General features: G+C 57.6%; 9 protein-coding genes and 1 pseudogene across 9 annotated transcripts; all 10 read left to right on the forward strand.

Moving 5' to 3' along the window:
* Positions 1 to 3,661: 3,661 nt before the first annotated feature.
* LOC133746784 (keratin, type I cytoskeletal 19) lies at positions 3,662 to 7,492 on the forward strand. The gene is made up of 6 exons (XM_062175037.1): positions 3,662 to 4,174; positions 5,839 to 5,921; positions 6,134 to 6,290; positions 6,595 to 6,756; positions 6,877 to 7,002; positions 7,128 to 7,492. Exons 1-6 carry the CDS (start codon positions 3,755 to 3,757, stop codon positions 7,380 to 7,382), a joined length of 1,203 nt encoding a protein of 400 aa, XP_062031021.1. The 5' UTR covers positions 3,662 to 3,754; the 3' UTR covers positions 7,383 to 7,492.
* Positions 7,493 to 11,881: 4,389 nt separating this feature from the next.
* On the forward strand, positions 11,882 to 15,918 carry KRT15 (keratin 15). The gene is made up of 8 exons (XM_062175055.1): positions 11,882 to 12,556; positions 13,396 to 13,478; positions 13,580 to 13,736; positions 14,031 to 14,192; positions 14,291 to 14,416; positions 14,513 to 14,733; positions 15,153 to 15,178; positions 15,608 to 15,918. Exons 1-8 carry the CDS (start codon positions 11,882 to 11,884, stop codon positions 15,706 to 15,708), a joined length of 1,551 nt encoding a protein of 516 aa, XP_062031039.1. The 3' UTR covers positions 15,709 to 15,918.
* An 8,330-nt stretch (positions 15,919 to 24,248) lies between these two features.
* On the forward strand, positions 24,249 to 26,931 carry KRT13 (keratin 13). Its single transcript, XM_062175038.1, has 6 exons — positions 24,249 to 24,731; positions 25,668 to 25,750; positions 25,892 to 26,048; positions 26,228 to 26,389; positions 26,484 to 26,609; positions 26,707 to 26,931. The coding sequence occupies exons 1-6, from the start codon at positions 24,249 to 24,251 to the stop codon at positions 26,929 to 26,931; spliced, it is 1,236 nt and encodes a 411-aa protein (XP_062031022.1).
* An 11,615-nt stretch (positions 26,932 to 38,546) lies between these two features.
* On the forward strand, positions 38,547 to 41,759 carry LOC133746803 (keratin, type I cuticular Ha6-like; annotated as a pseudogene).
* A 3,835-nt stretch (positions 41,760 to 45,594) lies between these two features.
* Positions 45,595 to 48,854, forward strand: KRT35 (keratin 35). Its single transcript, XM_062215956.1, has 7 exons — positions 45,595 to 46,065; positions 46,776 to 46,858; positions 47,038 to 47,194; positions 47,270 to 47,431; positions 47,679 to 47,804; positions 48,220 to 48,440; positions 48,707 to 48,854. The coding sequence occupies exons 1-7, from the start codon at positions 45,595 to 45,597 to the stop codon at positions 48,852 to 48,854; spliced, it is 1,368 nt and encodes a 455-aa protein (XP_062071940.1).
* Positions 48,855 to 55,410: 6,556 nt separating this feature from the next.
* On the forward strand, positions 55,411 to 63,668 carry KRT32 (keratin 32). The gene is made up of 7 exons (XM_062215955.1): positions 55,411 to 55,887; positions 56,921 to 57,003; positions 57,183 to 57,339; positions 59,288 to 59,449; positions 59,529 to 59,654; positions 61,007 to 61,227; positions 63,542 to 63,668. Exons 1-7 carry the CDS (start codon positions 55,411 to 55,413, stop codon positions 63,651 to 63,653), a joined length of 1,338 nt encoding a protein of 445 aa, XP_062071939.1. The 3' UTR covers positions 63,654 to 63,668.
* A 14,269-nt stretch (positions 63,669 to 77,937) lies between these two features.
* Positions 77,938 to 81,670, forward strand: LOC133776619 (keratin, type I cuticular Ha8-like). Its single transcript, XM_062215703.1, has 7 exons — positions 77,938 to 78,426; positions 78,606 to 78,688; positions 79,453 to 79,609; positions 79,926 to 80,087; positions 80,235 to 80,360; positions 80,832 to 81,052; positions 81,538 to 81,670. Exons 1-7 carry the CDS (start codon positions 77,938 to 77,940, stop codon positions 81,668 to 81,670), a joined length of 1,371 nt encoding a protein of 456 aa, XP_062071687.1.
* A 10,295-nt stretch (positions 81,671 to 91,965) lies between these two features.
* On the forward strand, positions 91,966 to 95,598 carry LOC133776604 (keratin, type I cuticular Ha8-like). Its single transcript, XM_062215683.1, has 7 exons — positions 91,966 to 92,454; positions 92,634 to 92,716; positions 93,527 to 93,683; positions 94,001 to 94,162; positions 94,343 to 94,468; positions 94,940 to 95,160; positions 95,484 to 95,598. Exons 1-7 carry the CDS (start codon positions 91,966 to 91,968, stop codon positions 95,596 to 95,598), a joined length of 1,353 nt encoding a protein of 450 aa, XP_062071667.1.
* Positions 95,599 to 104,985: 9,387 nt separating this feature from the next.
* On the forward strand, positions 104,986 to 110,179 carry LOC133746804 (keratin, type I cuticular Ha8-like). The gene is made up of 7 exons (XM_062175056.1): positions 104,986 to 105,414; positions 106,712 to 106,794; positions 107,745 to 107,901; positions 108,262 to 108,423; positions 108,642 to 108,767; positions 109,116 to 109,336; positions 110,053 to 110,179. The coding sequence occupies exons 1-7, from the start codon at positions 104,986 to 104,988 to the stop codon at positions 110,177 to 110,179; spliced, it is 1,305 nt and encodes a 434-aa protein (XP_062031040.1).
* Positions 110,180 to 118,357: 8,178 nt separating this feature from the next.
* Positions 118,358 to 121,837, forward strand: LOC133776591 (keratin, type I cuticular Ha1). The gene is made up of 7 exons (XM_062215662.1): positions 118,358 to 118,708; positions 118,875 to 118,957; positions 119,331 to 119,487; positions 120,247 to 120,408; positions 120,494 to 120,619; positions 120,785 to 121,005; positions 121,684 to 121,837. The coding sequence occupies exons 1-7, from the start codon at positions 118,361 to 118,363 to the stop codon at positions 121,835 to 121,837; spliced, it is 1,251 nt and encodes a 416-aa protein (XP_062071646.1). The 5' UTR covers positions 118,358 to 118,360.
* The last annotated feature ends 7,649 nt before the right edge of the window (positions 121,838 to 129,486 follow it).

Genomic DNA, 129,486 nt, shown 5'->3' on the forward strand with positions numbered 1-129,486 from the left:
TAAAAATAAAAAACAAATTATTGAGGCCGGCGTTGTGGAATAGGGAGTAAAACTGCCACGTGCGATGCTGGCATCTCACATGGGCGCTGGTTCAAGTCCAGGCTGCTCCATTTCTGATCCAGCTCCCTGTTAATGTGCCTGGGAAGGCAGTGGAAGATGACCCAACTCCTTGGGCCCCTTCTCACATGTGGGAGACCCAGAAGAAACTCCTGGCTTTGGCCTGGCCCAGCCCCAGCTGTTGTGGCCATTGGGGGAGTGGATCAGTGGATGGAAAATCTCTCTCTCTGTAACTCTACCTTTCAAACAAATAAGTCTTATAAAAGAGAAGAATTTATACTTTTAAGAACAAGAAGCACATACACACGTTCTCCTTACTGTCCCAAGCAGAAGGTTCAAGCTCGGGTCCTGGGACTGCTCCCCTTGACCAGCCTCCCTCCAAACGAGCTCCTTGTTGGCCGCGCATGTCCTGCCCTGTCTGTGAGCTTCCGTTAGGGTCCACACGTCCCTGGAGGAGCAGGCATCTTCTGAGCTACGTCAGCTGAGTTTGTCATGCGCCCCCAGGGCCGGTCCTCCTGGGGTCCTCCACGGTGAGCTGCTCAACCATCGCCTGCCAGGGATGCTTCTGTCTTTCCAAATGACAAACCACGCTGCAAAGCGTGTTCTCTGTAAGCTCATGGGAAAATGGAATGAAAAGGTGTTTATTTCAGTGAGAAACGATGTTAAAACGCACGTGTGTTTTTCCCTTCATGCATTTTTCCAGGAGCTTTTGGAAGAACCCTGGTTGGTCTTCCTGGATAAACACAGAACATGCAGCTGTGGCTTGTGGGGCAGGTGGATTTGCTTAAACGGAAGGTCCTGCCAAGCAGCCTGCAAGGTGACTGCAGCCATTTGCCTCCCACCAGCATGTGCAGGAGACTCACCTGCCTAGAGCCACCCCCGCACCTACTATGACGAGACTTCGTGATTTTCCCAATCTGCTGGGACAAAGGAAGTCTCCCGTCTCCTCCTGGGCCGGGGAGAGGGACTCACTCGGCTACGCTGGGTCTCACAGATCTTGGATCTGCTCAGAGAAACCCCCAGCGGGCTTTGCTCCCCATCCTGCCTTGGCTTCTCCCAGAGTCACCGGGGCCCCTGATCTCTGAGCCTTCCTGGGGTTTCCTGCCCTGCCCTCTCTGCCCCTCCTAACACCCCCGATCCCTAGGTCTGAGCCCCTTGACTGCTGTGCTATAGATTTGTGTCAACGTGTCTGATCTTCCGTTGTCTCTAATTCTCTTTAAATGTTTGTTAATTAGTAGGAGAGAGCAAAAATTTCTACAGGTATTTAATCTATCCCATTTTGTCAAAACTGACATGTATCCATAAGCCCCCACCAGGCTGCCAGTGCCTTGCCTGCATTTCTGTCTCCCTGCGCTGGCATCCACGAGGCCTGGTGCACGTCACTGACAGCAGTGGCTCCAGTTGTGGTCCTTGGGGAAGGCGATGGCATCCACAAGGTCATGAGGTCTTCTATATGTACCTTTCTCTCCCCCAGCTCTTTTTATTTTTAAAGATGTATTTATTTGAAATGAGACCCAGCTGCTCCACTTCCGATCCAGCTCCCTGCTAAAGTGCCTGGGAAAGCAGTAGAAGATGGCCTAAGTGCTTGGACCCTTGCACCCACATGGGAGACCTGGAAGAAGCTCCTGGCTCTTGGCTTCAGATCGGCTCAGCTCTGGCCATTGCAGCCAACTGGGGAGTGAACCAGAGGAGAGAAGACCTCTCTCTCTCTCTCTCTCTCTGAAACTCTTGTCTTAAATAAAAAAAGAAAGAAAAGAATATTCTTTCTATGGGGCTGTGGTGAGGATCCAGGGAGAGCTGCAAAGCACACTGTTGCCCAGCTAGAGGTGACTGTTCTCAGGGTTAGGGCCCTGGGGAAGGAGGGGCTGGGACGCTAGGCCCCTTAGACCCCCTTCAACTTTGGAGTAGAACTGTTCTTTATTTCCTGAGACAGACTCCCCTCCCAGACCCTCCCATCAGGTCGCACAACAGTTGTGGCTGGGGCTTGGTGTGCTGGCAACTATCTGGCCCATATCCCTCTGCCCCTCATAGGGAGCAGGCCTCCTCCCCAGGGCCAGATAAGGAGAGTGACTCACCAGGCCAGCCCTGGCGACAGCAACCTTTGTAAAGGCCCAGCCACACCCTGCCTTCATGGCCAGGGCCACCTCTTCCCCTCGGGGCTCCCAGCCCCAGCCCCTGTCTTCCTGTCCCTGAGTCACTGCTTTGAACAGCCTTCCGCTGGCCAGCTGGCGGCTGAGGGCTGCTTCTGGTGCTGGGTGGGCATGTGTGCTTGCCCTGCCCCTCGTCCCTGTCCCTGTCTGGGGAGCTGCTGGCTACAAGACAGTTTGCTGGGGACTTGGGTTTCAGAGGCTGGGGACAAGCCTTCAGTTAGTCACATGATCCAGGGGATCCTATGCAGAGAGCAGAGCTGAGCCGAACCCCTCATTTCGAGGGGGGAAGCTGAGGCTTAGAGCTGGAGATGGTTACTTCTCCTTAACTCCCACCTAGAGGCGGAGGGAGGCTCTGTGAGGACAGGTGAAGGCGGTGCAGGGGCTGGGATGAGGCTGCTGCAGGGCCCCTGGCCAGGGGTGGAGGGGATTGCTGCCCAGGCTGAGCAGCAGGGCTGGGGCAGTGAGTGGCGGGGACAGCTCGCCTTGTGCGTGGCACTGTGTAGTGCTCTCCCCAGCTCATTCATTCACTCACGTCCTAACCATGAGACCAACTGTCCGGCACCCAGATCATCTTGTCTCAAAGGGGACAGGAATTCTGTCCTCGACTTGTCTTTGGGTGGCAGGTGCTAAATGCTGCCCTCTCCCCCGCCCTATTCTTTAAAGCAGCCCAATAAATGGATTGTTGAACAGCTTTTGTGTGGGGAACTGTCCAGGTGCAGGTGGGCATTGAGGGTTCCAGGTATAGCCTCGGGGTCAGGGTCAGACTTGCACTTGGGCTTGTGGAGGCCCCAGTCCTGCAGCCAGGACCGCTCCCTGCAGCTGTGCCTAGGCCCCTATTGTCACCCAGGCTTTGCATGGCCACAGCAGGGTGGGGCCGCTGGGTCTCAGCTGCTCCGAGCACCTTCCTCCTTTGTCAGAGGGGACTAAGGGGAACCCAGGGCGTGGGGGCCCCAGGGGCCTGGCTGACTGGCCGTAACTTTCAGTGGGCCTGGGAATCTGGTGAAGGCGCTCTTTGGGGGCACCTTTAGGATCCCAAGGCTCTAATGGAGGGGCCCGAGCCACTGCTGACCAGTGAGAGGTTTAACAGGAGTGTAACCTGAGCAGGGCTGCAATTCCTTGTATGTGTGTGTGTGGGGGTTTGTCACACTCTGGGAGTCTGGTGAGAGGCAGAGGGTGAGTTCGTTCCCTGGGGCCAGGTGTATCCACCTGTGTGTGTGTGTGTGTGTGCTGGGGTGAATGTGTGCTCCCAGGGGAGAGCCGGGGGTGGGCTGGGGTGGGGCAGCTCCAGGCAAGGCAGGGACCTCGGGTTCCTGGTAGGGGAGGGCCGGGGGCAGAGCTACCAGGAACTGACCAATGGGGCGAGTGTCCATGTTTGCTCTGGAGCCTGCAAATTCCTTGGGGCTCAGATATCCGCCCCTGACACTGTCCCCTCCCCCTCCCCCTCCCGCCGTGGGCATAAAAGGCGCCAGGTGAGGGCCTCGCCACTCCTCCTGCTGTCTGCCCGACTCAGGCCAGTGTCCTCGCTCGTCGCAGCCTTCCTCCTCGCCATGACTTCCTACAGCTATCGCCAGTCGTCCGCCGCCTCCTCCTTCGGGGGCCTGGGCGGCGGCTCCGTGCGCTTTGGGGCCGGGGGCAGCTTCCGCGCGCCCAGCATCCACGGGGGCTCGGGTGGCCGCGGCGTGTCTGTGTCCTCTGCCCGCTTCGTGTCCTCATCCTCCTCTGGGGGCTACGGCGGCGGCTATGGGGGCGCCTTGGCAGGGTCCGACGGGCTCCTGGCGGGCAACGAGAAGATCACCATGCAGAACCTCAACGACCGCCTGGCCTCCTACCTGGACAAGGTGCGCGCCCTGGAGCAGGCCAACGGCGAGCTGGAGGTGAAGATCCGGGACTGGTACCAGAAGCAGGGGCCCGGGCCCGCTCGCGACTACAGCCACTACTGGAAGACCATCGAGGACCTGCGGGACAAGGTGGGCGGCGGCCCGGCCGCCAGAGTGCACCTGCTGCGGCAAGGCGGGCGGCGGCCGCAGAATCCCCGCCCGGCGGGCTGGGCGCGGCGGGAGCCGGGGTGGCGGGCGCCGGGGCCACCTCCCGTGGGGAGCGGAAGCGAGCCCGTCCGGGGAGGGCCCCGCGGGTTGAGGCCGAAGGAGCAGGGCATGCGCCCGGGGCGGGACTTCGGGGCAGGACCCTGGAGCAGGAAGCGGAGGCGGTGGGGAGGGGGAGGGGAGCTGGGCAGGGCAGGGCAGGGCAGGTAAGTGGGTGGGGCCCGGGAGGCGGCGGGGCGGGAGGAAGAAGGGGCGCGGGTCAGGGGTTCCGGTGGCACGCGGCGTCGGGGTGCGCAGACATCGGGGTAGCGGGTCCCGGCCGCAGCGGGCAGGTGCGGGAGTTTGTCATGGGAGGATGTGGTCCCTTTTGGGCCAGACCTATCCCTGCCCTGTGACCCCTGCATTCCTTTCCTCTGGTTGGGCAGGTCTGGCTTCCTTCTAAGGCTTTGGCCCCTCCCACTGCCTTAGGCCTGGGGGCCCCAGCTTTCACGGAGCTTTGGGAGTAAAGGGAGCAGCGGGCGCAGTGGCTGCTGCTCCGGGTACAGGGAACGCAGGCAGGGGTCCTTGGTCTTTGCTTGCCCGGGAGCACCGGCTACAGCGGCGGGGTCGCTGTGGGGCAGCCCGCCCTGCGGGAGCTCGGGCCTGCCAACCAGAACGGTGACCACAATAAGAAAGACGTCGTTGTGGCCCTCACACATCACCCCCACCCATGGAGCACACGTTTCTAAAGCAATTCCTACCCTGCTCTGGTGATCCCTTCTGTTGTTTTGCTATGCTTTAAAATTTTATTTATTTGAAAGGGAGAGCGGAGCGAGCGAGGGCAAGAGATCCCCCATCCACTGGTTCACTCCCCAAATGTCTGCAACAGCCAGGGCAGGGCCAGGCTGAAGCCAGGAGCTCCAGGCAGAACACCGTCCTGCTCGCCCACATGGGTGGTGGGGACCCAAGTCGTTGAGCCATCTTCTGCTGTGTGCGTGATCAGCAAACTGGAATGGCTAGCAGGGCCTGGGCAGGAACCCAGGCCCTCAGATATGGGGTGGGGGCACCTTGAGTGGCAGCTCAGCCTGTGCACCAAAGGCTACCCCCCAAACATTGAAAGTGAATGAAGTTCTATTCTGTTTCAATACAAAACCATGCAAATCACCCCCTGGTGTGTTGGACTAATGAGTTGGGACCTGCTCTCTCCAGAGGCTGTAGAGATGAGGTACAGAGTGCTTAGTAGGTGCTCAGCCACTGGGATTCTCTCCCTGAAGGCAGGATGAGCCTTGAGTGGGGGTGCAAAGGGGGAAGTCCTTCTTGGTACTTCTCTTGATCCCCGCCTCCCCTTCGGTTCCCCTGTGTCTGGCTTATACGCCCCCTTCAGGCCACTGAGAATGTGTCTGGGCACAGGTCTCAGAGTGTCCTCCCCAGGCCTGGACCCCTGCAGCGTTTCCTCCTGCTCTGACTCCCAAGGCCTCCCAGGGAGCAGGCCATGCAGCAGCAGCGGGGTAGCTGGGGCTTTGGTGTGCGGAGAGCGTGCGGGGAGGCACACGGTGGGTGGGCAGTGCCGGTCGCTGCACCGGTGCCAGCCTCCTGCCTCTGCCTTCCAGATTCTTGGTGCCACCATTGAGAACTCCAAGATTGTCCTGCAGATCGACAATGCCCGTCTGGCTGCCGATGACTTCCGAACCAAGTGAGTGACTGCACAGGGGTGGGGGCTGCGCGAGTCAGGGCAGAGAGGGGTTGGCACTCCTGGGCTCTTAGGGCGGCTCAGTGCAGTGGGGGGACTGCCTCTTGTCCTTCCCTCCCCCCTCCCTCCCAGCTGGCCTGAAGCAAACTCCCCAGGCTGGGTCTTCGGCACTGCAGAGGAAACTCTGGTCTGATGGCAACTGTTTCCCCCGAAAGGTATGAGACAGAGCTGAACCTGCGCATGAGCGTGGAGGCCGACATCAATGGGCTGCGCAGGGTGCTGGACGAGCTGACCCTGGCCAGGACCGACCTGGAGATGCAGATCGAGGGCCTGAAGGAGGAGCTGGCCTACCTGAAGAAGAACCATGAGGAGGTGTGTTTTGCGCTGGGCCTCTGTCCATCCTGCCCCTGCTTCCCAGGGCGGAGGGCACTTCCGTCCTGTGTCCTCTGGCTGCGGCCACGCTCTGCAGTTTCAGCACAGCCCTGTGTGCGGATCACAGCTCCCTGGGTTTCAGCAGGGGATGGCGGCCTCCTGGTCACCCTCCCAGTGCTGCCTCCTAGGTCTGCACCTGAACTTGCATCCCCCCCAACTTCGGGTTGAGGAGGTAGGGGAGTGACTGGCCCAAGCCCAGCAGGCTCTGGGCCCTGACACGCCCACCTCCCCGCTGTCTCTCCAGGAAATCAGTGCCCTAAGGGGCCAGGTGGGTGGCCAGGTCAGCGTGGAGGTGGATTCTGCTCCAGGCATTGACCTAGGCAAGATCCTGAGTGAAATGAGAAGCCAGTATGAAGTCATGGCTGAGAAGAACCGGAAGGATGCCGAGGCCTGGTTCAACAGCCGGGTATGCAGTGGGGAGCCGGCGCCCTTGGCGGGGTGGCAGGGAGAGAGAGGGCTCGAGGCGCCACCACGCCCCAGAGACCTGCCTCCGTGCTGATCCCCTCTGCCTCCTGCCTTGTTACAGACGGAGGAGCTGAACCGCGAGGTGGCCGTAAACACGGAGCAGCTCAAGAGTAGCAGGTCTGAGGTCACCGACCTGCGCCGGACCATGCAAGGCCTGGAGATCGAGCTGCAGTCACAGCTCAGTATGGTATGTGGCTCCTGGCTCGGGGCAGGGGGAGTGCGGTGGTGCAGCCTGGCTCGTGGTGGCCGTGCCCACGCCGGCTCTGGGAACCAGGCCTCACTGAGGCACCTCCTCTGCCTGCCCCCCTCCAGAAAGCGGCCCTGGAAGGCACGCTGGCAGAGACGGAGGCCCGCTATGGGGCGCAGCTGGCGCAGATCCAGGCGGTGATCAGCAGCATCGAGGCCCAGCTGAGCGACGTGCGTGCCGACACCGAGCGCCAGAACCAGGAGTACCAGCAGCTCATGGACATCAAGTCGCGGCTCGAGCAGGAGATCGCCACCTACCGCAGCCTGCTTGAGGGCCAGGACGCCCACTACAACAACCTGCCCACCTCCAAGGTCATCTGAGCTGCCCGGCTGGCTGCTGGGCTCTGCTCCCTGCAGGGGTGCGGGAGGGGAGGGCTCCTTCCTCTGGGCTCCTCCCCTGAGCTGCCAATAAAACTTGATGGCCTGAGGGAGGCAGGAGTTTGCTTTGTTAATTCAACCTGCTCCAGTTTAGATTTTCTTTTGAACCAAAGTTCACCCTGTCCCAGTAAAGGGAAGGGACAAACATACTTTGGTTGTCATGGTAATTCCTGCGCGCACAAGTCTTCATTTCTCTCACCGGTCGACAAGAACCTTGTGAAATAAGCACCATTTCCACAGCGCGTGCAGTAGACCAAGGTCCCCAGAGCTGAGGGGCTTTCTTGTCTGTTTCAACTGCTCCAGCCCGTGGCAAAGGGGGTTTGGCTTCCAGATACAGTTTTCTCTCCGCTGCACCCCATCTGGGGCTGGGGTACGTGCGTGTGAAACGGATTGAGCGATTGCTGTGTGCATTTAACCAAAGCAACCTTAGAAGGGGTTCTGAGGCCGCCGCCGCGGCTCAATAGGCTAATCCTCCGCCTTGCAGCGCCAGCACACCGGGTTCTAGTCCCGTTCGGGGTGCCGGATTCTGTCCTGGTTGCCCCTCTTCCAGGCCAGCTCTCTGCTGTGGCCAGGGAGTGCAGTAGAGGATGGCCCAAGTGCTTGGGCCCTGCACCCCATGGGAGATCAGGATAAGCACCTGGCTCTTGCCTTCGGATCAGCGTGGTGCGCCAGCTGCAGCGCCGGCCGTGGCGGCCATTGGAGGGTGAACCAACGGCAAAAAGGAAGACCATTCTCTCTGTCTCTCTCCTCACTGTCCACTCTGCCTGTCAAAAAAAAAAAAAAAAAAGGGGTTACAAGCTGATGAGGAAGCGGGCGCAGAGAGGTTGGGTGTTGTCCAGGGTCCCACGCCAGCTACGTGGTGGAGCCAGAACCAGGCTCTGCGTCTCCTGATTCTGGGCGCATGGCGCCACCTCTGCCCAGGTGGTCTCCTGGAGTTGGCAGCACCACGCCAGTGTTGCTGGCACGCCTGTCTGGATCAGAGGGAGCTCAGCACTGCGGTCCCCTGGGGTGGGAGTGCATTTCCCCACTGAGCCAAAATGGGGGCTGTGTGGTTAGGCACCTGCCTGGGGCCATCTGGGAGAGGGTGAACCTGTTGAGGTGCTTGCATGCACCAACACACTCATCCGCTCCGGGGCAGCCCTGCATAAGCCCCTTTCGCCCACCAGCCCATTCTTGGGCCCGGCGCCTGGAACGGGGCCCAGCTGTGACCCAGACCTCCCACACAGAACCCCCCCCCCCCAACCTGGCATTTCCGGGGCCTGCTCTGAGCCTGCAAGGGGCAAAGTCCCAACTTTCCCATATGACTATGCCCTGGGGCAGGTGTGGTCCTGCCCCTGCCAAAAACTGAGGCCAATGAGGGCCCCATAAAGAAGGCCCACTTCCTGGGGCCTGGAGGGTCAGGTCCCATTAAGGAGTGGCAAGGGAGGGACCCTGGTGCCACTCCTGTCCCCACCCTGTCACAGCTCAGGCTAACCTGAAGGAGGCGCTCTGTCCCCAGTTTCCCTGTGGATCTCAGGGAGCCCCTTCTGTCACCTCCCTCACTGTCCTGTCTCCAGCACACACAGGTCCTGCTGTCCCTTGTAACTTCCCAGGAAGCCTTGGTGCTGGAGGCAGAGGCCTGGCCACACCCCCAGGCTGGGACTGCCTGGAGGTACCTGTCCCTGCCCGTGAAAGCCTGCATTGTTGTCACAAACCTGCCTGGGTTCCAGGGCCCCAGGAATGTGGCTGAGGGGCGGGGTCTGGGCCCACACAGGTGGGGCAGGTGCCTGGGTCGCAGGCTTGGGTGTCTGGCGTGAAGCCTTCTTTGTGTGTGCATGGGGTGGGGGGTGGCGGGGAACACTTTTCTGTCTCCATCTGGGAGCTGAAATTAGAAGAAGCCAGGAGGCTGAGAGGGGAGAGCGTGGGCTTGGTGGGAGGAGAGGGGGCAACACCTTTGTATCACTGTAGATCTTCAAGGTGGAGCGCTTCCTGTCCATCAACTTGCCTCTCTGTGAGTCGGGCTGAGCTGGGCTTATTCCCATTTTCCTGACTGATAGGCTAAGGCCCAAAGCAGCATGCCGTGCACATGGGAAAGGAGGGATTCAGAGGTTAGGTTACCAGGCCCCAGGTGGTGCCCACTGTCTCTGACACCTCCCTGGGCAGCTGAGGAGGGTGGGAGGGTCCAGGGTTTCTGGAGAGCCCCCTCCCCCCTCCTCTCTCCATGTACCATTGAATGCTCGCTGTGGTCCTGTGATGGGGTAGCAGCTAAGGGCCCTGCTGAAGTTGCACCCAGAGCAGAATCCAGCCCCAGTTCTTTCCACTGGGTTGCACTGCCCTAGCCCAAGGCGGAAAGGCCCAGCTCTAGGGCCCACCTGGCTGTGGTGGGCAAAGGACAGAAACCGGCCCAGCCTCCTGGGCGGGCCGCCTGCGGCAGGGCCTGGGGTGCAGTCTGGGCAGGGGGCCAAACACAGCTCCGTCCTCTCAATGCCTTCCTGCCTGGTGCCAGCTAATGAGGAGGCCCCAGGGCCCTGCCCCAGCTTGGACTAAAACCAGGGATTTGTGACAGAAGCCACGAGGGGGCAGCTGCAGCTCCAGGCCCAGGAAAGCCACCGGGAAGGGCTGTGGGGGTGCAGGGGGAGCTGGCTGGGGTCCAGCCCTGCTACACCTCGGGGCGATGGGCGAGCGGCTGTTCCCAATGGTAACTGCTGGGGCCGCGATGTCTGCAGAGGTTTAATGAGCTGCTGCTGATCTGGGTTTGATTATTTTTCTTTGGGAGGAGAAGACAATATCCTCCCACCCCGAGACAATACCGCACTGTCTGGGGCCAGGCTCACAGGTTCCCCACTCCCACACCCCGGCGCAGAGGCAGGAATGTGGGGACAGAGGCCCCGACTCCCCTTACTTGCGGTGCCGCCTTGCACAGACTGTGTCCTAATTTTGTTCCTCTGAAACCTGTGATGAGCACGGCTCGTGGGTGCAGCATGCGTGGAAGGAAAGACCCACCTTAGGGCAGCTGGGATAACAGCCCGTGCTGCCTGGCAGGAGCTGGCGGTGGAGCAGCGGTGACACTGTCGAGCCACAAAGCACGCCAAGGCCCTCATGCAGCAGGTTCTGATGCCGAAGGTCAAGTTCCCTCCCAGTGAGGGTATTGGGACATCTCAGGGCTGGACATGCAGCCCAGCACTGGGGCCCTTAGAAGACGGGGAGCCCCAGAGCTTCCCTGGAAGTAAGCGCTGAGAGTCTGGTACTTAGCATAAGGAAACTGAGACCTAAAACTCATACGGCCAAGCTGGCCCAAGCGGCATCCGTAGAGGCAGGATTTGAACCCAGGCCTGAGGGATTCCAGAGCCCGGTCCACCCCACCACACTGTAGCCTTGGCCCAGGAAACCCCCCTCCTCCTGAGTCTCCCTCTCTTGTCTTGCTCGCTCTCGGCTCCCAGACTTTCTGTTCGTTCTGGAGTCGGGGGCCAGAGGCCGAGCCACACCTGCACGTTGCATTGACCACAGTGTCAGGTGGTCCTGACTTGGAGGGCAGAGGGGACGACTGTCCTCTCTGAGTGTTTGACTTGACCTTCAACATCTCTGGCCACCCAGCCTCCCCACGTCTTTGCTCCTGGCAATGCTCAGGCTGTTGGAGACTTCTGGTTCTGGCCCTCCCCAGCTCCGCAGTGCCCGACAGGACAAACGGGGGTTAATCTGTCCCTGCTAGGCAGCGACATGCCTCTCCTGGAGAAGGCAGGGGCTTTCTGGAATGTGCCCCGGCCTTATCTGCAGAGGTTTGCCCCAACGCGTCCCGGGAGCAAGCAGAGGTTCAGTGACATGTGCAGTTGGCAGGTGGCGGCACCATCAATCAGCCCCCTGTCAGGGCTCAGCCTGCTGGGCTTTTGCAGGTGTGCCAAGGCCATGGGTTGGAGGCTGGGGTGAACTGGAGGAGAAGGAGGGATCCTAGGGTTGGAGGGAGGGAGGCAGAGGAACCCCAGGGAAAGGACAGATGCTGGTCGCCTCCATTGGCTCAAGTCTTCCTCTCCTGTCCTCAGCCTGTCCCCCGGGGCCCCACAGCTCATGTACAGGGTCTGTGAGCACGGAGCAGGGTTTGGGAAGTAGAGTCCCCACTGAGAGTGGGGAGCCGTCTGTGTCGGAGCAAGGCTCCCAGGGCAGGAGATGGTGGTGGCCAGGGTCTGCCCATGCCGTGGGTCCTTGGGGTGGGAGAAACCCACCGAGGGCACAGCTGGCTGGGGCTGCTCCAAGACTTTGCTCCCTGCTGCTCTCTGTCCTTTCTCCGGAGTAGAGAGATGGACCTGTAATCCAAGTGTTAAAATCATGGCCTGGGGCAAAACACCATTCATTCTGAATCATCTTTTGTTGCATTAAAAAAAAAACCTGCAAGGAGCCACGTGGAGGTATGCAGGCAGCTGTGTTTGTCGGGAGGGCAGAGGAGCTGGCTCGGCTCTGGGGGAGGAGACATGGCCCTGTACCCCCCACCCCCACCCCCAGGGATATATAAGGAGCCCCAGGCTGGGGAGACAGGCGCTGTGCTCTGGTCCCAGCCCAGGCGGCACCTCCTGCCCGCATCCCCAGTGTTGGCTGAGACCTCACCGGCTAGCCGCCTGACCATGGCTACCACATTTCTGCAAACTTCTTCCTCCACCTTTGGGGGAGGCTCTACCCGAGGGGGCTCCCTCTGGGCTGGGGGAGGTGGCTTTGGTGGGGGGAGTCTTTATGGGGGAGGTGGCTTTGGTGGGGGGAGTCTTTATGGGGGAGGTGGGAGTCGCAGCATCTCGGCTTCTTCTGCTAGGTTTGTCTCTTCGGGGTCAGGAGGGGGATATGGGGGCGGCATGAGCTGTGGCTTTGGTGGAGCGGCCGGTGCTGGTTTTGGTGGAGGCTTCGGAGGGGGGTTTGGCGGTGGCTTTGGTGACTTTGGTGGTGGCGACGGCGGTCTCCTCTCTGGCAACGAGAAGGTCACCATGCAGAACCTCAACGACCGGCTGGCCTCCTACCTGGACAAGGTGCGCGCCCTGGAGGAGGCCAACAGTGAGCTGGAGGTGAAGATCCGGGACTGGTACCAGAAGCAGAGCCCGAGCAGCCCGGAGCGCGACTACAGCCAATACTACAAGACCATTGAGGAGCTCCGGGACAAGGTGAGCCCCAGGTGACAGCAGGAGGGGAGCAGGTGCCCGGTGCCCTGCACATGTCTGCTTCTGCCCGGGTGATGACTGCGCTATGTGTAACCTCGGCAGAGTGGCTGTGCACCTGCTTTCTAGGAGCACGCGCTGGCGCACATCTGCTCACCTTGGCAGTGTGGGCAAGAGGGCTCTTGGGAATCCCGTTAGGTCCAACAGGGGCACAGGTAGGGGCAATTATCGAGAGCGACTCACCCTCCCTGTCCCACACGCCCTGCAGGAGTCTGCTCAAAGTGTTCCTTTACCTCCTTGGCAAGAGTGGTGCTGGGGTGTAACCGCAGGAGCCCCGAGTGCCAGGACCTCCCGCTGCACCCTTTCAGGGGGCTTTGGTGCCAAGAGCACTGCCAGGACTTGGGGGACCTGGGACCTCTTTCCAGGCTCTGCCACCGTCTCCCTCACTGGCACTGGTTTCCTCCTCTCTAAAACGCCTTCTTGGCCCCCTCCAAGTTCCGTAGACCCACAGCTGTGTCAAGCAGTGTAGGGGGCAGTGGCCGTGAGCTGTGCCCAGAGGGGCCGGTGCAGGAGGATCCCTGGGAGGGCTGTGGCTGGAGCCCACCGCACCTCACTCTAGCACATTCTTGGCCAGCCACATCCCACGGGGTGGGAAGGGGGTAGGGTCCCAGGCCATGCCCTGGAGCCGAGGAGGGCAGCACCTCAGGTGAGGCTGTGCCAAGGGCCCCAGGGGCTTCCCTTGGTGGTGCCAACCTGGAGGTGGTGAGTGAGGGGTTGGTGGGTGGCAGGAGAGCAGCAGGGGAGGGAGGAATCCTTTAGGCATCCGAGCTCCTGGTCTCCTGCAGATCCTGGCCGCCACCATCGACAACTCCCGGGTCATCCTGGAGATTGACAACGCCAGGCTGGCTGCCGACGACTTCAGGCTCAAGTGCACACCTGCCTCCCCCGTCCCGCCCACCCCGCGTTGTCCTCTTTGCTGGGCTTTGCTCTCCCTCTGACTCAGCCGCCCGGATCCCTCTCTCTCCTCAGGTATGAGAACGAGCTGGCCCTGCGCCAGAGCGTGGAGGCCGACATCAACGGGCTGCGCAGGGTGCTGGACGAGCTGACCCTGGCCAGGACCGACCTGGAGATGCAGATCGAGGGCCTGAACGAGGAGCTGGCCTACCTGAAGAAAAACCACGAGGAGGTGCGAGCTGGACAGGGGCTGGGGGTGGCGGGCGCGGGGCCGGGGGGGGGGACTGCTGCTTCCTTTGTCATAGCTGGTGGAGTGCTTAGTGGCACAGAGGCCCCCTCGTCCTCTAGTGTGAACTGCTGACCTCCTGTGTCCTCCCTGGGTGGCACCTGGGGCAGGCAGGAGATCCTCACGAGCAGTGGTGGGCATGGTGAAGGCCAAGGTCACCGTATGAGTGAGGGGCACAGCCACAGTGGGCATGCAGGACCCCAGACTCTCAGCTCTCTCTTCGGCTCCTCCACCCTGCAGGAGATGAAGGAGTTCAGTAACCAGCTGGCCGGCCAGGTCAACGTGGAGATGGACGCGGCGCCGGGTGTGGACCTGAGCCGCATGCTGGCCGAGATGAGGGAGCAGTACGAGGCCATGGCGGAGAAGAACCGGCGGGACGCCGAGGCCTGGTTCTTCAGCAAGGTGGGCCTGCCCTGCCCCACCCCGCCCAGCCAGGCCCGGCTCCCCAGGTCTTGTAGGAGGCCCCCGGGGCTCACTTCTCTGCTGCTTGTGACTCACAGACCGAGGAGCTGAATAAGGAGGTGGCCTCCAACACAGAGATGCTTCAGAGCAGCAAGACGGAGATCACAGACCTGAGACGCACCATGCAGGGGCTGGAGATCGAGCTGCAGTCCCAGCTCAGCATGGTAGGGCTGCCCACCGCCTGCTGCCCGCTGCCCTCCCGCCTCCACCGGCCAGGGCCCTGGGCGAGTTCTTCCCCGCCTGATGTGTCGCCCCTGCAGAAAGCCGGGCTGGAGAACTCACTGGCGGAGGTGGAGTGCCGATACGCCACACAGCTGCAGCAGATCCAGGGGGTCATCAGCAGCATCGAGGCCCAGCTGGGCGAGCTGCGGTGCGAGATGGAGGCTCAGAACCAGGAGTACAACAGGCTGCTGGACATCAAGTCGAGGCTGGAGCAGGAGATCGCCACCTACCGCAGCCTGCTCGAGGGCCAGGACGCCAAGTAGGGCGCGGCCGCAGGGGCAGGGGTGCGGAGCAGCGGGCTGGGGCTCCGGGGCAGGGCTGTTTTTAAGGGGGTGGCAGGGTGTCCCCAAGTCCTCCTGGCATGGCCCCAGGAGGAATGAGGGGTCTGGACTCAGCGCCCTGATCCGTGGCCATGCGTCCTGTCTGTAGGGTAGATGTAGCAGTTGGGCTGGGACACCTGATTCAGTGCTTGTACCATTCTGCTGAGGGGGCGTTGCTCTAGAGCTGAGGCCTCTTCTCGGGGCCATCAGGGTGTCCCAGCCCCTGGGGGTGTCAGGTGTGGGAGTGGGGATTGGGGAGGTGAGAGGCTGGAGAGGAGGTTCAGTCATCTGTGGGGGCTTCTCTCAGGGGTCCCTGAGCTCTCGCATTTGCTTACCTGTGGTTCCTGCTCTCTTTCAGGATGGCTAACCTTGGCATCCGGGAAGGTAGGAAGGCTGAACTACTCCGTGGCAGGGACGGGAGGAAGCAGAAGCAGAGCCCACAGCCCAGCAGGGAGGGGACACTCACCAGCTCAGGCCACACTCCTTTCCCAGGGTGCTGGGGCCCTCTGTTGGCTCCCGCGGGGGCTGGAGTTGGAGAGATGTCGCGAGACCTCCGTGGCAAGCAGGCTTTGTCCAGGGCATGCTCCTTGGGCCCCTTGTCACACACTTAGAGTTGAGAGGCCCACACTCGTGCCCGGTCCACGTGCAGACCACATCCCTGACCTCGTGGCTCAGCGCTGGGCACACGCCTGCTGTGGCTGCAGCCTGGCTCTCTGACGAGTCACTCGACACCTGGCTAAGGGCCGCTCTTGGGGTTGCTGTCCAGCTCTGCTTGGAGAGAGGGACGCTGACACTTGCTCCTTCTTTCCTCAGTTTCCCTGGGCAGTGGCGGCGGCGGCGGCAGCGGCGGTTTCCGAGTCCACGTAGAGGAATCCGTGGATGGGAAGGTGGTCTCCCGCAAGAGAGAAGCCTGAGTGCCAGGCACAGGGAAGACGTCCCACACCACTGCGCCCTCCCTGGGCTGCGAGGGGTCCAGTCCTACCCCCGAGAGTGATGACCGGCCAAAGGGTCTCCCCGCTTGCAGCTTTGCATGCCTGGCCCGCCCAGTCCTCCCCACCCCCTTGAGAGCAAGCACAAGCCAGAAGCAGCTGTCTTGCGCAACAAGCTGGCTTGTACCGTGTCTGTTCCCACAATAAAGAATTGCTTTTCCTTTCCCAGACGTCTCTTGGTACAATGTGCAGTTTTTCTTGCTGGGTCCAGATTGGCCTCTGAGGAGGTCCAGGGCCCACCTGCGGCCATCTCTCCCCCATTATGGCCTCTTCCCTCCATGGTTACAATACCCGCTTTGGGAGTGTCCAGGACGCTGGTGCCTGGGACAAACCCTGTGCTGCTCAGGGGACTTGCTCTTCTGGTTCACCCCAAGGGATAACCTGGGACGTGGAGCACACGGTGTACCTGGCGCAGGCTTCCACCCATGTGGCTGACCGAGTGACCAATGACGCTGATTGGGTAGATTCGCCGCTGCATGGCTGGTGTTAGGCCACTCAACCTGGTGCCTTGTTTAATTCAACTGCAGGTGGCCGGGGTGGATTGTCCCTTGCTCAGAGGTGAATGGCTCGCCTGTGGATGGTCAGCGTCAGGGCTGGCCAAGGCGCCACTCCTGCACGACTCCATGACCTGGGCCTGCTCTGGGCCCCTGGGCCCTGGCCCTTCACAGCCCATGGAAGGACCCTCCTCTTCGCTTCTGGCGCTCATCCACGTGCTGCCCGAGGAGCCCTTCCTTTCCTGCTGGCCAAGCCTCATCTTTGGAGCGGCTGACCAGTTCCCTTTCCCAGGCCCCCACAAAGCTGACCCATCTCTCTTTCCAAGAAGTTCTTTAAAACGCCTGGAGGGGAAGACACCAGCTCCAGGAAGCCTTCCTCGATTTTCCTAACCTCATGTCCAAAGCAACATCAATCTCTGTTGCCCCTTTTGTCTGCCTCCTGTGCCTGCTGCCCCCTGTCCAGAGTCTCCCCCAGGGCCTGGTACAGCAGTGGCCTCTCTGCACACCTGATTTGTTGCCTCTGACCTGGGGCAACTTCCTCAAAGTTCTGGGATTCACAGCCCTGAACGGAGGCTGAGAACTCTGGGTGCCGCAGCTGGGCTGGCTCAGGCCCTGGGGTGAGGACTGGGCACGAGGAGGCAGAACCGGTTTCTCGGTCCCACGGAGAAGAGCAGGCTGCATGGCTCAGAGATCCTGGTCTGTGGGAAGAGCTGAGCCCTCCGGGGAGGGTCTCCATGCATCTCGCTGGGCAGAGCCCCTTTCCCACGGACCCCGGCTGGAGAGAAGGGGGTGCCTGCTCTCTCTGGGGATTTGACGGAGGACGTACTGAGGGCTGGGGCAGGAAACATGACTGATGTGTTGTCTGCAATGTGCCAGGCCCCGGGCAGGCATCCCTGACAGCCTGTCCCTCCCAACAGGTCTGTGAAGTCCGGGTCAGGTGCAGTGTCAGATCCGGGGGCGCACACGGAGGCCCAGCACGTTCAGTAACCTCGGTGAGGTCACAAGCCAGGAAGCGGTGAAACAGGGTCTGGAACTCGTTTCTCTGGTCCCCGACCCTTGCTTTTCTCGGACATCAGGAGGTGACAGAAGCTGCAGCACCTGTCTTAGGAGGGTGTGCGAGTCTGAAACCCAGCTCTTTTAAACCATTTTTAGAGTCACTTTAGTTTTATTTATTTAGAAGGCGGCGGCAGTGGGTGGCGGGGAGAGAACGTCCATCCACTGATTTACTCTCCAAATTCCCACAACAGCCAGCCAGGGCTGGGCCAGGCTGAAGCCAGGAAATAGGAATTCAATTCTGGTTTCCCACCTGGAAGACGGGGACCCGAGTACTTGAGTCATCACCAGCTCCCTCCTCACGTGCACATGAGCAGGAGGCTGGGATTGAGAGGAGACCCAGAGCTGGAACCCAGGCACTGCAGCATGGGAGGTGGCCCCAGCGGTGTCAGAGCTGCTGGGTCCAATGCCCGCTGGGGAAGTACACGTCTTCACCTCCGTGGGCAGCCCTGTGCCAACACGGTGCAGCCAGGACCACCGGCAGCATCGGCTCCACAGCCGGCCTTTGTCTCTCCTGCTCTGGTTTCTTCTCACACGATAGCCCTACTATCAGCTGCTGGGTCCCCCCGGGTTGGCAACAGCCAGGCTCTAGCTCCAGCCTCTCTGTCCCTTGGTGGCAGAGGCTGTTGGTCGACCTGCAGCTTGTGCCTCCCTGACCTTGGGTCTCCTTTGCGAGGTCTCAGACCTTCTGAGCAGCCCGCAAAGGGTTTCTCAGCCTCTAAGTGGGCAGCAGCGGCAGCAACAGCCTCTGCTCACGAGGCAGACTGGCGAGGTGGGCTCAGCTGCAGGTGCACCCAGGCTGCCTTCCCTGAGGGCCGGAGGCTGAGCGGGGGCAGGAGGGGAAGCTGCCTGTCTCCCTGGAGTGCCTGCTTCTGCTCTTCTGTGCTCCTTGGAGAGACCGGCAGGGGGATGGTTGGAACTTGCGGAGTCCTGTCCCGGGACGGACCCTGAAGAGAGTCACCCGCGCCCAGGGGCGGCTCATGCCCTGCTGAGCCCTTAAGTAGTCTCCGGGTAGCGGCACGCCTCGCTCCTGCTCGGGCTGGGCTCAGGCTTGGTTTCCAGCCAAGCCAGGCAGCAGCTGACACCCCCCCCCCCCCCCCCCCCCGTCCCCACAGAGAGAGGGCGGCTTTGGGACCGGAGATCAGGGCCCTGGGTGTGTCCTCTGCGCCTGCCCTGTGTCCCTGAGGACCGTGGCTGTTCCTCCTCTGGGTCTGAGTTTCCCCATCTGTAAATGCAGGAGTCTGGCTGGGGAGCTGACTGCCGCGTCTCCGTGTGATGATCTCCGAGCTGGGACTGTCACTCCGTGACAGTAGGGGCCGTGTTCAACCTGTGCCCTGTGGAACCTCAGCCTGGGCGATAGATGAACACCTGCTGAATTAGTACATGAACCTGCTTCTCTTTTGCTTTTCTTGCCTTTCACACGGCTCTGGACAGGCACGGGTATCTTGGGTGTGTGCCCATCTGGCCGTCAACTGGTCCTCCCTGGGCAGCTGGCAGTGCCCAGGACAATAAACAGCTGGCAGGGTTGCTGCTGAGGTTTGGAGCTGGGGTGGCCCCAGTGGACATCGCTCCTGTCTGCTATTCCCTCTCGCCCAACGCCAGCAGACAGAGTATACCCCGGACCCCTTCTCAGGCAGCTGCTGGGGGCATCCCCATGCCGGAAGTAGTGTTGGGAGATGCACTGGACAACGATCCTGTCCTTGGGAAAACTGAAAGGGAGTGGGAGGGAAAACAAAGCAATGCTGCCTGCTGGTGTTTGACTGGTTGCTGTGGGTACCGTACTGGCTACAGGGAGCAGAGGGAAGGGAGGAGAGCAATGGGTTAGTGCAGTGTGGTGGGGGTGTGGGGGGAGCTCAGAGGATTCCTGGGCAGGTGATCTAAAAGGGAGGTGATGGCAACCTTCCCCCTGCCAAGTGCCTCTCGTGGCTCAGGTATCTGAGAAGCCCCAAATACAAACTGTGTGGCTGCCTGTTTCCCAGGGGAAACAGCCACCGAAGGCTGCGCAGTTTCCCTGTGGTCACACGGCTGGCAGGTGGACGGCAGCTCAGGCCAAGCCTTTGCAGGGCAGCCCGGTGGGTGGGCAAGGGAGTGTTCTCAGGGAGCTGTGAACTCTGCAAATGGGAGTGCCTGTGGCCTGCAGGCTGGTCCTGAAGGATTTCTGGGCAGTGCGTTGCCAGGCAGGCTTCTCCGAGGAGAGGGAGTTTCCTGGGGGCCTGGGTCGATTGCCCCAGGGATGAACGGTGGGGGGGTCCTGCTCTTCTGGAGGGGCCCATCCCCTGTGGGAAGTCTTGAGACCCTTTGGGGTATGGATCAGCTGTCCTGGGTTCTGGGTCTCTTGGAGTCCAGTGACAGAAAGAGAGAGAGAGAGAGAAGGAGAGAGAGACACCTGATTCAAGTGATGAACTTGGACTTGGAAGCTGGGGGATGGGCTTTTGTCTTGGCATTGGACTTGAGCCATCTGGTTCTCGTCTTTGACACTCAAGAGGCACAGAGAGGCGAGTTAGGGAAAGAAACTCAATGCTCATTTCAGCCTCAAGTCCCCAGTGAGCTGGCGGTGGAGCTGGGAACCTGGCATCATAACCTTGTTCTTGTTACCTGGGCCTCAGTTTCCCCACGTGTGACACGGGGGGCAGCATATGAGAGCTCCACCACAGTTCTGCTCCCACAGGGGCCTCAGCTCTGGCACTCAGGCCGGGGACACCACCAGGCCGTTGTCAGTGGCACAGGCCTCGCTGACAGAGAAGCAGGGCCACCCACCAGCCTGGTGCGGGGCATCAGGGAGGCCCAGGAAAGTGAAAGGCAATGGACCATGGCCTTGCCTGGGCGGGGTTGGGGCCGACAGTGGCCGGAAGGGGCTGCTTCTGGGTCTGGGCCGCGTGTTTGACTTCACCGGGTCTCAGTTTGTTCATCTGAGCAAAAGGTGTGACGGGAAGTGTAGGGTTGTTTTGAAGACCGAATACATGGTGGGTGCAGAGCATCGGTCATGGTGTTCAATAAAGGTCGGTTGTCCTTATTATCTTTCAACACGGATAGGCTGCGAGTACGGGAAAACCAGACGCTGCTCTTCCTCCACCCTCACGCTCAGCACAGAGCACCTCTGGGAGCGGATGTGGGAGACTCCCCTCGCTGCGAGCACCTCTCCCTCCCCAGCTGCGTGTCTGACCCTGAGTTGAGTCGGTGGGGTCCGCGGGGTAAGGGCCCAGCCCCACACACTCCGCTCCCTTCAGGGCTGATGGCAGTGGGTCCCCAGATCACCCACAGCCTCTGTCCACTGTGGCCACAAACCGCAGCTTCCCCTGCCCCTCCTTGGGTTGGAGACTTTGACAGAGCGGTTTGTAGCATCTCGGAAAATGGTATCGTTGTTATTAGCCATGGATTGGAAAGTGTGTTTTCAAGGAAGCGGTGAGCAGCCAGAAGATGAGAGACGCAGGACAAGGTCAAGGAGCTGCCGTCCCCTCGGAGGTGGGGCCCTGAGTGGGTCTCTAACTCCACAGCTCTGGGATTGTATGGAAACTTTACCGTGTGGAGCTGAAAGTCTTTCTGGCTCATGCCCAGAGACCACCAAGAACACAGGGTGCTCCTGTCACCCGCAAAGTCCCGGGGCTTAGGAGATCTGGGTCAGAGGTCTGGGGTCAAAGGCCAACCATCAGAACATAGGGTGTGCCCAGCTCCCGTACTGCTCTGGAAGTCACCAGAGTTTTAGTGGGCCCGAGACCCAGGAAGACTCCCAGGTATAGCTCACGTGGAACCTTGGGAGAGTGGCAGTCTGGGCTCACGGCCCGGGCTGCCAGACACCTTTAGGAGGGGCAGAGGAGCGGGGCCAGGTGTCCACCTCGACTTCGCTGAGTCCTTGGCCATGACTTGACCTTGCCCAACCTCAGCGGCCTTGTCCGAGAAATGAGGCTCCTGAAGCCCCTCTCCCAGGGTCCTGGGGTGGACGCCCACGTGGCAGGGGTGTGCAGGGGCCCACCTTGCCTTGAAACAGGACAGCGAGGGGACTGCTGCAGGAAGCTTGGGACCAGGAGCGGGGGGAGTGGGCATGGGTCCCCCGTGGGTGCCGGGGTTCGCTGAGTGTCTGGAGAAGCCTCCCAGTGTGAAGGCACCAGGAGGGCTGCTGGGGGGAGGAGGCGGCGCTGTGCCCTGATTCTGGGGTGGGGGAGGGGCGCGTCACCGCCATCCCTGTGGCTTTGGGGAATCTGCAGCATTGTTCCTCTGAGAGGCGTTGGCCTGAACCCGCCCGGGGAGGACTGGGGCATGGTCACCCCAGGCTGGGCAGGTTCCATTAATCACCCACTTGTCAGTTTGATCCTCCACCGAGGGTGCGGGAGCTCCTGCTTTGGGCTGAATCATGTCTTTTCTGAGCGAGCTGAGCCATCAGGGCTTAGGGCAGGAGGGCTGGGCAGGGTCAGGGGTCAGCCGGAATCCCGGCCTCACCACGGGGTTTGGGCACCTGCAGCACGCCCTGGCTCTCGCCGGGTGCTGCTGCCCTCTGGGTGAAACACGGGTTGCTTCCCTACCCCAGGAAACAAAGAGCCCGAAAGCCCTGACTCAGGTCTCTCTCCTGGCCTTGCTGAATCAGCAAAGGGGGCTCCAGGATCACCTTGCACCTGTGCCTCCCCGTCCCCTGCCCCCGGCCTGGTCTAGCCAGAGCTTCCTGAAGGCCATGGTCAGAACACTGCTCCCGAGGGGTCACCCACAGACCTTGACCCTGGGCCTCCATTGCAGCCCAGGCACTCCTCCCCTGGGCTCTGATGGGTGCCTCCGGGACTTTTGCCCCAGTCCGAGGGATGAGGTCTCCTCTGGGCAGATCAACAGTCCCGGAGTCTCTGCAGCACATCCCAGGGTCCTCTGAAGAGACCACATCCTCCTCCATGGCCTCTTTCTCCATCACCCACAAGCGGAGACCCATGCCTTGTGGAAGGGCTCTGCTCAGGCATGTGTGTCCCACGCTCTGCTCTCAGCTGTGTCCCTGGGGCAGTCGGTGCAATGGAGTAGTTTCTTAAAAAAGATTTATTCATTTTATTTGAAAGGTAGAATGATAGAGAGAGAGAGAGAGAGAGAGTGAGAGAGAGAGAGAGAGAGAATCTTCTACACGCTGCTTTACTCCCCAAATGACATAACAGCCAGTGCTGGGTCAGGCTGAAGCCAGGAGCCAGAAATTCCATTCTGGCCTCCCACATAAGTGGCAGGGGCCCAAGTCCTTGGGGCATCTTTTGCTGCTTTCTTGGGTACGTTAGCAGAGAGCTGGATTGGAAGTAGAGCAGCCGGGACTGCTGGTGTCACAAGCAGCAGCTTAACTCACTGCACCGCCACGCTGGCCCCTACCATGAAACATTAAACCCACAGGCCTGGTGGGTTCAGGGCCTCTCCACCGGGCTCTGCTGGCCTCTTGGGCCTGACGAGTCTTCGTCGTGGGGTGGTCCTGTGTGTTGTGGGGTGTTCAGCCACATCCCTGCTCACTGCTCTGCATCCCAGCAGCTTCCCCGGCTGTGGCCACCAACCCACCTCAGGGTGACATCAGGGGCATGGGGGTAGCTGGGGGAAGGTGCCAGGAGATGGATGGGTGCTGGGAAGTGCTGCGTGGTGGTCACACAGGTTGTGCACTGGTAAAAATGCATTGAACTGGACACCTAGGATCTGCACATTTCACTGCATGGAAACACACCTCGAGAACAGGCCTCTGGGTCAGACGGGACCAGGTTTGGGTTGCAGTCCTGGCTCCGTCCCGAAGGCTCTGTTGGCTTGTGTTTGAAAAGGCGGCCACAGGAGGAGTCCGTGAGGCCCTGAACGTCAAGAGCTGGGCCCACTGCTGCCCGTGGCAGGGGCTCCCAGAACATCAGCTATGAGGATGCACAGAGTCCCTTCTTCCTCGCCTCTTCCTTCTCCCTAGCTGCTTCGGCTGGCTCCCTAAGCTCCCCCGAGGTCCCTTGTCACTTCTTTCTGATGGCATTGGAGCCATTTTTAAAAAAAGATTTATTTATTTATTTATTTGAGAGGTAGAGTTACAGACAATGAGAGGGAGAGACAGAGAGAAAGGTCTTTTTTCTGTTGGTTCACTCCCCAAATGGCCACAATGGTTGGAGCTGGTTGGAGCTGTGCCGATCCGAAGCCAGGAGCCAGGTGCTTCCTCCTGGTAACCCATGCAGGTGCAGGGGCCCAAGCACTTGGACCATCCTCCACTGCTTTTCCCAGGCCAGCTTGATTAGAAGAGGAGCAACTGGGACTAGAACCGGTGCCCATATGGGATGCTGGCACTGCAGGCAGAGGATTAACCTACTGTGCCACAGTGCCGGCTCCATTGGGGCCATTTCTTTCTCAGCCTAAACACTCCCAAGGCAGCCGATTCTGCAGGACTAGCGGAGTTTGTCCTCAGAGTCGTAGCCAGTGCTGCAGTAGACAGAGGGCTAGAAGGGAGACAGAACACCCTCGGCAGAAGCTTCGGGCTGGAAGAAAGGGAGGCGGGGGGCTGTGGGGCCTCACAAGGCACAGGGCACCGGCAGCCGCCCTTTCCTTCGAGGCTCGCCGGCAGCTGTTTGCAGCTCAGTCCCTGTTCTAAAACCGGGTGGGGCGGAGAGCCTGTGGAGTGAGCTCCTTAGAGGAGAGGTGAACTAGGATTCCCTCTCAAAGGAGAGTCTTAAGCAGAACACCGTTCCCTCTGAATCATCTCTTTTGTTAAGGATTAAAAAAAAAGCCACCCCCAAAAGGCACAACCCACCCTGGGGAGCAGAGGTAACTGGGTTTGTGAGAAAAGAAGGGAAGTTGGCACCAAGTCAGAGGGTGGGGAGGGGAGGAGAGAGGATGGCCAGCCCCTCCGCAGGTGTATAAAAGGTGTCCGGACCGGGACAGAGCCATCATCCTCGGCCCAGGCCAAGCCCAGCTCCTGCTTGCACCTGCTCCAGTGCCACTCTCGCCTGCACCATGAGCTGTCGCCTGCAGAGCTCCTCCACCAGCTACGGCGGTGGCTTCGGGGGTGGCTCCTGCCAGCTGGGAGGAGGCCGCAGCGTCTCCACTTGTTCTACCCGGTTTGTCTCCGGAGGCTCAGCCGGGGGCTACGGGAGCGGCGTGGGCTGCAGCTTTAGTGCTGGAGCTGGTAGTGGCTTCGGAGGTGGCTTCGGAGGTGGCTTCGGAGGTGGTCTTGGCGGTGGCTTTGGTGGAAGTTTTGGCGGTGGCTTCGGTGACTTTGGCGGTGCCGACGGCGGCCTCCTCTCCGGCAATGAGAAGATCACCATGCAGAACCTCAACGACCGCCTGGCCTCCTACCTGGACAAGGTGCGCGCCCTGGAGGAGGCCAACGCCGACCTGGAGGTGAAGATCCGGGACTGGCACCTGAAGCAGAGCCCCACCAGCCCGGAGCGTGACTACAGCCAATACTACAAGACCATTGAGGAGCTCCGGGAGAAGGTGAGCCCCTAGGTGCCGGGCAGGGCTCCCCAGGGCAGGGCAGAGCCCTGAAGGCGAGGCCACTGTGGCCCTGGCCTCCCTTCCTTCCGAGGGGCAGGTGCTGGGGGGAGTCGCAGCCTCCCTGCAGGGGAAACTTCTAATCCGTCACTCCCCACCACAGCTCCTCGCTTTCATTTTCTTGTTGCTACTACTGCTGTCCTTTAAAAAAAAAAAAAAAAACCAAACATTGCTTGCCAGTTATGCTATTAGAAAGCTGATCTCTGCAACCCTAACTCACAGAGCTATTTGGAAATGTGACAGCTGTAAAAACCACACGGGTACTAAAATCCACAGAGACAGACATGTTCGTGCATCGCTCTGAGACTAGTTGTTTATTTTGCAGGAGCCCTGCTTAAACGGGGTTTCTCAATGGGGGTCGGTCAGGTTGGGGAGAGGGAGGCAGAGGCATAGGTGGCCCTGAGCCCAGATGTCCTCTGTGGGCCTGTCCATCACGTTGTGACACCTGCTTCTCAGGACACCCACCGGCTCGGCCAAGTCCCGGCTCTGCGGGGCTGGGTTTCCAGTGCTTGGAGCACACATGTTTGGATGAGAAATTCTGACGGGTGGGATTGATGTCGGAGATCCCCTACGCTCAGCTGGGAGGCCAGGCTCAGTGGAGTCAGCAGGGAAAACCGGAGTCCCACGAGGCCCCTTTTTACCAGAGAAGGTTCTCGAGACAGGCAGGGGCTGACGGTGAGGTTGCTGGGCTGATGCTGTTGAGAAAGTCCCAGGGGGCTCATTCCTGTGAAATGCTTAGGCTGGGGCTTCCCGGTCCTGCCCAGACGCAGGGTGTATCAGAGAAGGGGAGCCGAGGAGGCAGGGTCCCAGGCACGGCAGCCCGGCAGGCTGTTCCCAGGCCCCTGCCCCACGGAGGTCACCTGCTCCCCTCTCCCGCAGATCCTGGCCGCCACCATCGACAACAACCGGGTCATCCTGGAGATTGACAACGCCAGGCTGGCTGCCGACGACTTCAGGCTCAAGTGAGTTCACGTTGCGAACGTCGGATTCCCAGCATTGGAGCAAGCCTGGGATGAAAGCTGTGGCGGCGCTTCCAAGCCTCCTGCAGGGATGGCAGAGTGTCTCTCATCATTTTTTTAAAAAGTTCTTTTAAAATATTGCAGGTACGAGAATGAGCTGGCCCTGCGCCAGAGCGTGGAGGCCGACATCAACGGGCTGCGCAGGGTGCTGGACGAGCTGACCCTGACCAAGACCGACCTGGAGATGCAGATTGAGAGCCTGAATGAGGAGCTGGCCTACATGAAGAAGAACCACGAGGAGGTGCGAGGGGGTGGTCGGCCCGCTGTGGCTGAAGGCTTCTGGGAGGAAGGCGGGCCCTCTGCCGCAGCTGGACGCGGCTGCCCACTGGGGGACCTGGAAGCACTTTCCAGAACATTCTGCAGGCCTTGAGAGCCAAGGAGAGGGAGGAGCTTCATGCAGCTTCCTTCCCCACCCCACAGGAGATGAAGGAGTTCAGCAACCAGGTGGTGGGCCAGGTCAACGTGGAGATGGACGCCACCCCGGGCATCGACCTGACCCGTGTGCTGACAGAGATGAGGGCACAGTACGAGGCCTTGGCAGAGAAGAACCGGCGGGACGCCGAGGAATGGTTCAACAGCAAGGTAGCGGCTGGTGGTGCAGGGAAGCCGCGGCCTCCCCAGCTCTGGGGGCTTCTAGGTGGGCTCCTCCATCACCATCTTCCTGCCTCCATTTCAGAGTGCCGAGCTGAACAAGGAGGTGTCTTCCAGCACCGCCATGATCCAGACCAGCAAGACAGAAATCACAGAGCTCAGGCGCACGCTCCAAGGCCTGGAGATTGAGCTGCAGTCTCAGCTGAGCATGGTACCCAGCTGCTGCCCCCTGCCCACAGCCGCCACCTCCAGCGCTGCCTTGGGCTCGGCTGCCCCTGTCTCACTTCTTCCCCGTTGCCCCCCTACAGAAAGCTGGGCTGGAGAGCACGGTGGCGGAGACGGAGTGCCGCTACGCCCTGCAGCTGCAGCAGATCCAGGGGGTCATCAGCAGCATCGAGGCCCAGCTGAGCGAGCTGCGCAGTGAGATGGAGTGCCAGAACCAGGAGTACAAGATGCTGCTGGACATCAAGACACGGCTGGAGCAGGAGATCGCCACCTACCGCAGCCTGCTCGAGGGCCAGGACGCCAAGTAGGTCCTTGCCGCCGGTCTCCCCTCGCGGCCTGGGGGTGCTGGACAGGGGCCCCTCCCCTGCCGGAGCTTACCTAGCTCGGAAGAAGAGCCAGGGCCAGAGCTCACCTCCTGTCTGGAATCGGACAGCAGTGGGTTGCAGGGCCAGTGCCTTTAACCTTTCCGACCCAGGTCTCTGAGTGGGGCCCATGGAGAGGACATCTAATATGGGAGAAAAGATGGCCCGGGGTTCAGCTCGGCCGTGCACGGCTCGGAGTAGGGTGACGTAATGCTCTCACTTGGTCTGCAGAGACCTCACCTTCCTTATGGACTCGGGCAGCTGGGCGGTCAGGGGCTGAGCCAGCTGGAGGGGGGACGGTGCCTCTGGCAAATGTCCTGAATCTTGGGGCCAATAGTGTCCCTCCCCGAGGCCTCACAGACAGATAGACTGGCCGACAGAGCGGTGGGCACCTGCTGCTGCTGCCCCTAGAGCTGGGCACAGCGAGGTGGGAGTCCCATGCTGCTCCGAGTGGCTCCATCAGGACAGGAAAGCACCTGACCTTGGTTACCCTCTGCTCATGGTCACCTCTCTCCTCTCCCAGGATGACTGGCTTCACCTCCACAGGAGGTAAGGAAACAGCTCTGAGAGGGATGGGGCTGGGAGGGAGGCTCCCGGTGTGGTGTACGGTGTGTGGAGGGAGGCGAAGGGCGGGGGGAAGGAGCTGCTCGTTTGCTTTCCTTTCGAAATTTGGACGACTCTGCCCTCGGAGCCCTGGACCCTCCTGGAGTGAGCCACCTTTGGGGATGATGATAAAGCATCCCATCTACACTGATGAGGAGCTTGTGGGCCCCCGGGGACCGCGGAGGGTCTCCTGCAGCCTCAGCATCCCTGGTCCTTTCTGTTTCCCAGGAAGCGGCGCCACCTCTGGCTCCGGTCGCCGTATTTCAGACACCACCCGCCGCCCCTAGGCCTTCAGTCCTCCTGGCATCCCCACCCCGTCTTCAGTAGCTGGAGGAGGAGCGAGCTGGGCGCGGCCTGCAGGAGAGCAGGGGCCTGAAGAGTGCGAGACCCACTCCTGCCCGCCCCGGGGACCTGCTCCTGCCCCTGCCCTCCCCCAAGGCCGGCCCCCCCGCGCGTCCCTCCCCACTGATTCCTCTCCCCGTGACCTGGCCACTCTTTGATTTATCAACCTCTCCTCTAAAAAGATAATTCAATAAAATTTCCTGCTTGTTGGCAAATGTATTTTGGTTGCTGGCCTGGTTTCTGAGAGTCCTGCTTTGGGGCTGGGGGTAAGGTGGGTGCAGCTAGGCTGAGGTCGGCCCAGACCAGGAGAGGCCCAGGGGGCTCCTCAGCCAAGGACACAAGGCACATGGCCCAACCCAGCACGCAGAACACACATGAAGCCCTTGGCAAACATGGACACGCGGAACATTCTAGACAGTGCAGGGGCAAGTGAGCCAGATCAATGGCCCTGAGGGGTGTCCAGTAACAGAGACGGCAATGGGGTAGGGTGCGAGTGGGTGATGTGGGGTTGGGCAAAAGGCAAGGAGGGCTCTGGGAGGCTGCAGGGGGCCACCTGAGGGGGGTTCTGGGGAGGAGGAGGCCCTGGAAGGGCACCCCAGGCCTACCTCCTGTAGGAGGTGCCTTCTCCCAGGCTTGGTGACTTCATTTTGGCCTGAGGTGTCCAGGCCAGCTGTGCTCCCCAGCCCACCATGGGGACCTGCTCCCAAACACGCAGGCAACTGGCTCATAACCCCATAGGACTCCATCCTGCACTGACCCCTCCCCCTGTTCTCTCTGCACCCCTGCTCTCTGCTACCCCCGGAGCGCCCGTCTCAGCCTTGTGGCCTCCTCTTACTCTGCTCTCTGCTCGCACACGGACTTGGCCTCTTTCCTCTTTGCCCTCCCCTTGGGCCATCCGGGCATGCCCATGGCTCCGGTTGCCCACACGTTCCGACGACCCCTGAGCCTGGGGCTCCAGCGAGGCCTCTCTCAACGTGTGTGGCAACTACCTCGACTGTACACGTCCACACCTCCGCGCCTTCCTGTCCCCAGGCCAGAGCACCTGGAAACCCAGGCCAGAAGCCCAGGAGTCATCTTGGCCTCTGCTCTCCACCCCTCTCCCCCTTTTCAGGTTCTTCCAGCAGGTGTTGCTTCAGCCATCACGTCCCGCCTGGTCCCCGCTCACACTTTGCTGGCTTCTGTCTCCAGTATGACCTCCCTGTCATCCACGCCCCACAGCCCAGCCCTGTGCGTGCCAGAAATGTCTTCCAGCTTGGAGATGTCCCGGGGGTGCCCCACTGGCCACTGACGAAAGTGCAGACTCCTCCCTGCCGCCCCCAGTCCTCCCCAGCACACCCCGAGTTCCTGCCGCCCCAGGCTGCCGTGGGGCTGGGTGCTGGAGCTGCCATCCAGAGAGACTCAGCTGGACCTGACCTTCTTCCCCGACTTTCTTTCCGCACCCCCATCTTCGTCTTACTGGAGCCTCCCAGGATTTTATTCAAAATCTGGGCTGAGACAAACACTGCTCTGTCCGTGGCACTCAGCTGGTGTGGGGTGCGCTGGGGTGTGCCCACCTGCCCCGGTATTGGGCTACGCCCTCCTCCTCTTGGGTCAAGTGTTCTGCTCTTGACAGGGAGCTCACTGGGGCTCAGAGAAGGACGAGATGGTGTGCCAACTAGGGAAATGCCACTCGGGTCTGTTTGACGTCTGTCACAGGGTTCTGGGCTTGGGGGGGGGGGCAGGGGGCTCTGACAGCCTTGCCATCTTCCCCTGGCCCCTGGCCCTACCCCCACAGCAGCTTCTCTGTCTCACCTGTGGGCTTATTCCCATGGAGGTGGCTCAGACACACCTGGCCCAGCTCGCCACGCCAGAAGAGAGGAGTCTGCAGGCACTTCAAACACAGCCCACTCTAGGCCCTGCCCACCCCAGTAGCCCCACCCCTCACTGTAGCCAGAGGCGGGGCCTGATCTAAGTTTAGGAGCCGAGAGCTGAGCTAGGAGCTGCGACATTAGAGAGAAGCAGGACTTGTCCCTGACCCATTCCCAAACCTTTTGACCTTTTGGGTGAACCTGTGCAGCCAGCGGCTTCTTTGCCCAGTGTCCCCTGGGGACCTGGAGGGAAAGGGACCAATTTAAAGGCAGCCTCTGTCTGTCTTCACGGAATTCAGGGGCTTCTCCCAGGGTGCTGGGGGAGACAACCACGCAACAAATCCCTGTGATCGTCACAGCTCAGCTCAGCCATCACCATTTGCTGCGGGTTTTCTCTGCTGCTCCCCCAGGGTGCCCGGTGCTGACGGTCAGCGCAGCCATGATCAGGGCGCAGACTGGAAAGCCCACGGGCTGTGCAGCGTGGGAACCTGGTGTGCACCCCGGCTGTTCCGTTACCCTCTCTGTGACCCAGGGCCGCACCGCCAGGTCTGCCACGTGCTGCCGCCCTGGAAGGTCATTAAAGTCAAGTGTTTAGAACCATCCCTGGCACCTAGCAAGTGCTCGACGAACCACACCTCTGGTCATGACCTTTCTGGGTCTTTGCTTGGCCACGAGTTCAGCCAGGGCGGGCATCTGCTTTGTAGTCATCTCCATCCTCATACCTAGACTCTTACAGGAGCTCCCTAAGTGTCCAGCTCAGAGGACCGGGGCGGGGGGTAGGGTGAGTGCACACGGCTACGGGAAATGAGAGAGGCCCGTCAGCATGGAGGCGCCACCCCAGCCTGAGACAGGGGCCTGGGTTCTCTAAGCCGAGCTGCCATGGCCGGTCCTGAAGCGCCGCCGTGGGGTCCAGGGCACAGGCCTCTCCCCAAGGACCCAGGCCAAGGCTATTTCGGGGTAGCCTCCTCTTTCTTTGAGCTGGCCTTGGGGAGTTCAATGGGGGCTGGGGGTGGTCGTCCATGTGGAGCTGGAGCCTTGCCCGGCAGGTGCAGACTCCAGGGAGGACAGGGGCAAAGCTGGGCCGTGTCTCAGGCCCTGTGTGGCTCCTTCAGGAATCCTGGGGGAGGAGGGGGCGGGGGAGGCAAGGGCAGGTATGTCTGCCAAAGGCAACCCAGGAGCTCCCTGAGCTGGGGAGTGGCCGTTCCCATGTCTGTCTGGTCTGGGGGGCGGGAGAGGCAAGGAGTAGGCAGTCCTCCCTTCCCATCCAGGACTCTGGTTTAGCCCCTTTGTCATCTGCATGGGTGGCCATGCAACGGAGTGGACATTGATGGGGGCTGCCCGGTCAATACTGCCTGGTTCTGGGGCCCGAACCGGGTAGCCACGCCCACCCCAGCCCACCTGGCTGCTCCCTGGCTCTGCGTCTGTCCGTGGTGGCTGGTGAATGAATGCATGGTAACACAGGCCGCACCTGAGTGAGGGGATGGAGTCAGGCAGAGGTGGCCATGCACCGCGCACATGGTGCTCTCCAGAGCCCCTCCCCACTCTTCGTTTACCATGAGAGGGTGCTGCTGTGCCCATTTCTCACTCAGAAAGACTGAGGTGTGGACTCACCCAGCCCGAGAGCTGGATCCCTGGTTTCAACAGGTTTTCCAGGACTGGTCCTTTGTCAAGGTGAGTAACCAGGCTCTCTCTCCCAGACCCTGATGCCAGGGCACAGAACACAGCCTCAGCGCCAGGTCAGGATCCCAGGTGCTAAACACCCCAAGGGGAGAGTGTGTGACTCCTGGCTCCTCCCTCTCCGCAAGGCTCCGCCCCTGTGAATGATCTCTCCCAAGGGGTTGTCTGTCCTGCTCGGGCCCTGCAGGGGGCAGTCTCACTCCAGAAAGCAGGTCAGTGCCTCTGGCCACCTGCTAGGACCCAGAGGGGAGCAGCTGGACCTTCGACCGGGTCCCACAGAGGACAGGCTCCAGCATGAGGCTCTGTGCCGTCCCCAGCGCTGTGTTGGGCAGCTGGGTGCTTGGGGATCGGAGCATGGCTGAGAGCAGACTCCGGGCCTGGGGCCTTGTGGCTGCCTGTGGCCCCTCTGTTTTGCGTGACGACGCTGGAGACCCGCGGGAGACCTGGAGTATGAGATAAGGGTGCCTGGGTCTTCCTGTCAAGGGGGATGTCTCTGTCCCACCCGAGGAATCCTGGGCAGATCAGGGAGCGATGTCACAGCAGGACTGGGGCCGGGGATCGTCCTGCCCCCACTTTGTCCACATCAGCCCGGGTCTCGGGCTGCCTGGGGACCTGCGCCCTTGTGGGCCGTGCTCCTTGGGCTGCTGGTGGCTGGAGGGGAGCAGACTGTGTGGGCTTCCTCCCTCGGAGGGGCTGGGCACGCTCCACCCTCTCCATCCCCCTGCAGAGTGGGGGCGCTGAGGCTGACAGGCACCTGCTGGGGTGGGTGTTTGCACTTTGGACCATTTTTATGGAGAGTCAGAAGGACTCTGTGGCTTCTTTCATCCCCGATCTCAGAGCAGCTTGAAAGTAAAAGCCCTGGTGTAAAACACCGCTAATGACAGCCTGAGCCCACGGTCTGCAGCCAGACAGGCTGCAGCCAGCCGGAAGGGAGCCGGGCACGCGGCCCGGCCGCTCCTGTAATGCTGACTCCGGACTCCCATCAAACAGGCTGTCGGGGAGATTCGCTTTATGGCTCAGTTAAGCGACACTTGATGTGAGGGGACGCGGGACACTGCGGGACCAGCTCTTTCCTCCCAGTGGGGCTGGCCGTGCGTCTCCCACAAACCACAGGTCCCTCAAGCACATGGTGGAGGGGGGAACTGATGCTCTGGCGTTCTCCAGACCATAAAAGCTGGGTGGGGGGAGGCAGGGACTCGGTGGATCTGAGCAGGAGGCCCTGGCCTTGTCCAGAGGGACGCCGCGGGCCAGGGCGGCAGTGCAGGAAGAGCCGGGCCCTGCACGGGAGGACGATGGGCCGCGGGCTGTGGACGCAGAGCTGGGCTGCAACACTGGAGAGGTACGGCTTCCGGGCGGGGGGCCGGGGCTCCCTGGGTGCCCCAGCAGACTCTTGATGTCCTGGGCAGCTGCCAACCCACACCCCAGGGGGAGAGGAAAGACTTTTGTGTTTTGGAGAGGTGAGATTTCTGGGCAGTTCCGGGCCTGGTCAGGTGGGAGTTTTCTGGCCTAATCAGGGTTAGCTCGGGGTCTGATGGGGATTCAGGTGCCGGGTGCCACGGGCAGTGTTTCAGGCAGCTGGCCGTCCCGAGGCCGGTAGGTCCTGGAGTCCCGGGAGGAGCCGCTGCTCAGGGTCACGGTCTGACTCATCAGCTCTCCTGAAGACCCCCGAAAGCCCTCCTTTGTCACTTGTCTGTGCTCGGGCTGTCCCCAGCCTGGTGAGGCCTGGTGGCAGGCGGACAGGAGGAGGTTAGGGGCCCAGGCTGGGGGACTGGGAAATGGAGCAAGGAGAGACTTGCCAGGTCTCGTCTGGGAAGATCTGAGTCACCCTGCTGAAGCCTGCTGTGATGGGGGGAGCGCTGGGGGGGAAGGGGACAGTCACCAAGGGCAGGGACGGGAGGGAGGATACCTCAGCTCCCGGGCCTCTGAGGGCAAAGATGGCACAGCTGCCGCGACCAGGGTCTAAAGGGACAGAGGCTCACGGCCTTCAAAGGGAGGGTGAGATTCCTGTCCCCTGTAGCAGCCAGTCACAGCGACAAGTCACAAGGGGGACGAGAGCTGCAAGAGCAGCGTCTGGTTTGGCTGAGGCTCGCCACCAGTGAGACTTGCCCGTCGAGCGTTGCCGGACGCAACACAGGGCAGCCAGTAAATCGGCGTTGCGATAAGCAAAGTTCTGCCGGGAATCGTGCGGGTGGTTTTACTTGCTAATTCTGGCCACCCTGCCCTCCCTTGCCAGGTCTGTGACCTTGAGTCTTCCACCCGCAGAACTGACTCCATGAGGCCTTTCTGGGATTCTCCGGAAAAATTAAACTGATGGCTGGCAATGTCTTAAGCGTAACGCGTTCTCCCACTGGCCGTGCCTGCTACTGCGCGTTTGTACTGGAATTGATAGAAGTTGGCAGTGGATTTGGCCCAAGTGATGGCTGTACTCGTCCAACACAGAATATATGGTGACTGGGCTTTGCAGGGGAGCGGCCAGCAATCCTACAGACACCTCCTTTGTTCCGAGGGAAAAGGAGGTTGATTGGAGGTGGAGGAGTGGGTGTGGGGGTGCTGAGTGGGGCCTGAAGAGGTGAAGCTTTTCTTAGGTGAGGCTCAGAGGGAGCGAATTCTCTGGAACCTGTCGTGTGTGCAGCGCAAGGGTGGAAGAGGAGCTGGGATCAGAAAGAGGACGGCCAGGCCGGGAGGCTGCTGGCAGGGAGAAGCCCCCGGCCTCGGATGATCTTGTCGCTGTTGCTGTTCACTCTCAGTGGTCTGCATGCCCCGGGCCTCCTGTCACCTCTGCTTTCTCCGTTGCCTTCGGACCCCACTGCGTTCTGACCAGAGCCCGGAGAAGCGTGGGAAGGAGACCCTCCCTGGAGAACTCATTTCCTGCTTGCACACATGGCCACAGCTCTGCCTGGTGCTCTCTTCATGGCAGGGGCTGCTCAGAGTCGGGTGGAGGGAGACACAGGCTTGATAGCCTGGGTCTGTGCACGTGGAGAATCCAGGCTTCAAGATGGAGGTGACTTTGAGGGTGCAGACTTCTGCCCAAAGAAGGAACCACAGACTCCACACTTGGCCTTGATGTTGATGGCTTTCTAGGGTGGGCTTGGGAGAAGCCCAAAGGGGTTTCCTATTCCTACAGCAGCTACTCCCATCCACCTGCTGTCCCCCAAGGCTGTGGTCATGGTGGACGGAGCATCCCGTCAGCACTGTAGCCCTATAATCAGCACCTGTGCCTGCAGGTGGGGTGGGGGCTTCCGGGAGCTTCTAGAATGTGGGTCAGACAGAGAATCCTGGTGGAGGGGACCACTGCAGCCCTGGACATCCTTCCCCAGCCACTGCCTCTCTGAGCAACTTTCTAGAAGGTGAGGCTTCTGAATCAGTAACTCCTGAAAGTGGGGCTAGGGCTCGTGCCCTGGAAACAGCATTCGCCTGGGGGCTGAATCTATGGGCAGTAAGAGCAATTTTGATCCCTTGAATCTGGGACAACGGCCTCTTTAGCAAGCACCTTTTGACTGAGTTCTCCCCACCCTGTGGCTGTGGCATTTTGACCTCCATGCACCTACGGGGAGTGCTGAGGCTCAGTGGACTGAGTGGCTGGAACCCAGGTCTGGCTGAGCCCAGGCACAGGGCCCATGCCCCTGTGCCAGCCCTGCGTTTTCTGAGTCCCCATTTCTGCAAGGCCGAGTCTCTGCTCGGTGTCCCCGTGACCCTGTCCCCCGCGTTGTGCCCTTCTAGGTCAGTGCAGCCGCTCGGCTGACAGACAGTGTGGCCCAGAGGACCGTGCGGTGTGTGGGCGCTGGGGCACGGGAGGTGCTGAGGCCCGAGGGTATCTGCAGAGGAATGAAAACCCCGTCAGCCATGCACTCGAGATTGCTTAGCTCCTCTTTGCTCTGCGGATCAGTGACAGTGAAGGGACAGGGGCTGTGGGAGGGGGGGGATGAGTCACTGGCGCATCCAGGCACCTCCGGGGCTCCACAGGACGTGTCTGGGCACCAAATTCCATCACGTCTGAGCTGGATGGGACGGCAGGTCCTTGTCCAGGCCCTTCCTGGTTCAGACTGGGGTGCTGAGGCCCAGAGTGGATAGGGCTTGCGCTGGGAGCTGGGGCAGAGCTGGGCCTGGAGCCTGGGTCTCCGGATGGTAGCCCCGTGCACTTGGGGTTGATGTTAGACAGAGTGAGGTCAGAGCAGGAACCTATTCTGAAACAGACCCTGATGAATGGACACCTTGGTCTACTCAATCCTGAACGCTTGGGTGCTTTCCAGGGCTGGGCTGGCCCAGGAGAGGAGCTGCTCCGGGAGTCCAGGTTCTTGTCTCAGACCGGCTGGGCATTGGTTCCCATGGGCCGCACTCTACCCTGCGACGATCCTGGGTGCTGGCAGGGAGAGAGCAGTGGGATTCCTCCTCCTGGTCTCCTCCACACTTCCCTGCAGGAGTGGCCATGCCATCTACGGCGTGGACCAAGGCGAGGGACTGAGGGCTGCTGAGAACACTTGTCCTTTGGCCAGCTGTGCACCTGCTCCAGGGAAGCCATACTTCTCTCCCTCTCCAGCCCACGCCTGCCCTCCTGATGCCTGGTGAGGGTGAGGGGAGATGTTATGGGCACAGCGGACACCTGCTGTTCTGCTTGTGTTGAGAGAAACTGGGCCTCGGCCTCAGACGTGGATCTCACAGTGCAAGGATTAAAAAGGAAAAGCACAGACTATGGGAGCGTTAGCTTCAGGTGCCCACCAGAGCCCGGATGGAGATAGGCCGTGCGAAGCGCTTGGTAAAGGCTGCCCTTGGGGTCCGTTTTGCAGGACCAGCACTCAGCATCACAAGTGAGGTGAACTGAGGCCAGTGGTCCCGGGCTGCATGAGGGAGGAGGCCAGAGCCCCGGTCATCCAGCTAGTGCGGTGGTTCTCAGTGGGGGGTGGTTTTGCCATTGACCCTCGCCCTGCCCAGTCTGCAGGCACATTTGGCACTGTCTGCAGACATTTCCGGCTCTCACGACTGGGGCACTGCTGCGGCATCTGGTGGCAGATGCGAGGGCCATCGTCCAGGAGTTTATAATGCACAGGATAGCTCCCCTCCCCACCACCCTAACAAAGGATGCCCGGCCCCCATGTCCACGGTGCCCAGGCTGGGAGACCCTGCCCCTATCTAATCCCAGGTCCTGCCAGGGCAGCTGGAGCTGTGGAGGGCAGCTGCCCCCACAGCCACTCCCAGGAGGGCCTTGTGGAGTGGGCTCCCAGGGAGAGACGCCCACTGCATGGAGCCAGGTGTGCTCCTCACAGCCAATCCTCTGTGAGTAATCCCAGAGAGAAGCTTATAAAGCCTTTTAAGAGGTTGGGAAATTGCGACACTAGAAGCACATAAATGCTCCCGTAAATGCCAGTCTTGCCAACCACGAGCCCCCTGCCCTGGTGGGAGAAGAGGATCAGGGTCCCCAGCCCTGGAGAGGGTCCGAGTTTCAAGGCACAAGGACCTGGTTTGCCTTTGGCCTTCCTCTCTGTGTGGCGGTGTTTGGTTTGCTTTAGTCCTGTTTATTCCTTCTTTGCCCAAAGAGCCTGCCATTGTCCACCTCTGTGAGCTATTCTGGGGGAAGGAGGGCTGGAGTGGGCTGCTCTGGGGTCCTGAGTCCACCTCCGAGGTTCAGAGATGGAAGGCCACAGAGGAAGCACCAGGCCTCCCTCAAGGGTGCAGGCAGGTGGATTCCACGTGGCCGGAGACTCTGGCTGCTGGGGTGGTCAGGGATGGCCTGGGGACTGGTGACGGGGTGCCCTCTTCTCCTGCATGGGATGTGAGGGCCACACCTCCAGCAGCCGCCCCCCCCCCAAATGCTCTCCCCGTGGATCTCGGCCAGCCACAGCCGTAGGCCATCATCAAAGCGCGCCCTCCCACAGACCAACCTCTGCAGCACCAGTGGTTTTCAGAACACGTTTACTTCTCTTCATTCCCAAATCACGGAGCTGGCAGAACAGAGCGACGATCCAACCTGTTCCAGCAGGGGACTTGGGGGATTCCAGGGAGAAAGTGGCAGCAAAGCCAGGATCGGAGCCTTAGGTCTTTGGTCCCGGAGCTCGGGGAGCTTAGACCTGGCCTCGGTTGTGCCGGGCAGCAGTGTGACCAGGGCAGGGGGCTTGGTGTGTGCCCGGCTTCACACACAAGCTCTGCTCCTCACTTCCTGTTCACTCTGGGCATGGGCAAAGCTTTTTTTTTTGAGCCCATTCTGAGCCTCGGTTTCCACACTGCTGAAACAGCCAATCTCAGCCATCTCCCAGGATTGCTGTGAGGTGAAGTAGCACCAAGCCTGGCACCTAGCAGGTGCTCCACATATGTCAGCTGCTCTTGCTGCCTTCCCCCACTCCACGGCCCAGGCCGAGAGCAGCAGCTGTGAGGGGTGTGGGCAGCATCTGGAGGTGACCGTGCACAGATCAGGCTCCTCGGGGGAAGGCAGCCAGGGCGGGACCCACATGTCACATGTGTTAGACCTCCTCTAACTTACGGGTCTGGAGCACAGCCTTTTGAAGTGGCACAAAAATTCACATTCTTCGAGAAATGACAGCAGCTCAGAGTCCTGACTTAGCAAACCAAATTCATTTTTTTTTTCTTAAGGCAAAGCTTTCTGGATGAGTAGCGAAAATCCCATTCTAAGGAGATGAGCTTTTTGGGATAGGAGTAGGCTTTCTCAAGAGCAAAAGACACCAGATGAAGTGCCGGCCCTGTGGTGTAGTGGGTAAAGCTGCTGCCTGCCGCGCTGGCATCCCATATGGGCGCCGGCTCAAGCCCTGGCTGCTTCGATCCAGCTTCCTGCTAATGTGCCTGGGAAAGTAGTGGAGGACGGCCCCTGCACCCACGTGGGAGACCCGGAGGAAGCTCCTAACTCCTGGCTTCGGATCAGCCCAGCTCCAGCCTTTGCAGCCATATGGGGATTTGGAAGATCTCTGTTTGTTTCTGTGTCTCTATAACTCTGCCTTTCAAGTAAATAAATAAATAAATCTTAAAAAAGAAAAAAAGATGTGAGACGTGCCAACATCCCATGGAGAGTGCATATAAACACCCCAGGAGGCCGCGAGAGGCCAGGACCCCAGCCCCTGGCTAAGCTGTGGTCTTCCTCTGCTAGCAATGGCCACCCAGCTCTGCCCCCTGGCCTTTTCCACCCGGTCCATCACGGGCCTCTCTTGGGGGTCCTCCCTCCAGTCTGTGGGCTCCTGCAGGGTCTCGGGTCCTGCGGATGCTGCGGGGTCCATCTCTCCCTTTCAGGCGGGATCTCTGTGGCCCTGGGAGCTGCTTGCCTGGCTCCTGCCTGCTTGCTGGGTGACCCCTGCCTCCCACCACCGCTGAGGCTTGGCTGGAAGTGGGGGCTGGCTCTGTGAGGGTCCTTCACTGGCAGCGAGAAGGAGACCATGCGGTTCCTGAACGACCGCCTGACCAGCTGCCTGGAGATGGTGCGGCAGCTGGAGCGTGAGAACGCGGAGCTGGAGGCCACGGTGGGGGCGGTGTGCGTCTCAGATCGCGTGCACCTGCAGGGACTGCCCGTCCTGCTTCCAGACCATGGAGGAGCTCCAGCGGAAGGTAACGGGGACCCAGGCTCTCCCCGATGAGCAGCCCAGCTTCTGGGAGGGATCCACCTGTCTCACCCCAAGCACTTCCCAGGAGGAACTGTGGCTTTTAGGGCATCCCCCTGGCTGCACAAGCCTCTTTCCCCAGGGCCTGGGTTTCCTGGGTCCCAGGCTTCTCTGCTCGTCTCTTGCTGTTGCCAGCCATTCCTTTCTTTCTCTCACAGTCTCAGCTCTAGGAAGGGAAGGAATGTGGACCAAGACCTTCCTGGATGCAGCCCTGTGCCCAATGTTCTCCCACCGACTGGCTTATTTTTTGGAGACATGGGTATTACTGGCCCATTTAACAGATGTGTAAGTTGAATTCTGAGAGGTCCAGCCACTTTCCTGTGATCACACAGGCTGAGTGTTGGATGCAGAACCTGAGCCCAGATGGCCGTGGGTGCTCCTTGGGGTGCTCCTCCACACTGGGGGTTCCAGGCTGGAGATGTAGAAGGTGCTGCCCTCCCTTGGAAGCATGATCTCTGTGAGCTGGGTGCCCGCCCCCACTGCTGAGCCTACCCTGGCTCATGTGAGACCTCTTGTCCCTCAGCTCCTGCTGGCCAAGTCTGAGGATGCCAGGCTGGTCCTGCAAAGTGACAGCACCTAGCTGGCAGTGGATGACTTCCGGACCAAGTGAGCGGGCCTGACTGGGGACGGGTCGCTGTGCTGCTCCCTCACCTCCGTGCCTGCCTTGGGGGCTGCTGAGGTGGGCAGAAGGCCAGGCAGAGCTGTCCGTGGAAATATGGGGCATAGATCCGGGGTCCCTCCAGGTCCTGGGAAGGCCCACCTTGCCCTGGGCCACGGGTCAGCCGCAGTCGCTTTCTGTGCACGGCTTCCTTAGCTGCAAGCCTTCGTGTTCTCCGCGCGCAGGTACGAGACGGCGCTGTCCCTGCGGCAGCTGACGGAGGCCGACATCAACGGCCTGCGCAGGATTCTGGACAAGCTGACCCTGTGCAAGGCCGACCTGGAGGCGCCGGGGAGTCCCTGAAAGAGGAGCTGCTGTGCCCCAAGAAGAACCACAAGGAAGTGAGGCTGGTGCCCCCGGGCCGCCTGACCTCTGTCCAGCTCAGGGAGCCACGGCCGGCCCTGAGCTCACCGTGTGCCAGCATCTCTGGAGCGTTTTTCATTTCATGTTCACTTTGTTCCATCCTCACAAGAACGCCAGGACGTCTAGACTACTGCTAGCTCCATTCTACAGATGAGAAAACTGAGGCACAAAGAGGTCCGCAGAGCGTCCACCTTCCTGCCGCTGACGCTGCATCTCCCTGTGGGCTGCACTGTGTGGATGGGTAACCACGGTCCTGTTTGCCTGGTGTTCGTGTGACCTCAAGTCTCCCAAATCCCCGAGAGGCCGTTGGTAAATGCCCACGGGGACATCCTCTCCGATGTCGCCAGCTGACAGCTGACGGAGGAAGCTTGCAGCCAGGTCGTGTGGACCCCAGGCCAGCATCCTTCGCACAACCTATGCCATCTCAGGCTATTGCTGCAGGAAGTCAGCCTGCTCCGTGGCCGACTTGGGGACCCACTGACCGTGGGGGTGGACGCTGCACCCCCGCTGGATCTCAAAGACGTCCTAGACGAGATACAGTGCCAGTAGAGGGCCCTGATGAACAGCTGCAGAGACACGGAGGCCTGGTCAACACCCAGGTGGGGCTGGGGCAGCCCAGGGCCCCACGCTCCCCAGGGGAGGGTCACCTTTACAGGAGCTTCCCTCGGTCTGACCACACTCTGCTTATGCTCCATGTTGCAGACTGAGAGGCTGAACCAGCAGGTGATGTCCAGCTTGGAGCAGCTGCAGTCATGCCAGGTCAAGTTCACGGTCAAGCCCTGGAGAGTGGGCTGCAGACCCAGCAGAACGCGGTGCAAGGCCCTGAGCCACCAGCCTCGGTACGCGGCTCTTACAGGCCACGATCACCAGCGATTCTTGGGGCTGTGGGGTGTCGGGTGGGATTGCTTCCCGTGTGGGCAGCTCTCCTTTCCCGTTGCAGCAGAGTTCCCTGGAGTCCACCCTGGCGGGGACCGAGGACCGGTACAGCGGCCAGCTGGCCTAGATGCAGGGCATGCTCAGCAGCACGGAGACCCAGCCGGCCTGGAGCACTGCGACCTGGAGCGGCAGAACAGGGTACCAGGTGCTGGACGGGAAGGCCAGGCTGGAGTGGGAGCCGCCACCTACCGCCGCCTGCTGGAGGGCGAGCACTGCAGGTGGGCGGGGCCCTGGGATGGGGCGGGGCCAAGAGCAGACTCCACTGGCCGTGGGGGCCGCTGGTCCCTGCAGTGACTGTTGCACAGGGGAAGAGGTGGAGTCACAGCCACTGGGGATCCCCCTGGTTGCGGGCTTCGGTTACAGCCCAGCTCACAGCTTGTCCGGCACCTGGCTGGGCGGAGGTTCCTGGTCTCCGTCCTGCATCCCGCAGCCCCATCCTCGCACCCTTGGCGGGGTTTGGAGGCACTGACTGCCTGGGGGCCGCTCGTTGTCACTCTCCACCCACCTCGCTTCAACACCAATCTCAGCCTTGCCCTGGAGCCCACCGCAGCCTGCGTGGTGTCGTGTCCTCAGGCTTCCTGCCTACCCTCGTGCCATGGAACATGGCCGACAAGCCTGTGTCAGAGTCCCTTACGTCCCCTCTGTGCCCTCGTCCCTGGTGCCCGGGTCAGCACCCAGGTCCGCAGCATCACCGAGGAGATGAGAGATGGGAAGGCCATCTCCAGGGAGCACCTGCTGCCCCACCTGCTGTGACCTTCGACCCCTGCGGCCCCTGGCTGCTGAGTGACACCTCCCTTCCCCAGAGAGACGCTGCACCCCCCACTCCATTTCTTCTTCCACCTCTGACCCCCACGCTCTGCTGGCTTTTCTACCAAAAAATCCTCATGCTGTGTTTCTGGACCTAGCAGGGCTTCTATGCCGGGCAAAACCAGACTTCTCTGGACCCTTACCCAATAAAGTGCATTCTCTTGGTGTAGCAACCACTGCCCTGGCCGACTGTGGATTCCCACGTGGTTCATTGGTCCCGGTGTCTGAGCAGGGGTTGCCATACGTTGTGGGGTTTGGCTTCAGGTCTGTCTGCTCCAGCTCTGAGCTGCAGGAAGTGGCTGAGCGATGATGGTATTTAACAAAGGGGGTGCCTCAGGTCCCAGGCCATGGGAACAGACACAGTCCCGTGTGGCTGCGCGCTGGCTGTACCTCCCAGCTCGGCCTTGCCCAGGGGCACCCACCCCAGGGTGGCCGAGATGAGGCTCAGGCTCCCACGCTAGCTTCCTTCATAGTCCTGCCTGGGCCGGCTGCTTCCGTTCTTTCCCTTTCAACTGCCCCCCATCCTTGCCCAGCTCCAACACTAGGGGCACCTCAAGGCCGGGGCAGTCCCAGGACCAACCAGGGAGGGCCAGGCAGCCTGCCTGAGCCATCAGCACCAGGGTGGCGAGCTGGGGTGAGCTGGGAAGGGAAGAGAGAGGGCAGGTGGATCCATGCGCCCGACACGTGGAGTGGAGATCTCAGACACGGAGTGTGGTGAGGGGACAGCTGATGTGAGCAGGGTTCAGGGTGCCCTACATTCTGCTGGCTGAGCTGGGCAGGTCTGGGCACGGGGCTCGCTGTGCCAGGCCCTGGACGCCGCTCTGATCATGGATGCCGCCTGGGGGAGGTCTGAGGGCCCACAGCTGGCCCCTGTGTCCCTCTGCCTCATGCCTCAGTTTCGAGCACAGCCCAGAGAGGGCAGTCACTTGCCCTCAGCTCACACAGAAGGAAGAGGCAGAGACCTGGCCGGTACTCGTGCTTCTTTTTTCTAAAGGTTTATTTTTATTTATTTGAAATTTGAAAGGCAGAGTTAGAGAGAGAGAAGGAGAGAGGGAGAGGGAGAAGGAGAGGGAGAGGGAGAGGGAGAGGGAGAGGGAGAGGGAGAGGGAGAGGGAGAGGGAGAGAATGAGAATCTTCCATCTGCTGCTTTATTCCCCAAATGGTTGCAGTGACGGGGGCTGGGCGAGGCTGAAGCTTGGAGCTTCTTCCAGGTCTCCCATGGGGCTGCAGGGGCCCAAGCACTTGGGCCATCCATCCTCTGCTGCTTTCCCAGGTGCATTAGCAGGGAGCTGGAAGGGAAGAGGAGCAGCTGGGTGCTCATGTGGATGCCGACTCACAGGCGCTGCACCACACGCCGCCCCCCTGGGTCTGGTCTTTGGTCTCCTTGTGAAGCCCAGATGGACCCTGGGTCAGGCGTTTGCCAGCCTGGCCACGGGATCCTCCTGTGGGAGTTGATAGCTTCCCACCGGCATCTGTGTTGCGGGGCAGATGTGGGGCTCACGGGCCGTACAAATGCTCGCTCTGTACAGTAGCGGTGTGACCTCCGGCAGGTTTCTGAACCATCCCAAGCCTCAGCTTACTGAGCCATCCAGTGGGGCTGTAAGGGATGCCCAGCTCATGCGATTGCTGGGCGAACCAATGAGAGATGGAGAGAGGGCCACACGGGGCCTGGCAGGGACCAAGTGCCCAGTGAAAGATTGCTGGTGCCTCACTGTTCACAGGGTGGGGATGAACAGCACTGGAATCCCCTCTGGCTGGCCCAGGTTAGAGCCCTGCCCGGGAACCCACGCCATCCCCGGGGCTCTGCAAATAGCGCAGGACTTCTCACACCATCTTGCTGTGGCTTCTCGGGGCCCCGTGGCTCCTGGATGACCCTTACTGAGCCCAGAGCGTGCCCTGCAGCCTACGCCCACACGGGTGGGCAAAGCAAACACCACGGAGACTCATCCAGGCACTCAGCTCAGCTGCACCCTTTGCACTGGGGCTCAGTTCCCCAGGGAAGGGGAGGCAGAGGCAGCCAAGGGGCCCCAGGGTTTGTGCTGGGTGGGTGGGTGCCAGTACACCAGCTGTGCTGCCAAGGGGTTCCAGCCACGCCCCTGTGGAGCCCCGCCCCCCTCATGATTTCCTGTTTGTTCTCCCTGCTCCCTGGGGACAAAGAGCAGCCCAGGACCAGGTTCCAGAGCAGAGACAGGGCAGTGTGGCAGAAAGAGTCTGACTCGAGCTGATGCTCTGACTGTGCCCGCCGCCACGGGGAGCCCTCCGGAAGCTTGCGTCGTGTCCGAGCCTTGCCAGCTTCAGCCTCAAAAAGGCGCGAAGACACTCAGGCTCACAGAGCAGTGCTGTGGGTTAAGTGAGACCACGAGTGGGAAGGCTCTGAGCCCCGTGCCTGGCTCCCTGCTGCTGCTCAGCCCCAGGTCATTCTCCTTAGGAAAGGATAATCGACCCCAAACCACGGGAGAGACAGGAAGGCGAGTCCCTCAGAGTTCCACCTGCGGGGTCCTGGTGCCCAGCCCAACACTGCCCTGGCACTCAGCCGCACTCTCCTCCAGGCCTCCCTGGCTTGGCGGGTGCGACTTCTCTGGTGCCTTGACAGCTCTGCCGTCGCCTGCAGCAGAGGTCAAACCGCGAGGTCAGGCTCTGTGCTTCCGAAGACATCTGTGAATCAAGAACTCACTCCACCCCTCTTTAAAAAAAAAAAAAATATCTATTTCATGTATTTGAAAGGCGAGAGAAAGAGAGAGAGAGAGAGAGAGAGAGAGAGAGAGAGAACACGCTTCCATCTTCTGGCTTACTCCCCAAATGGCTGCAATGGCCAGGGTTGGACCAGGCTGAAGCCAGGAGCTTGAAACTCCATCTTGATCTCCCATGTGGGTGCAGGGGCCCAAGCGCTTGGACCATCCTCTGCTGCTTTCCCAGGTGCATTAGCAGGGAGCTGGATCGGAAGTGGAGCAGCTGGGACTTGAACCAGCGCTCTGACATGGAATGGCTTAACCCACTGTGCCCCAACACTGGCCCCCACTTCATTTGTGCAACCAGAAGGGAAGCCTTCTCCAAGTTTCACCCAGAAGCCAACCTGGCTAGACACGGCAGGCACTTGATGAACCGTCCTCTCATCATTTTGACTGGACACAACCAGATCTCCTGGCAGGGAGGGAGTAGGGATGTGTCCAGAAAGCCTCTGCCGTGCCTAGGGGGACCAGCTGTCCCATTTTGCCCAGGCCCGAGGTTCCCCAGCCAATGGGGGTTGTCTCCACCAGAACCAGAACAGGCCTGGGGAAACTGGCAGGGCCAGTCTCCTGGCCACAGCCAGGGCTTTCTGTGTCTCCTTGGCCACAAACAAGAGCCTCAGCACCAGGGCTTGCTCTTCCATCTCCCAGCCGCCGGCTGCACGGCCTGGGGCTGGTGAATGAGCCGGCTCTGGGGAAAGTCAGGGCGGTGGCGGCGTGCCCACACCTGCTTCGCGAGGAGGCTGAGGCCAGGGCCCGGGCGACAGGCCTCTTTGAAGAGCTGGCGGAGGCTTGGGCTCTTCCCAGCCACAGGCGGCCCCCTGACCCGCGGGGCTCCTGCTTTAACGAGGCCGGGAAATGTTCATGGGTAGCTAAACCACAGGTTAATGAGGGGTTCGGATAGAAAGTGGCATTAACTTTAACGAGGAGAAAGTACCCTGCGAAGGCGGCCCACGCCCACGGGTGCACAGTATAAATCCAGGCCGGCAGCCGCGTCCCCGCTCCAGGGAGCGTGGCCTCGGGGATCTGTCACTCCCATCTGGGCGGCGGTGGCCATGGCTTCCAAGTGCCTGAAGGCCAGCTTCTCGGCGGGGTCTCTCAAGAGCCCGGGCGGGGCCCGGGGGGGCTCCCCTCGCGTGTCCGCCGTGTACTCCAGCAGCTCCTGCAAGCTCCCGAGCCTCTCCCGCGGGGCACGGAGCTTCTCCGCGTCTTCCGCGGGGCTGGGCAGAAGCAGCTACAGGGTGGCCAGCTGCCTCCCCGCCCTCTGCCTCCCCGCCGGAGGCTTCGCCATGGGCTATGGCGCAGGTGGGGGCTGGTATGGGGAGGGCGTTCTCACGGGCAGCGAGAAGGAGACCATGCAGTGCCTGAACGACCGCCTGGCCAGCTACCTGGAGAAGGTGCGGCAGCTGGAGCAGGAGAACGCCAGCCTGGAGAGCCGCATCCGGGAGTGGTGTGAGCAGCAGGTGCCCTACATGTGCCCTGACTACCAATCCTACTTCCAGACCATCGAGGAGCTCCAGAAGAAGGTGAGGGGTCCAGAGTGTGGCCTTGGCTACCCGGGAGCCTGGTGGCATCAGCTCTGAGCTGGGAGCCCAGAACACGGGACACTTGGGAGGTCACAAAGCATATTCCATGTCTGTGGCCTCAGAGATGTTGTGAGCCCATTTTACAGATGGGAACACTGAGGCTCAGCTGGTGAAGACAGCTAACGGCAATCAGTGGTGCCTGAGCTTGAGTAGAGGTTTATGAACTGACTGCCTGGGTGACCTGGGATGCTAACATCCGCCTCTCTGAGTTTTAATTTTCTCGTTATTTGATGAAGAGATTGGATTTGTTAGGTTGGTGCAGGTCAGGTTTCCCGTACATGACTGGCAGAAGGAGACGCCTGTCAGAGAAGTTTCCTTCTTGCCTGGCCCCACTCAGGAGCGGAGAGAGACTCCCCATGCACACTGTTAGCAATGAGCTGCCCTGGGCGCCCGCTGGCTGGCAAGACAGGAAGACAGGAAAAGCCTCATTCCCCGAGGCCAGGCCTTGCCTGCAGAATGCCCCTGCCCTTCTCTTTAACCCCCGCACACGGGTCCTGGGGGCTCTGCTTTGGAAGAGATTCCGTGGCCTGTTCCTGTGGCATGTCCATGAGACCCGTGGAATCCAGAAGGGGTGACTTCCCCCCTCCAGAGGCAGCCCCTGTCAGCACAGTGTCCTGTCCTGCCCTGAAGTCACTTCTTTTCACCCCCAGGCCCTGTGCAGCAAGGCCGAGAACGCCAGGCTGGTGGTGCAGATCGACAACGCCAAGCTGGCGGCCGACGACTTCCGGACCAAGTGCGTCGCCCTGCTCGCCCCTTGGGCGGGAGCTGGGGGAGCCTGGACTCAGGGCTTTGGGTGCTGTCAATCACCGAGGGGTTGAAGGCGGGCTCAGAGCTCCTGGCCAGTGTGGGGTGGGACCTGACTTAGATGCAAGAAGGAAACGCGGCTGCAGGTGCCCCGTTCTGCCCCTGCAGGTACGAGACGGAGGTGTCCCTGCGGCAGCTGGTGGAGGCCGACATCAACGGCCTGCGCAGGATCCTGGACGATCTGACCCTGTGCAAGGCCGACCTGGAGGCGCAGGTGGAGTCCCTGAAGGAGGAGCTGCTCTGCCTCAAGAAGAACCACGAGGAGGTGAGCACGGGGAGCAGGTGGCGCCGGGGGGCGCAGCTGGGAAAGCTCGCGCTGACCCTGTCTGTCTGGGCACAGGAGGTGAACTCGCTGCGCTGCCAGCTTGGTGACCGGCTCAACGTGGAGGTGGACGCTGCCCCTCCTGTTGACCTGAACCGCGTTCTGGACGAGATGAGGTGCCAGTACGAGACCCTGGTGGAGAACAACCGCCGCGACGCTGAAGACTGGTTTGACACCCAGGTAGACGCGGCTGTGGCCCGCGCAGCAGAGGGACCCTGCAGGTGGCACAGCCACGGCCCCGGGCTCTGACTCGGGAAGCCCGACTGAGTCCCTGCTGGGTTTGCTGTCCTCAGGGGTGCAGTGGACGGGTTGGACTGGGTCATCTGGAAGGTTCTTGGCTGGTGTCTGAGTGGCCCCTGTAGACCTCTGACAGAGTCCTCAGTGTCCTGACTAGGGGTGTGTGTGTGTGTGTGTGTGTGTATTGCAGACCGAGGAGCTGAACCAGCAGGTGGTGTCCAGCTCGGAGCAGCTGCAGTCCTGCCAGGCCGAGCTCATCGAGCTGCGACGCACGGTCAATGCCTTGGAGATCGAGCTGCAGGCCCAGCAGAGCATGGTGAGCCCTGAGGCTGGGAGGAGGTGTGGCCAGACCAAGGCTGGGTGTTGCAGGCCCCGGCGTCCATGCTCTGGGGTCAGGGGCACGTTCTTGAGCATCAGGGCTTGTCTGTGCAGTGGAGAGGGAAGCGGGGGCCAAGCCCCAGCCACGGATGCCCCCGTGGTAAAAGATAAAAGGCCTGGAGCAGCCAACGTGTCTGGGCATCAGCTCCTGCCTGCGAGTAGGCAGACAGCTACCAGGGAGATATGCACAAGTCACGGAGGGCTGCGGGGGTAACCAGCGCCTCCGGACTGATATGTCTGATTGCCAGGCGAGTCCCCGAGCTTCCATTCTGGATTCTGGGGCCTCACTGAGACCCCAGTGGCTCTTCCTTACTCCCCCTCTGACCTCTAACCCTCCTCCTCCCTATGGACAGAGGGACGCCCTGGAGTCCACCCTGGCGGAGACGGAGACCCGCTACGGCTCCCAGCTGGCCCAGATGCAGTGCATGATCAGCAACGTGGAGTCGCAGCTGGGTGAGATCCGGGCAGACCTGGAGCGGCAGAACCAGGAGTACCAGGTGCTGCTGGACGTGCGGGCCCGGCTGGAGGGCGAGATCAGCACGTACCGGGGCCTGCTGGAGAGCGAGGACTGCAAGTGAGTTCGCTGCCCGGGCTCTCGCTTGCTGTGTGCCATCCACAAGGCTCCGGGAGAGACAGCCCTGGGCTCCAGTCCCCCTCTTATCACAAACTCCTCCCTGAGCTCCAGCCGGCCTCTGGGGCAGGGGATTGGTCTCTGCTTCCTCTTGGGTAATGTGAGGGCAGGATCAGCTTCTCCCTCCACGTTGCAGATCCTGGCATTGGCTCTGAGCTGAAAACAGTACCTGGAGAATCACTTTTTTTTTTCTCTTTTCTTTCTTCTAGGCTCCCCTGCAATCCGTGTGCCCCCGACTACTCGCCCTCCAAGTCCTGCCTCCCCTGTCTTCCCGCGGCCTCCTGCAGCCCTGGGGCGGTCCGCGCAGCCAGCAGCCCCCGCCCTGTCTGCGTGCCCTGCCCGGGGGGCCGCTTCTGAGAGCTGCTGCCCTGGCCTCTGTGCCCTGGCCCTTGCGCCCGCCCCTGCAGAGCCCGCGGCCCCGGTCGGGCTGAGAGGGCTCGCTGCGAATGCTCGCCCACGGTTCCTCGGAGCCTGTCGCTAAGAAGGCCTCAGCGCCTTAGCACACTCAGGCCTGCCTTCTGGGTGTGTTCCAGTAGTTTCTGAAATGCAGCAGAGAGCTTTGCTGGCAGGACAATAAAGCAACTTGCTCTGGCTCCCTGTCTGATGTGCGTGGTTCTGCTGTGGCTGTTTCTTGTCTCCGTGGGGGTGGGGGGTGCGGAGGGCTCTTGGGCTGATAAATGGGGTTTGCCTGACCTTGTGTGACCCCGGGGATGACAGGGTCTCGGTGCCCCTGTGTGGCATGCTAGAGACCTGTAGTGGGAGTTTTGCTTGGTCCCCCGATGAAGACCTTTTTCCATGATCCCAATGTGGTGACAGGTGCACAGCCCTCATCTGCTGTCCCTCTTGGTACGCTTGGCTGCTTAGGGCTGAGATCGGTACAACGTGAAGCATTTCAGTCACTTTATTAGCCCCACGTCAACATAAGAGCCGCGACGCGGTGCCCCACACCCAGGGTACCCTCCCGGGTGTGCTGACATCAGCGACTCCCCTCTCCCACTGAAGCTGTTTCCTGCAGCCCTTCCGGTCTTAACAATGCACATCCCAGCCTTGCCTGGCAGGGGATGGAGGTGAGCTTACTATTGTAACTTCCGCCCACAATTCGGGGCTTCTAGTCCCTGTCCCCCGGAGGCTCATGCATGCTCCTGTGTGTTCCTGACACCCGGGGCTATGGCAGCTCCCAGCATCCCGGCCCGAAGCTCTCATTTGTGATCAGGATGTCTTCCCCCAGCAGACTCAGCCAATGTCAAGGTCCTCAGACCCAGTGGGAAAGGGGGAAGCGGGGAGGCAAAACCGTGCAAGCCAGGGAGGAGGGCTGGTTGGCCCCAGATGGCCCTGCCCGCCTGCAAGGAGGCCAAGGCACCTGCCACGGAGGTCGGGGATGTTAAGAGAGCTGCTGAGTGCTGGAGGCGGCCCGGGCAGGCCCAAGACGGCCCCTGTGAGGGTGCCTGTTTGAGGTGCCCCTGAATCAGCCTGGAGTCCTCCCCGCTGAGCCCCTGTAAGCGAGGGCCTGGGCCTTCGGTTCTCCCTGGGCCCTGGCCTCCCGCACCGCCTCAGCTCCGTCTTCCCCGAGCACCTCGGCTGGTCTCACTAGGGCAGCTGGGAGGAGGCGGTGGTCTCAGGATTCCTCGCTGCATTCACAAACCCTGACCGAGCTCCCACGGGCACCAGGCAGCATGTTCCGCTCCAGGGCAGGACTGGGCCATGTGGGAGCGAGGCCCTGGGATGGGGCCGTGCCGGGGCTGCTCACCACTTCCCTGCCTTCCACCTCAGTGGCAGGAGCATAAGGGAGGTGGGCTCAGCGTGGACTCACTGAGCAGGGGTTGATTCTTAGCCTCCTAGCTGTGTGGGGGTGCACGAGCAGGTCCCAGTCCCTCCTGGATGAGACAGGGCATGTGACACTTGGGCTGCTCGGTCCGCAGCGCTCTGCCGGGCCTGTGCTGGGTGTTTGGACACTGGTCAATGTGATGACTCTTCTGGCTGGATGCCTGGATTGTTACGAGGGTGAGCGTCCGCGTCTCCCTGCCCAGGGTTCCATTTCCGAGGTTTCCTTCCAGGCAGCGACTTCCAGGATAAACCAGGCCAGTGTGAGATGTTGCTGCGAGGTTCGTCATCCAACTCCAACTCTGACCGTGGTCGGTGGGAAAGTCATGGTCAGCAGTGGACGCTGCCTTCCCCGGCACTTGAGCTCCAGTGAGCTCTGGGTGCAAGCCACCTCCCTTCTCCTTTACAGCATTCTCAAGGCCCCTCCAAACCCACCCTGATGCCCCCAAGTGCAACCCTGCCTCTACCGACCGGAATTCGCTTTGTTTGCCTGTGCCCTTTAACCAGAATGCTGTTTCCGTTCAGCCAGGTGGTCTCAGCCTTGCCCGCACGTTGGAATGATCTGGGGAGCTTTGCAAAAACACTCACACCTTTGAGGCAACATTGTGATGCAATGGGCTAAACTGCTTGCTGGTTTGAGACCCAGCTGCTCCACTTGTGATCCAGCTTCCTGCGAATGTGCCTGGGAAAAGCAACGGAAGATGGCCCAAGTGCTTGGGCGCCTGCCACCCATGTAGGAGACCTGGAAGAAGCCTCTGGCTCCTGGCTTAGACCCATCCTGGCCATTTGAGGTGTGAACCAGTGGATGGAAGCTGGTTCTTTCTCCCTCTCTCTGTTGCTCTGCCTTTCAAATAAATACATCAATATAAAAAGAAAAGAAAAAACACTCATCCCTGCTCTGACCTCAGAAAGTCTGGGCATTGGTCTGGGCTGCGCCCTGGTATTGGGGGCTTTCAAAGCTCCCCAGGTGATTCTGAAGCCCAGCGGGAGGAGAGGGCAGCCCCCAGGGGTTGCCTGTGGGCAGCACACCTGCAGATGGGGGCTCAGGACAGCGACGGTACAGACACCAGCGCCGGCAGGCTGGTCCCTGTCAGCCAGCTCTGCCCTTTCTCTCTCCTTCTGTATCAAGCATTTGAGCTGAATTTCAGTTATTCTATTTCTAAAGAGTCTTTTTTTGTTCTCTGTTTATTTCTCTTTTATAACATCCAGTTCTTGTTTCATGGATGTAACTGCTATATTTGTCTTAGAGGTCATTATTAGCATTATTATTCCATGGTTTTGGATTCTACGTTGTCTCTGTTTTCACTAATTTCCCTTTTTATTGTTTTGTTTCTTTCTTGCTTTGTCTCTGTTTTTAACATTGGGAGATCCTTTCAAATGTTTGCTGGTCCTTTTGTTTCTATTTAATGCTGAGACATCAAGAGGCCTGTAGCAGGTGCTCTGAGTACAGGTAGGTTGGATGGAAGTGCAACTTTAAATCAATTAAAAATCATTTGAGGGGCCAGTGTTTTGGCTCAGTGGGTTGAGCTACCACTTGCAATGCCAGCATCCTGATGTTGGAGTCTTGGTTCGAGTCCTGGCTGCTCCTCTTCTGATCCAGCTCTCTGCCAATGTGCCTGGAAAAGCAGTGGAGGATGGCCCAAGTGGTTGGGTTCCTGGTGTCTATTTGGGAGACCTGGATGGAGGTCCTGGCTCCTGGCTTCATCATAGCCCAGATCTGACTATTGCAGGCATTTGAGAAATGAACCAGCAGATGGTTTTACCCGCTACACCACAGCGCTAGCCCCTTGTTTATTCTTTTACTCCCCAAATGCCCGAGACCACCAGGGCTGAGCCAGCCTGAGACCAGGAGCCGGAACCTTCTTCCATGACTCCCACAAGGGCCATCTCCTACTTTCCCAGGCAGATTGGCAGGGAGCTGGGCTGTGGGTGCCAGAGCCGCAACCACTTGGACCATCACCTGCTTCCTCCCAGGGTCGCATGAGCAGGGAGTTGAAATTAGACCTGGAGCTAGGACTCAACCCCAGGCGCTCTGATAAGGGTGTGGGCATTTCACCACGAGGCCGAATACCCACCACCGAACTCCTGGCCCTGAGCTCAGGTTTCCTATGTCTTTTCTCCGGGCTCAACGAGCTTCGTTCTCAAAGAAGGAACTCCTGCTTTTCTACAGGGGAGAGAGGGAGGAAGGGAGGGCTAGAGGGCAGGTCCAGGCCACCAGGGCGTGAGCCGTCCATATGGCTAGATCATGCCAGCCCCACCCCCCGCCTCTTCCTCATTCCCCCACTGCCTTGGCTGCCTTGGCATCACTCTCCCGTCTCTCCCCAGACGTACCTGCCCAGCCGTCTGCTCTGGCGTCAGCCAGCCTGGGCTACCGCGGCGGTTACTCACGCAGCGCCCTCCGGGGCTGACATACAGGCCGGAAGCATGGCCTTCCGTGGCCTTGAACGTACTCCAGTGCTTCCTTCAGGGCGGAAGACACAGTGTCTGCCAAGCGCTCGCCCGTAGTATACTTTGCGAGGATTTCTGGGGGAAGCTGGGGTCACCCCCTTCCGGGTCCTCTGCTCCTCACTTCTGCCTCCCTCCCACCTCCCCCTGCTTCCATGATTGTCTCGAGAACTCCAGCTTCTCCCCCCGCCCTGTGGTGTCTTGCCAGTTAAATCAAGGCACATGGGGGCCTAACTTTTATCCCAGGAGAGTCTTTCCAGTATGGTTTCTTCACCTCCAAGATTCTCACAGCCACCAGAGGGCTTTGCTAAGCACAGGTGGCCGCCCCGCCCTGGGAGTTCTGGGTTCAGAATATCTGGGGTGAGCCTGATGAATGGTGTTGCTGAGAGATCTTGAGGCTGCTAGTCCAGGGACTCCTCCTGGAGAGCCACTGCCGTGCCTGGCCACAAGCAAGGTGATCCTACAGCACCAAGCGGGTAAACCCACAGCCAGGGCCCTGCGTGCATTCACTAGGGGGGCTAGGTATGGTTTGGGGGAGGTCCAAGGAGTGTCACCCCACACTGTGTGTAACATCATCATATCTCCTCACCTCTGATGCCACTGCCGGCTCCAAACACTCCCCCCAACCCAGGCAAGGGCACCAAGGCCCAGACAGGCACAGGGACTCCTGCGGTCACAAGGCGGTCACAATGTCTTAAGATGTTTTCCCTTTCCTGTTCCTTTACCGACATGTTTGGGGCTGCTGTCCATCAGGGGCCGCATGGTGATGCTTCGGTCAGTGACTGCCTGCCCCTGTGACGGGGTCCCCTGAGTGAGAGGGCAATATTCAACGATGTCACAGCTCTATGATGTTTGCAAGATGGCAAAATTGTACAACGTGGTGTTTCTCAGAACTCCTCCCTGTCGGCAGCGATGCTAAACTGTTAAAAAATGACACGGATGTGTCCCCGGTATAGTTTTGGGAAGATGAGTGAATAAATACATGGCCACCCCACGTGTGCACATGACGCATGAAGAGTGGCGAGCCTGCAGCTTTGCAGCCAGGACTGAGCGCCTCTGCCCCAGCATGTGCTGTTTTTTATTTTATTATTATTATTTTTTAAGATTGGGGATGGGGCTGGTGCCGTGGCTCACTTGGTTAATCCTCCTGCAGCACTGGCATCCCATATGGGTGCCGGGTTCTAGTCCTGGTTGCTCCTCTTCCACTCCAGCTCTCTGCTGTGGCCTGGGAGGGCAGTGGAGGGTGGCCCAAGTGATTGGGCCCCTGCACCAGTATGAGAGACCAGGGAGACGCATCTGGCTCCTGGCTTCAGATAGGTGTAGTTCCGGCTGTAGCGACCATTTGGGGAATGAACCAACGGAAGGAAGACCTTTCTCTCTGTCTCTCTCTCTGTCTATAACTCTACCTTTCAAATAAAAAAATATTAAAAAAAAAGATTGGGCTATTTATTTGAAAGTCAGAGTTACAGAGAGAGGGAGAGTGAGCAAGATAGGTGTCTTCCCTCCACTGGTTCAGTCCTCAGATGGCTGCAATGGCTCAGGCTGGGCCAGGCCACAGCCAGGAGCTTCATCTGGGATAGCAGGGCCCCAGCACCTGGGCCATCTTCCGCTGCTTTCCCAGGTGCACGAGCAGGGAGCTGGATAGGAAGTGGAGCAGCTGGGGCTGGAACCAGCGCCCATATGGGATATCAGTGTTGCAGGCGGCAGCTTTACCTGCTACACCACAAAGCCTGCCCCCAGCATGTGGCTTTACAGGAATGCCCAAGTTCTAGAACTGGGGACAGCTGCTCCTGGGCTCCTGGCTTAGCTCAGCCTAGGGCTGAAGGGGGTCCGTTCTCAAAGGACCTCACTCTGAGGTCCCGAAGCCAGGCCGCCTGCCCACCACCACCACGGGCAGTAAGAGCCTCTTCCAGCCCCTTCGGCCGGCGGTCAGCCGGCACAGGACTTCTCTGCGCATGCGCAGGGAGAGTTGCGGCAGGGATCCGGAGACGGCGAGGACCGAGCCTGTGCCTGCTGGAGAAGGCCGTGGCGGCGGTCTGCTTCCCCCAGAGCAGGCTCTGCACTCGTCTCTCCGCGGGGGCTTTCTGCAGTTCTCTCTCCCCCCTTAGCAGGAAGACGATGGCCATGAGAAACCCCCTGAGGTTCTTTTCCCCGCCTCGTGCCTCAGACCACCGCCAGTATCCGGGTAGCTCCTGTCGCCCACGCATTTCCTCTTCCTCTAGGGGATGTTTCATTGCCAGGAGCGACGGCTGCCCTGCGTGCTCGCAGAGCAGTGAGCAAGGCCCGCGGTGGCACAGGGCCAGGCCACTGGGGTCCCCCATTGGCCCCACCCTGCTAATGAGGGCCCCGGCCCGGAGCTGTCCTTTGAAGCTCTGTCCCAAAGCTCGTCCCTGGTGATCAATGACAGGGTCCCCGAGTGCTGCTCTCGCTAAATGACCAGTCTGGCGTCTTTATGGGGGCGGGCACTCCTTGCAGGAAACCCCATTACTGATTAATTGGTGGCTTGCTCTGGGACGGGGCGTAAACATCCACAGCCTCCCGGGGGTGGCTGTCCGGCGCGAGCCCCTCACTCTCAGGGTATAAGAAGGGCAGGTTGAGATCAGCAGACATCCAGAGAGCTGCAGAGGAAAGCAAGCACCTTCTCGACATGACGACCTCCTGCTGCATCGCCAACAGCTCCTCGGCCTCTGCCAAGAGCTGCCCCCGGCCTTCCTCCGTCTGCTTCAGCAACGTGAGCCGCCGGCCTGAGCTGTGCCTGGGCTACGTGTACCAGCCCACGACATCCATGTCTTCCATCTGCTTGCCCACCACCTACCAGCCAGCCAGCTGCTTCCCCAAGAGCCGCCTGCCCAGCTCCTGCCGGCTCAGCAGCCACCGAGCGGCCAGCTGCGTCTCCAGCCCCGTCTATGGCTGCTACTTCGAAGGCTCCTTCAATGGCAGCGAGCGGGAGACCATGCAGCTCCTGAACGACCGCCTGGCCAGCTACCTGGAGAAGGTGCGGCAGCTGGAGCGCGAGAACGCAGCCCTGGAGGGCAAGATCCAGGAGGCCTTGCAGACCCAGGTGGTCACCGCGGGGCCCAACTACCAGTCTTATTTCAGGACCATCGAGGAGCTCCAGCAGAAGGTGAGAGCAAGTGGTGACCAGCGGGCGACCGGCAGGGCAGGGAGGGTGCTGGTGCACGGCCTCCCTGATTCGAGTCTGGTTCATTGGCTAAGTCAAGTGCAGGGCAAAGAGGCCTCCCGAGGGCACAGAAGTCTCTCCCGGCGTGAGCCCCCTTGGCCCCAGCCCTCCATGTGGGAAGAGACTGGGGAGCTGGTTTCGGGGCTGCTCTGGAGCCACTGCGGGGTCCCAGAGGTCCCCTTCCCCTCCTGCAGGCCTCGGTGTCTTGCTCTGTAGAGCAAGGGTAACCTTGGCCCTTATCCCGTGGTTGTCCCGAGGGTGTGGGGAGACCCTGCCGGAGATGTGCGTGCAGCAGCCCTGGTGGGCACCTGCTGAGTTTTCAGGAAATGTCAAGGACTCTGCTGAGTGTCTCACCAGTGGCTTCTCGTGTGAGGAGACCCCTCCCCATCCATGCTGCTCACTGCATCCAAGATGAAGCGTTTGTGTTTATGTAGTTACTTTATTAAAAGATAGAGGCAGAGAGAGAGAGAGAGAGAGAGAGAGAGAGAGAGAATCTTCCATCTGCTGGCTCACTCCCCAGATGGTCTCAACAACCAGGGCTGGACTAGGATGAAGCCAGGAGCCTGGAACTCCATCTGGGTCTCCCACATGGGTGCAGGGGCCCAAGGACTTGGGCCATCCTCCACTGCTTTTCCCAGGTGCATTATCAGGGAGCTGGATAGGAAGTGGAGCAGCCAGGACTCAAACTGGTGTCCGTATGGGATGCTGACTCTGCAGACAGTGGCTTAACTCATTGTGCCAGAATGCTGGCCCCAAGACATTTGTATCCGTGAAGAGTGAGGTGCTGAGAAAACGAATCTGCAGCTCTCCAAGGACTGGCAGCTCCCTCGCTGTCCCCCAGAGCTCCAGGCAGAGGGGCTCGGCAGGTGCGGCTGCAGGGCTGCTGGCTCTGCCTTTGCAACTGTCGCCTGCTCATTCAAAGTCTTTTCTCTCCTCTCTTCCTGGGCTCGTCCCCTCTGCCTGCCTGGGCCCCTAGGCTCTGTTCACCAAGGCGGAGAACGCCAGGATGGTGGTGCACATTGACAACGCCAAGCTGGCTGCCGACGACTTCCGGACCAAGTGAGCTTAGCCAGGGGAGGGGCTGGGGGAGCACCCGCGTAGGGGGTGGGGCTCTCCCAGCACAGCCTTGGGCAGTTTCTGTCGTTGTCACAGATGATTGGAAAGTTCTGGCAGTTCAAGGCCTGCCCTGAGTCCTGGGCTCGGTTCCAGTTTTCATGTGCTGTGTTCTGCCCCTGCAGGTATGAGTCGGAGGTGTCCCTGCGGCAGCTGGTGGAGGGAGACATCAACGGCCTGCGCAGGGTCCTGGACGATCTGACCCTGTGCAAGTCAGACCTGGAGGCGCAGGTGGAGTCCCTGAAGGAGGAGCTGCTCTGCCTCAAGAAGAACCACGAGGAGGTGAGGACAGGAGTCCCACTGAGGGCGCCCTGGGGAGCAGATAGGGTGGACCGTGGCTGAAGTCCCCAGGCCTGTTGCTGTGACTGTCACATCTCTGCAGACTGTCTGAGCTTCCTCCTCTTCACTGTTATTATTACTAGTTTTTTGAAGATTTATTTATTTATTTATTTGAAAGGCAGAGTTACAGAGAGGCAGAGGCAGAGAGAGAGAGAGAGAGAGAGAGAGAGAGAGAGAGAAAGATCTTCCATCTGCTGGTTCACTCCCCAAATGGCCTCAATGGCTGGAGCTGAACTGATCTGAAGCCAGGAGCCAGGAGCTTCTTCCGGGTCTCCCATGCAGGTGCAGGGGCCCAAGGACTTGGGCCATCTTCTTCTGCTTTCCCAGGCCACAGCAGGGAGCTGGATTGGAAGTGGAGCAGCCGGGACTTGATCCGGTGCCCATATGGGATTGCTGGCACAGCAGGTGGCGGCTTTTACCGGCTGCACAATAGTGCAGGCCTCTCATTATTATTTTTTAAAGTATTTATTTATTTGAAAGGCAGAGAGAGAGAGAGAGAGAGAGTGAGCTCTTCTATCTGCTGGTTCACTCCCTAAATGCTTGCAATAGCCAGGGCTGGGTTATACCAAAGCCAGGAGCTAGGAACTCCATCCAGATCTCCCATGTGGGTGGCAGGGGCCCAAGCACTCGAACCATTATCTGTGTGCAGCCTTCCCAGGGCATTAGCAGGAAGCAGGATCAGATGTGGAGCAGCCAGGTCTTGAGCCAGCCCTCCTGTATGCGCCGTCTCAGGAGGCAGCTTGACCTGCTACACCAGCGCACAGGCCCCAGAGAGAAGGTTTTCGGACAGGGTTCCTGGGAGACTTGAACGGGTCTCATGGATCATGGCTGTGGCCCAGGTAGTGGAGATGACACACCTGCCTGCTCGTGGGTGCTCAGAAATGTAGCCCCTTCTCTTCGGCATTTGCTGGGCTAGCTAGCGGTGAGCGCCAAGTGCTCACCGGTGGTGACTGTGTTCGTTTTAGCCACAGCCAGGAGCAGAGGGGTCCAGCAGGGCCAGGGGTGGGTTAGATTCTGGAGCACACATCAGATGGCCTTTTCCATGTCTGCAAGCTAGACTGCCGGCCCCAGCTCCTGCAAGGGGCAGGTGGATGGTGGAGGTTCTCTTCCCTTTGACGACCCCGCCCCTGCTCCCCTGCCTCTCTCCCATCTGTGCTGAGGCCACCTGCAGCCGCCTTGCTTGCTGGTGTCGCCCCCCTCTCCGTCAGGTCCCCAGAGGCCCACCTGGGCCTGGTGGTTTTCCCGCTAATCTGGATTTTTGGCCCTCGGCCCCTTAAGTTGGGATCTGGATGAACAAACGCCTCTGATTCCCGGCTGGGTGTCTGTAGGCTTCGGTGAAAGGCATGCTCCGGCTCCACCGAGCGCCCTGGGGCGCCTGACTCATCCCACTTAAGTCAGAGAACTGGGAACGGCCCCAAGGAGCCGCTAATGAGGCATCATCGCGCACCCCGCCAGCCCTAGTGATAACTTTCTCTCTTTGGCAGCCGGGCTGGGGAAGTGCCTGCTTCGGCTCGGGCCTTGTACCAAGTCAAGTCAGGCTCCAGGCCCCTCCTTCCCAGATAAACGCAGGCTGGGAGGGTGATTGGGAAACTGGGGGTACGGATTTCTCCCTGGGGCCCCAATGGCTCAGACAAACCCTGGCCCTGCAGTTGGCTTCTGCCAGAAGTGGCGGCGGGTGCTGTGTAGGAGGGCGCCTCCCAGTGCGGGGATGTCCGACTGGAGCCGGGAGACCCTAGGGATTCTGCAGGGTGCACTGTGGCCGTCAGAGGGCCCCTCGCACCTTTAGATCGTCAGCACCTTTTGTTGCAGCTGTTCACGTCTCCCTCGGGAGGTGAGCTAGGATTGGGTGATTTTCACATTTGCTGGTGGGGGGGCTTTTGTGCCTTTTCAGGAAGTCAACACCCTCCGATGCCAACTCGGGGACCGCCTTAACATCGAGGTGGACGCCGCGCCCCCTGTGGACCTGACCAAGATACTGGAGGAGATGCGGTGTCAGTACGAGACGGTGGTGCAGAGCAACCTCAGGGACGTGGAGGAATGGTTCAACACGCAGGTGCGCCTCTCTCAGGGCATCTCCTCTGCTCTGTGTCCCTGGAAAGATGCCCCCAACCTTCCCCGTCTCCCCCTTGCAGATGGAGGAGCTTAACCAGCAGGTGACCACAAGCTCCGGGCAGCTTCAGAGCTACCAGTCGGACATCATTGACCTACGCCGCACGGTCAACGCGCTAGAGATTGAGCTGCAGGCCCAGCACAGCCTGGTGAGTGCCGCGGGTGGGCAGTGCGGCTCCTGCTCTATGTCTGAGGCAGCACGGAGCAAAGGGGCAGGCATCCAGGGAGGAGGAAGCGGAGGCCCAGGTGTCAGCTGGCCGGGATGCTCACCCCGCCGCCCTGTCCTGGAGGGAAGGTTTTTGCGGGGTGAGCTCAGGGACCACAGGTGCTTCGCATCAGAGGAGGGTGAGGTGGACGCTGTCCAGCAGGACACCCCAGGAAGGCTCGTCCTCTGCTGAGCCTGCCCTTCAACCCGTAGTGTTCAAGGGCACGCACAGGGATGAGAGTCAAAACTCCTGCCACCCACGGACTTCTCTGGGCCAACTGGGCCAGAGTCTCTGGAGGTGGGGACAGGGCGTGGCTATTTTTAGGGCTCCCATGTGGCTAATGCGCAGCCAGGGTTGGAAGCCATTCTTATTTATTTATTTACTTGAGAAGCAGATAGAGAGAGAGCGATAGCCCCCATTTGCTGGGTCACTCCTCAAACGCCCCCAACTGCCGAAGCTGGGTTAAACTGGAGCCAGGAGCTTGCAACTCCATCCAGGTCTCCCATGGGAGTGGCAGGGACCTGAGTCCTTGAGCCATCACCTGCTACCTCCCAGGGTGTGCATGAGCAGGAGGCTGGAGTCAGAAGCCGAGCTGGGACGTGGGCACTCTGAGGTGGCACTTGGGGCTCCCAAGTGGCACCTTAACTGCTTGTGCCAAATGCTCACCCCAAGGACCACTGTTCTCAGTGGTGCCACAGGAGGCACTTGGTGAACCTCAGATCTCAGTCACCAGAGGTCATAGAAGGAACAAGGGATGCACAACCAGATGTAAGACTTGGGTTCAAATTGTGTGTGCGTGTTTTATTTTATTTTATTTTATTTATTTATTTGAGAGGCAGAGTTACAGACCGAGTGAGAGAGAGACACACACACAGAGAGAGAGAGAGAGAGAGAGAGAGAGAGGCCTTCCACCCACTGGCCCCAAATGGCTGCAAAGGCCAGAGCTGGGCCGATCCAAAGCCAGAAGCTTCTTCTGGGTCTCCCACGCAGGTGCAAGGACCCAAGGACTTGGGCCATCTTCCACTGCTTTCCCAGGCCATAGCAGAGAGCTGGATCAGAAGTGGAGCAGCTGGGACTTGAACTGGCACCCATATGGGATGTTGGCACTGCAGGCAGTGCCCACTATGCCACAGCACCCACTATGCCACAGCACCACTCCCCAAATCGTGGACTTATCACGAACCTTGAACAAGTCGCCCAGTGACTTAGCGAGGGAGGGGTCATTTCCAGCTCCACAGAGAGACTTGGTTCTTCTTGGCTTCGCTTCTCACAGTTCTGATTTTCCTGTGTGTTAGAGAGACTCCCTGGAAAACACGCTGACAGAGACGGAGGCCCGCTACGGCTCCCAGCTGACCCAGATGCAGGGACTCATCAACAACGTGGAGTCGCAGCTGGGTGAGATCCGGGCGGACCTGGAGCGGCAGAACCAGGAGTACCATGTGCTGCTGGATGTCAAGGCCCGGCTGGAGTCGGAGATCAGCACGTACCGGAGCCTGCTGGAGAGCGAGGACTGCAAGTGAGTAAGCCTGCTGAGGCTCTGCCCTCCAGGGGCCATCAGCTTAGAGCTCCGTCAAGATTAAGAAGCCATTGGGGGCGGGGTATTGTGGCGCAGCAGGTTAAGCCGCCACCTGTCCATTGGGAGGAAGTCGGGCAGGTGAGACAAGGCCTCTGCTGTCGCGTTGGTTCCGTCTGTTTAGGGAGAGAGGCGGCCGGGCCCCTGGGGAGCCCTCTTTGGCTGGCAGAGATGACGGCAGGTAGCTTCATGTGACTGAGCAGTGGTGAGCAGCCGGGCAGGCAGGGCCATCCGGGGCCGGTTCTTGGAGAACCACAAAGGCCACACAGGGGAGGGAGAGCTCTACCTGACAGGCAGGGGGAGGGGCGATGGGACGAGCTGAGCCCTGCTCCCCCGATGGATGGTAGGCGTCTGGAATGCGGTGCCGCCAGCATACGTGTTTGGTCCGTGCACTCAGCACATAGTCGAGGTGCAGGGAGCATTTCTTGGCCGAGTCAATGAAACCTCACAGCTACTCTGTCAGGAAGGTCACCCCGGGGGCAGCGGGGAGAACTGAGGAGAGGCAGGACCAGGTGGGGACACTGTCGAGGGGGCCCTGGCCACAGCCTGGGTGAGCCAAGGTGAGGGCCTGAAGGAGGGCGGTGGAGGCATCGGCCCCCCGTGCTGTGCGGGCAGAGTCCGCAGGACTGGGGGGCTGCCTGGAGGCGGGGTACCTCTGGGCGATGCACACCTGGTGGGAGGATGCCTGTTGTAGCAGTTTCTATTCCACAGCTAAGCTTGCCTCTCTTCTCCGGGGCAAGTGTGGCAAAGCCAAAGGCTTGCAAGGCCCAGATTGTTAGCTCACATCGTGACATGGTCGTGGGGGCCAAACTGAGAGCTCCAGCGTCATGCACGGAGGGTAGTGCCGACCGCTCGGGGCCACGTGGACCCTGGGAGCAGGAGGACCAGTGGTGCTGGGTCTTCTGATTGTTTAAGGGAGGCTGGGAATCTGGAGTTCTTAAACGTTACATTCTCCTGATTTTTTAAATATTAAAAAAGCCTAATTAATGGAAATTAAAGAAACATATAGTACTAGTTAAATGAACACACCTCAGGCTGCCAGTGGGTCTGAGGCTGCCAGCTGGGTGTCTGAGCCATTTGGTCTCTGGCCAGCGTCCAGTGCGTTGGCTGCCGGTCTCGAGCCCACACCTGCCGGCCTCTGAGCTCATCCCTCTTCCTTTCACCGTGTGCTGATTGTTGCTCCTAATGAGCACATTCTTCGTTAAGCACCTGCTCTGTGCCAGCTCTGCAGGGTGGGCATCCGTCCTCGGCTGCCCAGCAGCAGAGACCGACCGCGGCAGAATCAGCGCCAGTCTCTGTGGAAGGGAGCTCAGGGTGGTGCACGGGCATCTGACTCAGCAGCGGGGGCTTCCAGGAGGAGGTGGCAGCTGGGCTGGGCTCCGAAAGGCCTCTCAGTCCTCTTTCTCTTCTAGAATAAAACACCCGAGGCTGCTATTTTATATATATAAAAAAAAAAGGTGGGGGGCGGTTTGCTTTGGCTCGCGGTTGTGGAGGCTGGGAGGTGTTGGCCTCTGCCTGGCTTCCGGTGAGGGCTGTGTGCTGCTCCCTGCGTGGTGAGAACGCGGGCGATAGAGGAAGCAGGAGAGAGCTGAGGAGGGGACTTGCGTTGTAGCCGTCTGCTCTGGCAATAAACAGGCCGCTCTCCTGGGAACTACAGGCAGCCTATCTTGAGGGCGGGGCCCCCTTGAGGTCATCTCTGAAAGACCCCGGCATCTCCCATCACTGGGAGTCAAGGTTCAAACAGTAGGCTTGGCCGACACAGACCACATCCAAGCCACAGCAGAAAAGAAATTGACTAGGGGTGGGGAGAGGGAAGAGTGTTTTAGAAATAGGAGCTGGGGCTGAAGCCCTGGGGCCCGAGCAGCGTGGTCCATGGAGGAACTGGGAGGAGTTCTGAGCACCCGGGGCTCAGAGCGTAAGGGGCCTGGAGGGGAGGCTGGGCTGAGAGGTGGGGGCAGGGTCATCACGCAGGTCCTACCAGGGAGGCTACTCCTCATCCTGGGCAGTGGCAGGAGTCTCTGCAGGTTTTAGGCATGGGAAGGATGGACGAGATGGAGCAGGGCAGGAGAGGGGCTGGGCGGGTAGCACAGGTAGCAGGAGAGGGGCTGGGCGGGTAGCACAGGTACAGATGACAGGGAAGCTGGGTGGAGAAGACACCCAGTGGGTGTGTCTGAGGACCTCTGGGGGCAGCTGGAGCAGCATCTGCTGCCGAGCTGGGCCCCGCACCAATCTCCACCGCTTTGGCTTTCTCCCGCAGGACGCCCTGTAATCCATGCGCAGCTTCCTCCGTGCCCCCTTGTGTGCCTTCTCCCTCGGTGCCCCGCACCATCTACGTGCCTTGCACGCCCTGTCCCCAGGGCTGCCACTGAAGTCCCTCTGCGCTGCGGATCCTGCCTGCTGCTGCTGCCTCCTTAGGCCGCGCCCGGCCCCATCTTGGTGCTCCCTCGAAGAGCAGGGCTGGCCTGGCCAGCAAGGAAGACCTTGAGCTGGACCAGCAAGCGGACCATCTGCAGCATCTTCTCCTCCTACAGGGGGCGCCCTCGCCTCCCTTGCTTCAAAACCTCCTCTTCCCGTCCCATGGGTGCTTTTTTCTTGCTGTCTGTGTTCTTTCAAAGAACATGCATTCTTAGATAACTGGCAAATAAAGCTTCTTTCTTGCAAACACATCATTCTCTAGTCGTCATGTGTGCTGCTGTATCCACAGCCAGTTCTGCGCCGCTGGGCTCGACAGCAGGTCCCTCCTGCTCCCGTGGGAGCTTGACAGGGGTTCACTGAAAGGGCCCCTGCCTTGAGCCACTTGGAGCCAAGCAGTCGGTCCAGAGCCAGGCAGTCGGTCCAGAGCCAGGCAGTCGGTCCAGAGCCAGGCAGTAAATGAATACAGAGGAAAGGGAGACACCGATGCCAGAAACCTAGGCCAAACTACTGTAGCTGAGGATCCTACTGGAATGAATCCCTCCCTGTGTCTCAGTACAGCCGGTGCAGTGGGATCATTCATTCCTTCCTGCAAAAAGTCTCTGAGTGCCTACTGAGTGCAGGTCCTGGGTTAGGGGCTGGCTGGGCCGGATGTTGGTCCTGGATGCCTTGTTAATAATGCCTTATTTAATTCTTGCAACAACGTATGAAAAGGCACCGTGAGCTTCTCAACATGAGGAGGAAACTGAAGCCAAACGAGGCTAAGAAAGTCACCCGAGTGGTAGACCCAGGGCTCAAATCGAAGCCCCCAGACCCACAGATGCTCAGCCAGCCCACAGGGAGCGTCCTCAGGCAGCTGGGTGCAGGGCTTGCAAAAGGTCCAAGTGACCCTCATCATCTAAACACTTGGGATGGGAGGGGCGCTCAGGCCAGAGCGTGTGTGGCCCCACTCCTTCCTCACCCAGACCCAGGGAGCAGTGGCGCTGTCATAGTGACACCGCCACCAAGAACTGCTCCCGCTCTGAGCACTTCCAGTGCCCCAAGTCCTGGGGTGAGGGTATTATAGAAATGAACTCAGCCAGTTTCCACGATCGCCTTGTGTGGCATCATGTCCATTGTGTGCAGGGGAAACAGCCACAGACAGTGGCTGAGTCCATGCAAGGATTTGAACCCCAGTCCAGCTGCCCAGCAGCGTTAACCATTCTGCTACACTGTCCTACCCAGGAAGCCTGCACACTCGCAGACTGGGAGAAGGTAAGCATGGGGGGATCTGAAAAGGTGTCTTTTAACAGGAAGCATTGACAGGGACCACGAGGCTGGAATAGATGGGTGTAGCACCCGACAGGTGCACGTGGGGGTCTGTGGGGCAGCCGAGGTCAGGCTTGGCTGAAGCTGTGGGTTCCTGCAGGAGACTGATGGGAGTAAAGCTCTAAGGAGAGGAGCGCACTGGCTGGTGGGAGGCCTCAGGGGTCCCCTGCAGGGCCTGGACTCTCTCTCAAGGGCAGTGGGAGGGCTGCTGCAGGCCTGGGGCCCAGGGATGACATGACTGGAGTGATATTTCAGGAAGCTTCTCCCAGGGAGGCTCAGGGGCAGGGAGAAAGCTGCCGGAGAGTCCGTGCGAGAGGCTATCGGGTCTTAGTGAGGGCGATGGCAGTGGCCACAGAAAAATAAGGCTCCACTCTGAAAGACGTGGTGCGCGGTGGCTGTTTACCGGCCCGCAGCAGGTAAAGGGGAGACAGCCAGGAGCATCTCCCTCCACCTTGCTCTCCAAATGCATGGTTCCACCTTAATGTGCTGAGAGGAAGTCCCTACTAAGTGTCTGCCCTCTGGTTTTGCCAAGAGGTGGTGAGAAATGCATTGGTTCCAGAGGCTGTCCGTGGGCTCCCTGGACCGATGTGGTCCTGCACGACCCCCACCTCCACCGGCAGACAGGGTCCTTAGCCTGATGGGGCCCTAGCTCGGCACAGTACTCCTGGTTGGTGGCCGGGTAAGACTTTAATGTGCTGAAATGCCAGGGGGGAGGCCTTCTGTCCTCAGAACTGCAGGCAAGTGTATTTCTAGAATATACTCAACTCGAGCGACGCGACAGACCAGGCCGACCAAATCTTTGGCTGGAGCAATTGTTCTGTCCAATATGGTAGCCACTGTCCACATGGTTGTCCCATTTGTAAGGAAAGACAATTCAGTACAACTGCAGAGTTCAGTTCCCCGGTTGCACAAGGCCCCCATGGCTAAGGGTCTCCGCACAGGACAAAGCATACGGGGAGGATGCCTAACATCGCGGGGAGCTCCCCTGGACAGGGCCAGGCTACCCTGGCAGAACCGGCAGGCGCCTTGCAGCCGCCGTGGCCCAGCCCCTGCCGCCATACAGACGAGGAGTCTAAGACCCCGAGGGGTGGAAAGATGCGCTCACAGACCCACGGCCGACAGGTGGGAATGGGAGCCAAGTGTCTGACGCCAAGCCCTGCAGCTCTCCCGAGCGCCTCACGCTCTCCCCCCGCACCTGGGGTTTATTATTGTTTCAGGCTAATAAATATTTCCCCATGAATGAAGGTGTTTGCTTTGAGAGGCTGAAACTCCTCCCTGGGAACCCAGGGAACCAGCAACCTCCGATTCAGAATCTGCTTAGCCTCGAGGGTGCGGCTCTGTAGCAGCAAAGACCAGGGCTGCGGCCAAGAGCAGCTGAAGCAGGCGCAACTGCCCAGGGGATGCCAGCCCAGAGCCCAGGGCCCGGGCCCCTTTGGGACTTCCACAGGCTCCCCATTGCCCTCAGCCGTACCTATGGGTCACTCCGACTTGCCAAGACCTGTCTGACCACCCAAAGCCTGCTAACACTTTTTTTTTGTGAAACCAAGCCTCAGAGCCCAGGGCCAGGAGTTTCGCCCCCTGCTGGAGACGGATGGCCCAGACTGTCTGTGTCTGGAGGCCCCAGGAGCTGTCCCCTCCCTGTCCAGCCCCCCAGTCTTACTGCTGAGCGGTGAAACCACGAGTGCAGGCTTGGGGGAGCACTTATGCCTGTGCTCCACACACGGCGGTTCTTACATCACGGCATTGGGATTTAACTCACTCTGGTTTACAGGGAAGCGTGGGCAGGGCTGGGCTCAGGCAGTGAACACTCTGGCTTATTTGATGTCTGGGAGGAACTCCCACAGGTACCAGGCGTCCCCAGTGGGAGTGGGAAAGGAAGCACTTGTTTCTCCAAGTCCCGGCTTTCCCTGGGGCCATAAGCAGCCTGGGCCTGCGCCTGCCACTCACCGACCCAAGGCAAGGCCTCTCTTTGAGGGCTGGGGGTGAGGGTCTGTGGGGCAGAACTGCCCCTTGGGGAGACCTGGCTTCCCAGAGAAAGACCCAGGAGTCAGGTGTAGGGCTGAGAGATGGGTCAGTGTACGGACTTAGACGGCCCGGAACAAACCTCTCCCTATTCCCTGTACTAGGAAAGCTTGGTACAATACTTGCTTTGTTATGTTTTAAAGCTTTATTTATTTATTCATAAGGCAGAGTTACAGAGAGGCAGAGAGAGAGAGAGAGAGAGAGAGAGAGGTCTTTCATTCGCTGGTTTACTCCCTATAATGGCTAGAGCAGCGCTGATCTGAAGGCAGGAACCAGGAGCTTCCTCTGGGTCTCCCACGCGGGTGCAGGGGCCCAAGGACTTGGGCCATCTTCTACTGCTTTCCCAGGCCACAGCAGTGAGCTGGCTTTGGAAGTGGAGCAGCCGGATCTTGAATCGGCGCCCATATGGGATACCGGCACTGCAGGTAGCGGCTTTACCCGCTATGCTACAATGCCAGCCCCAGCTTGGTACAATACGTGTAATGAGCGAAACAGGAACATGCCTCTTCCATGCTGTAACCAGGAACCTCACTAATAACAAAACAATTCTTTCTATGTTTTGTAAATGTTAAATATTTATTTATTTTTAACATGTTTATTTATTTTTATTTACCTGAAAGGCAGAGCAATGGGGGGGGGTAAGGGGGGGAAGAGAGAGAGAAAGATCAATCTTCCATCTGTTGGTTCACTTCCCAATTGCTGCAACAGCAGGGGCTAGGCCAGGCCAAAGCCAGGAGCTGGGACCTCCATCAGGATCTCCCATGTGGGTGCAGGGATCCAAGGACTTGGGCCATCTTCCACTGCTTTCCCAGGTGTTACCAGGAAGCTGGATCGGCAGCAGAGATGGGACCGGACCCCAGGCACTCCCGTAGGGATGCAGGCTTCACGAGTAGCAGCTCACCTGCTGCCCCACAGTGCCCACCCCTATTTATTTATGTGAGTCAGAGACACAGAAATGGGGGGGGGGGGAGAGAAAGAGAGAGAGAGAGAGAGAGAGAGAGAGAGAGAGGGCTCCCATTTGCTTGTTCGCTTGATAAGTGCCCACAATGGCCAGAACGGGGCAGGGCAGAGACCTGGAGCTGGGAACTCCATCCAGGTCTCCCGTGCGGGTGGCAGAGACCCAATTACCGGAGCCATCACTGGGCCTCCTGGGGTGCACTTTAACAGGGAGCTGGGGCCAGGAGTGGGAGCAGGGGTTGCAGCCCTGACCCTCAGATAAGCGACGCAGGCGTCTTTCCCCGTATTTCAACCGCCAGGCCAGAGGCCCACCCCGTGCTTTGCAGAATTTAACACTTGAATCTAATGCTCTCAATCTGGCTAAAAAGCAAGTCCCCAAAGATCATCTGTTGTCTGTCTTTCTGAACAACAGGTCGAGGTAACTGCTGCTCCACCCAACAGCCTCTCTCAGCCGCAGCAGGTGAGCGACATGCAAAGGAGCAGCTGGCAATAAGGGAGAGCTCAGTGGCTTTGGCTTTGGCTTTGGGAGCGCTGGGCTGGAGGGAGTCTGCCTGAGCTGTCTCCGTGGGTCTCTGCCTCTGTTTCACAGGCTGTTGGGCTCCGGCCCCTGTCACCAGGCCTGGGCGGGGTGTGTGTGTGTGTGTGTGTGTGTCTCAGGGCTTGTAAGTGTCCGTGGAAGGAAATCGCCTTGGCAACAAATCCCCCCTCTCTGACATTGCCCGAGGACAAGGGCAGCTGGGTCACTTTTCGGAGCTCTGCTGAGGCCCAAGTAGAAACAGCAGCAGCAGCGGCGGCGGCACAGCAGAGCGAGCCCAAGGGTGCCTTTGCTTCAGAGGTTCCGGTGCACGTCCAGCCCTGGTCCCCGGGTGCTGGCGGCATGGATTCCGGGGGTCCTGCCTCCGCCCCAGCCTTCTGACTGTGCAGCAGACTGGAGTCTTCCATGTGCTCCAATTTGGAGGCCACACTCCCTGGGCTGTGGAAAGCAGGGGGCGGCAAACCACAGCTCCCGGGTCCGGTGCAGCTGCCGCCTGCCCCGGTGAATGAGGTTCTTACCTGCACTCAGTCATGGCTGTTTGTTTCTGCGCTGTTTGTGCTACAATGGCAGAGGGCGGCCCTGGCCCCAGGCCTGGCTCTGTCACCGCCTTGCGCAGAGGGCGGCCCTGGCCCCAGGCCTGGCTCTGTCACCGCCTTGCTCCGTGCTCCTGGAGAAGTCAGAGCCCCCTCTGGTCCTGCGGCGTGCGGGCTGGGATTAGTTTGCTGGGGAAGCTTGGGTGCTCTCCACCTAGCTCCTTCCTTCTGTCGTGCCATCTTCCCAGGAAGTCCTTCCCCGACGCCAGGGGCCACCTGTATCTGTGTACAGAGGGCAGTGGAGAGGCCTGGGTTACCTTACAGCCAATGCCACCCTGCAGACGTCACACAGAGCAGAGCTTGACTCCTTGGTTTTCGAGGGAGACATTGGCTTAGCCTCAGAGGGCAGTGGTGAGCAGTGAAAAGGCTGTGACCTTGCTTTGAAGAGGTAGGGAGGGGCTGGCGCTGTCCCGTAGTGGGTATAGCCGCTGCCTGCAGTGCCAGCATCCCATATGGGTGCCGGCTGTTCCACTTCCAATCCAGCTCTCTGCTATGGCCTGGGGAAGCAGAAGATGGCCCAAGTCCTTGGGCCCCTGCACCCATCTAGGGTGCTCCTGGCTTCTGGCTTTGGATTGGCGCAGCTCTGGCTGTTGTGATCATCTGGGGAGTGAACCAGCGGATGGAAGACCTCGGCTCTTGTAACCAGGCTGTTGCCTTGCTCTGAGCTGTTTGGAGGCAGCCTGTGGCAGGCAGCCATCTGGGGCTCTGTGCCCCAGCACCAGCCTGGCGGCCCTGCCCAGTACTGAGAATTCTCACAAACAAAGCTGCCACACAGGAGCCCCTGGCCAGAGAAGAGACAGAGAGGAAGGCTGCATGAAGGCCGCTGGCGTGGATGCTCAGCTGCTCCATCTTTGACAGGTCCCAGGTCCAGCTGTGGGGGGTGCGGCTCCAGGAGGATGCCCGGAGGCCTGGCAGGAGGACCAGGAGGTAGAAGAGCAACTAGGAAACGGCAGAGGGCCGCTCACAGCCTCGCTAAGGGGCTGGGACCAGTGAGAGCTGCAGGTCTTCGCCTGGAGTTTGCACATGGGAGCTGCCCTGTCCCCAGGCAGTCTTCTCTCCTGCAGCTGACCTGGACCCCTGCACTGAATGAAAGAACCATGCACCTAGAATCTTGAAAAGCAGCTGGCACAGGCCCCTCAGGGGGCCTAGCCCACCTCCCATATAGGGATGGGGAAACTGGGCCCAGAGAGAGATTGTGATGGACACAGAAGGAAGGTGCAGGGAAAGTATTTTAGAGGCTGTGTCCTGAGGGTCCCTGGGAGTCACTGAGGGGCATTTTACAGTTGAGGTCCTGGAGGCAGGGGTGGGAAGTGACCACCAGGTGGCGCTGTTCCTCGGAGCGCGTGCAGTCAGGTGGGAGCTCAAGTTCCAGGTGCTGTATCTCAGGACAACGTTTTTTTTTTTTTTTTTTTTTTTTTAAAGATTTACTTATTTATTTGAGAGGCAGAATGAGTGAGTGAGAGAAAGAGAGAGAATCTTCCATCTGCTGATTCATTCCCCAAATGGCTGCAACAGCCTAGGCTGGGCCAGGCCAAAGCCAGGAGCCAGGAACGCCCTAGGGGTCTCACCTGCGTGGCAGGGGCCCAAGCACTTGGGCCATCATCCACTGTCTTTCCAGGTGCATCAGCAGGGAGCTGGGTGGGAGGCACGGAAGCCAGGACTCCACCAGTGCTCTGGTCTGGGACGCTGGTATCACAAGAGGTGGTTTAACGCACTGTGCCACAACGTTGGCTCCCAAAAGAAGCATTGCTTTTTTTCAATTGAAAAAAAAAAAAAAAAAAAAAAAGCAACCCATAAGGATCAAATCTGGCTTGGCCGTCCTGTCCTTCTGCCAGCCCCAGCTCGGTTTTGGGTTGTCCCATAGCTGAAGGGTTGTGAGTGGTCCCCGGGAAATGCTACCCTAGGAGTCCTTTGGCTGAGGCTCAGGGGCCGTGGCGCCCACAGACTTCCGCTGCAGGAAGTGGCTCCAGGCCAGCGTGGCCTGACTGTGCCGCACATCACCGGATGCTGGCGCTGTTTTCCCCCGCGGTTCTCAGGCGCCCGTGGGGGCTGTGTAGGGAGGCAGTGCCGCCGTTCCTGGCCCCTGCAGGCTGGAGAGCTACGTTTGCAGCTCAGGGCTCCCTGCCCCACGCGCACTGCTTGTCCTCAGCTTTCTGACAGTCTGTGAGGCTCCGAGAAACGAACTGGAGCAGAAACCAAGGCCAGCCGCTGGGCTCCGAGTAAACACGTGCTGGGGCGGGGTCGGGGAGGGAAGCAGCTTCTGTCCTGCCGGGGCTGGACTGTCCAACGCCACGCAGCGCCCCCTCCCCGGCAAGGGTACCTGCACCCCTGGAGCCCCCAAAGCAGCTCCTCCCTGGTGCCCCCAAACTGCTTGTGGGGCTGGGGGGCCATCCTGTGATGGTGGATGAGAGGGAGGTGGATCCGAGACTCACCCTGGCTGAATTGCGCCTTGCCGGTCGTTAGCACCCAGACCTGGCACGGCGGACTCCCCGGCTTCTCACGGCTCCCACTTGCTGGGGTTGTCAAGGACTTCGCTCTCCCGCTTGGGAAACGCCATCTTCTTCTGTCCCTGGCCAATCCACCGACGATACCTGTGAGTCTGCTGTTGGCAGTGATGGGGAAGCCGCCTGTGCGTGGTGAGCCACGGCTGTGACTGTTTTGATGAGCAGGAAGGGGGAGAGACAAAGAGAATAGAAAAGAGAGGCGTTTGTATGTGGAACTTGGGTCTCGGCACCCACGCGCGTGTGTGGGTTGCAGCACATTAGGTCATTCTAACTCAGATTGTGCTCACAAGAGTTGGGGCACGTGGTCGGTGCCTGAGCTTGGGTTCCCAGCTGAGGACCTGGGGCGCAGCGAGCCGGCTGCCTTGTCTTGGCCACCGGCAGCTGAGTGGCAGTGCCAGGGGCACAGTGATGGAGCTCGCCTGCCTCTTGTAAAGAGAACACAGCCTTAGGTGGCTCGCCTGGTGGGGAGAAAGGGCCAGTACCTCCGTCCTGCCTGCCCAGGTCACCTGCCCTTGGGGGCTGTCCCCAAGTCCTTGACCAAGATGGGAGAGTTTTCTATCACGGTTGACAGCGGATAAAGGACCCCAGTTGTTGGGTGTTGGGTGGAGGGTTTCCAGGGAAACCCCGCTCCAGGTGAAGAGCTCACAGAGGGGACTCCCGGACCATGAATCTTAGGAGACCCATGGCCCTGAACTAACCTCTAGTTCTAGGAGGACAAGACCTTGTCTGAGAGGCTCTCCATCCCTCCCGCTTCCCCTCTGCACACTGGGCTCCACAGCAGCCCCGCCCACATGCTAGACTCCTGGCACTTGGACCAGAGAGAAGCTGAGCCTTCCACGTGCTTCCTTTCCCTCTGAGAACGCCCCTCCTCTGCGGTGATTGACATGTTAGATGGGCCCACCTACCACAGGGGTGTGGCTCCCTCCTCACACATAGGAATTCAGCAGTCCAATCCTGGCATCCCACGAAACGTACTCGGACAGCAGCAGGAGAGGTGACCCCTGGCAGAGCCCCCGTGCATGGACTCCCATCCAGACCCCTGATGGCTTTGGAGACCTTGGAAGCAAACCAGTGACTTACTCTGCCATTGCTCATTCTATCCTGGAGCTGGTGCTGTGGTGGCGCAGCAGGTAAAGCCACTGCCTGCAGTGCTGCTGTCCTGCATGAGCGCCCTTTCAAGTCCTGGCAGCTCCACATCCGATCCAGCTCCCTGCTACTGCGCCTGGGAAAGCAGTGGAAGGTGGCCCCAGTGCTTGGGCCCCTGCACCTACGTTGGAGACCTGGAAGAAGCTCCTGGCTCCTGGCTTCAGCCTGGCCCAGCTCTGGTTGTCGCAGCCATTTGGGAAGTGAACGAACCGATAGAAGACCTCCGTCTCTGTCTCTGTATTTTTCTCTGACTCTGCCTTTCAAATAAATAAAATAAATCTTTTTTTAAAAAATAAACATTAAAGACAAATGAATTATGAGAAAATTGGTTTTCAGATGTTTTTGGATTGAAGAATTGAGGTGGCCTTCCACTATTTTATCAGAAGTTTTCTTTTTTTTAAGATTCATTCTATTTATTTGAAAGACAGAGTTACAGAGAGAAGTGGAGAAAGAGAGAGAGAGAGAGAGAGAGGTCTTCTATCCGCTGGTTCACTTCCCAAATGGCCACAGTGGCTGGAGCTGGGTGGGCACAAATCAGGAGCCAGGAGCTTCTTCCAGGTCTCCCACATGGGTTCAGGGTCCCAAGGACTTGGGTCATCTTCTGCTGCTTTCCCAGGCCATAGCAGAGAGCTGGATCGGAAGAGGAGCAGCCAGGACTCAAAGGGGCTATGGGGATACTCCATATGGGATACCGGCACTGCAGGCTGTGGCTTTAACCCGCTGCGCCACAGCGCTGGCCCCTCAAAGTTGTTTTATTAGCAAGTGATGACTTTGCTTTGTGAGATGTGAATCATAGCAGGTAACATAAATTAACATGTAAGAAATGCGCTCACAAATTCAGACTTGGGAAGTGGAGGGCTCACGCGGGCCGCTTTTGCATGTCCATTCTCAACTCCATGTACGGTGACATCATCTTGGTAGCTTGGTGGTTGTTTGCGTATTTATACCATGGAAGCCGGCACATGCTACAAACTGGCATATTTTTGAGATGTGATTGACCAGCTCATCCCTGCTTGTTTATTCTCACATTGCTTAGGAATCTGTGATGTTATTTCAGGGCTCAGTAACACGGATCTCGGCTTGGTCTTACTATGCTTCTCAACACCTACTTAACGAAGCCCATTCCCAGGGAGCCCTTACTCTGCAACCAGGCCCTGTGCTGGGCTCCCGGGATAGAAGACCAGAGCAGGGGTGGGGAGGGGAGGTGCCAACCCGCAGGGGTGGGAAGAGAGGGCCAGAAGAGCAAGGGCTCCTTGCCTGGGAAGCGAGAGAGCCCTTGGAGGGCGCGTGCCTGAGCCCACGCAGCTCATGTGTCCGTGACAGATCCTGGTCACTGAGACTCAGGATATGTGATGGAAGTGTGTTGATGATGAGCCAAAGAAAGCAGAATTTCACTGTTGCCCTGTTTCCCACCATGGAGACCTGTGAGCCATGCCAAAGATCTATTTTCATTCTGGCTTAAGTAGAATTCTGTGTTTCCTCTCGTCCCACGCTTACAGTCCATTTTCTGGGGTCTTTCCTCGCTAAATGTCTCCCTGCAGGGCAGGAGGAGCCTCTGGAGTGAGTGCCCCGGTGCAGGAGGTGGAGGGACTAGAGAGGCGCGTGGAGCAGCAAATGCTACCCAGAGGCAGGTCTGAGGCTCACGGGCGCCGCGGCGTGCTGTGCAGATGGGAGCCCATCACTCTGCTCCCTTCCATGGGGCTGTTCCCCCACGCCCGAGCCAATACTGTGTGCTCTTAGTCTACTTTTTAAAAATCGGATAAGGGGAAAATGGCATCTTGTTATTGTTATAGTTTTGTATTTCTTCGTCATAAATGAACCTACACTGATAGGCAGGCAAAATCCTACTTACTTGGAACAAGCCTCAAGAATTGGATGCCCCAAATAATAAATTGATATGCGCAGCCTCTTCTCTCCAGTCTCCATGGTTTCCCCGACCTATGCGTTTCTGGAGCACCATTTCCTGGCGCCTGGGAGACACAGCAGTACCAGGTGCTACACGAAGTTGCCGTCTTAAAGCCTTGTACCCCCTGCCAAGTGTGGGATGGGCACAACTCCTGGGTGTGCCCGGGCAGCTGCCTGCGGTAGGAGCCACATGGCAGAAAAGGTGAGGCAGGCATAATTTCCAGGTGCCAGCCTGCAATGGCACAACTCCCTCTCCCTCGGGCTGCCGCACACTCCTGTGTACCCACACTGCCTCTGGAGAGCGGCGCGTGGGAAGTCAGAATGGGTGCAGAGAGCCTGGTGCACACAGGTGCACACGGAGGGCTGCAGACTCCCTCCACTCACGCTCTGTCTTCACTTCTGGTCATTGCATCCGCTCGCCTGTGGTCCCCAGGCACTCTTTTTAAAGTGCTGGGAGGGTAGGCAAAGTTCTCCACCCCACATGCACTTCCTTTGAGAAAAATACAAATGAGTGGAACCCAGTGACTTACAAAGGGGTGTGAAGCGAAGCTTTGGGGTCATTATGCAAAACAGCTTTAGCTTAGAGGAGTGTCCCCCCCCCCCCCCCCCCCCCGCCATGGATGAAGCTTCAGACATGATGTTGTAAAATCACAAGCATCGTGTTTGATGAGAGGAGAGGAATCGTGGCTTTTAGTACACAGGATGAGTCCCCGGAGGGTCAGGTGGGAAGATGAATCCTACTTAGCAAATCAAAGGAAACATGCAAAGTCCGGCTCTCTGGTTTATAGAGATGCTGTGTTTATAACCTTGCTGTGTGAGGAGGTGGGAGAGAATGACTAAGGGGTGTTTGAAGATGTAACACATGCAGATTGCACCCAGAGGCCTCTGTAGGGGGGCCAGGCTGGCTGGAGACGGCTCCATACTCCTTCCGATGCTGTCTGTGAAAGGTTATTCATTGGTCAGCTCTGAGTAACCCTGAGGTCGGTGCCGACTCCCAGTGCACGTCCTGGGAAACCCGCTCTGTACTGAATTCTCCGATTCTATCTTTTTCTTGCTAGAACTTCAGCAGCCGGTGGTCCATGTGTACATATTTGCTCTTTAGAGAAATACGTGTTCAGCTTCCACGCAATGCTCGGAGCACTGGCAAATATTCATTTGCTCAACCATCTCTGCTACCACCTTGGCGATCCCCTTCCATGCCAGCTTTGCCTTGCTCTTAAGGGGCCTATCTTCTTACGGCCCCGAATTCTGAGAGGGAGCTTTCGGGATGTGGGCAGTGAGCTGCCTTGGAGAGGCCAGGTGCTATCAGAAGGTGGGATGGCTGAGCTGAGACCCCCCCCCCCCCCCAGCCTTTGGAGAAACCTGGCCCCAGGCTTTGGGACCTCACACAGAGATGATAATAATACGGGATGTCAGGATTTGGTTTTGTGTCTTAATGTCAACTTCTTGCCTGGTCTTCAGGCCTTTTAATTCTTCTTGGTTCTCGCCATGACACAGCTATTGTCCTTTTGAGATGGGGGTGTGGTGGTGGCCAAACTAAGAAGAGGAAAAGAAGAGGCCCTGGCGCTGAGAGACTGTGGCACTGTAGGCTGGGCGTGGTCTTAGAAAAATGGCTTCACAGCCCTGGCTCCCACTGATTTTCTTTTTTGTTTATAAAATCAAGATAAGGATGTACTCACCACATAGGCTGGTATAAGGATCAAGCAATATCATCAAAACCCATGATGAGCACTTGACAGCTGAGTTTAGAACAAGGAGGCAAGGCACGAAAAAGGGCTACAGAAACTCAGATAATTCAGGGCCATTTGGGTTTCATGTCCCAGGTCTGCTCTGGGAGTCTAAAAACGATTGCTCGTTTTTGTTTGTTTCCGGCTTCTTGGGCTCACCCTTATCTGTCTGGGTCAGCCCTGGTTTTCTTTCTTTCTTTCTTTCTTTTTTTTTTTTTGAAGACTTAACTTATTCATTTGAAAGTCAGAATGTCAGAATTACAGAGATGGGAAAGAGAGAGAGACAGAGAGAGAGAAAGAGAGAGACAGATAGACTTCCATCTGCTGGTTCACTCCCCAGATGGCTGCAATAGCCAGCGCTGGGCCAGGCCAAAGCCAGGAGCTTCATCTGGGTCTCCCATGCCAGGGCCTCTTCTTTTCCTCTTTTGGCCACCACCACACCCCCATCCCAAAAAGACAACAGTTGTGTCATGGCGAGAACCAAGAAGAATTAAAAGGCCTGAAGACCAGGCAAGAAGTTGACATTAAGACACAAAACCAAACCCTGACATCTGGTATTATTATCATCTCTGTGTGAGGTCCCAAAGCCTGGGGTCAGGTTTCTCCAAAGGCTACGTGGACTGTCTTCCACTGCTTTTCCCAGGCTATTAGCAGGGAGCTGGGTTGGAAGTAGAGTAGCTGGGACAGGAACCTGGACCTATAGGGATGCTGGCATTGCAGGCAGCAGCTTTAACCTATTGCACTACAATGTCTGTCCCCCGCCCAGTCCCCCCAGCTATGGTTTTCAAAGCCCCCCTCACAAGCCTGAGCTGCTCCGACACTCTGTGGTCAACCTCCAAGTCTACCCAAGTGTGGTTGCTTCCTGTTGGCAGGAACTGTACCATGCTTTACCCTCTGCAGGTTAAGCTGCAGCTCCATGCCTGCAATACAGGACGTAGGTGTGGACTGGATACATTTGTTGCTGCTTCAAGTCAGTCTGAAAGGCCAGCAACCAAAGAAAGAATACATGTAGCACATCCTGGTCACCTAACACCATCAACCCACCCATACTGATAATCAGTTTTTTTCTCTGGGTAAGGGAGGCTGGTGGAGTCTTAACACAGGGAGTGTTTGTCTCTTCTGCTCCATCGTGGGCAACAAGGAATAGTCATGCATCCATATGGGTTTGCCAACCACCAGGTCAACACCCACTCAAGGCACAAGAAGCCAATGGCTGCAAGGACTTTGCTTCTTCGAAAATAATAATAATAAAAAAAAACTTTTGAACTCCCCCCAACAGCCAGCTCAATATCAAAGAGCCAGGAGGCACCTGCGCTTCCTCGACACGCCTTTAATGAGGCGAGGGATTTTAGTGGTCAGCTCCCCAGCTGAGTAACCAGGTGATGCACACAGCAGGCAGATAATCAGGGCAGTGAGCGCCAAGCACTGGAGCCAACACCCACCTGGGGTGGGTATAAAAGGGCCCAGAGGGGAGGACACTCTCACACTCCTGGCCTGGCCTCCCCAGCTGATCGGAAACTCCCGCACAGCCTCAGCCCAGCAACATGACCTCCTGCACCAGCTCATCCTACCCTGTGGGCAGCATCCGGAGCCTTGGAGCAAGATGTGTCCCCATCACCTGCTCTGAGGTCGGCGTCCAGTACGGGCCAGAGGGCGACAGCGCCCCCATGTGCCTCTCGGCCACCGTGGCGCACGCCAACCGGGTCCGCGTGGGCAACACCCCTCTGGGCAGACCCAGCCTCTGTCTGCCCCAAAGCTGCAGGACGGCCTGTCCCTTGCCGGGGACCTGCCACATTCCCGGGAACGTGGGCATCTGCGGGGCCTACGGGGAGGTGACCCTGAACGGGCACGAGAAGGAGACCATGCAGTTCCTGAACGACCGGCTGGCCAACTACCTGGAGAAGGTGCGGCAGCTGGAGCGCGAGAACGCGGAGCTGGAGACCACCATCCGGGAGACGAGCAAGTGCCACGAGACCAGCGTGTGCCCGGACTACCAGTCCTACTTCCGCACCATCGAGGAGCTCCAGCAGAAGGTGAGGCTTGCGAGAGCCCGGGGCGTCTGGTGTGAGAACGCGGGGAGACGTGCAAGAGCCACGGAGCTCCGAGTTTGGGATTCTCTTGATGCGAGTGCCGTTGAGTGTGGAGGCCAGGGGTGGACTGGGGTCCCGAGTGAGATGACCCACACGTGAGCTGTCTTTTTGGTTTTGCTCAGATCCTGTGCACCAAGGCTGAGAATGCCAGGATTGTCATACAGATCGACAACGCCAAGCTGGCTGCTGATGACTTCAGAATCAAGTAAGTGGGGAGGGACGAGGGCCCTGGTGACACCTTCCTTCATCCTCCATCCCAATGCGGAGATATTTGTCGAATGAAAGGATTTGCGTCCTTTTTCTTACTTCCTAAGTTCCAAAAATTAGCATTTCCATTACAGTCAACACTAATGGCAGGTAGAAAAGAAAAGTCATGCCTGTGTATTAGTTGCCCTTCATTTATTTCTCCCAAGTGGAAGATAAGGCAGCCTAAGTTCATCAACCAGCAGCAAAGTAAGGAGACTCTCGGGGTAAAGTGGGCAAAGTCAGCCACTGCACTTCACCTGCACATCAGGGAATCCACTCATGGACCAGTCCTGTCCAGGTTCACCTATGGAATCCTAAGGCCCCAGAGGTTCCCTCTAAGCAAAAGGGAAGGATGGGAAAACAGCCCAAGACAAAAGACTAAAGGAGCGGGCAGTCAACTCCCAGGCAGCTGGCCGTGGCTCCCTGCTCATCCTAGCCAGCAGCTGCCTATGCCACAGGCTGAGCACTTAGCTGGGCCGTAAGACACAACCTTAGGCAAGGCAGCTAATGTTTCTGATCTCTGTAGCCTCAGATGCAAGGGCAAAGAAGTGTGTTGTGCGATGCTCTGTTGTGGAAACCTCAGCAGAACACGAGCTCTTTGAGCAGAGGGGCTGTGTCTAATTCACCTCCGAGGACAAAGGCCTCAGAGGCAGCGGCTCCTCCGGGGTGGCTGGGAAGGGCTGGCCTTGGCCCCCTTGTGACCCGCGTCTCCCACGGTGGAAGGCACGAGAGCGAGCGCTCCCTGCGCCAGCTGGTGGAGGCGGACATGTGTGGCATGCACAAGCTCATGGACGACCTGAGCTTGGCCAAGGCTGACCTGGAAGCCCAGCAGGAGTCCCTGAAGGAGGAGCAGCTCAGCCTCAAGAGCAACCACGAGCAGGTGCGGCCCTGGAGCTGCCTCGCGGGGCAGGGAGGCGCTGGGCAGACCCCGGGGCAGCTGTCCTGCGGCTCTCAGAGCAGAGCCCGGCTCAGTGGGCTCCAGGAGCAAGGGGTGGTGCGGGTCTGGGAGTCCAGCCTGTGTGGAGTGTGGTGGTGTTGCCTTGGGAACTGGGAGGGGGGGTCTCCAGAGGACTCTTCCCACTGGACCCTGGGTAAGACTTTGCCGTGGGCATGTGCGTGGGGCTCCCCTCCTGTTGCTCTGCGTGCCATCAGAAGCCCTTTCTTGCTCATGGTGTCTGTCCGTTCTGTCCCTGCAGGAAGTGAACACCCTGAGGTGTCAGCTTGGGGACAAGCTGCGCATCGAGCTGGACACTGAGCCCACGATCGACCTGAGCAGGGTGCTGGAGGAGATGCGGTGCCAGTACGAGGCCATGGTGGAGACCAACCGCAAGGACGTGGAGCAGTGGTTCCAGGCGCAGGTGGGGGCGCGGCTGCAGGGCGGGGAGGCCGGGGCTCTGCTGGGGCACTGGGCTGGGAGGCCAGGGTTCTGCTGGGGCACTGGGCTGTTAGGGCCCGGGCTCTGCTGGGGACACCGGGCTGACCTCGGCTCTCCTGCTGTGTTTCAGTCTGAAGGCATCAGCCTGCAGGCCATGTCCTGCTCCGAGGAGCTGCAGTGCTGCCAGTCGGAGATCCTGGAGCTGCGATGCAAGGTGAACGCCCTGGAGGTGGAGCGCGAAGCCCAGCACAACCTGGTAGGTGTCGTCCTCCCCTCCCCATCCTGTAACGCCTCCATGGCTGGGTGGAGCTTTATTTTGGAGACCTGCATATCCATGGATGGTCAATTTATTATTATTATTATTATTTTGTATTTATTGTCTCTGTCAGGCCAAACCAAGAAACAAATCTTTAAAAAGTCAGTCTTTCTTTTTATTTGTTTGTAAATGGAAGGATAGGCATTCATGGCACAGACCTCTACTGAGTTCTGACATTTTTGAGGTATTGGAGAGGCGGGGACGGAGGATCTGCAGCCTCCTGCGCCTTGGCAGTGGGGTAGTTTGGGGCAGGTCTGGAGAGCTTGAGGAGGGTGCGTGGGGTCTGTCCTGTTCTGAGTCGGAGAGTGTGTTGCCGGAGCTCCAGCCACTGCCAGCTCCCCTGAGGTGCGGCAGGTGCGACAGTGTCCCCGGAGGCCGGGAGTCTCTGAGCCCCTTGATTTCCCACTGCAGAAGGACTGCCTGCAGAACTCCCTGTGCGAGGCCGAGGCCCGCTTCGGCACCGAGCTGGCCCAGATGCAGATCCTCATCAGCAACGTGGAGGAGCAGCTCTCCGAGATCCGGGCGGACCTGGAGCGGCAGAACCAGGAGTACCAGGTGCTGCTGGACGTCAAGGCCCGGCTGGAGTCAGAGATCAACACGTACCGGAGCCTGCTGGAGAGCGAGGACTGCAAGTACGTGGGGCCAGGCCAGTGCCGGCCAAATCACTTACCTGTTTGGACGAGGTTCTCATGGTGGCAGCAGGGCCGTCTCTAGGCCAGGCCCTCTGTAGCTCCTCTCCGTGGGTCCTGGCCCACCCTGCACTGCGCATTCTGCTTGGTCTGCAGAATGTGGAGGGAATGACGGTGCGTACAGGAAGCTGTCACTCACCAGGGCTGCCGGGGGCTCCTGGAACAGGAGATGTGCCCACAGACCCAGCAGGTTTGGGGCTTGCTTTTCCGGTCATTTCTATCCTAAGGACTGGAACTTGGCTCTCATCTGGAAAACTTGAATTCTGGAAGGCATTTAAGAGCCCACCTGCTGCAATCCCAGGGGTGCACCGGAGGGGTGGGTGGCCAGGGGCCTCTGCTGCTGGGTCTGTGTCCTGTCGTGTTGGGCATCACTGAGACTTCCTTTCATTTCCTGCCCTAACTGTGCTCCCCTTATTTTCTCTCTACAGACTCCCCTGCAATCCGTGCTCCACCCCTCCCACCTACGTGGCTCCGGCGTCCACCCCTCGTCCGAGCTGTGTCCCCCGCAGTGCCTGTGGGCCCGGTTCAGTCTGTGGAGTGAGCACTGGGAGCAGATTCTGAAGACATACAGAGCAGCAGGGCTTGGCTCAGGCTAGGGGTTGCCCAAAGGAAAAAACGCTTGTGATACATTTAGAAAACCTGGCTTCTACCTATCGCTGAGTTTCTATGCGCATCGTCTTGTCCCGCCGGACACCAGGACATGTGGCGTCTTCCTGTAGATCCTTGCTTCTCAGCTCCTGCTTTGAGCTCTGTGCCCTGGGCGGCTGGGCTGCCGTCACCTGCATGGCTCAGGCTGCCCATCCCAGGAGACTGAGCCTGGCAATCAGCTTGCAGAGATGTGCCGTGCTGAAGACAGGCATGACTTGAAGGCGTATTTGCATTTCAAGGACATCTGTTTTAACTTGAGATTTGTATAGCTCGTGACACAGGAAGTGAGGAGTGGACATCACTGCCTGGATTTGTCCACACTCATTGGCTTGTTCTCGACGTCTCCAGGCTCTGATTAGAGCCCCTGGGAGGGGGAAATAGAACCTGACTCTGACCTCTCCTCTCCTCCCTCCTTTATCCTTTCTTCATGCCTCGAAGTTGGCCCAGGGGGAACTTCTGTCCTAGCACATCCTGAGCGCTCTCCACGCGCGGGGCTGCTCTCTTCGGAAAGAACACACCAGGCTGGTCTCTAGGGCGGCCGGACTCTGGCTGTGCAGAGGGAATCTACGGAGCAAGGTGACCTCTTTTCTTTCTCTGTAACTGCTGCCTCTCAGACTGTTGTCTGGCTGTGACCCCTCCCTGCATCCAATTTTGTAGCCAAATTTGAACAAGGACCACATCCCACCCTGCCCTCCCCACCACCCCCAGCAGCAGTTCCTGAACTACTGAGCCCTGCTGAGCCCAGGGGTTGAGAGACTGGCTGGGCATGACAGTTTGAGGGAAGAGGAAAACAAACCACTAGGGTATGTTCACCATCTTTACACCTGCTCGTACCTGCTCCACACTGCACGCTGCTCACCACCCTCCAGCCACAGTGGACTTCCTGCTTCTTGGATCCCCGGAGGCCTGTTCTTTCCTCTCCCTGGAATGCTCTCCCCACTCCTTCCTGTTGTCCAGGTCTCAGCTGCAGCACCGCCGCCTTCAAGAGCTCCTGCTTGACCCTGACACTCCCTGTCCTGCTTCTTAGCTGAAGGCCACGCACTTACCCACTGTTTCCCCCATGAAAATGTTTGCTGCTGCATCCCCAGAGTCTAGCCCACTGCTTGGTAACACAGTAGAAGCTCAATAGCTCAATAAATGCTTGTTGAAAGAATGAATGCTCCTGGTCCTTTCTCTCCGGCGTGCCGCGGGGCTCTTGCTCCGTCTGCTCACACGTGTAGGCCTCAGCAGTTGTGCCCAGTATAAGCTGGAGATGGTGTTGTCTTTCCTGCTGTGTCCGGATCCCACACAGATCCCGAGGGAGGCAATGGCAATGGAAATGCCCCACCCCCCTCACCCAGAGGCAACGTGGAATAGTGCTTAGGAGGGTGGTGCTGAGCCTCACTGGCCGGGTTCAAAGTCCTCCAGTGACCTCCAGCTATCTTCCTCTGGGCACTTACATTAATCCCCTCTAGCAAACTCAACCCAGTGAGAAATAAAATTCACTCAGCACTCAGTGACTTGCTTCCCACAGCAGGTTGTATCCTAGTCCTGGCATCAATCCTAAGAGTGAGAAAACTACTGCCTTCTCAGCACCCCCCCTTATGTTGAGTCCAGCCAAGGAGAGGGGTCTTAGTGCCATGTGGGGACTCCTTTTCTTTTATCCCCTTTGGGAGAACCAGCGCAGTCCTGCAGGCCTTTGGGCTGGGGGATCAGGGAGGATGCAGGTCATCCCACTCGCGGCCCTCACCTCTGATAGGGCTCCCTGTAAAGGAGCCCATCTCAGCTTCACTGCCAGTCCCAACTGTGACTGCATCAAAGAAAAAGCAAGAGGAGAAAGGGAGAAGTGACACTGGCCCCTGGGGTCAGACATAGCAAGGGCAGCAGGGCTCAAACCATCCTTGTCTTCCTGGGAAAGGAACCACTTGGCTGCATTTGGGGTCCCGGTGCTGGGCACGCGCTGGTGATGAAGGGAATCCTTCCACAAGAGCCTCTATGACTTCAAGTCAGCATTTGAGATCGACTGGCTGGGGTGGTTGGGGGTGAAGAATGTGGGTCTTTCTGGAAGCTGTCCCATTGCCCCATCCCTGCTGTGATCTGAGCTGAGCTGACTTTGTCTGAGAAGAGGAGCAAATGAACAAGAGGCCTGCTGTGCTGGGGCCCACTTGGGGACGCTGCCCCCACAACACTCAGCCTCTGTTTCCTGCCTCTGTGCTGCTGAACGCTTTTCCTTGCGGTGAACCACAGCACCGGGTCTGCTTTCGCCTTCTCTGCCTTTGATCGTCAAAACACACATGAAATGCAGTTTCACGTAGCAGTGGCTTCCTCCTGCCTGGTGGTAGACGTGGTCTCTTGTCTCCGAGAACAGGACGCTCCTTCCTAGTGCTCTTACTGGGCAGTCATCGTGACCACTTTATAAAGGCGAGAGAGTGAAACCCACGGAGGTTAAATAACGTGACCGAGGATATATGCACATTTAGCAAGTGTGTGAGCCGGGACTGCACATCAGCTCTCGTATCGTGTTACCCAGGTAATTTTATCTCTGGTTCCTTTCAGTGAATCTGGGCTGTCTCTTCAAAAAATTATCTGGGTGGGGGGAGTGTGGAGAGAGAGAAATTCCCATTTCCCATCTGCTGGTTCACTCCCGAAATGCCTGCAGCCCCTCCCGGTTGAAGCTGGGAGCTGGGAACCCAAGCCAGGTCTCCCATGGAGCCAACCGCTTGAGTCCCCACCTGCTGCTGCCTCCCAGGGTGTGCATTAGCAGGAAGCTGGCATTGGGAGTGAACTTGAACCCAGGCGCTTTGGCACAGGATGGACGTATCCCAATCCGCAACTGAACCGCTAGGCCAAACGCCCACCCCCAAGCTGTCCTTTAAGGGGAGCCCCTGCAACGTGAGCCCCAGAGTCACGGTGTGGCTTAGTCACTGATACACTCGGTCACATCTTGCAGGACAGTTCAAGAAGCTCCAGCTCCTTAACCCCGGCTCATGGCTCTCTAACTCTTGCTGGTGGCAGGGGCAGGTGGCAGCCTCACTCATACACCACAACACTGGCCCGCCTGCTGCTCCACTTCCCTTCCAGCTCCCTGCTGATCGCCTGGGAAAAGCAGCAGAGGACAGCCCAAGTGTTTGGCCCCCCCACACCCACAAGGGAGACTTGGGGGAAGCGCCTCTCTCCTGGCCCAGCACTGGCTGTTGCGGCCAACTAGAGAGTGAACTAGTGGATGGAAGATCTCTTTCTCTCTGCGTCTCCCTCTCTCTCTAACTCTAACTTTCAAAATAAATAAATAAGAAAAGAAAAAGAAGGATGCAGCCTGTAGCAGCTGACCATCACGTCACTGTGGGAAGAAAAATTCACGCTCGTGTGTGCTCTGACCAAGGAATGCTGATGGTTTACAACGGAAACAGCGGCTGACACCATAGGCACCTCTTACTGGTCCTGACCAGGAGCGAACTGTGTGCTTCTTGGATGGCCAGACTGTTGCAGCCACATCAGCTGCAGGACGAGGAGACTTTCAACAAGTAGGGTCAAGATCCTGGGCATTTTCTCTGAGAATTACAAAAGAAAGTGAGACGTGGCTCTGCCAGTACCATCCTGCAGCCACGGCACAGCCAAGGTGGTGGCTGCTGGGGTGGGGCACGGTGGCCCAGCGACTGTGGAGGTGGCCACAGAGGCAGACCTGCCATGTGCAAAGGTCAACAGAGCCAGGGGCAGCGGATTCTCAAGACGCTTGAGGTGTTTGCTTGGCGACTCCCTGACGCGCCAACAAGTGGTGGTGTCTGCGTGTTTTGAGGGTGTCTGGAGCAGGTTAAGCCCGAGTGCGAGCAGGGGAGCTTCACCAGAGTCCTTCTCCACCACGACCACCGATCGCGATCGCGGCTCACTGCTCTCCTCCAGCAAAGGCAACCCGGTGAGGATTTCCATGGGGAGTCATCAGCCCCCAACCCCCACCCAAGAGTCCTGCTTTGGCTCCTTCTGAATGCCTTTTACTTCCTAACCTTAAAACAGCTTTTCGATTTGTCTGCAGCCAGCAATGAGAACGGACTGCACTGACCTGAGGGACCGCTGGGCCCCTCAGTTCTCCCGGGCTGGGCCTCGCGGGTGCTGTCGGTGCCTACAGATTGTCTTGAGCTGATGGGGCTTACGCTGAAGTCCGTGTTTTCAATTTCCCCCTATCTTCCAACTTTCTTGTTTGCTTAGCACTCTTCTGGCACGGTTACTTTCGGAGGGTCATCTTCTTCCAAGTTATGAACTCTTCGTTGGGAGAAGACAGGTATTCTATATGCCCCTCCCCCAGCCACTTTTATGGTGACAATGATGGTGACACCTGGGTCTGTTCTGAGCAATGCATTGTTAGGTGATTTTGTCATTGTGTGGGTATCATAGAGTGGCTTGCACACACGCAGGTGGTCCAGGCTGATTTTTGTTTTTAAGTGCCGTATTTCCACGCTCTTAAATCCTCTCCTGTTGGCTCCACATGCACAGGAAACGATCCTCGGACAGTGCCAGAGGAGTAGACCAATAGCGTCGAGGGGAAAGCCCTGGGCCAGTGAGGGCACGGGGCAGAGGAGTGGTTCCCGGTCTGGTGCCCAGGAGGCTCCTCTGCCAGATTCACTGCTCACAGAATAGGGTGTAGAAGAGCAAGGGGCTCCCGGCCACTGGGGCAGGGAGCATGATGTCTGCAACCCAGCCTGCTCGGTGCACAAGTCAGGGACCCCCGCAAGTACAGATGGAGCCCGCAGGAGTCCAAACTCACAGCACACTGAGCCTGTCTGCTTGCCTGTGTGCTTGTCCAACGGCCTCTTTAAACACAGCTCGGATACGATGGAGCCAGAATGGGGACCCACGTTCTCGGTCATTGCCGCTCTATGCTACTGTAAGAGCCTTTGGGGCCGGTGCCGTGGCACAGTGGGTTAAAGCCCTGGCCTGAAGCACTGGCATCCCATATGGGCGCTGGTTCTAGTCCTGGCTGCTCCTCTTCTGATCCAGCTCTCTGCTATGGCCTGGGAAAGCAGTAGAGGGTGGCCCAAGTCCTTGGGCCCCTGTACCCGCGTGGGAGACCTGGAAGAAGCTCCTGGCTCCTGGCTTCGGATCGGCGCAGCTCCGACCATTGCGGTCATCTGGGGAGTGAACCAGCGGATGGAAGACCTCTCTCTCTGTCTCTACCTCTCTCTGTAACTCTGTCTTTCAAATAAATAAAATTAAATAATAAAAAAAAGAGCCTTGTCATGGGCCCTGGTACGAGGTCAGAAGGGAGAATGTTCTGTTCCAGAACGAAGAAGCAGAAACCCTAGGAGCAGGGGACAGGGAGGAGGGGAAGGGAAGAGAAGTCTTTCATCGTTCAGTCTCTGATCACCCGGGGACCCAGGATGAGACTAAAGCGCAATAGTTCTTTAGAAATGACTGAAAATCAAACCGAGTTTCCCCAAGTAAATGGATGTTCTAATCCTACTGCTAGAAAAGAAAATGGCGACTGTTCCTTCTTTGAAAGTCAGTTGGAGCTGACCATGGAAACCACCAAGTGGCTTCAGGGCGCTCTTCCTTGCCCGGCAGTCCCCTGGCCCAGTGGGTCCTAGAGGCCGGCCGGCGCAGTGGTGCCGGGGAGAAGCACTTGCGGGGGTCTCACGCTTTCCCCGGGTGTGATCCCCACTGTGGAAGCTGCGGCGGGCAGCACCTGCTTCCTTGGCTGTCTTCAGAACGTCCCCCTGCAGGTACGGACGGCGGCTGTGGGTGCGACGTGGACTCTTTGGTCTGCTCCAGCACCTCTGCTCTCTCTCACCGTCAGTAGATTCTAATACCCAGGGACTGAGCCTCTGTCTGTCCGTCTGTCTCTGTCTCTCTCTCTTACACATGTAGGAGCTGGAGTCCCTAGCTGGCTAAATGCCGGTTCTGCTTCTGTACTCTGGCTGCTTGCTTGCCTGCTAGGCTCCCCTGGAATTTATGACCTTCTGCTCCCCTCCAGCTCCCCTGGGATTTATGGTCCAATGCTTCCCGCCAGTGCTTCCCCATGCCATCCCCTTTGTGTGGCCTTCCCTATACACTTAAAAGAACCAATGGACATGTTAGGTCCCAATACCTTGCCATATAGAGAGTAAGAAGGTAACCTATGTAGGAGATGACCTGCACCCTTGTAAGTGTGAGGCTATAAAAACCTGTGCGCAGCTAAATGGCTGTGTGCGGGTAGGGGGTCCCAGCCAGCTGGTAACAAATAAACCTCTGCTTTTGCATCCGCGATTGTGCCTTGTGCATTGATTGGGAAATTCGGACACTATACACATACACACACACACATACGAAATCTCCCCTCTACTGGTTCTTTCCCCAAATGTTCACAACAGCTAAGTTGGGGTTCTGGCTGAAGCCCGAAGCTGGGAGCTCAGTCTGGGTCTCCCACATGGGTGGCAGGGACCAAGCTGCTTGATCCACTGCCCGCTGCCTTCCCAGGAAGCTGGAGTTGGGGGTGGGGGGTGGGGGGCGGAGCTGCGCTGTGAATGCAGGCCGTCATGGGTGCGATATGGGCATTTCGCGTGGTGTCTTAACCCTGTGCCAAACTCCTGCTCTAGGAATTGGTTCTAAAGAGGGAGCACGAGGTGGCAGCCTGGGGTGACAAGGATGGGCTCCTCCGTGGACACGGCCAAGTGCGTTGTGAAGCCACATCTCACGCCTTGCACTTAGTGCCAGTTCCTTTGAGATAAAGGGCAGTCAGCAGAAGCCCTTGCTTTATAAAGGAGGAGGCAGCATCCACCGCGTCTTGGAGGAAGCTGCATCCACGCGTCTTTATGCAAAATGGACCCAGAACAGCCCTGGCCCAGCCCTCACCCCAGGGCCACTGATCAAGCTTTGGGGCGGGGAGGAGCGTCAGCCCGGGATGCAAAGCTTCAGCTGGGATGCTTAAAAAGGAATTAGCGTCCTGTGTGCAGAGAGGGAATAGCTGTGATTTCAGCCTAGGGGACCCGTCCTACCAGGAGCCAGGGTCAAGAGATGGATCCTAATTAGCAAATCAAAGGAAACCATTTGAATGGTTCAGTTCTCTGGGTTGACGTCATGCTGGGTGGTGAGGTGGAGGGAGAAGCAAAGGAAGCTTTGAAGATGGAGCGCAGGCAGACTGTCCCCGGACAGCAGAGGACTGGCCCGGTGGAGGGTGGAGGAGTGTTCACCCCTGACCCCGGGCCACCGGCAAAGCTGCAGCTGACTCCGAGTGGGGCTCCTTCGGGAAGAATTCCAGACCCGGTATCTCTTCTTTAGATAATTCTAAGAGCCTGGGTTGCACCAGCATTCACATCCACTGCCACGTGTGTCCCACCGGGTCTGGCTCAGTCTCCAAGTCCCTCCCCCACCCCCCACTACTTTGTAAGCACAACTCCCGGGCTTACAGACACAGGGACCTCGTTTCCCCAACTCTACAGGAATCGCTGGGGAATGAGCTATGTTGCACATTCTCATCTTCGAGTGCACTTTTCTCTGTGCATTTTATGGTCCTCTCGGTCTCAGTACCCAAACTTCTTTCTACGCCAGAACTCAAGGACCCTCGGCCATTTTCTTTCTTTTCACTGCTGTTTCTTGTCCAGCCACCAAGTCTTTGACTCTCCCTTCAGGGCCAGCAGTGATGGGCGAGGGCACAGTTGTGTTCATGGAGGGCCACGGACGTGACACTGAATCAAGCCTTTGCCACTGGATAGATTTTTTTTTTTTATTTGACAGGCAGAGTTAGACAGTGAGAGAGAAAGGTCTTCCTTTTTTTCCATTGGTTCACCCCCTAAATGGCCGCTATGGACGGCGTGCTGCGCCGATCCGAAGCCGGGAGCCAGGTGCTTCCTCCTGGTCTCCCATGGGGTGCAGAGCCTTGGGCCATCCTCCACTGCCTTCCTGGGCCACAGCAGAGAGCTGGACTGGAAGAGGAGCAACTGGGACAGAATCCGGTGCCCCAACCGGGACTAGAACCCGGAGTGCCAGCACCAGAGGCAGAGGATTAGCCAAGTGAGCCGCGGCGCAGGCCCACTTGATAGCTTTGACACTCAGGAAGTGGACTTCGGGGCAGGCACTGGGGCATGGCAGGTTAGGCTGCTTCCTGGGAAGTACACGTCCCACATTGGAGCAACGGTTGGAGTGTTGACTGCTCCAACTTCCGATCTAGCTTCTTGCTGACATGCCCGGAAGACAGAGGTGACAGCTGAAACCATGGAGCTCAGACTCCTGGGGACAGTGCTCCCAGGTGGGAGACCTGGCTTGAGTTCTGGGCTCCTGGCTTCACCCTGGCCCAGCCATGGCTAGTATGGGCCTTTAGGGAGTGAATAAGTGGATGAAAGATCGCTCTCTCTCTCACTCTGCCTCTCAAGTGGATGAAAACAAATAAAAATAATTATTGAAAAAGTACTTTTCTAGGGTATGGCACTGTGGCGTAGTAGGTAAAGCCGCCACCTCTGGTGCTGGCATCCCCTATAGAGTCCCAGATGCTCCACTTCCGATCCAGCTCTCCGCTATGGCTTGGAAAAGCAGTAGAAGATGGCCCAAGTGCTTGGGCCCCTGCACCTGCATGGAGCTCTCCCTCTCTCTCTACCTCTCCTTCTCTCTCTTTGTAACTCTGACTTTCAAATAAATAAAATAAAATCTTTTTTTAAAAGATTTTATTTTATTTATTTGAAAGACAGAGTTACAGAGAGAGGTAGAGGCAGAGAGAGGTCTTCCATCCTCTGGTTCACTCCCCAGATGACCACAATGGCTGGAGCTGCGCTGATCCGAAGCCAAGAGCCAGGAGCTTCTTCTGGGTCTCCCACATGGGCGCAGGGGCCCAAGTACTTGGTCCATCTTCTACTGCTTTCCCAGGCCATAGCAGAGAGCTAGATCAGAAGAGGAGCAGCAGGCCAGAGCGTTAACTTGCTGCGCCACAGTGCCGGCCCCAATAAATAAATCTTTAAAAAAATGTACTTTGCCAAAAGTACTGGCACCATGGTACAGTAGGTTAATCCTCTGCCTACAGTGCCAGCATCCCATATGGGCGCTGGTTCTAGCCCTGGCTACTCCTCTTCTGATCCAGCTCTCTGCTATGGCCTGGGAAAGCAGTAGAAGATGGACCAAGTGCTTGGGCTCCTGCACCCATGTGGGAGACCTGGAAGAAGCTCCTGGCTTCAGATCAGCATAGCTCTGGCTGTTGCGGCCATCTGGGGAGTGAACCAGCGGAAGGAAGACCTCTCTCTCTGTCTCTACCTCTCACTGTCTATAACTCTACATCTCAAATAAATAAATAGAATCTTTTAAAAATGTACTTTGCTCATCTGTATATTGAGGTTACAAGTAGCCGCCTCACAGGGCTAAGGGTTAAACAGTGAAGAACCCAGACGAACATCAGCTTTCCACAGACTCAATAAATGTGAACCCCTGAACTGTCATTTAAGTATGGGTTGAGTTCCAGGCCAATGTCCCTGTCCTGGATCAAGCAATGCTCGTGGGTTTGCTTGCTTATTTGTTAGTAGCTTCTCTCTGGATGCTTCCTTGGTCAAGGCCATAGGCCCCGGGTCCCTCCCCCTCCAGCTCTCATTGGTTTTTGATCTCATTCGAGTCTGTGTAAGACCCCCTAAGGTTTTGGTGGCAATGTTTCCTCTTAAAGAAGAGGAAACAACCAACAAATGAATAACTGATTCTGATTCATTCGCACCAGTGCTGTCGCTTCCTTGCTCTTAAGGAGAGCATACGAGGTAAAAGAAGAGAGGAGACGGAGCTGGGTAGCATTCGAACATCAGCAGAGTTCTCACTTGCAGAAACTGGCACTTTCTTTTCCAAAGAAAGGCTGGTGAGTCCGGGGGACAGTCACTGGGTCTCACAGCCTTTCGGTCTCTCTGGCTACCAAACCATTGAAGATTCGCCACATCCAAGAGACACCAACCCAATCCAGGGGGAGCGATCTGGGGCCTGAGTTGGCTGCTGGTGTAGGCTCAGCAGAAATAGGCTTCTCCGTCGTCCCCTAAAGACCACCTGATATCAAAGAGTCAGGAGGCACCTGCGCTTCCTCGACACGCCTTTAATGAGGCGAGGGATTTTAGTGGTCAGCTCCCCAGCTGAGTAACCAGGTGATGCACACAGCAGGCAGATAATCAAGGCAGTGAGCGCCAAGTACTGGAGCCAACACCCACCTGGGGTGGGTATAAAAGGGCCCAGAGGGGAGGACACTCTCACACTCCTGGCCTGGCCTCCCCAGCTGATCGGAAACTCCCGCACAGCCTCAGCCCAGCAACATGACCTCCTGCACCGGCTCATCCTACCCTGTGGGCAGCATCCGGAGCCTTGGAGCAAGATGTGTCCCCATGGCCTGCTCTGAGGTCGGCGTCCAGTACGGGCCAGAGGGCGACAGCGCCCCCATGTGCCTCTCGGCCACCGTGGCGCACGCCAACCGGGTCCGCGTGGGCAACACCCCGCTGGGCAGACCCAGCCTCTGTCTGCCCCAAAGCTGCAGGACGGCCTGTCCCTTGCCGGGGACCTGCCACATTCCCGGGAACGTGGGCATCTGCGGGGCCTATGGGGAGGTGACCCTGAACGGGCACGAGAAGGAGACCATGCAGTTCCTGAACGACCGGCTGGCCAACTACCTGGAGAAGGTGCGGCAGCTGGAGCGCGAGAACGCGGAGCTGGAGACCACCATCCGGGAGACGAGCAAGTGCCACGAGACCAGCGTGTGCCCGGACTACCAGTCCTACTTCCGCACCATCGAGGAGCTCCAGCAGAAGGTGAGGCTTGCGAGAGCCCGGGGCGTCTGGTGTGAGAACGCGGGGAGACGTGCAAGAGCCACGGAGCTCCGAGTTTGGGATTCTCTTGATGCGAGTGCCGTTGAGTGTGGAGGCCAGGGGTGGACTGGGGTCCCGAGTGAGATGACCCACACGTGAGCTGTCTTTTTGGTTTTGCTCAGATCCTGTGCACCAAGGCTGAGAATGCCAGGATTGTCATACAGATCGACAACGCCAAGCTGGCCGCGGATGACTTCAGAATCAAGTACGTGGGGAGGGACGAGGCCCTGGTGACGCCTCTCTTCTGCTCTGTTTCTAACCACCTGTCACGGCACTTGGCCCCAGCAGGTGTTGTTTAAAAGCAGGTTTTGTTGACCAGAAGAAGAATGAGTCAGTGCGGGAACATGCGCTTCTTTCTTCTATAAACCTTAATGTAGCCTCTTCCTAGGCAGGGTCCTTAAAGAGGGCGGAAGAGAACGAACGCTTAAGTCAGAAAGAGGCAGAGCAGTCGGGACTGGTTAGGTCCCAGGTCCCGTCCATCCTATCTAGAGGATAGCAGGGCTTTGTTGGGTCCATGCTCGGCTCACTGAGAGATTCATTCACCCTTGGCCAAATCCATGGGCGGGAACGGTTGTCTGCAGCTCCTTGATATCAAGACTTGTGGTTTATGAATGAGCAAGGCAGGAAGTCAGTGGGAAACCTAATTCAGTGGGTAAAGCAGCAAACATGAGGTCCAGAGGTTCATCTAGGCTTCTTTTCCTGGCACACTGGCTCCTGTTTCAGTAGAATTAATGCTGCGTTTTATCAGAACACTTCGGTGGAATCTACGCAGTCACTCTCAGCCAGGCATAGAATCCAGGACAACCCACTGATTCTTTCTGAGCCTCAGTTTCCATTTAGTCAATAGGCATAACGATTGATCATGATCATGAGCTCTGGAGCTATAGAGTAGAACAGAGGGAATGTCCATCAAGTAGCAAAGGCAAGTTCAAGGTGGTGATGGAAGTGGGAACTGGGGGCGGCTGAGAAGGGCTGGCCTTGGCCCCCTTGTGACCCGCGTCTCCCACGGTGGAAGGCACGAGAGCGAGCGCTCCCTGCGCCAGCTGGTGGAGGCGGACATGTGTGGGATGCACAAGCTCATGGACGACCTGAGCTTGGCCAAGGCCGACCTGGAAGCCCAGCAGGAGTCCCTGAAGGAGGAGCAGCTCAGCCTCAAGAGCAACCACGAGCAGGTGCGGCCCTGGAGCTGCCTCGCGGGGCAGGGAGGCGCTGGGCAGACCCCGGGGCAGCTGTCCTGCGGCTCTCAGAGCAGAGCCCGGCTCAGTGGGCTCCAGGAGCAAGGGGTGGTGTGGGTCTGGGAGTCCAGCCTGTGTGGAGTGTGGTGGTGTTGCCTTGGGAACTGGGAGGGGTGGGTCTCCAGAGGACTCTTCCCACTGGACCCTGGGTAAGACTTTGCCGTGGGCACGTGCGTGGGGCTCCCCTCCTGTTGCTCTGCGTGCCGTCAGAAGCCCTTTCTCGCTCATGGTGTCTGTCCGTTCTGTCCCTGCAGGAAGTGAACACCCTGAGGTGTCAGCTTGGGGACAAGCTGCGCATCGAGCTGGACACTGAGCCCACCATCGACCTGAGCAGGGTGCTGGAGGAGATGCGGTGCCAGTACGAGGCCATGGTGGAGACCAACCGCAAGGACGTGGAGCAGTGGTTCCAGGCGCAGGTGGGGGCGCGGCTGCAGGGCGGGGAGGCCGGGGCTCTGCTGGGGCACTGGGCTGGGAGGCCAGGGTTCTGCTGGGGCACTGGGCTGGAAGGGCCCGGGCTCTGCTGGGGCACTGGGCTGGAAGGGCCCGGGCTCTGCTGGGGACACCGGGCTGACCTCGGCTCTCCTGCTGTGTTTCAGTCTGAAGGCATCAGCCTGCAGGCCATGTCCTGCTCCAAGGAGCTGCAGTGCTGCCAGTCTGAGATCCTGGAGCTGCGATGCAAGGTGAACGCCCTGGAGGTGGAGCGCGAAGCCCAGCACAACCTGGTAGGTGTCGTCCTCCCCCTCCCCACCCTGTGAATGCCACCAGCTGCGGCTGAGTGATGAATCTCACCAGCTCCTTCGACTCCAAGCCAGAGTTCAGGGTCCGGGTACCTCTCTTCTTGCTGGAGTTTCCTTCCTGACCAGTTGTACTGGACCCTGAAGAATGGTATCTATGGAAACTCAGCTGCACTTCCTTTGGAAGGAAACATGGCTGTTCAGGCTCTCATCCAACAAACCGATACCGAGTGCCTACTTTTTGGCAGGTGTTGGGGATGTAGGGATGAGCGGGCCGCTTTGCATAAGTCAGATGTTTCTGGTGAGAAGTGACGATCACCCTGACGGTGATTGGCCCAGATCTCTGGGGATGTCCTATGACATCTTAGGGTTTGCCCCATGCCTGGTGAGTTTGGCGATGATTTTCCTTGTTGAATTTTGGGGCCTTGAGTCTCTGAGCCCCTTGATTTCCCACTGCAGAAGGACTGCCTGCAGAACTCCCTGTGCGAGGCCGAGGCCCGCTTCGGCACCGAGCTGGCCCAGATGCAGATCCTCATCAGCAACGTGGAGGAGCAGCTCTCCGAGATCCGGGCGGACCTGGAGCGGCAGAACCAGGAGTACCAGGTGCTGCTGGACGTCAAGGCCCGGCTGGAGTCGGAGATCAACACGTACCGGAGCCTGCTGGAGAGCGAGGACTGCAAGTATGTGGGGCCTGGGCAGTGCCGGCCCAGCCATGTCCCTGACTGTCGGGTGATTCCTTAAAGCGATCACTCACGTGTGTCAGGTCTCACTGTAAGGCACTCGCCTGGCCACGCCCTGCTCATTCCCCTCTCCTGTGTTGGTGGATGTCCGGTCCATCCCAGGGCACCTGGTTGTGGAAGGCACAGAGGGCGTCGAAGCCAAAGGGCTGATGTGGATCTCTGTGGTCCTGCAGGCTTGTCCTTTCTTCCAGCCTTACCCTCCTCTGTGAATCACCGAGACATGTTTCCCGGTTCTCACTCTTTCTCTGTTTCTCTTTCTGCAGACTCCCTTGTAATCCATGCTCTACGCCTGCCCACTGCAGCCTCCGTCCAAGCTGTGCCCCCAGCACCTGCTGGGCTCCGTCAGCCACTGCGGCCAGCACCGGGAGCCGATTCTGAAGGTCCGCGTTCCGGCGCAGGAGGTTGTGGCTGCGTGCGCTGGGGCCAGGCTGCACCATTTTGCTGTATTCCTTCCAGACAGAGCAGACCCACTAGAGGCGTTTTAAATAAGCCAGAGAGCAGCAGATACTTCCAAGTCGTGCCTTCTGTCTGTGCCTGAAGTTGTACTCTTTGGAATGGGATTATCTTCTACTTCAATTATTATTTTTTTTTCAGCATCTTTTCTGGGATTTTGGTCTTAATCTGATGTTTCAAAATCCCCTAAAATGTAACTGGCTCCTGTATTAAATGGCCAATAAACCTCCTTGCTCTACAAGCGCTGTCTTCCTGTTGCTGGCTGCTGCCTGGTGGGAGGGTCCTGTCCCCAGTCCTCGGGTCCTCCCCAGGCCCTGGCGTGTTGCTCCGTGAGCTCTCTGGAGTGCGAGGGTCTCAGCCTCTGGATAAAGGCCCCTCCCCGACATTGCACGTGTGCTCTCCCTGCCCATGGATCCTTACAGACTGGCGAAAGGACATGATGCTGGCTGCCAAGCCTGGATTCTTCCAGAACAGCTCAGAACTAACATGTCCCTGCCATGCATTTGGCATCTCTGGCCTCTCGGCGTTTTGTCCAAGAACAAAATCACACCACTCCGCCTTCCAGTCTGGTCCAAGGGAGCTCATGTTGAGACCTGCCTTGGCCAAGTTGCCCAGATGCTTCTAGCTCAAGCTGGCATTGTCACGCATGGACAGGACCCTTGCCCATTCTCCCACACAGGTGGAGGCCAAGGCTGGGCCCCGGGGACAGTTGCTGTGGTCCCGGCTTATCGGTGGGATGTAGTTTTTACAGAGAGAGGCTCTCCCTGGGGGGTGTGCTGTGTGCTTGGAAGCCTGGACTGTGAGGGCTGCAGCCAACTGCCTCCGGCACGGGCCATGGTGGTGGAGCAGGGGAGGAGCGGCCCCTGGGAGGCTGTGTTGCCTTCTGCACGGTGTGCCCAGGCAAATGACACACTCAGGTCTTGGCTCACCTACGTACTCCATTGCAAAGACCCATGCACGTGGGGGCTTCCGCATGGCAGCATGGAAGCGCCTCTTGCATCAGGCTGACCCGGGCAGGTGGCAGTAGCTGTGTGAGGCTGGTCAGGCCATGATGCTGTCTTCGGGTCTAGTCCTACTCGTGAAGGGAGGCTATGTTTGTCCCCCTCTCACTGTGCTTGAGGGATCACCCCCACAAGGCTCCTGGCACGCAGAGGCGCTCAGCGGATCACGATTTGCTGGGACTCCCTGGGGGCCCGCAAGGACAGCCTTGGCCTTCTCGGAGGGGAAGAGGAGTTCAGGGGGCAGCAGCAGGACCAAGCAGCAGCACCAGGGGCCCTGGGTTCCCAGGCTGGGCGCTTGGGAGTTTGACTACGCCCTGTGTCTACCTGTCTGGTGTTGCTAGGAGGGCGTGGGGTCTCACTCCAGGGCCTCACAGAGAGAAGCACGCTTTGGGTTCTCAGAGGGCATGAGTGTCTGCTGGGCTCTTGTGGCTTTGTTGGAGCTAGTAACCCATGAGCGCCAAGTTGTACGCAGTGGCCACGACCCCTACATGTGTGGGGGCCTCGGAGGTCTGGCCTGTGCTCATCTCGCCTGGTCAGGCTGTACCTGTAAGGAACTCCTGGTCCCATGGCTGCCAGGCGTGGCGGGAGAGGCCACTGAGACACAGAGGGCCGCGGGCGGGGGAGGCTGGCGGGCGGCACCTGACTCTGCAGTCTTACTCCCCCCAGCCATTGCCGCCTGGGGGACCAGTCTCTCCCCGCTCTAGTCCCAAGTCCCCAGTCCCAAGCCCCATCTCACTTTCCCTACAGGTGCATTCTCCCACCTTCTCTCAATTTCATGTTTATTTACTTATTTGAAAGGGAGAGAGAGAGAGAGAGATCTCCCAGCTGTTGGTTTGCTCCCCCTAAAAGCCCACAACGGCCAGGGCTGGGCCAGACCAAAGCCAGGAGCCAGGAACTCCATCCAGGTCTCCCACATGGGTGGCAGGGACCCAAGCACTTGGGCCATCTTCTGCTGCCTCCCAGCTACATTGACAGGGAGCTGAATTGGAAGCGGAGGTGCCAGGACTTGAACCAGCGCTCTGATACGGGGCGTGGGCATGGCCAGTGGTGGCTTAACCCATGGCAGCACAGGCCTGCTCCTCCACTGGTACTTGAAGCCTCTCTCGGGCCTCCCTGCATCACCTTACTCTGTGAGTGGATCCACATGGCCCCGGAGGGGGTGTCTGGTCGGGCTTGGGCCACAATAATTGCAACCAGGTTGCTATCCAGCGGGTTCTGACTTTCCTTGCCCTGACACTTCTGCTCCTTAGCCAAGGACCATGTCTGGTCTGAGCCCCCACCCATGTCTCACGGCAATGTCCCTTTCCTGGCTGGCTGAGGTGACCCCAGCTGTGCCTCACCAGGGCCCCCACTAGTTTTTTTTTTTTCTCCAAATGCCATTTGCCACACAGCCCAGGCGAGAGGAGAGGTGAACAGACAGGCACATGTAGGCCCTGGGGTGGACACTGCGGCGCTGAGCCACCTGGGGGAAAACCACTTCTGCTCCCACCACTGTCTGCACTGGGAAGCCAGGGACACGCAGGTGGAGCGCTGGCCTCTCCCAAACAGGCGCGTTTTTCTTTAGATAGAGCTGTTTGGGGGTGGAGTCCATGGTATGTGTTACCGAGGCTGCTTGTGGGTCCCCCACCCCTCCACCCCTTCTCTCAGCATCCATCCTTCACCTTCTTCACCAAGAATGAAATCAGCTTCTTGTGGCTTTTTGGACTATTTTTACTGTTTCTTCTTTTTTTTTTTTTTTTTTATTGAATTCTGTGTTTCTCAGCCATACTGGCCCACTTCCTTCCTATAAATATACCTCCTTTCCTCACCTAATGCTGACCTTCAAAAATATAAATAACCCAAGGTGGATACCTGACCTAGCAGGTAATGCCTGCTACCCCCACACCTCGTATCCGATGCCTGGGTTCGAGTCCTGGCTCCACTGTTAAGTTCCAGCTTTCTGCTGATAGGCATCCTGGGAGCCAGTGGTGATGGCTGAAGTAGCTGGGGCCCTGCCACTTGCGTGGGGTCGAGTTCCCAGCACCTGGATTTGACTTGGCCCAGCGCCAGCTGTGGCAGACATTTGGGGGATGAATCAGCAGATGGGAGCTCCCTGCCTCTCAAAAAATAAATAAAAAAATACATAAATATCAAACAAGTCACGGTTAGAAGATGGCTCATGCAGAATACAGGTTATGCTAGTTTCAGACACTCCCTCGCACCCCCACAGCTGCCCTGCCGCTCGTTTCGGGGATCCCCAACGTCGCCCTCCCTCCAGGACTCCTTTCCAAGTATGAGCCTCAAATCAAGCAGCCGGCCAGGCATAGCGCCCCCTAGTGTCGGAGGAGGAGGGTTTCTCAGCAGGTCAGACATGCCCGGCTGCTCCATCAGGGCCGCTGACCCCTAGTGGCCAGTGCCCTGCAAGCCAGGCGTCACACCAGCGCCGAGCTGAGTACAGCTACTGCCCTTGAGCTGGCTCTTCCCCACGGCTTCCCAGCTCCCCTGAAGCAGTGATTGTCCCAGGAACCCAAGGGTGACCTCAGGGTCACTCCTGGTTTCTCTTTCTGCCTTGACAACGTTCCCTCCCCGCCCCCAGTACAGTCCCCCAGTGTGACCCCTCTGCATCGCTGGCCTCCTGCTTCCCTCTTCATCATCTCTGGGGCTCTGGTTTTCATCAGTCTGCCAGGATTCTTGCTTTTGTTTTTGAAGATTTATTTATTTACTTGAAAGTTAGAGTTATCGAGAGAGGGAGGTGGAGACACACACACACACACACACAGATTGAGAGAGAGATGGAGGTCTTCTGTCTGCTGATTCACTTCCCAAGTGGCTGCAACAGCCAAGGCTGAGCCAAGCTAAGATAGGAGGCAGGAGCTTCATCCAGGTCTCCCATGTGGGAAGTGGGGGCCGAAGGACTTGGGCCGTCTTCCACTGCTTTTCCTGGGCCATTAGCAGGGAACGGGATTGGAAGTGGAAGGCCAGCGCTGTGGCACAGTGGGTTAATCCTCCACCTTCAGTGCCAGCATCCCATATGGGCTCTGGTTCTAGTCCTGGCTACTCCACTTCCAATCCAGCTCTCTGCTATGGCTTGGGAAAGCAGTGGCCCAAGTGCTTGGGCCCCTGCACCAGCGTGAGAGACCCAGAAGTTCCTGGCTCCTGGCTTCAGATCGGCTAGCTTTGGCCATTGCGGCCATTTGGGGAGTGAACCAGTGGATGGAAGACCTCTCTCTCTTTCTCTGCCTCTCACTATCTGTAGCTCTGCCTCTCAAATGAATAAATAGAATCTTAAAAAAAAAAAAAAAAAAGTGGGGCAGCCCGGACACTAACCAGCACCATATGAAGTGCTGGCATTGAAGGTGGTGGCTTTACCCCTGACTCCACAATGCCGGCCCCTGCCAGGATTCTAGAAAGAGCCTCCTCTTGCTCCCATCTCTTCTCTGCCAAGGTCATCCTGCACACATCACTGGCCCAGTGCTCTTGTGTATATTTATTGAGTGTATATTATGTCCTCCGAGGCGCTGTGCGATGTGCTAGAGACCACACACATTGGAGACTCAACCTTCTCACCCCAGGGTCCTTATTGGGCAGCGAATTAATTTCCCTAGTCTGTCCCTTTGACAACGATCTCTCTTGTCTGCTCAAGCACCTCTGGAGGACTCCTTGTGTCCCTGTCTGTATTTCTAGCTCTCTAGACACGTGTGTGGCCAGAGCAGGAACTCAGCACCTATTTACCGAGTGAGCTGAGCGGCTGTCTGCGGCATGGCTGGGTTCCGAGGGCTTTGGCCTGGAGCTCGGTCCAACCTCCGCAGTCCGGTCCCTGCTGGGGCCTCCTGCGAAAGCCAGCAGAGCTTGGCCAGGCAGATCTGGGCGAACGTCTTGAGGACTGTGCTTTCGTTCTAGCTTGGTGAGCTCAGACCGGTGACTTGGTTTTCTTTGTTCTACAGTGGGATACTCGGAACTCCTTTGCAGGTGTGGTTGTAGTGTAGGAATTAAAGCCCGTCGGTGTCGAAAACCCCCAGTGTGCCCTTGGTGGCACAGAGTAGGTGGCCAACCACGGTAGCGGATGTCTGCTTTGCATATATGGGGCCGGGGTGGGGGGAGCTAAGTGAAGTACTGGAGGTTAGACGCCAAGCCTGACTCCAGCACTTGGGAGATGTCAATAGGACTTCATTGACCTCTGCTTGCCTGCCCCAGACACTGCAATGCGCGCTGGCTTCTGCCCCACCGTGGGAACCACAGTGTGTGGGCTTCCTCCTTGGCCCGCCCTTCTCCTTCCATCTGAGATGTTCTCATAAAACAAACCTTGGTGAACCAGGAAAACAAACAGAACTTGTTTAGTGAGAGAGACAGAGAGAGAGAGAGGTGGGGGGAGATAGAGAGGGAGAGAGAGGAGATCTAGCTGTTGCTTCACTCACAAAATGGCTGCAATGGCCAGGTCTGGGCCAGGCTGAAGCCAGGGGCCAGGAGCTCCATTCTGGTCTCCCCTATGTGTGGCAGGGACCCAAGTGCTTGAGCGTCACCTGCTGCCTCCCAGGGTGCATTGGCAGGAAGCAGAGCAGCTGGGACTGGACCTGGCAACCAGACGTGGGCTGCAGGCGTCACAAGTAGTGCCCGCCCACGCCACAGTGCTGCTGATCTTAAATGCGATTACCCAGACAGTACTCTCGGCTCATCAGGTACCACGTGGTGCTTCACTTTCCCAGGCGACACTCACTACAGAGTGTGCGTCGTGCTGTGGAGCAGGGTTTCTGTCCTTAGCTGTGGTCCCCAGGCCTGCAGCATCAGTATCACCTGGGAACTTGTTAGAAATGCAGATTCCTGGGCCTGGCCCCAGACCTACGGAGTCGGGAGGCGGTAGGCATGTCGGAGACCCCTCCAGGTGATTCCGAGGTGGGGTTAAAGTTTGCGAACCACAGGGGTTCCATTTCCCATGCAAATAGAAGCAGGCTGCGGTTTCAGCACAGCGCAGCGTCAGCTTCAGCTCTGTTCGGCCCGATTTTGCGTGGTTCAGACATCTTGGGGCAGGCCTCGTGCTGGCTGCACACCTGCATTCCTGAGGCTCACCCTGCTCTGCCCGAGCCCAGCAGGCCGGCGCCACTTCTGATGTTTGCGTGCACTCATTTATTGTGATCACCAGGATTTTCAGAGAGCCTTCTCTCCCCTGCTCTAGCTGGCCAACCCTTCCCAATCTTTAAGTTCCAGATAAAATCTCTTGGGTGTACCCTGTGCGTCTCCAGGGCCCAGTCCTTCCGCGGAGTCTCATGACCCAGCTCTCTCGCTCTGAGCTTACTGTGAGGACCGAGTTTATCTGTGCGCCCTGCACGGTGTCCTGAGTAGGGCTTTGCTATAGAGAGCTCATGAACACCAGAAACTTGGAGTGGGCCTGGGGGACAAGGTGAATGCCACCCACGTCTGTACATAGCCAGGGGAGGTGTCCCCCTGAGTCCCCCTGGTCCTATAAGGGACTGAGTGGCCGCTGCGGGGTGAGGGCTGAGTAGCTGGGTGGTACCAGCACAAGAATCCGGGGCAGGAAAGGTTTCTGGGCCATCTACAAGCAGCCTCTTAACCTAAACTCCCTTCTAGGGCTCCAACTAGGAGTGACAGGAACTAGGCGGAGTGTTCCCAGAGGAATATACCCAAGGTGGCAAGGGGACCCAGACGTGTGCTACATAAAGAGCCCGGAGGGAGCAGTCTCACATCTGCTGCAGAGAGCTGACATTGAGCCAGTAGTCCCCCGGGGCACTCCTGGGCAGAACTAGATGACCTGAAGGGCGTCCTCTCTGGCTGACCTGCGAAGGCATCACCAGCCTCCAGCACAGAGGAAGGCCTGTTTGCCAGGTGAGTGGGTGCATGAACACAGGGCGACAGGTGTGCGCCTGCGTAAATGACTTTCTCGCACTATCCCATGCCGTGGGCTCCTCCAGACAGAGCTAGATGCTGTTTATCGCTGGAGCTCAGGGTCTTGCACAAGGCCTGGGAATCTGTATACCACAGGGCCTGAGTTGGCCCAGGGTGGCAGGGACCATGGTGGGAAACGGCCAGCTGGACCCCCAGCGTGCGAGAGGTTATCGGGAGGGACCTCATGCCCAAAGGGACTGTGAGATCCCTTCCAGCTTGGAGAGTCCAGGCCTTAGGGTCAGCTCAGACACACACACACACACACACACGGCTCATCCTGGGAGTGGGGTCAGGGCTGCGTCTTCATTAGCATAGACTGGAAGCTGGCTGGCAGCCCTTGCCCGGGCTTGATTGAAGGCAGTGAGCTGCTGGTTGCTGGTTTCAGACATAGAGGAGGCCGTAACGCTTCTGACGCTCTGAGTGTGTCTGAAGATTAAGGAAATTTAAATTTTGTTCCAGAGTCCTCCAAATAATGGGCCATCAAGGTAGGTGTATTTCAAAGAAATGCAAAAAACATTTTGAAAGATGAAAGATCAAAGTTTGGAGCGTGTGTTTTCTATAAAGAAGGCGAGGAGGGGCTCTGGTGTGGGGCAGCAAGGAGGTGGGTGCTGGCCAGGAGGGAGGGGCCCCGAGAGCAGACACCACAAAGCCCTAACCACCTGTGCGCGTGGTGCGCCTGGACGGCAACACGCAGGCGCGCACTTTTTATTTCTTGGGAATCTCGATTACTCAGCTTCATGCATGAGTTTTTTTCTCACTTTCACAACGGCTGACCTGTTTTAAAATAGCCAGAATCAGCCTGATGGTTTTGTTTTAGTTGGCTCCAAAATACTCTAGGTTTCTCATCTGATTTCCTCTTGCACCCCCTGGTTACTGACAAGACTGTTCGTTTTCAGGCTCCCACATTAATCTGGATTTGGGCTGCCTTTTTTCTTTTTTAAAAATTTTTCCAAGTTATCTATTTTTTAACAGAAAGGGAACAGATTTAATGCCCTTCATAGATACAATTCTAAGAATATAGTGCTAGTTTTCTTCCCACCCCTCTGTGAATTTAACTGTATGTGGTCGTGAATGGAAATAGAAATGTTTTGTGTTGATTTCCTATTTTATGTGCTGTGGTCTGTAGATGTGAGGCATTATGTTATTGATTGGCATATGTTGAGCCACATCTGCATCCCTGGGATAAATCCCACTTGCTCAGGGTGAATGATCTTTTCTTTTAAATCAGTTAATTTAGTTTTTAAGGCGAGTGCCTTCCCTGCGGCTCTGGGAGCACAGTGATGCTTCTCGCCCCTCTCCTGCCCACGCTGCACCCCCTCCTCCCTCCTCTCTTATTCTTCCTCTTCATCTTTACAGTGATCCACTTTCAGTTTATTTTATACTCATAAGATGAACCCTGCACTGAGTAAAGAGTTCAACAAAGAGTAAGCAGAAGATCACACTGTTCCCCCCAGGGCTGCGTTTCCGTTGTTCTAGCTTTGTCTCTCTTCCTAATGTTTGTGACGGAAACGTCCATCTCTTTCCTTCCAAAGGAGCCTGGATCTTAACTGGTTTTCCCTCACATTCTAGGAAAGCCGCTTGCCAGGGGGCGGATTCCTGTCGCATCAGGAGACCCCAGGACGGTGCTGACGTCCGAGGCTCTCCACACCTAGGCGAGATGCAGCTGTCCAGGCTCTGAGCACCAGCACAGCCTGCCGCTTCCCACCAGGCCAGATGCTGTCCATTCCGTCCTCTGTGAGAGCTATTCTCCCCCCCAGCCCTCCGGGAAAACATCACCCAGAGGTTAATCTTAAATATCTTAAATATCCCTTATTCCATGAAGTCTTTCTCTGGCCCCTCAATGAGCTCATTTTTAGAGAAGCACTTTCTCTTTAATACCAAGGTCATTGGCTTTGCTTCCCCTTGTCTGAAAGATCTAAGCCCCCCTTGTCCGCTGAGGCAGGCCCCGCGCAGGGTCTGTCTGTCAGTGTCTCCTGGAGCTATTTCCCCCTCTTTAGTTCGCCTGGGTGACTAATGTCCTAGGCTTTGCCCGCGGGGAACAGAGGCAGGACACTGGAGTGACAGAGACTCCCAGATTCCTCAGGGCTCTCAGGTGCCTGACTATTTCACAGATGTGAGCCGGCAGAGGGAGAGGATTCGCAGCCACAGAGAGCAGGCAGTGTGGAGACCTGGTTTTCTCCGTGTCCAAGGCCCCCGGGAGCATCCTCTGTGGGTTAAGGCCTTTTTCATGAGCTCATTAACTCTTTATAGGAGACAAAAATCCCTGACTAATAGAGCGATTGTACAACAATCGACATCAATATTAATGAGGAAAATGCCCATTTTCTTACACCAACACCCACGAAGGACCTATATAAGGTCTGCCAGCGAGGGGCGGTTTTGGCTTTAAGTGGATCCAACCGCAACCGAAGTCGCAGTCCTGCCTTCTCGCGCCATGAGTTCTATGCCCTGCAGCTCCCTCCGGGGCAGGCAGGTTGCAGAAGCCGAGGTGGCCGCCCCGCGTCTGTCGGCCACCGTGGCGCATGCCAACCGGGTCCGCGTGGGCAACACCCCGCTGGGCAGACCCAGCCTCTGTCTGCCCCAAAGCTGCAGGACGGCCTGTCCCTTGCCGGGGACCTGCCACATTCCCGGGAACGTGGGCATCTGCGGGGCCTACGGGGAGGTGACCCTGAACGGGCACGAGAAGGAGACCATGCAGTTCCTGAACGACCGGCTGGCCAACTACCTGGAGAAGGTGCGGCAGCTGGAGCGCGAGAATGCGGAGCTGGAGACCACCATCCGGGAGACGAGCAAGTGCCACGAGACCAGCGTGTGCCCGGACTACCAGTCCTACTTCCGCACCATTGAGGAGCTCCAGCAGAAGGTGAGGGCTGTGGCGCACAGATCAGGGGTCAGCCTGCGGCTCCTCGCCCTGGGGGCCAATTCCTGCCTGCTGGCTGCTTCTGTAGAGTCGGGCGGGGGCCCTGGCTCGGCTCACCCATGTCTGTGGCAGCTTTTGGGCTGCAGGGCAGAGCTGGGGTGCTGCGACAGACTGCCTGGTCTGCACAGGTGCACGATTGACTGTTTAGCTTTTGGTAGAAAAAGGTGACTGACCTTTGCTCTCGATGCGCAGGGCCTGGGCCAGCAGTGGGATCAGAACCACTTGCAATGTATCTTGAATTGCAGGAAGAGAGTGTTTGGAGTGACGATGAATGGGAGTGTGTAAAGGATGGGATGGGAGACTGATTTATTATTTACTTTTTTTTTCTTTGAGAGGGAGGGAGATAGAGCGTGAGTCCACCTGCTGGTTCACTCCTCAAATACCTGCAGCAGCCGGGGTTGGGTCAGGCCGAAGCCAGGAGTCTGGAACTCCATCCTGCCTTCCGCACGGGCTGCAGGGCCTCAAGTACTTCAGCCATCACCTGCTGGCTCCCAGCGCATGCATTTTGAACCCAGGCACTCTGATACAGGATGCAGGCACCCCCAGCAGTGAATTAACTCCTGCACCTCTCACACGCCCTGGGAGGTAGGATTTGTCTTCCCAGGATTCTGAGTCCAGGATTAGTCTCTGTACTTACAATTCCTAAACTGTTGTTACAAAACCAGTGCTACTGTTACGAGAGCAACTAACCTGTGGTGTAGCAAGACAGTGAGAGGTGTCTTTTTTAACGTGCTTGATGAGTAGTGCCTATATGCTCAGTAGCACCGGCCTCTTGGGCATAGCTCCTGTCTTTGATTATCCACCGAGTGCGCCTTAAGAGCCTGCATCTTAGTTTGGGAGACAGGAAGATGAAGAGCATCAACATGGGAGCCGTAGACACCTGGTGAGATTCTGAGAAGAGCTTTGCGAAGTTGCACAGCCAGAGGGAGGGACTTCTTACTTGGAACAGCTCCCAGTTTATCTAAAGCTTTCGTGGCCAGTCCCTTGCTTGTGGCCCAGATTCCAAATCCTGTTTGTATCAGGCTCAGCATCGGATTTGGCAAACCCGAGCCTTTGCTGCCCGTGCACTTGGCCGCTGCTTCTGTCTCCTGCTTCCGTGACTCCACGCCTTCGCGTTCCCAAGACACCTCCTGCGCATCCTCACCCCTGTAGCACAAAAGCATGGCTTCTGTGTGTGGGAGTTTGTGGTGTCCACGCAGAGCGGCAGGGAATCCCTCACCGGCCTCCTTCCTCCCCCCAGATCCTGTGCATCAAATCTGAGAACAACAGGCTGGTGGTGCAAGTGGACAATGCCAAGCTGGCTGCCGACGACTTCAGGACCAAGTGAGTTGGGGGCAGGACAGGGAGCCGGAGGAGCCAGGTGCCTGCCTTGGCTCCCTCTCTTGGGGTGCGACTGGCATTGGGATGCGATTGGCCCAGCAGTTACAGCAGGAGAAAACAAAGGGCATTAAGCCCCCAGATCTTGACAAAGGCCCACCCCCCAGTTGTTCAGCTTTTGTAGCTTATAATGTGCTTGAGAGGCGCCATCCTCTTGGTTCCAGCGTAAGAGCCTTGTGAAGCAGGCGGGGTGGGGATGGCAAGCGAGGACACCGAGGCTCGGCGGGTGTAAGTGACTCACCAGACGCCACACGGTGGCACAGGGGCTTGGCCCCAAGTTTCCTGCCCAGTGTTCTTACTTCCTGGGAAGCTCCTGCCTCAGTAAGGCTGTTTCTGTGCAGAAGCCTGGCTGCGTTGTGAGTGCCCGTCGTTCACGATGGGAACCATGTTCCGCAGCCCAAGGTGGATGCCGAAGAGTTTGCACCTGAGCTGGGCCTGCCCTGGGAGCAGGAAGGAGCGCTGTGCGGCGTGGTCCTCAGAGCACTGTGGGAGCTCTTCAGAGGCTGGAGAGAGCCATTGCCTCCCTCTCCCTCTGGCCAGTTTGGCCTCTACTCTGAGCAGGGGGCTGGGCAGGGGAGCGTCTTCAGTGACGCATCGTGCTGCCTCGTTATCGTGCCACCTCGCTCTTGGACCGTCAGCCAAGGTGGGTGGGCGTTGGCCGTGTGTCCATCACGGTGCCCTCAGTATCAGCCACCGCCTCGTGTTCATCTCAGCTGCTGAGTGTTGAATGGAGAGGTGGGGACACCCCGCTGCTTTGAGGCTATGAGAGCGCACAGAGGAAAAGCCAGCCCACAGTTAGACTGCAAGGGGAGGGTCACTGGGATCTCAGCCGCAGGCCACGTCGCTGTGCCCCTTCTTGCTCGCTGACTCCGACCCCCGTACCTGCCCGGTGGAAGGTACGAGACGGAGCACTCACTGCAGCAGCTGGTGGAGGCCGACATCTGTGGCCTGCGCAAGGCGTTGGACAACCTCACCCTTGCCAAGAGTGACCTGGAGGCCCAGCTGGAGTCCCTGCAGGAGGAGCTGCTCTGTCTCAAGAAGAACCACGAGCAGGTGCGTGGCCCTTTGTGCAGGTGCGTGGCCCCTTGTGCAGGTGCGTGGCCTCTTGTGCAGGTGCGTGGCCCCTTGTGTGGCATGCTGACATTGTGGGGGGTGAACTCAGGCTCACTGCGAGGAAGAAACGAGGTGTTCTCCTGCTTGGATATTGGCAGCCCTGCAGGCTTCGCCTTGTAGCTAAGCCTCACAAGCTATGCAGGCGAGCTCTGGCTCATGGTGAGAGGCTGTGCCTCTCCCACAGCCCCTGGAAACTTCTAGGCTGGCGCTGGCCCTGCTGCCTCTTCAGAGGACAGCAAATGGGCGCCCAGGGGAGCAGCGGGGGCCTCATGAGTGGCCGCCTTTTTCCTTTGCCCCCAGGAAGCCCACACCCTGAGGTGTCAGCTTGGGGACAAGCTGCGCATCGAGCTGGACACTGAGCCCACGATCGACCTGAGCAGGGTGCTGGAGGAGATGCGGTGCCAGTACGAGGCCATGGTGGAGACCAACCGCAAGGACGTGGAGCAGTGGTTCCAGGCGCAGGTGGGGGCGCGGCTACAGGGCGGGGAGGCCGGGGCTCTGCTGGGGCACTGGGCGGGGAGGGCCCTGGGCTCTGCTGGGGCACTGGGCGGGGAGGGCCCCAGGCTCTGTTGGGGCACTGGGCTAGGAGGACCTGGGCTCTGCTGGGGGCACTGGGCGGGGAGGGCCCCAGGCTCTGCTGGGGACACTGGGCTGACCTTGACTCTCCTGCTGTGTTTCAGTCTGAAGGCATCAGCCTGCAGGCCATGTCCTGCTCCAAGGAGCTGCAGTGCTGCCAGTCGGAGATCCTGGAGCTGCAACGCACCATGAACGCCCTGGAGGTGGAGCTTCAGGCCCAGCACACGATGGTGGGTTCCTGTGCCTGTGTGCGTAAGATTCCCGGGGCTCCACTGCCCTGGGCTCAGTTCTGGTCTCACTCAAACACCGAGCAGGGCCTCAGCTCACAGCATGACTTTGTCTCCTCTGTGGAACCTTCTCATGGGTGTGGGTGCTGGGGGTGAGCAGGACCCCAGGTGGGGAGGCCTGTGTGTACCGTCAAGGCGCTAACTCTGTGAGTTCTTGCAGCTGAAGATGCTGAAGGCAGCTGGGTTCATCCCTGGGCCCGGAGGGCTCTGGGGGCGCAGGTCTTCCTGAGATAGTTGGGGGTGAGGAGCCTTGATGTTTCCACCTGAGTCCGCCTTTCTTTGGTGCTGCAGAAGGACTGCCTGCAGAACTCCCTGTGCGAGGCCGAGGCCCGCTTCGGCACCGAGCTGGCCCAGATGCAGATCCTCATCAGCAATGTGGAGGAGCAGCTCTCCGAGATCCGGGCAGACCTGGAGCGGCAGAACCAGGAGTACCAGGTGCTGCTGGACGTCAAGGCCCGGCTGGAGTCGGAGATCAGCACGTACCGGAGCCTGCTGGAGAGCGAGGACTGCAAGTAGGTCCCCCGAGGTTGTTTGCATCAGTGGGTCGCCACCATGGACGAAGCAGGGATCTGTTGCAGGGAATGACCTAACAGCAGCCTCAGGCCTCATCTTTGGGGAGCAACTTGCACCCCAGGAGGCCTGGTGAGCGCACATCCACCTGGACATCCGGGTCGATGAAGGTGTGCAGCTCACGCCTCCTGGGCTGCTTGGCAGGTTGCACTCCCCCCAGGTCTGACTCCGGCGAGCTCAGGGCGTGCAAGCTGGGCTGGGTTCGCTCTGGGAGCAGCATCCCAGGGACAGGGATTCTCCGTCCTCACAGTGCTGTGCTGAGGGCACGAACACCTGATCTTCTGTTCGCGTTCCTAGGCAGCCCCGCCAAAAGGCTAATGCAGATCAACCAGTTCCCCATCTTAAGCCATAAGCAACAGGGTTAGGGGCCTTTAAATTGAGAGAGTGGTTGACGTCAGGATTCTTCGCTGCCTCCGGCTCTTCCCCTCTCTCTGCCACGCCCCCTCTGCACAGGAGGTAGCTCAAGCCTTTGCTTAGGGCCTCTGTGTGCTGGCCTCAGCTCCCCTTCTCCAATCCAGGCACCTTCCTGCCCATTTGGAGCTTACAGCGCCCTCTAGAGTCTAGTGCTGGAGTTTGCCCTCATACCCTAAAGTGTGTACAGATTTGTGTTGTTCCTGTCTCACACCAGTGTCTCCAACCACGCCTTCTGTGTCCACAGGCTGCCCTGCCACCCGTGTGCCACGCCAGCCTCCAGCACCAGGGGACCAGCCCCGGCCCCCTGCGCCCCCTGCCCTGCCAGGCCTCCCCGGGCCCCCTGTGGGCCCTGCTTGTCCACTCGACGCTGACACGGGCCTCAGCCTGTGGGAAATGGGACCGTCCTCAGATCCTGTGACTCGGCTCTCCAGGCCTGCCTTCCCGGGCCAGCCCTGCGGGAGACCGAGGCGAGGCGGCTCCTTGGGGGACAGGTTTGTGAGTCCAGCCGTGCAGCCCCTGACCGGGATGTGTGTTTCCTCTCCTCGGGGTGTTCTGTTTCTCTTCCGCTACCGCCTGATTTCCTGTTGGCTTTATTTTCATTTTGCTAATAAATTTCACACCTGCAGCACGACGGGTCCCCGTGCTTCTGGTCTCCTTGTCTCTATTGCAGGCTGAGAACCTTGCTGGGCGCTCCTGGAGCCGGCTGCCCCCCACGGAAGTGGCCGCTGTGGCTCGCTCACCAGACTGGCTTTGGGAGATGGCAAAGCCAGCGAGGACGGGGCTTATAACGGGACAGCAGGGAATGGCAATTGGCCTCGCAGCCAAGATACCACTTAGGATGCTCCTGTCTCGTGTCTGGGCTCCGTGTTGGCCTCTGGCTTTTTCCTGACCCCAGGTTCCTGTTATGGACCCCAAGGGGCAGCAGTGATAGCTCAGCTGCTTGGGTCCCTGCCCCCCACGTGGGGGACCTGGATTAAGTGCCTGGCTCAGCCCTGGCCGTTATGGGCATGGGGAGTGTGAACCAGCACATGGGAGACCTCTGTCTCTCTGTCTGTGTCTGGCTTCTCAAATAAAAAAATTTTCAAAATTGGGCCCTGACCTGACCACACCTGTTTGGAGCCAGAGTCACAGACACAGCTTTTAAAACACAGACGCTAAGTAAAGTCCGCCTTTCTTGTGGCTAAAGTCACCTGATCCTGGGGCAAAGCAAAGGCTCAGATCAGTGGTCCGCGGCCCCCACCCCCTGGGCACCCCACTCACGTCGAACATTTGCGATCACACACCCCTTCTGAGGCCTGTGTGCAGCTCTAGCCACCCAGACGCTGCCTTTCTCCTGCCTATTGGGACACACTGTCAACGTTAGACGATGGTCATCATTGCACCTGTCACATGATTAGTCTAGAAAGGTGCAGACAAGCTGGCCCACCCAGGTTCCCCAACCAACTCCACGGATCGGTTCTCCTGGCAGCTGCCTGGCTTGGAATTTGCAGGCGATGGACACATGAACCGGAAGTTCCCCATTTAGACAACTGTGGCCAAGAACCAGCGCATCTCCAGAACTCTGTGACAGCTGGCCAAGGATAGGCAGTAGTGAGTTCCCCATCGCGGGAGGTGTGCAAGCAGAGGCTCCACAGCCATGTTGAGGGCGCTTGGGTGTGTGGTGGGGCTGGATGGGGTGGTGGTCTGCTGCTGACCTGCACACCTGGTGGCCCCTGCTTTCCAGGTCTCCACAGTGAAGCCACAACTGATGCAGCCACCAAACCCGCTCTAGGAGCTGGGCTGTCTTTTCCCTCTCTGTTCTGTGTACTCTCTGAGTGGCAGTAGCTTGCTGGGGAATCTGCAAGTGTGGCTGATGCACAGGTAATCCAGCCCACCCTGGCTCAGGCCCGCGGGGCAGGCAAGACTGCAGCCTCGAACCCCAAGGCTTGACCGAGAATCTGGTTGTGCTCTGCCTCCAACTGGCTGCAAGTTCAGGATCCTACCCTTGGCCACTGTCCTTGCAGACAGAACAGATTGGCTTGGGGGGCACGAAGACGTCCATCACAGGAGGCTGGGGGGTGGGGGAGATCGGGGGCTGTCACACCCTCGCCTCCTCTAGGCTGTGCCTCTGCTCTTTCCCCCAAGGGGTGCAGAGGTCGGGCACAGGTGACACACCCTTGCGGCACTCACCCAAGAGTAGGGTCCCAATAAGAAAGAGCAGTCTCTGTTAGTCTTAATTTAGTACCTGACCCAACCGCCCTCGCCTCCTCCTTTGTACTTAAATAGCTCCTTTCATCCAACAAGTTCAAAGCCGTCTAATAAAACAAAACCACATAATCTTGCGCCACAACAGAGGAGGCAAGCATTGTTTTCCCATCTAAGGAAGAGAGAGGAGGTGAATCACTCAGTGGTTGAAGGGCTCTTCTCGTGACATAAAATGAGTCAGTGGGGCCTGTGTTTCTCAAGTTCACTTCCAAGGCCCTGACACATTTATAATGAAAAGATTACCTTTGATGAGACATGTGTGTGTCTCTGTGTGTGTGCGTGTGCGCGTGTGTGTGAAGAAAAGCTTCCCTGGAAACCAGATAGCCCATTATTGCCATCACCACCACAAGAATCATCATCATCACCATCACACGCCATCATCGATGCCAGCGTTGTCATCGGAGCAAACGTGTTGAGCTGTGAGCCAAACGCTTATCTAAATTAGAGACGTGCGGCTAAACATAAACTCATTAGATCTATGTCAAGCCCTTGAAGTCAACACTATCGCTTCCCCATTTCTCAGATGAGGACCCAGGGTTCAGGGAGGTCAAGTAACGTGCTCCAGGTCACACAGCTGCGAGCTGGCGGAGCCAGGACGCGGATCCAGGCGGCAAGCATCCTCCAGCTGTGCTTTGTGGAGGCCGAGTCTCGGATTTTGACAGCTGGGTGGCAGAGCCCCAGACAGCGCGCTGTTCTGAGGCTTTCCCTTGCAGAAGATAAGAATGCTGGCTAGGGGAGCCATCTCTGAGAATGTATACCACCAAGAGTGGTGCAAGGAATGGCAGTTCTAGAATAGCTCAGTGTGACCTGAAGCTTGAGGGCCCTGGCGAATTCAATGACCTGGAACCACCAAATCATTAAAACTGCCTGCCGGGGCCGGCACTGTGGCATAGCGGGTAAAGCTGCCGCCTGCAGTGCCGGCATCCCAAGTGGGTGCCAGTATGAGTCCTGGCTGTTCCACTTCCATTCCAGCTCCCCGCTATGGCCTGGGAAAGCAGTGGAAGATGGCCCAAGTGCTTGGACCATGGCATCTGTGTAGGAGACCCAGAATAAGCTCCTGGCTTCTTGCTTCAGATCAGCCCAGCTCTGGCTGTTGCAGCCATTTGGGGGGGGGGTGAACCAGCAGATAGAGGATCTCTCTCTCTCTCTCTCTCTCTGCCTCTGCCTCTGCCTCTCTGTAACTCTGCCTTTCATATAAATAAATAAATCTTTTTTAAGACAACTGCCTGTCATTACTAAAACCCCTTTGCCTACTGAAAAATAGGAGAGAAATTGTCTGAATCCCTTTCAGATAAGACGCTCATTGCTTTCTCGTCTACAAAGCACATTTATAATGTACTAATTGGAGCCCACAAGCAGCCTGGAGAGAGGCAGAGCCGGCGTCAGGGTCTCCACTGTGCAGCGGACGTTCGGGCACAGGCAGGGGAAAGGTGCCAGCAGGTGCCAGGGGCAGCGCCAGGGGCAGCACCAGGTGCTCAGGCTCATCTTCTCAGTGCTGGCCCACCGCGCCTGGAGGGACATCTGCACACAGCTCCACACTGGAGCGCTCTCAAACGCTGGAGTGGGTTTTGCAGGGAGAGCCGTTCTGGGGTCTGGAATGTCCCTGAGGATAATCTTCCTGGAACTCTCTCCCAGCCCGCGACACCTGCCTAAACTCCATGCTCAGACAGAGTTCCCAGCTTCTGGCTGTTTCCTGGCCTCCCTCTTGGTGCTGGTGTTCGTGCCCGAGTCTCCCTTGCCTTCCTTCCCCAGTTGGTTCTCTGGCGTCCTCTACAGATGACCTGGGTCCTGCACATCGGCCTCCTAGGAGATCCCTCTGGTCTCCAGGGGGCAGAGTTGTGTCTGCTCACCCACAGGCCCACCTGCTGCCCCTTCCAGTCTCTTTTCTTTTTCCCGTCCTCTGTCAAATGTGCTTGCTTTACCATTGCCTTTTCTTTCTCTGCCCCACACCACATCCCCAGAGTGATCTTTTAGCACCTGTTGAAGTCTCTGTTTTTGCGCCTGCCAAAGCTTCCCTATGGGCTGCCACAGGACGTCCATCACCATCACCCTTCCGGTGTCTCCAAAGCAACAAGAACCAAATATCCAAACACCTAATTACCAGGCATGGCTGCAGAAAAGATGCTCCAAGAGATGAGGACTCTGATGAGATCCATCTTGGATCCTACTTAGCAGTCGCCTAGGGAGGGGGGATACACGTCCGCCTCCTTCAGGGTACTGAAGTGACTTGGTCCCTTCACCTCGTGGCTGAGAATCACGAACTGGATTGAAACAGCCCGACTGGAGACTGGGGCAGGAGCAGGCGTGGGAGGAAGGGACTTGGGGGGTGAACACCCAATTACACGGTGTTCGTTGTAGACCCGCCTGCTCAGCAGGGATAGGCGCTCCTGGAAGATGGGGTCACATCTTCCCCTGCCCCCACCACGTCCCCTGTCCCTGGAACTGTGCCAAACACACAGCAGGTGTTCAACAAGGGCCTGCTGCCCCGTGTATCACATGTGCGGTCTTCCGTTTACGTTAACTGAAAACCTGTTTCCGAATGCCCATCTCGCACCTTCTCAATATCTCATCTCCTTACCTTTGGGCTGTTTCTCATATATTTTTGGCACTGATGCTATTCATAGAAAGAAAATCCTTTACCAGAACCACAATTCTCCTATTTCAGGTTAATCCCGTGCCCAGCATTGGGAAGCCACTTAATAAAGGAGCTTTGGATTAAATTAAACTCAATAAAAAATGTGGGTTTGACTGTCCATTGACGACTTGATTTCTCCTTGAATAGATAAATTTTGCAAGTATATCATCTAGGAAATCAACAGAGTACACAAAATCTACTCCCAACCTACATGAGGTCAGGGGGCTGTTGTGAGCCTGGGGTCCCACGCCCCCGCTAATTCAAGAAGTAAATCTGCTCAAACTCACTGATCTCTTGAAAATACTGCAAGAGAAAGGCTAGATTACAAAGGATGGCGGCGCTGTGCTTACTCACCGGTCAGTCTGCCTGCAGTCTCCACTCCGGATCCCGGATCCGCGTGCCACTTCGCCTTGTGCAGGGCAGCCAGCAGGGGACAGCAGCCTTCTCTAGCATCCGTCCTCTCCTGCGTCTCCAGTGTGGATGCCACATCCACCATGACCTGAGGCCACAGCAGGTCTGCTCATTCCTGGTCCCTTTTTCCTTCTTCTTCTGTACGCTCTTTGTCCGTAGAATCGCTCCTTCCCCGGGTGCAGAGGGGGATGCATTTCTCAGCCACCAACAAATCTCCGACTGGGTCAAGGAGGAGATGCTCGGCTCTGGACACCTGGGAGCAACGTCGCTCCCTTCAGAGGCTCCGGAAGCTGCGGTCCTGTGTCTGAGTCATCTCCATTGATGTCTCACAGGACACAGGGCTGCAGGGCCACCCTTCCGTCCGTCAGCTTCGTTTGTCTTGGCTGCTTCTCCGCTTTCCTTTTCCAGGTTAGCCCATTTGAATAGGGGTCAGCTGTGTCTGATTTGCATGGCCTTGGACAGTTGTGATGATTCAGCTCAGGTTTCCCTCTTGCTTCTTTGTTCGCTTCTCTCTCTTATCAAGCACAGCCCCCTTTGTCTCCAGCTTGCTCCATTTCTCTGATCCCCTGCTTTGTACAGAAATTCTATTTTCGCTTTTTTGTCGACCCAATTCCTGAATCTTCTCATACTCACAACCTGAACATTCTCCTTTGCCGAAAGCACGCGTGCTCCTGCACCTGCCGACCGGTGGAGTAGACCCAAGAGCGTGGAGAGTGCTGCTGTGCTCAGGGCAAAAACATCTCCCTGGGTGGGGAGGAAGGAAGGTGAGGCGATAGCTCCTTGCTGGAAAGCCAGTGCTTTGGGTCAGGCTGACAAGAGCTGGGAGGCAGGAGGCCAGTGCTGCTCCCTACAAGTGAGTGCTCACCAGTGCTCATGGGCCTTTCCACTCACCCCAGTCCCTGCCAGCCAGCCTCTGTGCTTCCTCCTCCTTTGATTGTCTTGGAAGAAAACAAAGAAAATTGGATTTTATTGCCCCTCTGGGATCTCTTTGTAGTGCTGGGAGCTTTTCATCTGAATGGCATTATAATAAGCCATGATAATGGTCTTGGGGAGTATAGCTGAGGGGCCTTTTATCTGAGACCCAAGCAAAGCATCCCATGAAGACTCATGACAGCTCCATGGGGGGAAGGACTCCAATAATTGTCCACAGAGCTGAGGCCCTGGCCTGCAGCCAAAGCCGCGGGGGAGGTTGGGGTGCAGCCTCCTGCGAGGCAGGTGGTATCTGGTTGTGCCTTTAATTGGACAACTTAAAGATGATTTATTTATTTAGTTATTTGAAAGGCAGAGAATGAGCGGGCGAGTGAGTGAGATCTTTCATCCATCCACTGGTTCATTCCCCAAATGGCTGTAACAGCCAGGTCTGGGCCAAGCCAAAGCCAGAAACCAGGAACTCCATGTGGTCTCCCACTTGGGTGGTAGGGGTCCAGATACTTGTGTCATCTTCCACTGCCTTCCAGGTGCATTGGCAGGAAGCTGGGTTGGAAGCAGAGCCGCAGGGTCTTGTACCAGGGCTCCTCTCTGAGACGCTCAAGGTGCAAATAGCTTAGCCTGCTGAGCCACACACCAGCCCGAGGCAACTTCTGTGTGTTCAGAACTGTGGCCACCTCTTCTCCAGGCCTCCTGGTGCCTTCCTTCACCTGCCTAGGCAACCCCAAATGGCTCCAGACTGCTTCACAAAACCCCTTGCTTTTCCTTTCCTGGTGCCCAGGTCCTTAGATTCAAGTACAAAACCACAGAGTCCTCCTCTTGCACCTTCATATCTCTGGTGCTTTTAAAAATGCACGTATTTATTTTAAAGGCAGACACACACACACACACACACGAGAGAGAGAGAGAGAGAGAGAGAGAGAGAGAGAGAGAGAGAGAGGTGTCTCCCATTTGTTGGTTTGCTCCCCCAAAGCCTCCAACAACAGAGGCTGAGCCAGGCTGAAGCCAGGAGCTGGGAATCCAGGCCAGGTCTCCCATGTGGGTGGCAGGGATCCAACTACTTGAGCCGTCACCTGCTGCCTCCCAGAGAGTGCGTTAGCGGGAAGCTGGATTCAGGAGCACTCGACCCAGGCACTCCAATGTGAGATGTGGGTGGTCCAAGAGGGGTCATAACCCCTGCACCAGGTGCTTGCCCTGATACCTTTGATTTTTAAAGCAGGTTGTATGTAAGCCAGTAGGGCTGGGGAGCCCGGGACAGAACACGGAGCATCCTGCTGCTCTATTCAATTCACTTACAGAATTGGGCAAAAGGTTTGAAAGTTTAATGGGAAATTTAAGAATGATTTTTTTTTTTTATGTTCAAGCCAACATGGAAATATTATGGACTATAAGGTCATTGGTATGAAGTTTTAGGATCAACTTCGGGTGATTCCATGTCCGTGGAGGCCCCATTGGACTTCCCCCCAATTTTCCCAATGTGCCCACTTTCTGTGGAAAAATTGGACGGCACTTCCTCATTCCACGCTCACTCACTCCTGCCTCCAGACACTTTTCCTGGGCAGTTTGAGTGCACGTATGTGGGTCTCCCAGCTTGCATTTTTTAGCGCTCATTTAACATTTTTTTTCCCAGAAAATTTCCCTTTGTCAAACTAATTATTGAAGCCCCCACCTCTAAAACCCTCCCCTTACAGCTCTCAGACATGATGCAGAGGGCATTGTGTACTCCCTTAAAGCACCAACAGGTGTCCAACCTTTGCAACCATGGCCCAAGTCAACCTTCATCATCCAGCTCAAGACGTCCATGGATGGGGGTGCTATATCATTTAAAGACTCTTCTCTTAAAGCAAAGGGTGAGAGGGTCTGCTGCTGCCATTGGAGGTGACTTCTTCCTCAAAAGCAATCTGTGTCTCCCCCTGGAAATGTTGGGGGTGGGGGGGGGGCCAGGACCCGAGATGCTTTTGCACCTGTAGCACCACGTGACACAGAAGAATGCCACTGCATGGACCAACTCCCAGTTAATGGCCTCTTTGAAGGTCTACCACAGAGCTTGAATTCATGGGTACACAGCCCGAGCTGGAGCCCTGACTTAGCAAGAAGCTCAAGTAAAGAATTTTATGGGAGAAGGGACTCTGGTGAGGAAAGCAAATAACAGACTGGAGCGAAGGGCGTTTGAAAACCAATGAAGAAATAAAAAGAAGAAAGACATCGCCTACCACATCCACGCCCTCCGTGGTGAGGGGTATAAATGCAGCCCCGAGGAAGGAGACCCACAGCTCCGTGGCTTGGAGAACTTGGACTCGCTCTTCAGCCGGGCACCTCGCTCCCTCCCAGCGCCATGCCGTACAACTGCTGCCTGTCCAGCCTGAGCTGCCGCACCAGCTGCTCCTCCCGGCCCTGCGTGCCCCCCAGCTGCCATGGCTGCACCCTGCCCGGGGCCTGCAACATCCCCGCCAACGTGGGCAACTGCAACTGGTTCTGCGAGGGCTCCTTCAACGGCAGCGAGAAGGAGACCATGCAGTTCCTGAACGACCGGCTGGCCAGCTACCTGGAGAAGGTGCGGCAGCTGGAGCGCGAGAACGCGGAGCTGGAGAGCCTCATCCAGGAGCGCTGCCAGCCGCAGGAGCCCCTGCTGTGCCCCAGCTACCAGTCCTACTTCCGCACCATCGAGGAGCTCCAGCAGAAGGTGAGCCGTGGGCTGCCATCTCCGGGCCAGGGGGAGTTCGCTCTGATTCTCTGGGTGTTTTGCTTCTGCGCCACCAGGATCCTTGCTGCATCTTTTACCTTTGAGAAAGAATTGGATGGCTTCATACTTAGTTTCCATCCTCACTAAGCAACCTCTCCCTCCCCAGATCCTGTGCACCAAGTCTGAGAACGCCAGGCTGGTGGTGCAAATTGACAATGCCAAGCTGGCTGCCGACGACTTCCGGACCAAGTGAGTTGTTTAGGATCCACACGAGTACCCATTGCTTTTGTTTCTCCTCTAGTTAAAGGAAAGAGATTTCTACAGCTTTCCTAAATGACAGAGCAATCCAGCGGTTGTGAATGATGCTGTAGAGGACTGGGGGAACCAAGTAAAGAATCACAAAACCAGATGAGGACTCAAACCAGCCTGTTTAGCTGGGGATCCGTATCGGGCCATGACTTGGCCTCCAGAGCTCTGTCTCCTGGGTCTACTCCCTGCACAATGTGTGTGTGTGTGTGGGGGGGGTGGGGTGGGGTGGGGGACAAGCCCACGGGGTCGTCAGAGATCTTCCTGTGTTTCTTAAAGACCTGCCAGTTGCTGCTCTGACCCTGTCCTTGTGCAGGTACGAGACGGAGCTGTCCCTGCGGCAGCTGGTGGAGGCCGACATCAACGGCCTGCGCAGGATCCTGGATGAGCTGACCCTGTGCAAGTCAGACCTGGAGGCGCAGGTGGAGTCCCTGAAGGAGGAGCTGCTCTGCCTCAAGAGGAACCACGAGGAGGTGAGGCTGGGACGTGGAGATGGAGAAACGCGACGGGCTGTCGGGCTGAGGCAGGGCGTCCGCGGTTTGGAGAGGCAGAATCAGCACTACGAGTATCAGGCTGAGCCTGTCTTCATACATTTTCTTTCAACACACCCAAACATGGCGACTAAAGAAGAACTGGAGAGAGGCAAAACCTGCCCATGTTCCCTCGCACACTCAACACTAGTGCACCGTGGGCGTCTCCAGAGCGGCTTCGCCAGTGTTTGCTCAGCGTTGAAGCCGGGGTCCCAGCACTGCTGGGCAGAGTCAGTTTTGTCCCCAATCAGACCCCACACGTGGGTCTCCACTGCTTCAGTCTTGGAGAAGAAAGACGGGGAGCTTCTCCTCTCCCTTTGGGGAGCGGTCGTGACACGCCCTGACTTCTTGCTCGCTCCCAGTGATGGATATACAGCCTCAAGTGGTGCAGCCGGCATTCTGCACCCCGAGGTTCCCGCAGCCAATCTGCAGGCCTGGGAATTGCAGACTAGTCAGTGCGCCCTTCCTTGGCATCCAGCAGAGCCTGGGATGCCTTTTGAAGCCAACACCATGGCACGGCCATGGTGAGGAGGCAGCTGTGGGACACGACTGTAGACAATTTGCCTACGGCTGTCCCAGACAGCTCCCCTTGCCATTTCTTTCCTGGTGAAACGCAGCCATGGGGCTTCCACAGGCAATGCCATTTATGAGAGCCCATTCTTGGCTGAGGTTGTGTAACTCTTGACTTTTCCCCACCCACAGGAAGTCAACACCCTGCGCTGCCAGATTGGAGACCGCCTCAACGTGGAGGTGGACGCTGCCCCCACCGTGGACCTCAACCGCGTGCTCAACGAGACCAGGTGTCAGTACGAGGCCCTGGTGGAGACCAACCGCAGGGAAGTGGAGGAATGGTTCACCACGCAGGTGCGCACCCGGGACCCCGAGCCCCACGTCCTGCGGGGCCCTTGAGGCAGGGTCTGATCCCATCTTCTCCCCTTGGGCGTTGCAGACCGAGGAGCTGAACAAGCAGGTGGTGTCCAGCTCGGAGCAGCTGCAGTCCTACCAGGCCGAGATCATCGAGCTGCGACGCACGGTCAATGCCCTGGAGATCGAGCTGCAGGCCCAGCACAACCTGGTGGGTACCGCTCACACATGCTGGGGGCACTGCAAAGCCGGGGAGTTGGAGCCGCTAGGGTACCCCTGGGGCCACGTGGCCTCCTTGGCTGTCGAGGGAGAAGCCCCTGGAGAAACCCTGGAGAGCAGCAGCTGTGTGACCGCCTTCGTGTTCTGTCCCCCCCAGAGGAACTCCCTGGAAAACACGCTGACGGAGAGCGAGGCGCGCTACAGCTCCCAGCTGTCCCAGGTGCAGTGCATGATCAGCAACGTGGAGTCGCAGCTGGGTGAGATCCGGGCGGACCTGGAGCGGCAGAACCAGGAGTACCAGGTGCTGCTGGACGTGCGGGCCCGGCTGGAGTGCGAGATCAACACGTACCGGGGCCTGCTGGAGAGCGAGGACTGCAAGTGAGTTCACAGCTGTAGGTTCCCGAGGCAGCTGCCGTTGCGAGGGTGCTGCTCGGTTGGATCTGTGCAGGAAGTGCATACCTTGGGAAGGGAATCACGCCTTCACCCCAGGCAGGTGCAAACAGGTCCCAGGAAGCATGCTATGGTCAGCATTCAAAACCTGGAATGGTTTGGGTAGAAGAGTTGTTGGATAGAGAAGCTGACACTGCATAGCCAACTGCATTCTACTGAGATGAGAGTGCACCCCGGTTTGCATCTTGATGTGACACGCGAGCAATGACGTCTCTTATTCTTACAGTGCCGTGTTGTGCAAGGGTCCATTTCCGTGTGCTCCCTTCTCTAGGGTTGCAGTTACTGCCAGGCAGGCTGGATTTGGTTTTCTCTCTGCAGTCTATAGAGGAAGACCCCGGGTCTTGGAGAAGGCCAGTGACTGGCCCCTGGGTCCCAGCTAGGAAAGGACGGAAGTGGCGATGTTAGAGTTTGTGAGTGGCTGTAGTGTTTTGGGACCCTATGGCATAGATACCATTAGCATTGTTTTTTTCCAAGTAGGAGAGCCTGTGGCCACTCTCTGTTGAAGGCCAAGCCAGGTCCTGGCGGGCATGGCACTTTTGGGGTCACTCTGATATTTTATTCTAACACTTCCCCAACTCATCCTTGCACTTCCTTCTTTTCCTCCAGGCTGCCCTGTAACCCCTGTGCCACGACCAATGCGTGCAGCAAGCCCATCGGGCCCTGCGTCTCCAACCCCTGTGTCCCCTGCGCTCCCTCGACCTCCTGCACACCCTGTACCCCACGGCCTCGCTGTGGGCCCTGCAACTCCTTCGTGCGCTAGAAGCCAGGGCATGTGGCAGCAGCTAGGACGCAGGGCCTGGGGCTCAGAGCTGTGGCCTGGCCCTGGGTCATGCCACAAGAAGGGCCTGAAAACACGACCTGCCTGACCGGCGCCATCCCGGCGAGGCAGGCGAGAAGCTCCCCGCAGCCCCAAGCCACTCGGACCTCCTCCGACCACTCCCGCCACCCTCTCCTGGAAAGCTCTCTCAAGGGCCAGCGGCCCTCCCTTGTAGCCTAATAAATGCAACTTCCCTGGCAAAGCAGCAGCCTTGCTCATTGGTATTCATTTGTTTCAATGTGCTCATCACTGAGTAGTCCATAAAAAGCCACTTGAAAGCCACACCATATGATGTCCTGACTCTCAGCCGCCAGAGCCGTTCCATGCCCGGGGGCACGTGGCTGGCCCAGTGCCCTGGACCCACGGGTGAGGCAGGCAGGCCGGCTGGCAGGGAGGAGGGCGAGGCAGCGGCAGTGCTATGGCCTGCATCTCCTCCTGACCATTCCTGAATATTTCTCTTGGCCTGCACATCTCCCAGAGCTGCTTGTATCCAAAGCAGAACCTGGGAGGCATGAGCTAAGGGTTGAAGACAGATGCCAGGAAACTCATCTTTCCTATGCAGGATAATTCTTATTTTTATCTTCTTAAATTATCTTCATTTTCTTTGAAAGAGAGATACACAGAGAGGGGGAGACAGAGAGGCAGACAGAAAGAGAGATCTTCCATCTTCTGGTTTACTCCCCTGCAACAGCCAGGGCTGGGTCAGGCCAAAGCCAGAAGCCTGGAACTCCATCCAGGTCTCCCATGAGGCTGGAAGAGGACCCAAGGACTTGAGCCTTTATGTGCTGCCTCCCAGGGCTTGCGTTAGCAGGAAGATGGATCAGAAGTGGAGTCACCAGGATGTGGACCAGGCACTCTGAGACGGCATGTGGGTGTCACAAATGGCATTTTTTTTAAAAAAAATTTATATATTTATTTGAAAGTCAGAGTTACAGAGATGGAGAGGCAAAAGCAAGAAGAGAGAGAGAGAGAGAGAGAGAGAGAGAGAGAGAGAGGTTTTCCATTTGCTGGTTCATTCCCCATATGGCTGCAATGGCCAGGACTGGGCCAGGCTGAAGCCAGGAGCCAGGAGCTTCATCCAAGTCTCTCATGTGGGTCCAGGGACTCAATGACGTGGGCCGTCTTCTGCTGCTTCCCAGGTGCCTTAGCAGGAAGCTGAATCAGAAGTAGAGCAGCCGGGATTGAACCAGCACTCTGATATGGAATGCGGTCGTCCCAAGAGGTGACCCAACACAACTCAACACAACACTAGCTCCTGAGTTATTAAAACCATTCTTCTTACTTTATAATTATATCTCATGCGTAACTATAGATAAAACCTGGTTCAAAACCCTTAGTGTCTAGCAATAAGCTGTGATTTTGAGCAAGTTTCCAAAGCTCCATTTCTTCATCTGAAAAATAGGCTTAGTTTCCAGAATTGTCATGAAGATTAATTAAGGTAACGGATCCATACATTTTCAATAAATGGAAGATATGTAGTTTCCTATTGCTGCTGTCATGAATTACCACAAAGTTAGTGACTGAAAACTGAAAAATTTATTACCCTAAAGTCCTCTAAGTCAAAAGTCCAAAATCAGTCTAAAAATCAAAGTTTTGGGCTGTGTTAAAGTTAGGATATCAAGTTGTATTTCTTTTCTTTCTTTTTTTTTTTTTTTTTTTTTGACAGGCAGAGTGGACAGTGAGAGAGAGAGACAGAGATAAAGGTCTTCCTTTGTCATTGGTTCACCCTCCATTGGCCGCCGCGGCTGGCGCGCTGCGGCCGGCGTACCGCACTGATCTGAAGCAGGGAGCCAGGTGCTTCTCCTGGTCTCCCATGGGGTGCAGGGCCCAAGCACGTGGGCCATCCTCCACTGCACTCCCGGGCCACAGCAGAGAGCTGGCCTGGAAGAGGAGCAGCCGGGACAGAATCCAGCGCCCCGACCGGGACTAGAACCCCGTGTGCCGGCGCTGCAAGGTGGAGGATTAGCCAAGTGAGCCGTGGCGCCGGCCTCAAGTTGCATTTCAATATACTAATAACGAACCGTCTGAAAAGGAAATTAAGAAATAATGCATTTGCAATGGCAGCAAAAATAATAAAATACTTAGGAACAAACATAACTAAGAAGGCTAGGACTTGTGCAATAAAACTGCAAAACATTGCTGAAAAGTTGAAGAAGATATAAAGTTATATCATGTTCATGGACTAGAAAATTTTCCCATTTTAAGATGGCAACAATTGCCAAAGAAATCTATAAATTCAATACAATCCCTACCAAAATCCCAGCGTCATTTGTGGCAGATTTTTAAAAAAATATGAAGATTTATATTGGCTCTTTTTTTTTTTTTTTTTTGACAGGCAGAGTGGACAGTGAGAGAGACAGAGAGAAAGGTCTTCCTTTTTGCCGTTGGTTCACCCTCCAATGGCCGCCGTGGCTGGCGTGCTGCGGTTGGCACACTGCGCTGATCCGATGGCAGGAGCCAGGTGTTTATCCTGGTCTCCCATGGGGTGCAGGGCCCAAGCACTTGGGCCATCCTCCACTGCACTCCCTGGCCACAGCAGAGAGCTGGCCTGGAAGAGGGGCAACCGGGACAGAATCCGGTGCCCCAACCGGGACTAGAACCTGTGTGCCGGCGCCGCAAGGCAGAGGATTAGCCTATTGAGCCGCGGCGCCAGCCTATATTGGCTCTTAAGAAACCCCCAAAAAACCACAACAAGTGGGCTGGTGCTGGGGCGTAAGCAGGTAAAGCCATTGCCTGCAGTGCCAGCATTCTATATGGGTGCCAGTTCTAGTCCCGGCTGCTGCAATTCCAATCCAGCTCTCTGCTGTGGCCTGGGAAAGCGGTAGAAGATGGCCCAAGTCCTTGGGCCCCTGCACCCATGTGGGAGACCTGGAAGAAGCTCCTGGCTCCTGGCTTGGGATCAGCTCAGCTCTAGCCATTGCAGCTATCTTGGGAATGAACCAGCAGATGGAAGACCTGTTTCTCTCTCTCCCTCTCTGCCTCTGCCTCTCTGTAACTCTGCCTTTTGAGTAAATAAATAAATAAGATTAAAAAAAAAAAAACCCACAATCTTTGAAGAGAACAACATTGGAGAACTCACTTCCCGATTTCAAAGCTGAGTACAAATCTACAGTAATTAAAAGTGTGACATCAGCATTAAGATTTATAGGTCAAAGGAGTAGCATTGAGAGCCCAGACATCAACTCTCACATTTATTATTGAATGACTTTTGTCAAGGGTGCAAGATCATTCAATGAGGAAAAGATGGTTCGATCAAGAAATGAGACAGGGCCGGCGCCGCGGCTCACTAGGCTAATCCTCTGCCTGCGGTGCCGGCACTCCAGGTTTTAGTCCCAGTTGGGGCGCTGGATTCCGTCCCGGTTGTTCCTCTTCCTGTCCAGCTCTCCGCTGTGGCCTGGGAGTGCAGTGGAGGATGGCCCAAGTCCTTGGGCCCTGCACCCGCATGGGAGACCAGGAGGAGGCACCTGGCTCCTGGCTTTGGATCAGAGCAGCGCTGGCCGTAGCAGCCATTTGAGGGGTGAACCAACGGAAGGAAGACCTTTCTCTCTGTCTTCTCTCTCACTGTCTAACTCTGCCTGTCAAAAAAAAAAAAAAAAAAAAAAAGAAATGAGACAGTACTCTGGAGTGATGGGTAATTCTGTCTAGGGACAGAAGTTCTAGATCTGTAAATCCTGCCATTTTCCAAAACCCAAAATCTTCATCTATGTAGCTACACCTTAATTTTGTAAATAAATGGGTTCTATATTTCTTTAAACACTTCCATGCAGCTCCTTATTTTTCCCAGGTGATCCGTCAGGGTCATCAAACACACAGCAGGACAGTGGCCTTGCTTTGGAACCCGCCTGGCTCCGGCCTGCTCTCAGAGCGTCTGCTGTAATTGGTCCGGGATTCAGCCTGGCCACTCCCAGGGAAGCTGTAGAAGCTCTGCAAGTCACAAGTTTCCAATGAGTCAGGTTGAGACCCATTTACTAGACCCTGGGTTCTAGCTCGGATGGATCCTCTTCGCGACTCTGTTCTTGGCCAGGACGCGTGGCTCCTGTGAACTTTAGTGTCCCCAAATGTGAAGTGAGAGGTCACCAAACTTCTCTACCCGCTTTATACACAAGCCAGGAGGAATGTGGGGAATTGAGTTTATGGAGACACTGGTAAAACAGGGTGTTTTTATTAGGATTGTGGATAACTTTGGTTATCACCAACCCAACACATAGCTAAGCTTCTTAAGGGTAAGAAAGCATATATTTTTTCTTCTTCTTTTGGATTTCATGCCAAGCAGTGGAATATCTGTATTGTCTTATCAGCTTTCACACCACCATTTCTTTCTTTTCTACGCCTTGCTCAGCATCAGGAGTGTAGGCTTTGCCCAGTACCGCTTGGCACTCTTTGGCTGTGGCTCGTCTTCTGCCCAGTTGGATGGCTTCATGGTGTGACCTGTTTGATGGGCTCCTGGGCTTCCCTGGACTCAAGTCTTAGTCAGCTAAGTGTACTACATTCAGACATACAACCTCCCAGGTTCACCTGCTGAGTGTTTTTGCCAATTCTTTTCCTCTCTGTTTCCCTGAACATGTTATGTTTGCTATGAGATAGAGATAAGCTGCTTTTCTTCATGCCTGTATCTGCCATCATTTGCGTTCGTAAAGGCTGAGGCTTCCATTAGAAGAGCAGTGCGGTCCAGGGGTGCCCAGCATTTTCTTCACTGACGGCCTGTCCCAGTACTCCTAGGAGTCACACCTTACAACAAGCATGTGGGATTGGCCACTTTTTTTTGGGGGGGGGATAGAAAATGATTTTATTTCTGTTTTAGCAATATAAAAGGTCAATTAGGAAAAAGAAAGCGTATACAGTAACCAAAATCATGTGCTTACATCACTGCGCAATTTACAAAACAAAGATAATTGTCCTTCAAAACCAGACAACAGGTTCAAACTCTTCACACCCCTAAGTGATGTTGGGAACAATGGCTGTTACATGGCCACTGATTGCAGGCACATTTCCAGCATGTTCTGGTTATCCCTACTCTCATTTTATCTTCTTTCCTTTTTCTCTCTCATCAGCTTTTTGCTTTCTTCCCTTCTTTTATTCACTGGATCCCGAGGGTCATATACTTCAAATGTGTCTGCGTTCTGCATGCTTGCATCTTTCACCTTGGGACTGGCCACTTTTTAATCTCAGTTTGCCGGGGGAGTAAAGCAATGTTCAGGAAGCCTTTTTGTCTTTTGTTAAAAAAAAAATATTTCTTTATTTGAAAGGCAGAGTTACAAAGAGAGGGAGAGACACAGAGAGATCTTCTATTTGCTGGTTTACTCCCTAAACGGCCACAATGGCCAGAGCTGGGCTGATCCGAAGCCAGGAGCCAGGAGCTTCTTCCAGGTCTCTCAGGTGGGTGCGGGGGACCAAGCACTTGGACCATTTTCCACTGCTTTCCCAAGCCATAAGCGGAGAGCTGGATTGGAAGAGGAGCAATGGGGCATGAACTGACGCCCATATGGGATGCCGGCGCCGAAGGTGGAGGCTTAGCCCACTACGCTGTAGTACCTGCCTCAGATGTGTCCCTAGATCTGTGTGCTCAGAGCAGCATTGGAACCCAGGACCTCTCTTTGTGTTTTCTCCCAGTTCTTGCACCCCAGCCTGGGTCAGTGTCTATAACTCACACGATGTGAAGAGCCAGACAGACCTGAGTCTACTCACTTGTGTCATTTTGGATGAGTTATATTTCCACCCAGCATCTCAGATTCTTCATCTCTGACACAGGGTGACAGTAATGGAATCCCAACACCACGGTGTCACTACCACTGGGCCACGTGGGCAATGGGTCCAGGCATAGGCTCAGTACAGTTTCACAAAATCCTTCATCTGAGCCATATGGGCAAATGATGAGAAGGATGAAATTCATAGAAATCACCATCATCACCCCCTTGTCTGACCATGTTCTCACACAATATCTTACTCAACTTTCATGAAAAACCCCAAGGTAGGCAGCGTTGTGATCACTTCAGTTTAAGAGATAATGAAAGCAGAACTTAAAATAAAAGGAACTGAGTTTTCTGAGCTCATATCATAGAAAAGGACATGGATCCAAGTCATTTAACTTCAAATGTGTGGTTTTTTGAGGGGTGGTAATGATATCAGTGAGATGATAGACTAGAAAGTCCTGGACCCCCCTTACTGCTATGCACATGATAATCAAACAAAAATACACAGATCAATTCCCTTTGTGAGAAATCCAATAAATAGTTCAGGGTTTAATAACCAAGCTGCCAACGCACTAACTTCTGTCTTCCTTGCTTGGAGTGCTCATGGAACCCACCATACTTTATACATATAATTTGAAAGGTGGAGGAGAGGGTTGGAAGAAGAGGGAGAAGAAGGCAGAGAGAGCTCTCATCCACTGGTTCACTTCCCAGATGCCTACAATGTCTGGGACTGGGCCAGGGCTGGAGTCAGACGCCAGAAATTCAGCTCAGGTCTGCATGGGCAGGAATCCAGAATCAGGAGCCGGAGTCAGAAATGGAACCAAGATACTCTAATGTGGATGCAGGAGTCTTAACCACTAGGCTTGATGTCCACTCTCTCAACATACTTCAGACAACTAGGAGCCATTGGGAACAAAAATGGTGATTTGGATAGTATACTCACATTTGTCACAACCCCTTCCTCCTGGCCCTGTGCAGAGTGAGCTGGTAAAAAACCCGAGATCTTAGTTTCTCCCTGGCGAAAGAGTTGGGTCACATGTCCAGTGTTCCTACTTTCCTGGGGCTGCCTGAGGATGGCTTCCTATCTCATCTGTGTCACACTGATTATCTATCTGGAGGCTGCCAAGAACAAAGATGGTGTTTTGGATTAGGACAAGGCTTTGAGAAGTCTTTAGACCATCTGGCTGGGCTGAATGGTGAGGGTCTTCTCCTGTATGATTTCAGCCTATAATGTGTGGGTAAGGTTGTTTTTTATCTAATGCACAGAAAACAGCTCAAATATTTAAGAAAAATGAAGAAACAGGGAAAATATGCCCTTGAAATGGCACAAATCTCCAGAAACTTACCCCAATGAGTGAGCTATATAGTGATTTACCCAGAACAGAATTCAAATAACCACCATGAAGATGCTTTTTGAGGTCAGGTGAACAATTCATGAACAAAATGATCATTTCAACAAAGAGACAGAAAATACCAGAAAGTACCAAATAGAAAATATGTTGCTGAGAACATAATAACTGAACTGAAAAATTCAGTGACACATAAAATTGTGCAGAAGAAAGAATCATCAAAGTTAACAACAGGCTGCTGGAAAATATTCAGTTAGGGGAGCAAAAGGAAAAAAGGATTAGAAAGAGTGAGGAAAGTGTAAGGGGCTTAGGGACACCATCAGGTGGACCAATGTACACATTGTTGGAGAGGGGAGGAAAAAAAGGTGAAAAGTTCATTCAAATAGTAGTGAAAACTCCCTAAATCTGAAGAAGGAATTAGGCATCCAGATACAGGAAGTCCATTGAACCCCAAAGATGCACTCCAAAGAAATCTACATTGATAAATATTGTAATTAAAGTATAAAAAGTCAAAGACAAAGAATTTTGAAAGCAGAAAACACGACTCAGCACA

This window comes from Lepus europaeus, chromosome 18 (genome assembly GCF_033115175.1).
Source record: "Lepus europaeus isolate LE1 chromosome 18, mLepTim1.pri, whole genome shotgun sequence".
Taxonomy (NCBI): Eukaryota; Metazoa; Chordata; class Mammalia; order Lagomorpha; family Leporidae; genus Lepus; species Lepus europaeus.

Bases quoted from the DNA above. Each gene is read 5' to 3' on its own strand.
- LOC133746784 (XM_062175037.1), top strand. From the start codon at position 3,755: ATGACTTCCTACAGCTATCGCCAGTCGTCCGCCGCCTCCTCCTTCGGG. The intron at 6,757-6,876 runs GTATGCAGTGGG...GCCTTGTTACAG, and splicing joins AGGCCTGGTTCAACAGCCGG to ACGGAGGAGCTGAACCGCGA. The intron at 7,003-7,127 runs GTATGTGGCTCC...GCCCCCCTCCAG, and splicing joins TGCAGTCACAGCTCAGTATG to AAAGCGGCCCTGGAAGGCAC.
- KRT15 (XM_062175055.1), top strand. From the start codon at position 11,882: ATGGCCCTGTACCCCCCACCCCCACCCCCAGGGATATATAAGGAGCCC. The intron at 13,479-13,579 runs GTGCACACCTGC...CTCTCTCCTCAG, and splicing joins GCCGACGACTTCAGGCTCAA to GTATGAGAACGAGCTGGCCC. The intron at 14,193-14,290 runs GTGGGCCTGCCC...TGTGACTCACAG, and splicing joins AGGCCTGGTTCTTCAGCAAG to ACCGAGGAGCTGAATAAGGA.
- KRT13 (XM_062175038.1), top strand. From the start codon at position 24,249: ATGAGCTGTCGCCTGCAGAGCTCCTCCACCAGCTACGGCGGTGGCTTC. The intron at 24,732-25,667 runs GTGAGCCCCTAG...CCTCTCCCGCAG, and splicing joins TTGAGGAGCTCCGGGAGAAG to ATCCTGGCCGCCACCATCGA. The intron at 26,610-26,706 runs GTACCCAGCTGC...GCCCCCCTACAG, and splicing joins TGCAGTCTCAGCTGAGCATG to AAAGCTGGGCTGGAGAGCAC.
- KRT35 (XM_062215956.1), top strand. From the start codon at position 45,595: ATGGCTTCCAAGTGCCTGAAGGCCAGCTTCTCGGCGGGGTCTCTCAAG. The intron at 46,859-47,037 runs GTGCGTCGCCCT...CTGCCCCTGCAG, and splicing joins GCCGACGACTTCCGGACCAA to GTACGAGACGGAGGTGTCCC. The intron at 47,195-47,269 runs GTGAGCACGGGG...GTCTGGGCACAG, and splicing joins TCAAGAAGAACCACGAGGAG to GAGGTGAACTCGCTGCGCTG.
- KRT32 (XM_062215955.1), top strand. From the start codon at position 55,411: ATGACGACCTCCTGCTGCATCGCCAACAGCTCCTCGGCCTCTGCCAAG. The intron at 57,004-57,182 runs GTGAGCTTAGCC...CTGCCCCTGCAG, and splicing joins GCCGACGACTTCCGGACCAA to GTATGAGTCGGAGGTGTCCC. The intron at 59,450-59,528 runs GTGCGCCTCTCT...TCCCCCTTGCAG, and splicing joins AGGAATGGTTCAACACGCAG to ATGGAGGAGCTTAACCAGCA.
- LOC133776619 (XM_062215703.1), top strand. From the start codon at position 77,938: ATGACCTCCTGCACCAGCTCATCCTACCCTGTGGGCAGCATCCGGAGC. The intron at 80,361-80,831 runs GTAGGTGTCGTC...TTCCCACTGCAG, and splicing joins GCGAAGCCCAGCACAACCTG to AAGGACTGCCTGCAGAACTC. The intron at 81,053-81,537 runs GTACGTGGGGCC...TTCTCTCTACAG, and splicing joins CTGGAGAGCGAGGACTGCAA to ACTCCCCTGCAATCCGTGCT.
- LOC133776604 (XM_062215683.1), top strand. From the start codon at position 91,966: ATGACCTCCTGCACCGGCTCATCCTACCCTGTGGGCAGCATCCGGAGC. The intron at 94,469-94,939 runs GTAGGTGTCGTC...TTCCCACTGCAG, and splicing joins GCGAAGCCCAGCACAACCTG to AAGGACTGCCTGCAGAACTC. The intron at 95,161-95,483 runs GTATGTGGGGCC...CTCTTTCTGCAG, and splicing joins CTGGAGAGCGAGGACTGCAA to ACTCCCTTGTAATCCATGCT.
- LOC133746804 (XM_062175056.1), top strand. From the start codon at position 104,986: ATGAGTTCTATGCCCTGCAGCTCCCTCCGGGGCAGGCAGGTTGCAGAA. The intron at 105,415-106,711 runs GTGAGGGCTGTG...TCCTCCCCCCAG, and splicing joins TTGAGGAGCTCCAGCAGAAG to ATCCTGTGCATCAAATCTGA. The intron at 108,768-109,115 runs GTGGGTTCCTGT...TTGGTGCTGCAG, and splicing joins TTCAGGCCCAGCACACGATG to AAGGACTGCCTGCAGAACTC.
- LOC133776591 (XM_062215662.1), top strand. From the start codon at position 118,361: ATGCCGTACAACTGCTGCCTGTCCAGCCTGAGCTGCCGCACCAGCTGC. The intron at 119,488-120,246 runs GTGAGGCTGGGA...CCCCACCCACAG, and splicing joins TCAAGAGGAACCACGAGGAG to GAAGTCAACACCCTGCGCTG. The intron at 121,006-121,683 runs GTGAGTTCACAG...CTTTTCCTCCAG, and splicing joins CTGGAGAGCGAGGACTGCAA to GCTGCCCTGTAACCCCTGTG.